Here is a 144,179-nt window from a genome sequence, read left to right on the forward strand (position 1 = left end):
TTCCAGCTCCTTTGTAGTGGTGGCTGCTAAATCATGTGTGATCCTGATGGTAGTTACTTGGTACTTGAATTCTTTCTTTCTGGCCACTTTCAATATTTTTGCTTTGACCTGGAAGTTCTGAATTTTGGCTATAATGTTCCTGCGAGTTTTCATTCTGAAATTTTTTTTCAGAAAGTGATTGGTAGATTCTTTCAATTTCTACTTTGCCCTCTGCTTCTAAGATGTCTGGGCAGTTTTCTTTTAAGATTCTTGGAAATATGATATCTAGGCTCCTTTTTTATCATGGCATTTAGATATTCCAATGTTTCTTAAATTTTTTCTCCTCAATCTGTTTTCCAAGTCATTTGCATTTGCTATGAGATATCTTACATTTTTTCCTGTTTTTTCCAGTCTTTCAACTTTGTTTTAATATTCTTGGCTCATGGTGTCATTGGTTTCTGTTTGGTCCATTCTAACGTTCAGGAAATGTATTGCTTGGATATGATTTTATGCCCCTTGAGACAAGCTGTTAATTTCCTTTCCAATTCTTTCTTCTGTAGCTCTCATTTTCTTTTACATTTGTTTTCCTTATGTTCTCATTTAATTTATAAAAACATTTTTAACTTTTTTTAAAAAACTCTTGCTTTATCTCTTCTGGAATTCTCATTGGATTTATGCCCAAATTATATTTTCTTTAAGGCTTTGCCTATGTATGTTTTGGGGTCGTTCTCTTCTTTGGGGTTTCTGTCTTGAGTTACCTTGCCACCACAGTAGTGGTGTCTTTTTCTGTCTGCTCATTTTTCTAGGCCACTTCCTGACTACAGACTTAATGTTAGGGCCAAGCTCTGCCACACATCTGGAAAGAAAATCTGAGTGAGTCCTGTTGCTGTTTTCAAGGGGTATTGAGTGTCGTGTTATTCTAGGATCTTAGGGTCAGGCTAGGGACTTCCAAGTTTTCAGTACTCCCAAAGAGGTTTTATCCATGGCAAAGTCTTATCGCTGCCCCCTGGTCTGAGCTCTGTAACTTCTGGACCTAGGTATGGGTCTGAAGATTTCTGCTGGACTCTGCGCTGACAGTCAGCTGGAAAGCTCTTTTGATTCAGAATGGCAAAAATATAGGCTCCCCATTGTTCTGGGATTCCTGCCCTAGTTATTCCTCTGTAGGTTTTAGGCTGAGCTAGATGCTGGAACTAAGACCCTGTTCTGGTCCTGGAATCTCAACCATATTGCTGCTACTGCTGGCTTCTGAACTTATTCCTTTCTTGGTATACCACTCAAGACCTCCCTACATAAGAATACAACACCTGAGCGCATGCCCCCTCCTCGGTCTACCCAGAATCTGTGACCCAGATCTGGGCAGTAGGTGACAAAAGTGCTAGTTGGTTCCTGTCCCTGTCATGGTGCTCCAGTATGGGTCTGGTGGTACCCCAGTATGAGCCTGGGATCTCCTTTTGCTCTGGTTCACAGCCTCTCCCTGGGTGCTGGAGTGCTCTGAGAGCAACAGGCTTGTGGCATGATTTCTGTTGTCAGCATCCTCAAACCTCTCTGCCTCTTTCCCTATGCCAACCTGGGAGGGAATAGTGACTCATGACTTTTGATAGATTTCTCTATGAATGTTTGGTCTAGTGCATTTTGTGGTTACATTTGGAGGATTGGGGGGAGGAACCTCACTGTACTGTGTCCTACTACTCTGACATCTTTGCTCTTCCCTCTCATTTCCCTTAATACCTTGTCAGCCCACCACCGTTTACAGTCATCCTTTTCTCTAGTAATTTCATTTCAAACATTCTTGCATTGCACATTGTGGTTGGTAACATGAATGAATGAAAAGTATTTATTAAGTTCTTATTGTGTGCCAAGCACACTTGTTGTGTGACTCTGCTGTCAAGGAGTTTTCTTTCTACCTGGAGGAGACAACACATAGAAGATTTCAGCTTCAGGGTAGCGGAAAGACACAGAGGTCCTTAGATACATCAGCATCATGAGTGGGGTCTGGAGAGCACAGTGGTTGACAGATGGTAAAGTTTGATGGGTCTTAGGATATGATGAGAGGACAGATAAGGTCCTTTACCAAAAAGATTGTAATCAGTGACTTAATGCTCATGAAAACCTTGGAGTTCATGTCCACACTGAAGTCAGGGGGCTGGGACTGCAACTGTTGGGGAAAAAGAAAGTAAATCCAATGGTTGACATAAAGTAAATACTCTAATCTCCTTCCTGCAGAGTAAGGATTGAGGTGAATATACAGCTGGAAGGGGGGATCAGGAAGGAAATATTGGCAGAAAGATGTGAAGAAGTGGAGATCCTGATGGGATCTGAGGAGGGGTGAAGTAGGGGAAGGACTGTACATCTTTCTTTTGCCTTTGAATTATTTGTGATTTTAATTCATCTTAGATTACATTGTTTAGTGATTAGCAACTACATAGTAGAGCCAGAAGAATATTTGCTTTTTTAGTGACAAGCTGTTGGAGATAATTGAAAATACCATGCCATTCCCCAAATGAGGCCCAACTCAGTATCTAATCTACCCAATTCTAGGGCTTACTCATTATCTATTCACTAATCAATCACCTAACATTTATTAAACACATACCACATACAAAGAACTTTGCTAGGTGCTAGGGATAGAAAAACAAAAGTGAAAATTCCTCTTTTCTCATTCTGTTCTAAACCCTCTTCAGACTGGCTTCCAGCTTCATCACTCGACAAAAATGATCTCTCCAAAGTTTCTGATGATCTCTTAATTGCTGCTTCTGAATCCTCATCCTCTTGACCTCACTGTAGCATTTCACACTGCTGACCCCTTTCCCCTCTGGAAATGCTCTATTCTATGGGTTTTCATAACTCTGCACTCTCTTGTTTCTCCTTCTACCTATCTGACCACTCCTTAGTCTCTTTTACTGTATCTTTATCCATGTTGTCCCCACTAACTGTGTTAGTCCCTTAAGACTTTATCCTTGGCCCTTTCACTTAATGATCTCATTACTTGTCATAAATTCAGTTATCTCTAAGTAGATGATTACAAAATCTATTTATCCAGCCCTAGTCTCTACAGAGCTCCAGTCCTGCATCACCAACTACCTGTTGAACATTTCAAATTGGCTGTCCCATCGGCATCTCAAATTCAAGATGTCCAAAGCAGAACTCATTATCTTTTTGCTCACAAACCCATGTTCCTCTGAACTTCCCTATTATTGTTGAAGGTACCATGATCTTTCAGTTACCCAGGTTTAAAATCTTGGTCTTATCTTTAATTCCTCTCTTACTTACCCAACACATCTAATCAATTGCCAAATCTTGTCTTTTCTTTTTCTGTAACATTTCTTGAATGCATCCCCTTCTCTCTACTGTCATAGACATTACCTTCCTTTAGGCCTACATTAACTATTGCCTGGTCTGTTGTGATAGCCTTCTAATTGGCCTTCTTCCCTTAAATCTCTCCTTACTCTCATCCATCTTCCATTCAGTTGCCAGAGTAATTTTCCTTAAGCATAGGTCTGATCATGAGGCACCTTTACCCAATGAATTCCAGTGGTTCCTTATTACCTCCAGGATCAAATATACAGTAAGTCAGTCAACAGGCATTTATCAAGAGCTCATATATTCCAGGTGGTGTGCTAAGCACTGGGTATACAAAAAAAAATCCCTTCTCTCAAGGAGCTCCCATTCTCAAGGGGCAGGTAATAGACACATAACTAGGTATAAACAAGTTTATACAGGACAGATCAAAGGGAAGGCACTCAAATTAAGGGGGGTTGGTAAAGGCTTCCTGTAGAAGGTGGGATTTTGTCTGAGACTTGAAGGAAGCCAGGAGGTAGAGAAGAGGCAGAAGAGCATTCCAGGCATGGGAGACAGCTGACAAAAATGCATGGAATCTGGAGACGAATTGTCTTGTTTGAGGAGCAAGGAGGCCACTGTCACTGAATCACAGAGTATAAGGTAGGGAATAAGATGGAAGGGAAAAGAAAAAGAACAAAAGAGGGAGAGAAATAGATAACGAAATACAGAAAGTTTTAAAAAATCAGTAATTTAAATAAAATCTTAGGCCAGGGTAGGCAAATGGGAGCAAGGGAACCTATGAGAATAGGCAAGCATCAAAGTAGTACAAGCAAAGCCAAGGATAAAGTACTGACTTAAAAGAGGAAGGGCTAAAAAAGAAATTAAAGTGAAAGAGAAGGAACTACCAACCTAACAATCATAACTTAAAATTTGTATGAATTAAACAATGCAATAAAATGAGAGTGATATAATGGGTAAGAAAACTAAAGCCAACAATTTTTCATGTAAGAAGCACATCTAGATAGAGCATCGGCCCTGAATTCAGGCAGACCTGAATTCAAAGCCAGCCTCAGACACATAACATTTACTGGCTATGTGACCTTGGGCAAGTCACTTAACCCCATTGCCTAACCAAAAAAACAAAACAAAACAAAAAACAAGCACATCTAAAAATTATATCTACATAGGAGCACATATGTATAAAACATATGCACATTTTATTTATATAGACATGTGTATTTACATGTGTATATATGCATGTATATATGTAATAAACACTGGAAGCTTACCCAATAGATATGAGAGTAAAACAAGAAAGACTCCTTTCCTTGTTATTATTTGATATAATTCTAGAAGTGCTAGTGATAGAAATAAGGCAAGAGAAAGAAGATGAATACATAAATATAGTTGAGGAAGAGATAAAACTGTCTCTGTGTTGGCAGAAATATGATTTACATATCAAAGAGTCAGCAATGAAACTAATTGAGATAGTATCTTTAAATAGCAGATCACAAAATAAAACCAAAAAAAATAGCATTTCTATATAGTAACAAGAAATCTCAGGATGACGTATAGACATGGAAGTCTCATTCAAAATAACTACAAAATACATAAAGTGAGTCTTCCAAAGTATGCTCGAGACTTGTATAGATACAACTAAAAACAATCTTAAAAGAAATAAAGAGCAATTAAAATAAATGGATTGCTATTCAGTGCTTATGGCCAATACAATACTAATTGTAGTAACTCGAATACAATACTAATTAGTTAATACTAGTACAGTAAAAAATGATGTTATCTAAATGAGTGCAGATTTAGTGCTACATCAATTAAATTATGTAGGGGGTACTTTATAGAGCTAGACAAAATAATTTTAGTATCTATCTGAAGGAACAAAAGTTCTAGAATCTTAAAGAGAAAAAAAAGTAGAAATGAAGGAAGGGTACCATTTCCAGATCTCATAGAGTACTATAAAGCAGTAATCATTGAGACTATTTTGTACTGTTTAAAAAATAGAAAAATAGATTAGTGATATAGACTAAATAAGGCTATATCAGAAACAATCGAATTCAACCCAGTATTCATTAAATCTAAGAATATAAAGCACTTGGAGAAGAACTCCCTATTTGATTAAAAATCTGCTGGGGCAGGGGCAGCTAGGTGGCACAGTGGATGAAGCACTGGCCCTGAAGTCAGGAGGATCTGAGTTCAAATGCGGCCTCAGACCAAACACTTGACACTTACTAGCTGTGTGACTCTGGGCAAGTCACTTAACCACAATTGCCTAAAAACGAAAACAAAAAAAAAAAAACCTGCTAAGGAGATTGGGAGCCAAGATGGCAGAATAAAAGCAGTGACTTGCTTGACTCTCCCCTAAACCCCTCCAAATACCTGTAAAAAATGGCTCTAAACAAATTCTAAAGCAGTAGAACCCACAAAAAGACAGAGTGAAACAAATTTCCAGCCCAAGACAACCTGGATGGTTGATAGCAAAGGTATATCATGCTGGGCAGGGAGAGGAATGCAGTTCAGTGGGCACACAAGCAAACAGGTCTCAGTGAACCTAGAGCAGGCCTCAGAGGACTGAATCATGGGCAGCTATGGTGGCTTCCAAACCTCTCAACCCACAAATGCCAAAGAGCACTTAGAAGGTCAGTAGGGAAAGTCTGTGACTGCAGTGAGAGAGAACCTCAGTCCCAGCCCCAGGGCGGCAGCTGCTTCTAGAGCTTCTGGCCCACAGACTGAGGGGGAATTGAGTGGCTGCTCAGAGGGGGATTACAGATGCTCTTTGAAGGTGCTGAGGCAGGATTCTCTTGCTTTGCCCATGCTTGGATCTGGGTCGCAGTTTTGGGTGGTGGTCATGGGGTGAGGAGGCGTGCTGGCATGGTGGAGCTTGTAGTGGCGGTAGAGTGAAAATCCTCCTCATAGTTCCAAGGCAGAACAGAGTGCTTGTGGTCACTCATAGACCAGAGTACAGGCCAGGAAAGGAGTAAACACTTTACCCCTTATCATACCAGCTTGGAAGAACTGAAAGTTTACAGGTCCCTAGAAGTATCTCTGAAAATAGCTGCACAAAACCCCTGAAGCTTGGGACAGTACATTCTCCACACTGGAAGCAGACCCCTACCTTAACAAAGAGTTTATAACTCAAGTAATTGGCTGGGATCATGAGCAAACAAAGGCACATAAGCAAACATCACAAAAAAAGTCATACCATAGAATCCTTCTTTAATGACAAGGAAGATTGAAACCTACAACCAGAAGAAGAAACAAACTCAGAGCTCCTACATCAAAGCCTCCAAGAAAAATGTGAATGGAAGAGCTCAAAAAGGGATTTTGAGAAGCAAGTAAGAGAAGTAGAGGGAAAACTGGGAAGAGAAATGAGAGTGATGCAAGAAAATCATGAAAATCAAGTCAACAGCTGGCTAAAGGAGACCCCAAAAATACTATTCACACTCCTTTTTCTTTGACCAATCAAACCACAGGAACAAGTTAGTTTGATTTACCAAGACACAAAATACAGACATTATAACAAGACTGACATATAAAAGCACTTACTGGCAAAATTTTTCTTTTTATATCTTACTGAAAGTTTAATCAAAAAATCAGTGTGCACAATTTTCTAAAACCAATCTCAAAATCTTTAATTTGCAGTAATTAAAAGTCCATTCTTCAAGTTAGATTTGAGACCCATTGATATTCTTAAATCTTAGACCAATCTTTCCATAATTAGAGAGCTTTATTCTTAGTCATCTCCTTCTGAATGGGAAGCTTCCCTAATTCCAGGCCAATAAGAACTTCCCTAATGGGAGAGAGAATTTAAAAATTATTGGACTGTCTGAAAGCCAGGATCAAAAAAAGAGTCTAGATATCATCTTTCAAGAAGTTATCGAGGAAAACTGCCCTGATATTTTAGAACCAGACGGCAAAATAGAAATTGAAAGAATCCACCAATCACCTCCTGAAAGAGATCCCCAAAGGAAAACTCCTAGTAATACTGTAGCCAAATTCCAGAGTTCCCATGTCACGGAGAAAATATTGCAAGCAACCAGAAAGAAACAGTTCAAGTATCGTGAAAACATAATCAGGATAACACAAGACTTAGCAACTTCTACATTAAGGGACCAAAGGGCTTGGAATATAATATTCCAGAGGGCAAAGGAGATAGGATTACAACCAAGAATCACCTACCCAACAAAACTGAATATAATCCTTCAGGGGAAAAAATGTACATCAATGAAATAGAGGATTTTCAAGCATCCTTGATGAAAAGACCAGAGCTGAATAGAAAATTTGATTTTAAAATACAAGACTAGAAACATGAAGAGGTAAATAGGAAAGAGAAATCATAAGGGACTTATTAAGGTTGAACAGTTTACATTCCTGCATGGAAAGATGACATTTGTAACTCGTGAGACCTTTGTCAGTATTTGGGTAGTTGGAGGGGGAAAAATTATATGGATAGATAGATAGATAGATAGATAGATAGATAGATAGATAGATAGATAGATAGATAGATAGATAGATAGATAGATAGAGGGCACAGGCTGAGTCGAAGATGAAAGGGTGATATCTGGAGAATAAAATTAAGGGGTGAGAGGATTATATTGGGAGAAGGAGAAAGGGAGACATAGAATGGGGTAAATTTTCTCACATAAAACAGGTAAGAAAAGGCTTTTGCAGTGTAGGAGAAAGGGAGGAAGGTGAGAGGGAATGAGAAAATCTTATTCTAATCAAATGTGGCTTAAGTAGGGAATAACATACACACTCAATTGGGTATGGAAATCTATTTTACCCTACAGGAAAGTAGGGGGGGAAGGAGACAAGAGAGCAGGGGGATGATAGAGGGGAGGGCAGATTGGGGGAGGGAGTAATCAGAAGCAAACACTTCTAAAGAATGACAGGGTCAAAAGAGAGAATAGAATAAATGGGGGGCAGGATAGGATTAAGGTAAATAGAGTTAGTTTTCCACAACATGACTACTATGAAAGTGTTTTGCATGACTATACAAGTATAACCTATATCGAGTTGCTTGCCTTCTCAATAAGGGTGGGTGGGGAGGGAGGAAGGGAGAAAATTTATAACCCAAAGTTTTAAAAACAAATGTGAAAAAAATTGTTTTCACATGCAACTGGGAAATAAGATATACAGGAAATGAGGTATAAAAATCTGTCCTGCCCTACAGGAAAATTGAAGGGAAAGGGAATAAGAGAAGGGGGAGAGAGGTAGAAGGGAGGGCAGATTTGGGAAAGGGGTATTCAGAATGCATGCCATCTTGGGCTTGGGGGAGGGACAATATGGTGAGAAAATTTGGAAAACAAAATCTTGTGGAAGTGAATGTTGAAAACTAAAATAAATTAATAAAGAAGTAAAAAAAAACTGCTAAGGAGACTGGAAAGAGGTTTGGCAAAATTAGGTTTAGACTAACTACTTATACCATATACCACAATGAAGTCAAAATATATATGTGACTTGAATTGTAAAGACTTAATCATTTAAAAATTAGAAAAGAAACATATCTTTTATAGCTCTGACCACAGAAAATCTTTAAGCAGCAAGGAACAGAATTGATCAAAAAAGCTAAAATAGAGAATTTTGATTACATAAAATTGAAAAGCTTTTCACTGACAAAATCAGGATAGTTAGGATTAAAAGGGATGCAGTTGATAGGGAAATAGCCTTACATCAATTAAGTCTCTCAAGAATTTGATATACAAGACATATAGGCAATTATCATAAGTATATAACATCAAAAGCTATTCCCTAGTGGGTAAGTGGTCACAAGATATAAAAAAACAGTTCTCAAAAGAATTGCAAACTGTTAGCAGCCATATGAAAGACTATTCCAAGTCATTAACAATAAAAGAAATGCAGATTAAAACAACTCTGATGCCTTACTTCTCACTCAGCATATTGTCAAGGATGATGAAAGATAGGAATAGTCAGTGGAAGGGTTGGGGAAAAATAAACACAGCATTAGTGGAGCTGTAAATTGTTCCATTGTGGGTAGCAATCAGAAATTATACTACGAAAAGTGACAAAAAGGACCAGATCCTCAGACTCCAAAATTCCACTGCTAATCATACATCTCCAGGAAGTCAAAAATAGAAAGATCACACACTAGTCAAATGGGATAATATTTGCAAAGTACTTAGAACAGTGCCTAACACAGAGAAGGAGCTTCCTGTTCCCCTATTTTGCCAATATATTTATAATAATTTTTTGTAGTAGCAAGGACCTGGTAGATGCCCATCTTTGGGGGAATGGCTAAACAAATTATGGTACATGAATGTAATGGAATATTATTACATCATAAGGAACAATGAATAGAAAGAATACAGGAAAGCATAGGAAAATTTATATAAATGGATGCAAAGTGAAATAAGCAGAACCAGGAAAATAATACACATAATTAAAACAACAATGTAAATGGAAACAGCAACAAAATTTAAACTAATCATTGCATAGTTATAAAAACCAAACTTGGCACCAAAGACGAGATATGTTTATGTCCCTCCCTCCGACAGGTAGAGAACTATGGAGTTAGAAAATAGCGTATGATATCAGTCTTGATTGGTATTTATTTTTCCTGAACTGTGTTGTCACACAAGAGATATTTTCTAGAAGGGAGAGGAATGAAATTATATTGGAAAATGAAAGTGATGTAAAAACAAAAGATAATAAAAGTTTTGAAAAAAAAACTACTACTGAGCTCCCTAGAATTCTAATAACCATATTGGCTCTAGAGAAGAGCTGAGAAAATGTACTTCATTGTGTTCTTTTTTTTTTTTTTGGCAATTGGGGTTAAGTGACTTCTCCAGGGTCACACAGCTAGTAAGTATCAAGTGTTTGGTCTGAGGCTGAATTTGAACTCAGGTACTCCTGACTTCAGGGCTGGTACTCTATCCACTGCACCACCTCGCTGCCCCTATTGCTTTCATTTTAGAAGTAGAAGAAATATGGCTATGTAATGGTATATATCTATTGTCATTCATGGTCAATGTATTGGTTAGTTTTTCTAAACTGATTTTTTTTCTTTTTTAAAATCTTTCTTAAAAGTGATAGTGCTTTAAAAAAGCGGCAGCTAGATGGCATGATGGATAGAGCTCTGGCCTTAGAGTCAGGAGGACCTGAGTTCAAATCCAGCCTCAAGACACATAACATTTACTAGCTGTGTGACTCTGGGCAAGTCACTTAACCCCAATTGCCTCACAAAAAAAAGTGATGGTGCTCTGGGTTGGAGAAAGGATTTTTTGGAAATAAATGTAATATAAAAGAAAAAGATACCAACAAAAATAGGGATAGGGACTTATGACTTCATTGGTATAAAAATGTCCCAGTGAAGAACTTCAACTTAGCACTTCTATAGAACTTATAGCCACAGGCAACAAGTAGCTGCTTAGAGCACAAAGAGAAACTTGTCTAGGGTCACACAGCCAGAATGTGTTAGAGTGAGACTTGAACCCAAGTCTTCCAGTTCTCTATCCAATACACTACACTTCCTCTCATCGATAAAAATAAGGTTAAAAATACATATTTAATTGAACTGAGAATTACATAGTTAATTAGAAAAAATTTTTTGTTTGGACCTTACAAAGCAAAACTTCCATGACAGGCAACATTTAATGTAATGACTAGCAATCATATAGCACTTTTAAAAATATCTTATTTGCTCCTCTCAACAAACCTGGTAGGCAGATGCTATTATTGTCCCCATTTTACAAATGAGGAAACTGAGGTAGAGTTTAAGTGACTTGCACAGGGTCACAAAGCAAGTAAGTATCTAAGACCGGATTTGAACTCGGGTCCTCCTGACTACAGGTCCAGTACCCACTGCTCTTTATCATCTTGCATATTTATCACATTAATTATTTATCAATATTTAGCAGATTGTTGAGCAAAATTAGTCACAGTCCTGTCATGGAATCTTTTGCTGTGTACATGAAAGATATTTTGTCTGATGAGAACATCTGTGGCCAGATCTTATTCTACCAAGTCAGATGTTTTTGTCGAAATCCTATCAATCATCATCACAGAGCTCTTGGTTATATTGTCTCCCTCTCATCTACTCCTCCTCAAAAAACAAAACCCACTTCCATAGTGGAAACTGGGAGAATACAAAGAGCTTAGAAGCTGCTCTTCATATATGCTGTGTAATACAGAATTTAATGGGTTTCTCATCAGAGATCCTCAATTCTGCTATCATTGTGTGTTGGGAGATACTAGGGAAAAAAATATAGCACAATCTCTTATTGCACACACTCATACGTACACCAGATTTTCTCAGCATTCCCAGTACACTCTTATACATGGCATTTCTCTCAGACACATATTACTTCTCTCAAATATACTCTGAGTCTCTGCATTCTATCTGAACAATAATATTCCTCCCAACACTCTGTATTCTAAACCTCTTTCCTTATAACCTGGAGCCAGTTTCTTCTGCAACTTCTAGTACCGGTGTCAAGGGCACAGCCTGGTTTCCAGTAAATGAGCCCCCACCCAAAAAAATAATGGACTGCTCTATCCTGGCACAGAACTGCCTATACCTAGGGTTCCCATGGAATATATAAGGCTTCCTGAAATCATTAAATGATGTGCACGCCAGAATCTTTTTCTGTCTACAATTTTCAATCAGTTTTGTGACCATGAAAAAATAATCTACTATTTAGAATCACCTAAGAAACTTGTCTTTTGTATCTCATTTCAGCCAGTCATTAATCACTTAATACTAAACTAAGTTTACTCAGTTCTCATTCCCCTTGACCTCTCTGCATCCTCCTGGTTTCTCAGGCTCACAACCTAGAAGTCATCCTGGATTCCTCATATCTCACCCTCCATATCCAACCTGTTACCAAGGCCTGTTGATGTCTCCTTTGTTACATCTCTCAAATATACCCCCTCCTTTCCTCTAACACTGCCACCACCTCAATGTAGGCTCTCATCTCCTCACGCCTAGATTATTGCTAGTGGGTCTACCTGCCTTAAGTCTCTTCCCACTTCAATTCAACCTCTGTTCAGTCACCTGTTTTGATTCCCTGTCACCTCCAAGATAAAATACAAAATGCTTTGTTTAGGATTCAAAGTCCTCCATAACCTAGTCCGTTCTTAACCTTTCTAGTATTCCTACATCTGGCTCCCCAACATGTACTCAACAATCCAGTGACCCTGGGTCTTGGCTATTCCATGAACAAGCCACTGCATCTCTCGGAATTTTCCCTAGGCTGTCACCCTAGAGCCTAGAATGCCCTCCCTCCTCATTTCCACCTAATAACTTCTCTAACTTCCTTTAAGTCCCAACTAAAATCCCAGCTCTTAATTCTGGTGCTTTCCCTCAGTTAATTATTTCCTGTTTATCCTGTATGTATCTTGTTTGTACAGATCTGCTTGCTTGTTGCTTCCCTCATTAGACTGTGAGCTCCTTGTCATTTGCCTCTATTTATATCCCCAGTACTTAGCACAGGGCCTGGCACATAGTAGGCATTTATAAATACTTATTGATTGGTTGATTGTGGACAAAACTTTGGGAGACAACCACAATTAGTAGATATGTGGATGAAGATCCAGCAAAGGAGACTGATAAAAGAGTGGTTGGACAGGTAACAGGAAAACCAGAAAAGCATCACAAAAACCTAGAGAGAAGTGAATATTTGGGCGGAAAGGGTCATCAACATCAAAAGTTACAGAGAGGTCAAGAAGAATGGTGATTGAGAAAAAACCATTCAATTTGTCAATTGAGAGACCATTGGTAATTTTAGAGAGAGCAATATGGATTGAATGAAGGAGTTGGAAGCCAGATTGCAGAATGAGAGAAAAGGAAGTAGAGGCACCATGTACACATCTTTGAGGATGTCATATATCGAGCATGCTCAGAAAAATATGTTTAAGTTAATGTTTTATTGAAGCTTTTTCCTTTCTTGTATCACCATTCCTCCCTCATGACTCCTCCCTTCCCCAGTATAATCTTCCCTTTTAACAAAGAAGAATGGCTAAGCAAAATGAACCAATGTTTGACTATATATCATAACAAATGTCTCACTTTAACAGGTATAGTCCTCTACTTTTGCCAAGAAGGAAGTGTGCTCATGCCCATACTTTAGAAAAATCTCTTTGGCATCCAACTGGAGGATGAATTCATCAGTTTTCAGAAGTCAGTATTGGTCGCTGCATTGATGAGAGTTCTGTCTTTCGTTGTTGTTTGCCTTATGTTATTGTGGTCATCGTATAGATTGTTCTCTTGGTTCTACTTTATTTTGCCTCAGTTTATACAAGTCTCCCAAAGTCTCTTGGATTTCCTCTTATTTGTCATTTCTTATGACACAATAATATTCCATTAATATATCACAATTTGTTCAGCTTGTTCCACTTTACTTCTGATTCTTTGCTATTGCAAAAAGAGCAGCTAGAAATATTTTGCAGATATGGGGCATTTCCAATCTCTGTCTTTGACCTCCTTGGTGTAACCAGGAGCAAAGTTAGTGGTGTAAGCAGGAGCAAAGTTGGTTCTTCTGCTCCCTCTTCATGTAGGAATTTGGGGGAGGAACTGAATATTTCCAGATCACACCTTTCTCCTTCCACTACATATTCTATGGGACATACCCTTTCTCTTTTGTCCACACCTCCACCCTAATTGCTTTTCTTCCTATCAGATGATGGTGATTTGTCTAAGATGCAGAAGTGTGGAGACCAATTACACCTAGCTACAGCAATAGCTTACTTTCTAGCTTTGCAGCAAAATTGCCCTTCAGTCCACATAGATTCCTTTCTCTGATATTTTAGGGAGCCTTTAAATGTACGTTCTTAATAAAAAGCATCGCCATCGTAGTTCCTCACACATAGAGTTATGAAGCCCCCAAATAACCACCAGGTCAGAGGACTGATCCCCTGACTGACTTCTTAGTTCTGTGCATCCCAAGGAGTCACTGGCATCCCCATTCTCTCTTCCGAACCATGGAATGAATATACATGATGTCCCAAAATTCCTAGTACAGTTTTAAGCTTTAATAATTTTAGAAATGTAAATGCCACAAGCTTACAAATGTCAACAGGTAAAAGGTTAATTATTTAAAACTTTAAAAATATTAATATGTTTCTTATTAAAATTTAACAGAACCACTGTCTTGTTCTCCGTGCAGTTCTAGTGGATTTTTTAACTTCATAAAAACCTTGATTGCTGCTGCCCAGTAACGGAAATGATTGCATTTCTAATCTTGAGATTATACCAAGAATAAAGTATTGATTACTATGCGACAGTTGTTACATGACCCTCCCCCCCATAAGAAGTTCAATGGAGATAGATTAGGTGACCAAGGGGGCCAAGCAAAGAGTTCACCCGTCTGAGAAAATGTCATCTAGAAACTTGTTGTACGTGGCCAGTTAACCATCCTGTTAAAATTAAAAGTTAATTATTCAAAATTCATAAAATTAAATAAGTGTAAAAGATATTTAAGTAATTAAATGTTTAAATTATTTGTTTGTAGCATTTATACTTCCAAAGTTATTAAAGTTGAAAACTACACTAAGACTTTTGGGACACCCTGTATAGGTATGCAACACAAATGATCTCATTTGATCGTAAATTTTGTTTGAAGCAAAGTCTGGATAAAGAAACAGGGTAAAGGAATAACAAAGAAAATCACATAAAAGCACCTGTCCAGACCAGGGATGGGGAAGAGGAGTTGGAAAGAATAAAACCTTCCCCAATGGACTATGAGCTCATTGAGAGCTATTTCTCCCCACCCACCATCCCCCAGTTTTTTGTATCCCCAGCATTTAGCACAGTGCCTAGTGCATAGCAGGTAAATGTTTGTTGACTGACTTTCCACAGATTACCTCAGTTCTTAAAGGGGTGATCACACCCAACAGGTTCAGTCTGAATTCTTTGTTCCACACAGTGGAGGCTTGCCCACAGGCCCATCTGCTATTCTTAGGTCCCAGTGCCTGAACACAGCATACTGCAAGATGCCTGCCAGGTCCAGAGCACCACAACTCTCGCTAGTCCTCTTCCAGCCTTCACCCCTGACACCTTCTTTCCCTCAGGCAGACTGCTTGCTTCTCAAGAGTCCAAACAGATTCAAAGGATTCCTAGATTCACAGGAAAGAAGGCCTCTGGCTCAGAGTACAGGAATCTTTCTCAGAGCAAGAAGCAAATGCTCTCTATGGGACTGCACACCCCAGAATTCCCAATGGGAACTCAGACACTCCCACCCATGGAGCAGTCAGTCCAAACACACAGGATTATTTCAATGGTGTCACTACGTGCAAATAAATATTTTATAGAGATAAGAAAGCAAGCATTTGGTTCAACAATCACTGACTACTTCTTGGTCACTTTAAAAAAATAAAAGTCCAATGTCTGACCTTTTGTACTGTAGAGGAATTCTTTCCTGAGATATTATCTGTGCCTATCTTTTAGAAGAGATAACTTAGGTGACTGATCTTTGATCTTATATATTTCAGCTTTTATTAATTTAAAGAACTATCAGCATCATCAGAATGATAATTTTTCAAGTAGTTATCAATGTTTATTATAGCCATTCAATAAATCCTATTGAGTGTCCACTGGATGTATATCACAAACTAATTGTATGATTCTTCTCTCTCCTTATTTCTGTCCACAAAAATAAAGAATGCTGTTAACATCTTTTCCCTCAATCAACTATATGAAACTAACAGCTGAAAGCAATTCTTTTTTCTTTTGTTAGGCTACCGCTAATAGAGGGAAAAAATCCTATTTAGTTGGTTAAACTGACAGTGTTTTCCTTTTCATTGCTGTTCCTGATTTAATTAACATTTAAGCCTAATCTGACTAATTACTGTTTATGTCATTAGTGATATTGTAGTTACTTGTGTCATGTGTAAGAACACAGAGCTTTGTTTTTAGCCTTCTGAGATGTCTACTATCCCTAAAAATAGAATCTGATTGAAATCACCCAGGGACTGGCATCCAGGCATTTAAAAGATTCACTGCATAATGTTATGAATAGAATATTCCCAAACTGTTATTATCTTACATATGACTTGCAAAAAAAACCTAATGACAGAGAAATAAAGGAAAGTATTTAAATTTCATTTAAAAGAACAAAAGTCTTAAATATTAGCCAGTATATAGTGAACAAAAGAAAAGCCAAGCCAAGTTCAGAAGTATTTGCTTCAGATCTTTTTCCAATTTCCTACCTTCTGACCACACTCCTCTCACACACTACATGCTATTAAAACAAATTGCCCCAGTTTATTGTAAGAAATTATAAAATTCTAAGGTTGGAAAAGATCTTAGTAGGTCACTTGGTCCATCTATAATATTGTATCATATCTCTTAGGATGACTGCTTTTGAATTTCTTTTCTGTCTTTCAATTAAGATATCTGTTATTATCTGGGTTCAAAAGTACTTGTTACTTTCCAGAGTTTTCCTCCCATCACATTTTCTTTCCTTATTTTCATTTTTTGCAATCTTAAAGAATACTTCAAGGTTGGGCTTAAGGATAATGTATCTTTCTAATCAGAAAAATTGTAGCCTTGGATTCCAAAATAGTGTCCAAAAGAATACTGCCCAAAAGATATAACAAAGAAATATTGCTTCAAATCTGTTTACGATGTCTTATAAAAGTACAACCAATACTTACCAATACATACCTTTTGCAGTTCAAACATCATTCTGAATATTGCTTTTGTTTTCTGTAGTAATATACTGATAGTCATAGATACCTGTTTAAAAATTTAAAAATTAGTTTCTTTGTGGGGAAAGATAATTTGCAGTAAACTTTGCAAAAGCAAAATTTAGACTTTCAAATTAATGGAAAGGAACTTAAAGGAGAGATGTGACAAGACTTGGTAATGGATTAGATGTATGTATAGTGAGTGAAAACGAGGAGTTAAGGATGATACTAAGATTGTGAACCTCGGTACATGAGAGAATGTTTGTGTCCATGCTGTTCTAGACCTGTTGAATTTGAGATGCCTGTGGGATATCCAAAATGAGATATCCACATAGCAGTCGGTGATGAAGAACAGGAGGTGAGGAGAGAGACAAGAGCTGGATATATAGATCTGAGAATTATCTGCAGAGAGATAATATTTGAACCCATGGGACCTGATGATAATATTGAATGAGAAGAGATAAGGGCCTAGCTTTGGGAAACACCCATGCTTAATAGATTTGTTCTGGACGAAGAACCAGCAAAGGAGATGTTAAACAGATAGGAGGGGAGCCAGTGTCACAGAAGGAGCAAGCAATGACAAAAGATCTTATGAAAAGAGAACATCCAGAAGAAGGTAATCAATAATGGAAAATGGTGCAAGAAACATCAAGAAGGATGGGTATGGAAAAAAGGCCTTTAGACTTGGCAATTAAGAGAGATCACTAGTAACTTTGGAGAGGGCACTTTTGAATGAATAGCTAGATTACCAAAGGTTTACCAGAGAGTGAAAGGAAAAGAAGCAGAGGCTCTTCGTGTAGGTGACTTCCTCAAGGAGTCCTCTCAAAGGAGAGGAAAGATAGAGGACAATAACTAGTCATGATGGTAGGATCAAGCAACTGTTTTTTAAGGATGGTGGAGATATGGATATATTTGTAAGTAAGAGGGAAGAAGCCAGTGAAGGGAGATATTGAAGATAAGAGAGTGGGAATAATTGTAAAGGTGATCTGTGGAGAAATGGTGAGGGGAGGGGATCAAGGGTATACATAGAGGGGTTGGCTTTGGCAAGGAGAAGGGCCCACTTCTTGCTGTGAGAATGAAGTGAGTAAGATAGTAGCAAAAGATGAATGCTATGAGATGAAGAGGGAGAGTAACCTCATTTTGGGGGGTTAAGTGTGAGGCAGGTCATCAGCCACAAGTGGGGTAAAGGGTACCATGAGAGGTTTGAGGAGAGCTAAGGTTTGAAACTGCCGCTGTGGGAAGGGAGATAGTTAATGTTTTAGGAAAGAATAGAATGTTTGCCCACTACAGGGAGGTAGGTAGATAGGTCAGAGTTTGATTTTGGAGGACTATAAACACTACCATAAGAAGTTTCTATTTTATAGGTAGATTTTTTAATCAGAAGCGTGACATAATCATACTTGTACATTAGGAAGATTATTCCGGCATTTGTGTGAAGGAATGGATTGTAGAGGGAAAAAGCTAGAGGAATAAACCAGCCAGTTAAAAGGTTATTGTAATAGTTCAAACCAAGTCAATGAGCATTTTTTAAGCACCTACTATGTGTCAGACACTCTGGGGATAAAAAGAAAGGCAAATACAATCCCTGCCCCCAAGGAGCTCACAGTCTAAAGGGAAAGATAACATTCAAAGGACTATATACAAACAAAAATATTTATAGGATATACTGGAGATAATCTGTGAAGGAAGGCATTCACATTAAAGAGGACCAGGAAAGTTTTCTTAAAGAAAGTAAGATTTTAGCTGAAACTTCGGAGAAACCAGATGGCATAGTGAGGAGGGAAAGCGTTTCAAGCATGTCAGACAATTAGTGTAAGTGCATGAAGTCAGGAAATATTGTGAGAACTGCAAGGAGGCCAGTGTCACCAGGTTGTAGTGTATGCAGAAGGGGGTAAGGTAAGATTGGAAAAGTAGGAAGGGGCCAGACTGTGAAAGGCTTCGAAAGCCAAACAGGATTTTATACTGGATCCTGGAGGCAATAGGGAGCCAGTGGAGTTTGTTGACTAGGGAAGTGACATAGTCACACCTATGCTTTATGTAGGTCGCTTGGGTAGCTGAGTGGAGGATGGACTGGAGTGGGGAGACATCGAGCAGGGGTCAAGAGAGGATGAGAATATGAACTAGAGAAGAGGCAGTGAAGGCAGAAAGTATAAGATGATGGAAGAAATATTGTGAAGATATGAGCTACAGAACTTCACAACTGATTGATTGTTAAGAGAAGATTTCCATTATGGGTTATTACCCAATGCAGAACAAACATGTGCCAGTTATTCCAGGTGGGGAGAAGGGCAATCCCAGCCTAGGATTATGGAGGCCAGGAAGTCAAGGGGTCTAAGCTGAGAGAACAGTCAGAAACCAGAAAGCAAAACAGGGGTCATTGCAGGTGTCTGCATATCGCAAAGATCCAAAAGCTCAGATGGTGGTAAAACTATACCAGGCATATTCAGAGACTGTGGGGGTACCTATGAAAACTAGGAAGCCAAAATATAAAGAGTACCAGGGAGATGACCATTAGTGTAACTCAACCTGATTCCCTGAAATTTCAGTTTCTTTTTGGGGCAGCCATGACTAGCCCTTACATGCCAAGGTGACCATGGAGAGGATCCCTTCAAGGGTCTTTTGGATTCAGTCATCCCTGTCAGGCCATAGTTGCAATTGTGGATGACTGGGGAGGATCATGGCCACCCCAACAGAAATAGAACAGTTGGGAAGAGGGATATGTTTGAGGGAGGTGATGAATTCAGCTTTTGACATTTTCAGTTTGAGGATAATCCAGATAGAAAGGTTTGGCAAAGAGTTGGGAATGCAGAACTGGAGCTCAGGGGAGAAATTGGGGCAGGAGATGGAGATTTCAGAGTCATCTGTATTGAGATAGTGGGAGTGGATGAGATCATCCAAGCTAATAGTGTAAAGAGCTAGGAAAAGAGCCCTAGGGCTGAGCCTTGAGGGATACCCAGCCTTAGGAACCTAGAGCAGAAGGATGAACCAGTAACCAAAGTTAAAAGGAATAAAAGGACTTTCTTTCTCCTATAGAAACAACTTGGCAAAGCTCATAAAATTACCTTGGAAATGTCCTAATTGTCATTATTCTCACATTTGCTCAGCATCAACTTCACATTTAGTACTGTACCAGATTCAGTACAAGCCCAGATTTACTTATGTTCTACCAACATTCATTGCCATGTCCCTTTGTGAATATCTTTTTTCTCCAGAATTTTTCCTTCCAATATTTCCTCTCTTCCTGGGAATAGTTCACACAAGGCCGTTTCTGTTATCATTATTCTCATTCAATCATTCAACAAGCATTTTGAGTCTCTTCCTGCTTTTGTGGATCATATGTGGGTGTTTTGTCTCCATTTGTTGCAGATCAAGAAATTAGTTACTTTCAAAGAGCAGCTTGTTCTAAACCACTGTTCCTTGTATCTGCAATGAAATCCTGTAAATATCCCTTGTTACTTGGCAGTATCAAATTTCTTTAATGTTACTTTTGTGCTGCATACAAACTAAACAGTTAGACACAGATCAGTAAATTTGCTGGTTGGGAAAGGAATGGTACTGCCACCAAAAAAGGTAACCACAATTTTATATCTATCAATATTTTAGGATATGCTTTTTTATTTGCTTTTTAAAAATTCTAATGTATTTTTTCTAAATGCTTCTTATTTTCCTAAGCCAAATGTTTTCTTTACAATTCAGTTATGCTTCTCTATTGTCAAATGAGATACTAGATATAAGAGCTTTGTAAATTTTAAAATGCTATATAAGTGTTAATTATTATTGCATTTTTTCCAAATAATTTTAAATACATTTGATAGTTTCAAGAAATTGGTAAAATTATATCATGCTGATTAGTTACATTTTAAAAATAATATGTTGTTTTCTAGCAAATTGTAAGATCTGTAATCTACTTCTGGGAAACCTACCTTGAGAAAGCCAAGTACTAGCCTGTAATGTGGAATTTTGTCTTTTGAAAAGTTTTCAGTAATAGATTCTCTTGTGAATTTAAACAACCAAATTGCTTTGAGCATTTTATTTTAGAAAACACTGTTTTTTAGCTTAAGCAGATACCTGTCCTTCATGCACAGAGAGAAACGCAGAGATCATTTTTGCCCTGAGCTATAAGTTGTGGCAACAAAACTCCTTGAGCATTTCAGGTTCAGCATATAAACACTTCTGTTCATGGAAAGCACTTTTAGAAAATTAAAATATAGCAAAATTGGCAAAAAAAAAAACCCAACCCAACAACAACCAGAAAATCCAGAAAATAAATCAACTTGAATAGCACATTATTCCAAATGCTTCCCAGCCAAGCGAAGACTTCCTTAGCCACCAATCTTCTGATTTCTTGTCATTCCTGGGGATCATCTCAACCTAAGTCAACTGTTTCTGTAGCTGAGAAAACAGCTGAAAGGCAAGCTCAGGATCATTCTGGGTGTGACCCACTCAGGCTTAAAGGTTTGCATTCACGTGCTTCTCTCTCCCTCAAAAAAGGTTTGCTTTTACCTGTGGAATAATGAAAAACATTTCTAAGATTAACTTTTTTTACCCCTATGCCCTAGTAAAAACAATGTAAGGCGGAGAATAGTGGCGTCATGTTTGTATCAAAGTTACTGAATTACAAGAGGAATTATGCACTTCTGAGCAGAAAATAATAAATAAAAGTTGTGATCTAAAATGTGGATCTACAGTTGCTTTGAAAAGACATCCTTTATTGCTATATTAGTTGATTTGGGTTTATCATTTCTAAAATTTATGTTATATCTTTTCTCAGAAATTTCAAGGTACTATGTCAGAAAACTTCTTGTACAGTAATGTATTTTAAAACATAATAGTGAAAAGTCAAATATTAGTAAAAGTACTTCTTGGTGTCTTTTCTATAACATTTATCTTGATTTCTAAAATGATTTTAACTTTTTCCACATTTGTTCCTCAATTCTACTATGCTATCCATTTTATTCTCTTTTGCAGTACAGGTCAGTTTTCATCTCGGTATCCTATGCCTAGACAGAAAGGAGAATATAACTGTCACACCACAGTCGGCTCTAATAAATTCTATGTTAATTTACAATGTGTATATGAGAATAGGCTTGTCCTTTCAGGGGAGCCATCTATAGCATAGCTGTTGAATAAGAGAATTATCCCAGCTATGCTCCAGTACCTTCCCTCAGCCCTACCCAGATCTTAGGATGTACCTCTTTTCAGAGTTGTGTATTCTGGCAGCACATAGTAACCAGCACCTCCAACTACTGGCACCATACCCAGAAATTGGGGAAAGTAGGGATGCTTCTCTCCCACATATCCCTCAAAAAAAGGATACCTTATGAGAAGCCACACCTCCTATTGAAAACAGAAAATAGAACATGTAAGTCTAGAAAATGCTCAAAGTATATTGATTTTTCAGAATTGTAAAATGTTAAAGAGAGGTTAAGAAAAAATAAAAGTTGGTTATCTGAATAACAGAGTTAATGAAGACAGAGGATTTGTATAATTAAGACAAAACACAACCCCTCCACAGATTAGCATGACTTTCTTAGCTTCCCCTTTTATTTTTCCTATATAGACATGGAAATCTATAATTTTATCACAGTAGTTAACTTCATTAAATAAACATTTGGTTTCTATCCAAGGTTCTAAGGATAACAATCTCAAGGTAACTTCAAAGAGATTAAGAACTTTTTATTAAAATTGGAAAATTTATATCAAAAGAAAATGTGTTGATTTCAATAAGAAAACTAGATTTGCATGCTAAAAAGAAATAAGAGAATGATTCTTTTAGGGTGTGTCAACTAGTTGGTAGTCTTTTTTTTTTTAAGGCAATTGGGGTTAAGTGATTGCCCGGCGTCACACAGCGAGTAAGTGTGAGGTGTTTGATCGGAGGTTGGATTTGAACTCGGGTCCTCCTGACTTCAGGACTGGTTCTCTATCCAATGTGCTTCCTAGCTGCCTCGTTGGTAGTCTTTAAATCTGAAGTTTCCAAATCTTGGGCATTAACTAAGATGAACAATGTTTCTGTAGTCCATGATCTATTATAAAACCATGTATTCTAAAGTTAGCAGCATAAGACTTATGTGTTTGAAAGTATATATTACAACCAGTGGCTTCAGGGTAACTCTCAAAGGCAGACTGAATTGTAGAGGGGCTAAGACCTCAATTAGTGGAATGAATACCCTTACCCATAGGATCATGTACTTGAAGCATTACACTGTAAAAACAATATAATCTAAGAATCTGCACTTTGACAAAGTCGATATTTGGGAGGTTATTAGACTAGGTAAATGCTATTTTTCTTGCTAGGTTTGGCAACAAACATGTTAGGAGACATCTGCCTTCTTTGCTTTTAAAGCAATTTCCTAAAATATGATCTCAGGTTTTAATAGACATGAATGAGAGTTGTATACTCCAACCCATATTTGAAAACATGAAGCATTTGGGCTTTGAAATGGTGCCCAAAACAGTCTTTCTCAATTATTCATATTATATCCTTGTATTTCTCAGTTTGTTTTTTTTTTCTCTTCCTTTTGGAAGATTGTTCCTTTCTTTTAATGTCAGCCTTCTCACCCTTTTGCTATTCAGACAGCTCAGGATTACGTCTATCTATAAAATGATATGCTACAACCTGATATCATCTTTGCAAGCTTATGACTTGATGGGTTCTTAAAATGTATAGGTGGTTAAATATGAAAAGTCAAACTCTTGAAAGTTATGAACAGAATTCATAATAAACAAAAGTCTACATTCTTATATTTCTGTTTTTAAGTAAGCGTTTTTTATTTTGACAAAATATATTATGCCTGTGCCTTGAGCATTGTCTCGAAGGTGAATTAATAATATACTCTTTGAGCATCTGTCTTTAGGTGAAATTCTACGGTTAGAAAAACTCAGTGCCCATAGGTGCTGATCTGCAATGGAATCCCTTTGCTCAGTGTTCTTCTGCCCAGTCAGGTGGTATGTTTCACAGGCACATGGTTTATACAGCTCAAAATAGCTTGGGACCTGCGAACTGACAAATGCTCTGGCTTCGGTGGTGACAGGTTGTCCAGCTTCTTGCAGCCATCTTCACTGAAACTAAGGTTGTTAACTCCTCGCTCTCTATGGACGGCTACTTTCTGTGTCCAAGGACGTGAAGACTTCCCATGTTCCTCCTGTCATTTCATCTTCAAGTTCTCCTGGATAGTTGGCATCGCTGTGGAACACCAGGGCTGGAGATTCTCGTCTGGGTCAATTAAAAAAAAGAAAGGTAATATTTGGACTTAGTTCACAAATATGTTTTGATAACACTCCACACAGCACTGACAGTGGATGAAGGGGGTATTTCAGAATGTTAATTACTGTTGATAAGGTAGATTTCTAGAGTGAATATTTTTCTAAATAGGTGTGTTGTATCACAGACAGTAGCACAAAAAAGAAAACAAATGTTCTTCAGAATAAGTTTGGAGAGGGTTGGTGTCACCCCCCTTCCCAACCTCTTGAAAGTGAGTTACCTATTTGGGGCCTAAGGGAGAAAAAAATAATCAGAATGAAATTGTTACAGGTAACATATATACATATTATATATATGTTTATGTATGCATGTATACATATTTCTGTGTGTAGATGTATTTGGTATTTAGATAGTCATTTCCAACCATCTATTCAAGTAATTACGTAAAACAGTATTCCAGTAGAACATCCATTTTCTTCTTTAAAGGAAAGTAAACCTAAAATAATAACTACATAGTTAAGATTTTCATTTTAATTTTTTTATCCTGTAAAAGGATATGTCTTGCTAAATTTAGTGTTGAGAGCTCTGCTCCCTGGATTAATGTACACAACAGCTGCAGAAGCAGTCCTGCTCAAAGGGCGTTGCTGGTTCTTTCCCCCATTCTGTCTCTCGCTGCCTTTTCATTTCCATCAGAAAGATACTTGACTGCCAGTGGCAAGTGTTTGGCCTAATACATTATGATATTAAGCAGTAGTGAGGAACATATCTGATTTTAAAATTGTTTAAAAACATTAAAGAGTTAAGAAGGGAGTATAAACCAAATAGGGAGTTCCGGCTGCTCTAAGAGATGACCATCACATTAATACCATCAGGAAAAATTAGTTACTTTAGCAATAAAATTTTAGTTACAGCTTAATTTAAGGAAGCTACCATTTTTCAGCAAGAAAAAAATAGCTAATGGAACTAGGTACGATTGCAACTCTTCTCAGTCTTCCTTAGTTAATAAGCCTTGAGCGTATTTTGCTTTTTGTCTTAATACATTATTAAAGTATGACATGCCACACATATTTGAACCAATCTAATTGCTTTATAATTCTGTTATATAATACAAGAATTACAAGAATTCTGATAAACAGTTACCGCCTTACTTTGGGAAATTTAAAATTTCATGACTTACGATAGGGTTAAGAACCACATTTTAGACATGAGAGAGCTTTACAGTAATAGAGCATGACACATGCAGGTGGTCACAGTCTGCATTCACCCCTTTTCCTCTGCTTGTAGCCTTTGACAAGTGCAACTTAGAACTCATCACGTTATTTTTAACATTCTGGTCTTATTAGTGTTAGTTATTATTATTATTAGACCAGTTTATTATTTATTATTATTATTAGACCAGTATTATTATTTAGACCAATCTCTAAATTCTAAGAAGACCCCATACAACCTTATTTCACCTGCTCTGATGTAACTTAAAGGGGCATATTCAGTGAAATTGCTCTAGACTACAACCTACAGATGACAGGGAATATCCATTCAGTCCCACTTCTGCCTGAACCAAATGAAAATGTCATTGGGAAATGCTTAACAAAATAAATAAAAATGCACTACAACATAGATCATGTTAATTTGTGGTTTTCTAAGTCAACATATGGCCTGTAGGGATCTGTTTCTATTTAACTTTGGCACCACTGATCTAAACAACTAATTACTTAACACAGAAGTAGTGATATGCTTATCACATCAACCTGGCATGACAAGTAGATTTGGTGAGACTGATCCCAGAAAAACAAATTTGTTCATTTAACAATGTAAACATTCAAATCCATTAATATTGGTAAAGGAGATAAATATGATAAAGACAACTCAGCATTAAAATCACCAGACCATTTTAAGGCAACATTTCCTTGTTCCATTTGAGATTATTTTACATAGGCGGTTTTTATGACAGCAGGTAGCCAAATTAATTTTCTGGTAGGAATATTCCAAAATTACAAATAATTGTCATCTCTACCTCCTTTGTAACTAGAATTTATAAAAAATCTCTCTTATGATGATTGATTCCTCTTGCATGGAGCAATGTTACTTGTCATTTAATAAGTAAGCATAGTACTCATTGTGCTCATTTATGAAACAAATCCGTAATATGGATCAACTAAAATCAAAATAATACTACTCTGTTTTGTTGCAGTTGAAAAGTTTGATAATGCTACCCCTTGAAATTTGCCTTTTAACTGTTTCCTTTTCTTGAGTCCTAAAATGGAATGATTTTGCATCTTTACAATTCAATCTGAATCAGACTACATCTCTCATTAGCTAGAGAATCCCACCTTTGTAGATACAGGGTGAGGTAAATTAGATGCTCCTTGAAGGGACCTTAGTAGTTTATTCCATCTACAATGTTGTGAGAACAGCAAAGGGGCAGGCATAGAATTGTCATTCTTATGTTACCAAGAGTCTGTCTGAGCCCTTACTGGGTAATGTGCAGCCTTGGTTTACCCCCAAAGTGTCACTAGTGTGAAAATGACCCTTATAATGCTATTATATGAAGAGGCTCAGGGCATCTTGTACATCTTTGTATAGGTTTTCCCTCTTCTTTAGAAAGGAGAAAATAAAGCTAGAAAATTAAAATGATGAAGATATCTTATGTGTATGCAGTTTTAAAGTACTTTAAAAAGTAATAGGTTATCAAACATCTGTCTTAGAGGGAACAAAAGTATAAATGAAATGATGTGATTGTAAATCAAATCATACATTTTTAGCATTTCAGTGTTAGCATTTAGATTTATTTCTAGATTGCCCATTTGTCTTGAATATTTATGTTATTGTAATCCATAGAATTCATGTGCATCCAATTAGAATCACTTTACTGTTAAAAAAAATTAACACATTTATATAGTGCTTTAAGGATTACAAAGTTTTCCTCCCAATGACCCTATTAGGTAACTATTAGTATCCACATTTTTCAAAAGAGGAAAGTGAGGCTCAAAGAGGTAAAATAATTTGTCCAAGACATGTAATTAGTAAGCATCAGAACCAGAGTCTGAATCTAGGTCTCTCCTACCTCCAAGTCCAATGTTTCTGTATACTTGGGGGGGAGGGGGGGTTTCAGGAAACTTAGAGTACATAAAGCTACAATTCAAATTAAAAACCACTCCACATTTGGAACACTGTTATACAACCTTGGTTATACACTTCATTTCCTACATTTCTTTAAAATACATAAATGAAGACTGGCCTTGCTTCCTGAGATCTTTTTATGATACTCCATTCCAACCTCCACCCAATCCAACATCTTTATCATTTTCATGTCACCACAGAATTAAAATTTTTTTAATTCATTCTAATCACCTAAAATAGTGGCACATGTTAAAATACTAAAGAAAGAAAATAAATGGTCTTGTTCTTCATTTGAGTTACAGAGTTTGAACTAGTTTTATGATTTAAATGAATTAATATTGTTCTTTAAAGAAATTTCCTGGGGCAGCTAGGTGGCACAGTGGATAGAGCACTGGCCCTGGATTCAGGAGGACAAGAGTTCAAATCCGGCCTAAGACACGTAACACTTGCTAGCTGTGTGACCCTGGGCAAGTCACTTAACCCTATTGCCTAGCCAAAAAAAAAAAAATTCCTAAGCTGAGTGTTTCATTTTTGGTGATTCATTAATAGTAATAGAGACCTCAACTTTTTGTTTCTTTCTGTGCCCCCTACCAAATCCCTTTTTGTTCCTGGACTAATTTCATTTTTTTTGTCTACCTTCAGTGACTTTAATTTTTTCTACAAAATGTATAGTTAAAATCATTTCCATGCCCACCACTTCAGTTATATCTCCTAATCTCTTAACCTGAGGTCTATGAACTTGGTTTTTCACATTTGCTTTCACTATATTTTGATAAGTATATTTTAGTATAATTGGTTTCCTATGTAATCTCATGTATTTTATTTTATGTATTTAAAAATATTTTTCTGATGAGTTCATCAGCTACACCAGACTGTGTCCATGACACAAAACAAAAAAGGCTAAGAACCCCTGTCTTAAAAGTACCCCTGTTTCCTTCCAAACTAAATTTTGGCAATGGCCTTTACTTTTCTCTGCTAGCTAGCACCTTCTCTCTTCTTTTATGTGCCCAAACCACATCCTTCAACTAACCAGCCTTTCCTTCTCTACTTTTCCAAGTCTTACCCAACCTATGAAAAATTCCCTCCTTTTTCCACTGAAACATATCTCTGTCTTTCTTATTTCAAAATTCATATCCTTTCCCCTTTAGGAAGCTTTCATTGACCAATTTGATCCCCACTTTTCTGCTAGTTCTTTTGTGCATCAATACAATCCTCTTATCTAAACATACTTATAAAATGTTTATATTTATCAGCTTTTTGGTCTTATTTTCCTTTTTAAATTTTTTATATCCTTAAAAGAAGTGACTTTGCTAAGTCATTATTAGATAACTCAAGTAACTATTATTAACTAGTAATATACACCCTGAATTTATTCAGTATACGTACTTGTTGACTGAATGACTAAGACTTCTCGAACAAAATGGGTTAGACTTTTCTCAACATAAACCCTGCCTCATAAATATTTAAATGCTGTTTTCAGATAAACCTAAAAAAACAAGCTGTATCCAATGTGTCTAAGACTAGTTTCTATTAGCTAAGATTCACTTTTTGAATCAGCAAGAGTTTCTTCAAAGGACCTACTAAGAACAGCTATGTGGTATGCAAGACAGTGGGAGCAATCCAGGCAGTCATAGACTGCTGGACCTCGATCTGGAAGGACATGAGAAGCCATCCAGTTTAACTCCCCTCGTTTTACAGTTGAAGAAACGGAAGTTTCAGAGAAATGGGAGACAGTGGAAACTTGTTGATTATCTTTTCCCTAGAGGTTATTCTGCTAGCAGTAACAAAATATTGGCCCATTATTTATAGATATAATAATAGTTAACATCTGTATAGCACTTCACATGCATAACAGTTTACATGCATTATCTTGTGTAAGTCTCACAGTAACCCCATTTTGAGATCCTATTATTCTGTTTAAGAATCCACCAGTAAGCAACCAGATCTCTAGTGATAAGCCTCTCTGTACTTACACTGGCCTTCAGGTGGCAGACAGTCTGCCAATGTGACCGTATTCAGAACTTTCCAGTTTGGTAGAACTTGGCCATGTTTGTCTTCTATTGCTATATCCTTCAAAACCCATGGTCATCTCTGTGGCCTAATGAGGATACGGAGGACAGATGGGAAACTTCTCATAAAAATGCCCCTACAACCACACTGGGCACAAAGCTGTCTTTTGCCTCTTGAAGAAGCTAGAAGCATAACATGTGTTGTTATTTCTCTAGGAATAGCTATCCCTTTTGGATAAAAGAAATGTAGAAGTTGGTAGAGCACTCCCACTACATCTTAGTCATTGTTATCCAAGCTTCTTCTGACACTAGAAGCGCCTCATGACAAAAAGTTAGGGACCAACTTAGACAAAAACATTAACTATAGTTAGACCTGCCTCATGGAGGAAGGAGGCAGTCTCAATCACTAACACATTCATCTTGTAGACTCTTCCAACATAACTACAGCTTTCCACAGCCTTCTGAGGAGATCCAGGTTTGTTCACCAACATGGAAGCACAGATTCACTGAGTACCCAATTTTATACTGAAGAATAGTTTGTGACAAGTCTTCTAAGTTGCTGACCCTCAGTATTCATGCTGTCCCTTCTCACTGAGTTGCTCATTTCACTCATTTACTGGCCATGAGGGGGTAGGAAGACCCATTTAAAGTATTTTATAGCAGGGGTAGTGCCTGGCTTCCTGCTACAGCCATTTCCATTAGCATTTGTTAGACTCAGTGTTACTAGTTCAGCTTCACTAAGCTAAGAGCATATTCAGATATAAATAGTGAATCAAATGAAGCTGACAAAATACATTTTATAGAGTCTAAAATATGTATAAGAAGGAATTTTAGAAATGACCTATTGTTTGCATATAAATGAGTGTTTTTCTTGACCTTAAGTTTTGTTTTCTTTATAAGGTTAAAGACTTCCTTGGCAATTATTTTATACCATTAATTAGTGCAGTAAATCCTTTCTTCATGAATAGTAAAAAGATAAGATTAAGCTGTAGGTGGCTCAGTGGATAGAGTGTTGAGCCTGGAGTTAGGAAGACCTGAGTTTAAATAAGGCCTCAGACACCAGCTGTGTGACCTTGGGCAAGTTACTTCACCTCTGTCTGCCTCAGTTTCTTCAACTATAAAATGGGGATGATAACAGTACCTACTTTGCAGGGTGCAGCACTTAGCACAGTGCCTGGTACATAGTAGGTGCTATATAAATGCCCTTTCCACCCGCTAAAGACCTCATGCTTAATGGCTTTCCCTTGCTAAAGGAAAGGTCCTAAGCTGGAGGCACTTCCTGAAGAATATTTGAAGGGGAGGTGACTGAATGAAGATAAACTTTCAAGAACTTAATATTTATGTCTAAGATTTGCCTTGGTGCCCAGGGGACTCAAAAACCTTTTATTTCTGCAAATAAGAAACCACCTTGGCTTTTTTTGGCCTGAAGGCACTTCAGAGGAGAGCAGAGGCTGATAAACTTTGAACTGTAACCACTCAAAAACAAATGCAGTTGCTGAAAAGGAAGCAATGCTACTGAACTTTGACTTTTGATTTTTTATGGACATTTCTGAGCAGTAGCATTCAGTCAAACTTTGTTTATGGCTGACCATATCCACAGCTCTGACTGGCTGCCCGGCTGCCTCTGTAGAAGCAATAGAGACTAAGACTGAGATTCTGGTTCGTGCATTATGTGTGTGACCCTGAGCAGGTCACTCAACTCTCTGAACCCCTTCTGTAAAATTAGGGTGTTAGTACTTATACTCCCTGCCTCACAGGGTTGTTGGGAAGAAATCATCTTGTAAAACATGATAAAACACACCATATAAGTGTGAATAATTATTTTCCTCCCACTTGCCCTCATCAAAGTTTGCCTTTCAAAATTTTCCTTCCCTTAGGGCCTTATTACCTGTGTGACCAAAACTGATCATCCAGTGCAGTGGACAGAGAACTGGGTCTGAAGTCAGAAAGACCTGAGTTCAAATTTGTCTTCAGATACTTAGTAGCTGTATGACCATGAGCAAGTCACTCAACTACTGTCTGCCTCAGTTTCCTCCTCTGTAAAATGGCGATAATGACAGTGCCTACTCCTAGGGTTCTTGGGAGGGTCAAATGAAATAATTGTAAATGTCTGGTACATAGCAAGTGTTGTATATATAACTGTAGCTGTTGTATTATTATCATGTGACAATGGCTGCTAATGAGTTAATGTATTACACATATCTTAAGTAATACATTTATATTTTAACAGGGATTTCTGAAGACAGTACATTAGCGCAAACAGTGATTCTAATGGTGGGAATTTCAGACATTGGCAGGCTGATGGAAGAGACAGCAAGAGACAGGGGAGCCATTTGGCGCCCTTTGAATCATATCTAAAAGCAACAAATATGTGTGGACCAATATGTAGGCCAGCCCTCTATAACGTTCTAGGAATCTGGCAAGTCGCCCCCAAAAAAGAGAAGATTGGGTGGAGAGGATTTTATAGTATGACTGCCAAAAGAGTGAAAGGAGAAGGGACAGAAACAATCTAGTCATGGAATCTTAGGGCTTGAAAAGACCCTACAAATCATTTAGCTTAATCCCCTCATTTTACGACATAAGCACTTGAGGGCCCCAAAAAGTAGTGAGTCCAACAAGGTCACTGTGCCAGTTTGTACACAGCCAGAATTAGACTCTTAATTTCTAGTATAATGCTTCTGTACAGTATCACAATGAATGTAGATTCAGTTTCCAAAATCAAGATAATTCAAAGATCTGTTAAGTACATAAAAGAAAACAGCTATCAATAAACTTCACTAAAATTACTATTCTTTAAATTTGATTTACACTATCAGAAACTCTTAACAAAATAGCCTTAAAACCAAAGTCATTGCATTATATTCTAAATTAGAAATTCAGAACTTCTGGGGTAGCTAGATGGCGCAGGGGATAAAGCACTGGCCATGAAGTCAGGAGAACCTGAGTTCAAATCCGGCCTCAGACCAAACGCTTGACACTTACTAGTTGTGTGACCGTGGGCAAGTCACTTAACCCCAATTGCCTAAAAAAAATTTTTTTAATTTAAAAAAAAAAAAGAAATTCAGAATTTCTGCCTTGCATCTAGTGGGTACCTTTGTAGAGTGTATATTAAGCCTGAGTTTGAAAGGATTTAAATCACTAGAAGTAGAGTGAACTCTTGTACAAAACAAGGTAAGAAATTTGTTTTAGGGATATGTTAAAAGAATGAATGTTTGTAAAGCATTTATAAGCTCTTTAAACAAAAAGAATCCTTTATAGAGAAAATAGAAGTACAAATAAAAATTACTTCTATAATTTTTCAAGGAAACAATCACCACAAGAAGGTAAGACAACTGAGCTATGAGGATGAAAAAGCTACTGCTAAAAGTAGCCTTGACAAATGCTTTTCTTCCGTGCTGCAGCTGACTCAAAGTAGCGTATCAGTCTAAGAGGAATAAGACTTTTTGGCTGGGTCCACTCCACTATATCATGTCCCCCGAGATGGTCCTGCAAAGGGGTAACAAGAGAACAAGAGCTAGGAGATTCCTCTTCATGGCAGAGTGGTGTGGCTGTTGTAGGGGCCTTGTATTCCTGGGTGGCTTTCCCTGGCTATTTCGGTTCCTTGTGTCTTGTGTGGCCGGCCATGCTGTATGCTGCCAAAGGTCTCGGGCACAGAGAACGCTAAAGGGTGTCATGATGTTAACTGTCAGAAAGGCAAGAGTAATAACTGTGTCCTTGATGGGACCTTTGGTGCCCTCTCCTACTCACACAGATGTTCTTGTGTCAGGAACCATGGGATCAGAAGGCAACAGAATCCGACAGAAGAAGTCCTGGATTCAGAGTCTAAAGACCTTCTTAGGTTTCAATACCAGGTCAATTCCTTCCTGTGTGACCCTGGCAAAGTCCTTAACCTTTTCTGGGCCTTATTCTCCTCATCTATTGAAAGAGGGATTGGAATAGATTTCTCCTGAGGCCTCTTCTAGCTCTTAAATCTATTAGGCTAAATTGGGGCATGATAAACTTAACCTATGTTAGCCTTACTTTTACACACATATCCGGTGACTCTAACCCTTATTTATGGGCAGTGACCCTTAGAGTTGGAGGTGTGGTACAATGACAACCAAGAAAGGAAAACATAATCAGCAATGAAAATGTATATTGATATTGAGGGTGAGGGTGGGGAGAGAATGGGAGGAAAACTTTGTGGGTCCAAAGACTTAACTTGTATTATTATTATCATATTCAAAATATGGTGCTTCTAATACCTGCCACATCGATAGATACCATGTCTACCAATAGTAAATTATTATAATATGTTTGACAAATAGAACTTGACTTTGAATGCAAATTTATATTATAGCTTGAGAGCTAGAAGGGAACCTAGAAGTCATCCAATACAAACCGTTGCTTTTACTAGTGAAGAAACTGAGACCCAGAGGGACTCAATTACTCATCTAATGTACATGGTAAATAAGCTCTTGGTCCCCTGCTCTTTTTCACCATATTATACTTAGTTTTTAGTCCATCTAGATCAAAGAAGACTTAAAGCAGGATTGACATTTAATCCTGTTAGAAGTGGAGGAGAAAGGGGGTAGGAGAGGTAGAAGACAAGAGGATAAAATGGAAGGAGGATTGGTCTTGGAGTCAGAAGACCTAGGTTGCAGCTCACTGGAAGGCCTTAGACAAATCATTTAACTTCTCCACACCTCAGTTTTCTTATATGAAAAATGTAAATAATACTTTCCCTACCTACCTCTGAAGTTTGTGAGGAAGATATTTTTAATAAATATGAAGGACTACATAACCACATGCTATCATTAGGTATAATAATCTTTCTGAAGTATGCTATGTAATACTCTGCAAGATAAAAGTATGAAAAGAATGTGACTAATTTTAAAATAAATGTGCCAGTACTCATACAACTGCGTAGGCATTGCTGCCTTCAAAATAGTCACCTCACAGGGCAGTACACTTTGATCCTGTTATTATTGTTTATACTATTTTGGGGCTCCTCCAAAACCTGGAAGTAGGTAGCAAATCTTCATTCTTTAAGAATGGACTCGAGTTTTGGAAATAGTCTCAAATCATTCAGAATAAACAAGTTGAGATGATCAAAGTGAACATATTTGTTTTAATTTTTTTATAATATAATGAAATATTTATTTTATTACTTCTCTTTGTTACCTTCTGAACTTCCACTTTCTTCTTCGTAGTTTAAAAATCCTTCACTTTTTCTTTTTTTCTGTTACATCAGTATCAATATCTGCCCACCGTCCTCCGCAATGCTCCCCCATGCCACAGGAAAATAAAAGCATTTTAACAAACATGTATAGTCAAGCAAAACAAATTCATATATTATAATAAAATAAAGTATAATAAAATAATTAGCCTGATTATATTGTTTCCTCTGGTTCTACCCAGGGGCAAGGCTAGGAGCAGTCACCAAGAAGGGCCCTCTGTGGCTTGGGTTTCATTGCCAGTGGGATGACCTGATCTGAGTAATGGTGACCTGGAAGGGTAGGGAGGGGCCAGAAACAATTAGGGAGTGGTTTGAGGTTAAGCAATAGTCAGTCAAGGGTCAGGGGCCCAAACAGTAGCTTGTACCATAATTACATTTTAGAAGTATGACAGCATCTGAATCCAAGGGAGCAAGCAAGCAAAATACTGCCCAAGGTTCTCCAAGAGTTCAAGGAGCTAGGGGACCAAACAGACACAATTCCAGTTTGATTTTGTGTGGAGTTATTGTGCTAATGTTCTTTTGACTGCCGCCACTGCTGTTGCAGTCCCACCTTGCTCTTCCCCCAAGCTTCCTAGGGACAACCCTCATAGGTTCTAGTATTTTCCTTAAAGGAAAATAGTTTGCATTACATAATGCCAGAAGACTTTTGTGTACTTTTGTCTGCATACTGGTATGGGGGAAAAACCATTGGATTGAGAGTCAGTACACTTCATTTTTTTGTTCTAGAAAATAGTAATAATAGGGACCCCAATCCAACTGGGAGTATGACAAGTGAACAAATATAGTCTGGTACCATTTACTCATTAATGGATTATAGTGACAAGTTTGTTGATAAATGAGGAAAGAATCTCATTTTGCTCTACATTCAGGAAAGGGAAATGTAATGATTTGTATAAATAATGTTGTTAAAATTGTAAAAAAAAAAACACTTGGGTTCTAGCCCCAGGTCTACAACTCAAACACGTTTGACCTCCAAAGTTACTTGACCTACCTAAGGCTGTAAATGTAAATTGTGATAATACTTAAAACATTTACCTTACAATGTTGTTTTGAGGCTAGTAATTTGTAAATAGTAAAGCACATATAAATTAAAATCAATTTCAGTACTATATAAATGGTTTACTATATAAACCACATTGAAAAAAATAATTCCTATATATATTATCTTATGTTCTAAACAGGTCTCAGTCAATGAGACAATTCCCATTTAGTGATTAAGGTTTAATAAAAAAAAAATGAGGCAGAGAGTGGCCACTTTACCTAGTCAAAAAAAAAAAATCAATCTGGGAGGAGAAAGTGAGACTCTGCACAGGCCTCCCTTACTTAAATCCGTCTCGCTGATGTCACAGTCCTCTTTGAGAGCGAGGGATAAACAACAACAACAACAACAACAAGGTTCTAAAACAGACACGGACATGTTTGTAAGTGTCAAGTCACAACCACATAAAAGTCTTTTCATTTCCTTGGAATTTGGAGATTTGCTTTTCTTCTTTCCTTATAAGATCTATGTAAGGAATGAGAACGGCATCTTTGTGAGTTTTAAAATAAACAATTTATTGAGAATTTCTGTGTTTATATCACTCATGTTTATTTTCTCTGTAAGTTTTTTCTTTATTATGAACATAAATAGTCACATTTCAATATACAAAGAATAGAAAAGGAAGTTGTGAAATCATGAGTTTCTATTACATGTAGCTTGGTTGTTGGTTTTTTTTTAAAATGCAATACAATATCAACACTGCCCTACTTCTCTTTGTTACCTTTTGAACTTCCACTTTCTTCTTTGTATTTTAAAAATCCTTCACTTTTTTTTTCTGTTACATCGGTATCAATACCTGCCTACTCCACAATATTCCCACACCCCACTGGAAAATACAAGTCTAGCAAAACAAATTCACACATTAACCATGTCAGACATTATATGTCTCATTCTGCACCTGTTATCCTATCTATCACTTATCTGCCAAGAGGCTGCAAGTATTCTTCAACATCAGTGTTCTGAAACCAGGATTGGTCATTGCATTGATGAGATTTCTGAAGTCTTTCATCATATATTTTTCTCAATATATCCCTTTCCCTCAACCTCCTAGAGAATCATCCATTCCTTATAAAAAAGAGAAACAGTTCAGCAAAACTAACCAACATAGAAAAAGTGTAACATTATATGCAGTGTTCCATACCAGTAATCTCTACCTCTGTAAGAAGTTAAGAAGATATAAAAGTACTTCCTTATAGGAAACTACTCAACAAAGAAAAACATTCAGCGTTAGTACCAGCATTTGGAAAAGGAAATCCTGTAATATTACAGGTTTTTTTATTATTCAAAATTTAGTACTCATCATATAGAAACAATTTCCATTTATGATTTTAAAAAATCCTCAAATAACTGAAGTGCACAGTGATAATGTCTATTCCAGGGGTAAGGAACCTTCACCTTTGAGGCCACATATGGTCCTCTAGGTCATGAAGTGTAGCCTTTTGACTGAATCCAAACTTCGCAGAACAAATCCCCTAAAGAAAAGAATTAGTTCTGTATCACTTGGATTCAGTCAAAAGGCCACACCCAAGGACCTAAAGGACCACATGGGGCCTCAAGGCTGCAGGTTCCCCACCGCTGGTCTGATCAGGAAATCAAACTTACATACCTTGTTTCTGGTCAAAAGATAAAAGTCCCTGTATATATAGACCTTCCCTGAGTGAGATTGACTATCCAATTTGGTGATCAGTTCAGAGTTGCCATATATCCATATCTGTAAATATAGTTTCTCTTACAATTGAAGTAAATGTGTGGGTGAGAATTGTATATTGTGTCATTAGACTGTGAGCTCCTTGAGGGCTCTTTTGTCTCTTTATGTATCCCCAGGCTTAGCACAGTGCCTGGCACACAGTAGGCTCTTAATAAATGTTTATTGATGGATTGATTTGAAACACCATGTAGTATCACAGGATTGTGATGGTAATTGTCTTACTTAAGAATTTAATGTTTAAATAGTGTTTAATAAATACTTGTTACTTATTGACTATTTAATGTCTGTGTTCCCAATTCTAGTCAAATATCATGTAGTTTAAATTTATTTTGTAATTTATAAGATCGTAGAGCTAGACCTTTAGATGATCTCTTAGATATAAATTAGGTCCCATCACTATTTACCAAGATTATGTCTCTTTTGGGATTTATGTTCTTAAGAATCCATTGTGTAAAATTAAATATAGACCTGCTACTCCCCCTAAATCATCGTGTTGTTATTTTTTTCTTTTCTTTTTCTTTTTTCACTTTGTTAGCAGAATGCAAGACGACAACATAGAAGCTTCCACTTCCATATCTCAGCTTCTAAGGGAAAGCTATTTAGCTGAAACCAGGCATCGGGGAAACATCGAGAGAAGTCGGGCAGAGTCTACCCCCAATCCTTTCCATTTTGGGAGTCTTGCTGGAGCTGCTGGAGGAGGAGGAGGAGGTCAAGATGACCTTCCAGATCTTTCTGCCTTCCTGAGTCAAGAAGAATTAGATGAAAGTGTCAATCTGGCAAGACTAGCCATCAATCAAGATTCTATGGATAGCAAAGCTGATGATTCCCAATCTAGAAAACATCTTTCTTCTGATCAGGTGAAAAATTCAACTAAATCAAATTCTGATCCTAACTTCTACCAGTATCACCCTGAGACTCAAGCCAACTCCAAAGAAAGCATTCAAGAGACAAAGAAGCCACAGTACAGTTCAGAAACCCAGTCCAAAAAGGTATTCCTAAACAAGGCTGCTGATTTCATTGAAGAGCTATCTTCTCTATTCAAAGCCCACAGCTCCAAAAGAATCAGACCCCGTACCTGCAAAAACCACAAAAGCAAGTTGGATTCTCAAAGTAAAGTCCCACAGGAAAACAGTGCCAGTTTTTCTGGTCTGTCTGAAAGACGGGAAAGATCTTCTATTCCCATCCCCATTCCTCAGGACACCCAAGATAATGAAGTGAATCATGCCCTTGAACAGCAGGAGGCTGAGAGACTTCAGGAAATTGAGCAAGTTACCAATGAAAAAACCAGTACCGATGTCACCCCGGATTCATCGCCTTCATCTTTATACTATGAAGAGCCTCTGGGACAACCACCACGGTTTACTCAGAAGCTACGGAGCAGAGAAGTTCCAGAAGGAACTAGAGTGCAGTTGGACTGTATAGTAGTAGGAATTCCACCACCTCAAGTAAGGTAAAAATATCCCACCATCTTAGCAATTCATTTCTAACAATTCCGATGTTCCTGTTGTGACTGAGTTTTGAGTAGTTGGGTAACCAAAATGGGTTATTTCTGTTGATAAAATAGTCACAACCTGAAGCCTGTAGCTATGAGAATGTACTTACTATCAGTATCCAAGCCAGTAATATTCTTTGAATTTTAGAAGAAAAGAAGATTATATTATTTGTGACTAATATTTTATTAGAATAAATATTGTAGCTAAGTTATAAGCCAACATAAAGGGATACTGTTACATGCTTTCAAATCTTACTTATTATGAATTACTTTTATAGTTAGTGAAATGCCAGTCAATCCTAATAAGATTAATTTGCAAAAAGGTTCCTTCATTCTTTTCAGCACCTACCTAGAGTATACTTAGTTGATTTTATTTCATTGCCACTGATAGCTTAAAGACCTACCTCCTTAACTGGTGGGTTAGCACCTAACATGCCAAATAGATGAGCAGGACTCAACTAATGGGCATTTTAAAGAATTGAAATAGTCATGGTTTCAGTTTATCTTATGTAGTATGCAGTATTATTTGTGTATATGTTTGTACCTGTGCATATATATATGTACATATTACAAAATTAAAAGACATACCTAAATTTTTATTTATGCTTTAAAACAAAGATAAGAATACTGAAATAAGAGTAGTATTCCAAATTTAAAAGGTAATTAAAGATTAGATCTCAAATAAGAGTGTCTTCCATTTAGCAGGTGCTTAATAAATATTTGTTTTATTAAATTAAAATCAGATTTAAATATACAGTCTGACCATTGTTAAATGCTATGCTGTAGTCCAAATATATTTTCTCCAGGGCATTTCCCAAATCTAACAGTCTGGCAGTCCTGAAAAAAAGGAAATAAGGTTAGTCTGGCTGACTCGTTCTTAATGAACCCTTGCTAGCTTATAATATACAGCCCTTTCTTTTCTGATTGCTTGAAAACTATCTCTAATGATCCAGTTGAGAATTTTACTGGGAATCAAAATCAAGTTGAAATAGTTGGAAATTCATCAAGTCAGAAATATATACTTTCTTTCCTTTAAAAGAAAAATGGTGGCCATTGCCCAGCACAGTACATAAAAAGCAGCAAGTACTTAAAAAGTGCTTGTTGATTTACCGTGGGAATAGCGACATGAAGCAGTGGATAGAAGGCTGGGCTCAAATGAGAAAGACCTGAGTTTGAGTCTCACTTTATACTTACTAGTGGTGTGACTTTGGTCAGTCATTGAACCACTCAGCTTTCTCAATGTCTGCCTTGTAGGGTGGTTACAAAGCTCAGAGAGATAAACTGTGTAAAATGCTTTACAAGCCTTAAAATACTGTATGAAAACCCATTATCATTCTTTTCCCTCTACCAGTCCTATGGCACCTTTCTCTCTTTTGACCACAATTGCTTAGCAGTCTAGCATTCATACCCCCCAGCATCTTGTAATGTAATTCTTTTAGGCCACATTAAATCATAGTCTTGTTAATGCCAAAAAGAGATTTTTAAGATTATTGGGTCTCTTTTTACTGGAAATAGACCTAGAAAATTTGAGTGACTCAAACCCAGGTCTTTTGACTTAAAGTCCAGTTCTCTTTCCACTATGTCACACTTCATGTCCTTAGGGAAATTTAATCTCTTACCATTACTTATTAATCTCTTATCTTACCCATTTGGAATTCCAATTTCAGATTATCCATTTTTAGTCTATCTTTCATAATCTGAAAATCATTCTCCCTTGTAGAAAAATCAGAAGCAAAGTAGAAATTAAGTCATCCCATATTTTCCATATTCTTTTTCACCCTTGAATTCCTCACTCCCTTGTCTTTCTGCCATTTTTGGCCTGCTAATTCTCAAGCCCTAGTAAGGTACAACATCCTTCAAGTCATAAAACTATGCTGACTGGGTCCACCACAGATTAATGCTTCTAAAGCTCAACTGAAATTTCAAGACTGTACCAGAAGTCCTTTTATTGCCTTCTGATTAATTCTCTAGTTCTGCAGATGTAGCTTCAAAACTTTGTCTCCTCAAGTTCCCAATTCCAGACTCATAATCCTTTCCTTCAGTTGATAAATTTTCACTTCCTACTACAGTGAGATTAGTCCATCTGTGTGAGCTATCTAACTTCTACTACTTCATCTCATCCATTGTCTCTTCCTACACTGCTGTCTCAGAAAATAATGTGGCCAAGGCTAATGTGCCCTCGTTCCCATCCCATTTTGTCTCCTTTGGGACCTTGTGCCATTAATTACACTTGTTCTTTTTCATCTCCGTTTTCTCCCCCTCTGTTGGATCCCTCCCCTCTGCTCTGAAACATATTCAGCTATCATCCAAAGAAAAAGAAACAACTGGCCAAAAAAGTCCAGTTGAGCCCAGCTACCCTCTCAAGCTATTGTCCTGTTATTCACACCCCAAATCATATCTATTTGGTTAATTTTGCCCCCACCCTGAGTTGTCTCTGGGAAATATCTGAATACAGCTCATATCTAGGTCTCCACAGGTGTGGGTAAAAGAGTGCTCTTTTCCTATACAATTAGTCAAGATAATAAAAGCATTTATCAGGTAGTCTATTTGACTTCCCTGTCTGGTGAGTCCCACTTTCCCCCCAGGATCTTCCAGATTCACAACATCACTCTGTGAATTGGCTTCTAAAAGGAAACAAACTTGTGGCTGCCAGGGAGGCAAGCCCCCAACATTTCAGTGAGACCTGCTTTTATCAGAGACCCACACAGGTATGTAACTTTATGGTACTGTCCTAAGAACTTAAACTCCTCTGGAAGAGAAATGCACTTGGAGTGGCAACCCTCTTCCCATAAGCCCTACACCATCAAAATAGCCCTTGTTAATGGTGGAGGGCAAAGCCCAGGTCTTTTGCTGTTTCATGTCATGTCTGAAACTCCAGCTGCGGGATTACATGAATTATCTTTTTCTCCACAAAAAGCTGGCATTGCCTAGGACTGCCTTTTTCTCTCTAGAAAGCTGGATCCTAGAACTCTTGAACTTGGTTAAGGTTGCTGAAGAGGCATCACCCAGCTGGTGCTACCCAGGAACTCTCCTCTGCGATATTCTAGGACTTGATGATATCATCATAATGTTATTCACAAATAGGAATGTCTGAAAAATCTAACCAACTACAGGAAATCCCTCTTTTCATCTTGATTCTTCATTGGACATACTCAGTAACATAGGCTAATACCTCTGGTGAGTCAGTGATCAAAGGATCATTAAACAGAATTATCTGCATTGTTGAGTCAGGAAATCTTACATGATTTTAACATACACATGGGAGATACCTTGTTAATGGAGAGCTTTTAAAGTCTCATTTTGCTGTACTGAATCAAATGCTTTCCTTATAGTCAGTAGACACAGTTAGGTCTTACAGACTTTCTGGTAAAGGGTTGGCCTGCTATAGAATATTGTTTGAAAAAGCCTCCTATTCCCTTCTCCTATCTTCATTAAGTATGCCCTTGCTTTTTGTGTAAATTATTCTCATAGAAAATGTTGTAGAGATAGGAAAGCAAGCATATGAACTAATTGTTATTGGTAATAATAATAGCCATGATTTTCCAAAACCTGTTATCTCTTTATCAATTTCATATGTGCTGAGGCCCCCAAATTGTGTTCCTTTTAGCACAGACCTCCTCATATATACTTGGGCTTGTCCAGCTGCTTTTCCTATGGTCCCTGTTTATTTGTTTTTAATACCACTTATTTTAATATTCCCTGTATGTTGGAGATTGAAATATTAGAGCTCAGATGTGGTAGCTACACTGTCACTGGTGAATAAAACTAATGATTTTGGAAATCTTACAGCTCTTTTCTATTTTTCTCGGTTTGTTATTCGTCTCCCAATTTCAGCTTCTAATGTTCACAAGGTGATCATGCTTAATTTAGAACTCTTGTCAAGCTTTCTCTGAATTGCTTTTCCCCTTCACTGCTTCTCACAGTTTTATGTGGTAATGGTCATAATCTTCTGCCATCCTCTTCAGAAATATTTTACAAATGAATTTATTTTCCAACCAGGGTTGTTCTTAGTCCTCTCTCTTTGCTTGTCAGAGATCAAGTGATAAAACAGTTTCTAAGCCCTTTGCCTTTTCATTTTCTTGATTGATTTGTATCAGTTGACTTCCGTAGAGAATGGTGGTGATCATCTATGTTGGTGTTGAAACTATTTTAATTGTTTGCTCTGTCTTCTCATTTTACTACTCTAATTTGGTATTGATTTTTATATTCACTCTAAAAAAATTAATGATTTGATTATAGAGACACAGCTGATTTCGAAATGACTCCCATAGCAGCAACTAGATATTTCTCCTCTCCTCTTTTAGAATATAGTCAATTGGGGGTTTTTTGCATTAAATTTTTGGTGTTTTTTTTATACCTAGGAACTCCAAACTCTCTCCTTGAAGAAATTACTCATGATATGTAGGTGTGAGGCTTCTATTTAGCTTACAATACTTTGGTTTCTTTTGGTTTTTAATCCTCAGTCTTAATTTCTGAAATTTTTTTTTTACCATTTTCCTCTATGCCTACCTTTGCAATGAAGTCACCAAGTATTGAAGTATACATTAATTGAAATTCTAAAGTCTAATTGAGTACTTTATGGAATTTCATCCTCTGCAATATGTACATGAATACACTGCAATTATCCTTATAGTGGTCTTTTTGCAAATGTTTATCATAAGTACTGCAAATCTAGATGACCATATGTCCCATGAAATGGTGTTCCCTGTTGCTTTGGAATGCACGATGAAATACTCTACCAGAGTCTTTATTTGCCTCTTCAGGAGAGCCTGTGAGCCATTCTTCCATTTAGCCCCAAGTTCTTTTTCTCTTCTGGTTTCCTTTACAGCAAGAATATCAATAGAATAGTGATAGGGACTGGACCTGTAACTTCGTTAGTATAGGGAATTTTTCCAATTCAGGTCAGCCCTTCTCTGCACTTACAGTTTTAGAGCACTAAGAGGTTAGGTGACTTCTCCTGGGTCAAAAAGCAAGGGTTTGGACCCAAATGTCTGTGGTTTCAAGGACTGTTGTTGGGTCTAAATCCAGTTTTATATCTACTGCTCCACTCTCCCACCCCCCCCCCCAGTCCATTGATCTGATGTCTCTACCTAGTCCTTAGAGCTAGGTTTGGACCTGAGTTTTCCTTGGTCCAGCTACTGTCCCCATCATAGTATAGGAGCATGCCACCTTAGCTCCTTCCTAAGTTTTTATTGTTGTTTAATACTTGGGAATTTGCCTCTAAAAATATCAATTTTGAAATTATTCAGTTCCGTCTGTAGTATATCAACTAGCTGATCCCTGGACAAGAATCTCACATTTGAAAGAATCTTAACAAATGGCATGTGACAACAATTCAGTTAATAATGGCCTAAAAACAATGTTATACTTAACACTTTAAGCCTCTTTTTCTACCACCCTGTCACCACAGAAGCAGAAAGGGGCTTCATAGAACTAAAAAGGCAACTTTATATTTTTCTGTTTTCACAAATTGTCAGGGACAAAAAATTAATTACCTGGTGGCCAACCTCTACATACTTAGTTAGGCTTGTCCTCAGAAAGCTGACATAATGTTGAGTTGGGACTATATTAGAAGCCTTTCTGGAATGGCAGAAACTTCCAAGGCTTATACTCTACTGGAATAGCTTTTGAGATCCCAGGATTACATCCATACCATGATAAATGGAGGCAGGGGGTGGAGCGGGGAGGGGAGACAACATGCAAACAACTCTGTACAAACAAGCTATGTGCCAGATAGATTGGAGATAGGCAGCAGAGGAAAGACACTAGAATGAAGGGGAATCAGGAATGGCTTCTCCCAGAACAGGGGATTTTAGCTGGAACTTGAAGAAAGCCAAGGAAGTCAGGAGGTGGAGATGAAGAGGGAGAGCATTCCAGGCATAGGAGACAGCCAAAGAAAATGCCTAGAGTCAGGAGGTGAAGGGTATCCCTGGAGTATCACAGTATCACTGGATTGTAGAGCACATGGTGGTCAGTTGGGCTGTGGGAGAGGGCAAGCCTGCAAGGTATAAGAAAGGCGGGGTGGGGGAGGCAGGTTGTGAATAACTGAATGCCAAGCGAAGGTTTTTATATTTAATCCTGAAGGTGATAGGGAGCCACTGGAGTTGACTGAATAGGGGGGTGATGTGGTCAGACTTGTGCTTTAGGAATATCAATTTGACAGCTGAGAGGACATGGATTAGAATGGAGAGAGACCTGTGGCAGTCAGTCCAAACAGCAGGCTATTGCGATAATACAAGCATGAGGTGATGAGGAGAAAGATTGATGAGATCTCCAAATGAAATAGTAAAGAAGAAGAGAAAAGGACCCAGGAAAGAATCCTGTGTTCCTAGATAATGAACATAACCTGGATGAAGATCCATCAAAGAAGACTGAGGAGTGGTCAGATAGGTAAGAGGAGAACCAGGAGAGAGCAGTGTTATGAAAACAGAGAGAAGAAATATCCAGGAGAAGAGGGTGATCAATAGTACCAAATGCTGCAGAAAGGTAAAGAAGGATGAGAATTGAGGAAGGCTGTTAGATTTGGCAATTAGGAGATTGTTAGTAACTTTGGAGAGCAGTTTCAGTTGAATGATGGGGTTGGAAGACAGACTGAAGAGAGTTAAGAAGAGAGTGGGAAGAAAAGTGGAGGCACCTACTGTAGATGACTTTCTCAAGGAATTTAGCCACAGAAGGAAGAATGGGGCAATAGCTAGCAGAGATGGATGAATCAAGTGGGGGTTTTTTGAGGATGAGGGAGAAATAGCTATGTCTCCCTGGGGAAGCTGTGCTTCCTGTGGAGAAGCTGCCAGAATGAAGATAAGTGAGAGAATGATGACGAACAAAGGAGCATCTACTGGAGAACACAGAATGAAATGGGATCACTGGTGTGTGTAGAGGGACTTACCTTGGAAAGGAGAGAGGCCACTTCAGTATGTGAGATAAGAATGAAGGAGGAGATTGTAGCAAAAGGTGTCTAATGATGTGAATCCAGGAGGAGAGGAGAAGATGGAGTGCTTGGTGAATGGCCTCAGTGTTTTAAGTAATATATGAGCCCAGGTTCTTAGCTTAGAGGGTAGGCATTGGGGGAGTTATAGGAAGTTTGAGGGGGCTGAAAAGGTTTAGAAGAGATGCTATGGTGTGAGGGAGATATAAAAGGATTGGCTTGCAGCAGTGAAAGCCCTGTTAAGATTACATATCATATATTTATAATGAGCCCAGTAAACACAGCTTATCTGATTTTCTGCAGCTTTTTTCAGCAACACATGTGTAAGAGCAAAGGCAGGGGATGGTAGGAGTGATCCAAGCTGAGACTTGTAAGGGCAAGACTGTCAATGGGACCGGGGAGCAAGGCATTCAAGAGAAGAAAATGGTATAGAGTTGGAATGGAACAGTGAGGAGACCAGCCTGACAGTAGTAAAAGGAGGCTGGAACCAAATTAGCCAAGGTCTTGAAAGCCAAGAAAGCTGAGAATGTGTCAGAAAATAGGAAGCAATGGAAGATTATTGAGCAGTGAAGTATCATGATAAAAGTACATCTTTTTAATATGCAATAATATTCCACCCCCGCCTTTTACCTATCTGGTACCTTTTGGATAAAGTATTTGCCTCCAGAGCCATATGCAGCATTGGTTCCATTTCCCTAGTCCCAATAAGAAAATACCTTTAAACTCAAACTTGCCTTCTCACATTAAAATCACCATAAGATAGTATTTGTAAAGCACTTTGCAAACTTTAAAGCACTGTATAATGATAGCTATTGTTGTTATTGTTATTATTATTATTATTAGTTCACCTTTCTCTGTGCATCTGCATTTAGATATCTGATATCATAGGTTTTATGGCTGATCCCTTTCCTGGCTTTTGTCTCCTGTGAATTTCTGGGTGTCTCTACTGTTTTTCTTCTTCATATATTGTGGTTCGTCTTTGGTATATAATTTATTGGGTATATGTAAGCAGGTTTCCCCCTCCTCCTTCCCTTTTGATTTGAAACTTTTTTGATTAGATTTTGAGGTTCCAGACACATGCCTTTCTACCTGCCCTTGTTACAAGCACTCCATCCCTAGCCAAAAGTCCATCAGCCCTTGCCTTAGATTTCCAGCTGTGATAAAAAATGCCACCTACGTCCCTAAATCCTTCAGTTTCTTGCCTAAGACTTTAGAATATGGTTTCGAAGAAAAAGCATTTCATTTCAATAAAAATTTTTATTTTTTGTGTTGATGTTAAATCAATGTTAAAATAAGACCAAAACACTTACAAATGGTTGCTGATGTTAGCTTTTTTTTGCTATGTATTAAACTTGGCCACATAGTTTTGTGGGACCACAGAATAAATTATTGTCAGTTCCCCACAGATAAAAGGGTTTGCAGGAATTCACAGCAAATCAGTTTGATTCCCTCTTTCTCCCCCTCTCCACATCTATTTGGCAAATGCTTCTCCTAAGAATGTACAGCTGGGCTGTTCAGAAGTACATTTATTCTCATGTAAGCTTCTAAAGTAGTGCAAACGAACTTTCAGTAGAAACAGATGCCTGGCACTGCTACAGCTTTCTCACTGCTATGCTGAAGGACTTTCATCTCTTTCTTGTAAGTAGCAGTACTGAGGAAAAACTAAAGGAAGAAATTAGGATTGGGTGTAATATCCACTGGACTCGTTCCACTGCAGAAGATAAAAAGGTATCTTAGCTAATCTAGGAGGTCGATGATGGCATTTAGGGTTCATCTCCTTTCATATTCTAGCCCCTTCTTTGAATAAAATTATACTTTTAATGACTTTTTGCTTCTACTGTTGCTCTTAGTTCAATTACGTAGCCAGGTATTGAGAACAATGGAAGGTACTACATGTAATTATAATTTTAATGAATATTGTAGCAACTTTAATCATTTGTTTCATTGATAACTTCATCTTCTATTACCAGCGCTTCCATGCACAATTGTTTCTGTCTCCAGCATGTGTCTAGGGTGTAATTTTATGGGCTACGAAAGGCCTGCCTGCCCCCAGATCTCTTTCCCTCCCCCGTGCTTGGAACTGACGTCGATTCTTTTGGCTTATTGGTAATGAATGCTTCTTCACCAGCTGGATGTGTCTCCATGTTCCAAACCATGTGGCACCCTGCTGCTGGGCTATTTGAAACTCATAGTTGGGATCATTCCTTTGGCTGTGATTGCCGATTCAAGGACATTCTGAATATTGATATTCAAGCATTTATTTTCTTATGAAGGGCAAAACATGAATTCACTAACATCATGTATACATTAGTTAGTTTATTGGATTGTCAGGGAACTGGGCTGGAGGGAGCAGAACCATAGGACAGGTAAATTTTGACAAGGGCAAAGGGGTGAGAAAGGCTCTACTTAGAGAGGTCAGATCAGAGTACTATACCATATTAGGGCAGGGAGGGGTTGTAGGGAGACCGGTCACAAAAGAGGGCACAAGGCTACTGGGGATGAGGGAGAGGGCCTTGCAGGGGAGGTGCAGCTAAATTTAACCCATTTACCAAGTTTTTCTATAGCCAGCCCTGCTGTAAATGTTAATACCCTCTCATAAATCCTATCAAAGCCAAATTATTCTAGTGGATTTCCATAAAGTTCACATATTCACTTCTTGGGTAATGCCTAGAACTGGGCATGTAATGAAGAGATAGTTTTCTTATTATGTAACTGTCTATTGTAAGATACAGATAATAATAGCACCTCCCTCCCAAGGTGTTGGGAGGGTAAAATGAGATGATATTTGTAAAAATGGCTTGCAAAACTTAAAGCACTATATAAATGCTGTTATTATTATTAGTGTTGTCACTTTTTAAATATCACCTATAATATTCTAATTGGAGGAGTACACGATGGACCCAGAGATATAAGACACACCAAGTTCTTCATTTTCTTTGGTTTAGAGAGGACACAGAGAACTGAACATTCTAATTCTATTAATTAAGCAGCTCTCTAACCAAAAAGGCATTCATAAATAAGGAACTAAAATGAGAGACACTATTGAGAAAGCTAAGGTAGCTTTGCAGTGTGTATAGACAAAGCGGGACATCCTAGTGGCAGCTCAGTAAGGCCTAAGGGAATTTTTTATGTAGAAGAGATATTTTAGGAGCCTGGAGATATATGGAAATATGCTTGTTTAACACAATACATTTTAGGCAGTGTTTCAAATATTACTCATCCCCTTACAGAGTTAAAAAATTGAGCCATTTTAAAACCAAGCTAGCCAAACTGATCTCACTGCAAGCTTCTCCTCAGCCACCATGCCTTCCTGCTTTTCTCTTAGCTTGTTGCAATATGAAGAGAATGCTTGGTATGCTGATCTGAGCTTGTATTGATCTTAAAGTGCTAATAATCATTCTGTTAATAATCTTTATTGGTAGTGGGCCACAATAATGCATTTAAATTAAATTTTGAAATCCTAAATTAAAAGTGTCATGATATTTATCCAGGAAGCAATTCAGGTCAGAGGTATGAAACAGCCTTAACAGCAGGGCAGAGGTATGCAATTAGAGAGGACTCAGCGTCTAAGAAGTGTGTCCCTCTTTGGTATCTTCTGCATCCCAGCTGGGTAGCTTGCTACTTAATAGCCAGTCTTAGAGCTCAGAGCAGACCTGGACTCTTTTTCCTTGGCTGATTGGAGATGGATTCTTCTTTATCATTCAGATGGATCTCCATATTTTCCAAACCATTTTTTTTTGGTTACTCATAAATCACTTATGAATCCACTGCCACCCTGTGTCCTGAGAATTGAAAGCCCTAAAAACAAGACAGCCTATAAGGAAATTTCTGTGAAAGCATTTTCTGACATATAAACAGGCAGGTACTTAAGCACAATGTTTTCACCTCCTCAAAAATCTTCACTACAGCTGAATAAGTTATAATGAAGTCTAAGAGTTGCATGACCTCTGTTATTTCTGAGCAGTTTATGCAAGCATTTTTATTGGTTTTATAGTTAGAATAGTGGATGCTGGTTGTATTTTGTATCTGTCTGATCTGCATAGAAGCTGGCATTGTGCTATCTAGGTCAAGAAGAAAATGTTTGTGACAAAGGCTATGAGTATTTTTGTCATTCTATTTGTTTCTAAGTCAGTATACTTGTGCTTATAAGGATGTTTCCACACTAGACTCAAAAAGTATTTATTAGCTCAGTAAAGAAGAAGAATATTATCTAAACAACTAAAATGATCCTATATGGTGTTAGCATTTATATTTTGCTTGTACTTCACATGTATTATATGGCTTGTGTGAATTCCGCAGGGTTTTATTGGGATCTGTGCTTTTTAGATTCTGTGAGCCTATTTCTTCCCTTTTTTGTTATACTTATTTTTAAATTACTGTACTAGACACAGTAATAGCCACATTGTGCAATGCCTAAAGTTGATAGACTTAGCCCTTCTGAGCAATGCAAAGACCTAAGACATCTCCAAAGGTCTCATGATGGAAAATGCTATCCACATCCAAAGAAAGAACTATGGAGTTTGAATGCAGATCGAAGCATACTATTTGCTATTTTTTTCTTTTGTTTTCTCTTTCTTGTGGTTCCTCATATGAGTTCTAACTCATTCTTACAACATCACTAATGTGAAAAAATGTTTAATAGGAATGTATAAGTATAGCCTATATCAGACTGCATGCTGTCTTGGGGAGGAAGGCAGGGAGGGAGTGGGAGAAAAATTTAAAACTCAAAAGCTTATGGAAGTGATTGTTAACAAAACAAATTAATAAAAAAAAAGAAAAGAAGAAAATAAATTGAGTCAAATAGAAATAAATAAGCAAATAAACAAACAAACAAATAAATAAATAGATGAATAAATAAACAACTGTACTAGAAATACAATTAAGGAGGTAAGAGGAAAAACCACTCATCAAAACTAGCATCATTTTAGTGAAGCACCATGATTCAAATCTCAGAATCTTCTAAGCAGGTAGCAGGGTCAGAGGAAAACAGGAATAATAAAGGGTAGTTTTGATGTTATGGCTGCATTGTATTCTCCACGCAATCCTGGAGGTGAGAATAGGCGCTTTTGATTTGCATACAAATGGATATCCTCTGGAAGTTATGATCAAGCCTTTGGTACGTGAAAATCTGTATTGACTATAATCAACTAATAACTATTTATTGTACAGTTACTATATGTCCAGCATTGTGAGGTATAGGAGGAGTGAGATACTATTCATGATCTCAAGGAGATTGCAATTTAGACTCAGAGACTTTTAAAATCGGAAAGGACTTTGGAGGTCTTTGAAAAGATCCTTTGGCTCTTTCTTGCCTCTGGGATAACATATAAACTCTTCTGCTTGGCTTTTAAGGTCCATCACAATCTGGTTCCATCCTAACTTTACAGGCTTACTAAAACTTTTCTTCATATCAGATGTCTTTCTCCTATACTCCTTTCTTCTCACACCAGGGAAACCTGACTTCCCCTACAAGGTACTGTCCCCCTGGATCCCCACTTTATTATGCAGTATACCTTCATTCATGTCCCTGTACCCACTGGGCAAGAAGATGGAGTGAGCATGCTTCTTGCGTCTCACTACCACTTCCAGATTCTTCCTCTACCACTCTCATTCATTAGCCTCTTTCCCTTTAAGAATTACTCCATCTAGACTGATCGCCTTATCGAAACTCTTGTCTCTATTGACATCTAGATCATTTTTTCTCTTTTCTCAAGGAGTTCAATACTTGATTCATGGTCTTCCTCTCTACCCCAAACCCTGACCTTTTGCTTGAGGACTTCAATTTATATGTTGATGTCCTTCCAAATATCCTTGATTCTGCTCTTAGTGCTACCAAACACAGGTTGTTTTCTTACTTCAACTGAAGCATAATAAATTCTGCTCTAGCACCTTATTTCTACTCTGTGTGTGTCTTTCTGTTTCAGGTGTGTCCCTTGTAAACAACATATTGTTAGATTCTTCTCTCTAGTCCATTGGGCTATTTATTTGTGTTTATCGATAAGTTCATACTCACAGTTATGATTACTGTGTCCGTCCATCTTATTCTCTTCCATTTATCCTTCTCTTTTTTGACCCTGTCCCCTCCTCAGAAGTCTGTTTTGGTTCTGACCATTGTATCCCTTAATGTACCCTCCCTCTTATCGTCCTTTCCCCTCCTATTTCTCTGTTTGGTAAGATGAGTTTCTATACCTACTTGTATGTGTATATATATATATATATATATATTCTTTCCTCTTTGAACCAGTTCAGATGATACTGAGGTTCATGTGTTGTCCATTTGCCTCTCCTCCTTTTTACCCTCCATAGTAAAAACTCTTCCTTGGACACCTGTTTTATGTGAGATAATTTTCCCTATTCTTCTTTCCCCCTTCTCCTAATGCATTCCTCTTTCTCACCTTTCCATTCTTCTTTAAGATCATCCCAACATAATCGACTCACATCCATCCACTTTCTCTAAGTAGATTCCTTCTAACTGCCCTAAGGATGATAAGTTCTTAGGACTACATGTATCATTTTCCTACATAGGAATATTCACAGTTTAACCTTATTAAGTCCTTTATGATTTCCATTTCATGTTTACCTTTTGGTGTTTGAATATCGAGTTTTCTATTCAGCTCTGGGCTTTTCATCAGGAATGCTTGAAAATCCTTTATTTCATTAAATATCCATTTTCCCTTGTAGTATAATATTCAGTTTTGTTGGACAGATTACTCTTGGTTGTAATCCTATCTTCTTTGCCTTCCGGAATATCATATTCCAAGCCTTCCACTCTTTTAATGTGGAAGCTGCTAAATCTTATATAATCCTTGACAGTGGCTCCATGGTACTTGAGTTATTTCTTTCTGTCTGCTCAAAGTATTTTCTCCTTGACTTGGGAGCTCTAAAATTTGGTGATAATATTCCTGGGAGTTTTCATTTTGAGATCTCTTTCTGGAGGTGATTTGTGGATTCTTTCAATTTCTACTTTGCCTTCTAATTCTATAATATCTGGACAATTTTCCTTTGTAATTTCTTAAAATATGATGTCTAGGCTCTTTTTTTGACTGTGGCTCTCAGGTAGTACAAGGATTCTTGAATTATCTCTCCTCAATCTGTTTTCCAAGTCAATTGTTTGCTACAAACTATTTCACATTTTCTTCTATTTCTTCATTCTTTTGACTTTGTTTTATTGTTCTTAATGTTTCATAAAGTCATTGGCTTCCACTTGACTAATTCTAATTTATAAAGAGTTATTTTCTTCAGTGAGGTTTTCTTTTTTTTTTTAACCATTTGGCCAATTCTGATTTTTAAGGAGTTATTTTTGTGCCTCTTTTACCAAGCTGTTAATTCTTTTTTTTCCATAATTTTCTTGCATTGCTCTCATTTCATTTCCCCATCTTTTCTCTATCATTATTGTTTGATTTTTAACAGCTTTTTTTGTTGTTGTTGTTATTTATCTCTTTCTTTAGCCCTTACAGAATTCTTGTTTGTCTTGTGTCTAAACAGCATTTTAATTTGAGGCATTGCTTATAGATGTTTTTAAGTCATTGTCTTCTAGGTTTGTGTCTTGAGCTTCTCTGTCACCATAATAGCTTCTAATGGTCCAGTTATTTGTTGTTGCTGTTGTTGTTGTTGTATTGTTTGATCACTTTTCCATTTTTGACTTTGTACTTTGTACTTGATACTTTATATGTTAGAGTTGAGTTTTGCTTACCTGTGTGAGAGATGCCTGTCCTAAGGTTTAGTCTTTTATGTCTTTCTGGTGCTTTCTTTCACAGCTAGGTCTGTAAATTTTTCATACTTCCAAAGTAGTACGATTTAGGGAATACCCTGATTACTGACCTCCTGGTCTGTGCTCTAGTCCAGCTAGGGCCTCTGGTACCTCACTACTGTAACTGCTCCGCTTGACCCTGGAACCATGATCTGGAACTGGGTAGCAGGCAACAGAGCTGCTAAATGATACCTGGTCCTATTGCCAGTGTTGGCATCGGAGTCCCATAGAATCTCTTTCTGATTAGCTGTTCAGTTCCTTAATGTCCCTGTGTGTTAGGTGCACCTGGTATTTGTCAAACTATGGATGATTTTCCTCTATTACAAAATCTTAGAGAAATTAGTCATTCTCTCCCTCCACCGCTCATTTTCATCTTATTAGAGTTATCTGGGGCAGCTAGGTGGCGCAGCAAATAGAGCTCTGGCCTTGGAGTCAGAAGGACCTGAGTTCAAATCCAGCCTCAGACACTTAACATTTACTAGCTGTGTGACCCTGGGCAAGTCACTTAACCCCAATTGCCTCACCAAAAGGCAAAAAAAAAAAGAAGTATCCCAGAGTTCTAGACTTTAAAAATCTTTTGGGACCGCTCCTGCCACTGCTACACCACTATGTCTCTAAAGCACACACCTGGTGCTACTTCCACCATGTTGCACTCCCAGCCAGCCCCCATCCCAGTATCTGCAGACCTATCTTTCTGTCCTCTGAAGTGGCTCTGGGCTGGAAAAATGACTCGCTGTGACTTCTTGTTAGTGATCCTGCTCAGAATTCAGTTTGACACACTTTTTAAACTTGTATAGAGGAATGAATTGGAGAAAGCTCAGAAAAAATGCCCACTTTACTCTGCTATCTTGGTTCTGCCCCCCATAGGTTATATTCTTGATCTCATCATGGCCCTGTTATGACTCATCTCCATAATCCGTAACTCTGAAATTCTTCTGACCATAACATCCAACCATCTTTCCATTTGCCTCACTATTCCCCTGTTCTTCCCTTTCCAAACCTCAGTTCTGAATTACTCCCACTGTCTTCCTTTTCTTCTATCCATAAGCTAGTGAATACACTGGAGAAAGTTATGCAACCTTGCTTTTTGGGTCCACAAATTTATGTTATGTAGTCTCAGTAGTCCCATAGATCAACACACCAGTACTTTTACTCTTCTCTGACTGAGTTTATCCTACTCTTCTCAGTATCTGTTACAACCTTATCTTCTCTCCCCTGCCACCTACATCATCTCCTCCTCACCCCTTAATAGAGGAATTTTTCTCACTCTTCACTGAATAAATTGAAGCCATTAATCCCAAATTATGTTTCTTCCCTTTCTATACTTTAAATCAGCTCCATATCATTTTTCATTATCTCTTCCTTTGCTCAACTTGTGGGGGAAGAAGTAGCTTTTTCCCCCCTGCCAATGCTGACCTCTCTTGATCCCATCCTCCCATGAATTTGCCTCATTGATCAACCCCTTTTTCTTCTTAATTTTCAGTGTGTCTTTAGCTCCTCACTGTTTTTCTTTTTCTTTTTTTTTCTTTTTTGGTGAGGCAGTTGGTGTTTAGTGACTTGCCCAGGGTTACACAGCTAGTAAGTGTCAAGGGTCTGAGGCCGAATTTGAACTCAGGTCCTCCTGACTCCAAGGCCAGAGTTCTATCTATTGAACCACCTAGCTGCCCCATGTTTTTTCTTTTGCTTATAAAAATTCCCAGATCTCTCCCATCCTTGAGAGAGCTTCATTTGATTCTGCCAGCCCCTCAAGTTCATTCACAGCTAACCTAGAAAAAGGCATCTTTGCGCACCGCCTGTGTTCTCTCACACATATTCCCTCTCACTTCTGAACCCCTGTGCAATCTGGCTTCCAACTTCATCTTTAAATTGAAACCCCTCCCCCCAAGGCTGCCATTGATCTCTTAATTGCCAAATTTAATAGCCTTTTCTCAGTTCTTATCCTTCTTGATCTTTCTGCAAGATTTAACAAGTCTTTCAATACATGACCTTGTTCTTGGCTTTTTGTGACACTGCTGTGTTCCCTCCTGTATCTCCACCTGCCTGACCATTCCTTCTCAGACTTTTTTGCTGATTCTCATCCATGCCTCAGTTTTGTGGACTTACCTCAGGGCTCCATTCTGGGCCTTCTCTTTTCCCTTAATATTCCTTCTCTTGATAATTTCAATAGCTCCCATGAGTTAAAACCATCTCAATTTGGACAACAACCAGATCAGTAGAGCTAGCCTCAGTCTTCCTGAGTTCAAATACTGTATCACTAATTGCTGCTGCTGCTCCAATTGAATGTTCCACAGGGGTCCCAAATGTTCAAAATTGAGCTCATTATCTTTTCCGTAGTGCCCCTCTCCTCAGTCTCCCTATTTCTGCCAAGGACACCACCATTCTTCTGGTCACTCAGTTTCTCAACCTTGAAGTTATCTTCAACTTTTCTCTCATATCTGTTGACATGTAACTTGTAGCATTTAAAGATTTAGGAAGTCCTCTTCCTAATTCCACCAAAAAGTTGGGTCCTCCAGAACAAAGCCATATCTCTCCCTCAGGGATCTCTTGGTAAACCTGAGTGGTTGGGAGTTGTCTTTCTCTAATACCATAAGCTTGAGTCTCTAGCCCAGTGTGTTCTCCCCAGTGTTAACCACCAAGGATTAGCTATTTTTATTTAACCAATTAACATTAATTAGCTTTTACAAAGGGGATATTTCCTGAAAATATAGAACAAGAACAGAAATACAAACAGAATTCTCCCTCCATCCAACACCTAGGGGGAACACTTTTCCCTGTACTATTTCCATGCCAGGGGTGAGTGATCTAGTCTCCATAGAGCATTCTTTCCCACCAAGTTCACTTCTGAATGTGGCATAGTCAGTGGATGAGTTGCTGTCTCTCACTGTTGGCTGCCTTTGATCTACATCTTTGCTGAGCCAAGCAAGCTCTCAGGATTTCTATCTTCACCAGGTTCAGGTGTCTGTCTGTCATGGACTCCAGCCACCAGTCCTCAGGAAAGTCACCCTCCTGCCTTTTTTGAAGCTCATGAAGTTGCTGCCTATTCTAAGACTCTTTCACTTAAGAGCAGACAAAACCAAATTCAAAGAGGCAAAGAATAGAGGCCTATATTTGAAAACCACAAGTGGGCCTGGGTGGAGTACTTAAAGCCTGGGGCCTTTCTCTTACGACTCTTTGCATCCATTGCGTATTTAATTTTCTGTTTCTGCTTAATATAATGGAAACTTCTTGAACATAGGAGACTTTACATATTTTTTTTCATCGTGTCCCCAGTGCTTGGCACATGGGAGTGAGTTTAATCCAACACACCTGGTTAATAGATGATTCCTCTCCACAGCATCCCCAAAAAGTGGTCATCCAGCCTCCACTTGAAATCTTCTGGTGCCTGGGTACTCATTACCTACAAAGGCAGTCCCTTCCATTTTTAACAGCTTTAATCATTAAGAATTCTTCCTTAGGTTAAACTGAAATCTACTTTACTATTATTTCCACCCACTGGCTGATGTTCAGCCCTCAAGATCCAAGAAGAATATGTTTAATACTACTTCCAAATGACAACTGTTTAGGTATTTGAACTTGGTGATCATGTCACTGTAACTTTCCTCTTATCCAAGCTAATATCTCCAGTTCAATTCAGCAACAAGTTGAAGTAGGTACCAGCTCCATCCCTGGGGAGAGTGAGCTCAAGCTTAAAGCAGTTTCTATATGATATCCTATTCCACCAAGTTCACCTCTGAATGTGACATTGTCACACCTCTGGCAGGTACAAAGTACCTGCTGTATACTCCGCACTATGCTAGACACTGGAAATACAAAAGTAAAAACAAAAAAGTACCTCCTCAAGGCCTTTACAGTCTACTGGGGACTGTCTTCACCCCACTCTCTTATGGCATGGTTTTGAGCCCTTCAACATCTTGGCCTCCCTCCCCTGGACATGCTTGTCCAGGCCCTATAATAACAACTAACACAATATTCGAGATCAGATCAGACCAGGGAAGACTGCAACCAGAATGACCTCTGCTTTGGACATCATAGTTCTGTTAGCCTCAGGTCATGGTAGTTTTTTGGTTGCTGTGTCACACTGTTGGTGCACATGGGGCTTGCAGTCTGCCAGAACATTCAAGTTCTTTCTAATGAACTGTTGTCTAACCATGTCTGTCCTTTCTGGAATTATGCAATTTATTTTAACCCAAATGCAAGACCTTGTGTTTATCTGTTAAGTTACTTAATTATGGCTATTAAATATGGCCCAATCTTCTAGCCTGTCAGGATCTTTTTGGATGACGGTTCTTCTATCTAATGTGTCATCAAGCTTCACGTCATCTGTCTTCCACACATTGGATAAGGGTGCCATCTGTGCTTCCATCCAAGTATTGATAGAAATGTTGAACAAAATAGGGTCAGTGACAGAGTTTTGCCAACATACCACTAGGTGGGAGACAATACATATAAGTGTGAGACAGTTTGAAGAGCTTAACCCTATGTCATCAAAGTGCTAAGCAATATCATATGTAGACGACAAGTACAGTAAAAATTCAGAGAAGAAAGAGATCATTGAGGACTGGAAAGATTCACAAAGGAAGCAAGGCTTAAAGTGGGATCCGAGGTGAGCCTTAAAGGCAGGACCTGACTAGGCAAAAAGGAGGGACATTCCGCATGAGAGAAACATAAGGGGTCAGTATAAGAATGAGGAAAGCATGTTAATGGACGTTAAGGAGTATGTACATTGGGAAATAAAGTTAGTTCATTGGGAAAAGAGCCCAAGATCGTTGATTTTGATTTTCTTTTTTTTTTCTTTTGAGACCAAGTCTCCTTCTTTTACCCAGGTAGGACTTGCAGTAACCATTCACAGACCTGATCCTCCCATCAGTTGGCACAGGATTTTGACAAGCCCTACTTCCAACCTGGGCCACTTTACTCCTCCTTAGGCAGCCCAGTGGCCCCTTAATCACCATATTGGTGCCAGACTTAGTGTAGAAAACAGACCAGCTTAACACACTAGAACTCATAACTCCTGAGCTCAAGAGATCCACCAGCCTCAGTCTCCCTCGATAGCAGCCACCTAGTCTGGAGACTTTGATTTCTGTAAATATTTATTAGAATTCCATTTTTTTAAATCGTTCGGAACAAAAGTACAAGTAAACATTAGTCAGGACAAAAAGTCACACTATTTAACCTAGCGCTATAATTGTACCACTGACACTTCCAGCCTCCACATTCTGAATCAATAATATATGTTCTTTTGTACATATCTGTTTATCTATCTTCCTAAGAGTACATATTGTGATTTTTAAAACCAGCCGCCTAAAACTTCACTAAGACATTTGGGACACCCTGTATAAAATGTTTTATACGCCTTAATGTACAATGTTCCTGTCACATAGGGACTCTTAGTCCTAGCCATCTATATTCAGGTTATGCTGTTTTATTTTATAAACTTCATAGTTAGATTTCAATAGCTAAGCTTTAATGGCTTAAAACTCACTAAGACATTTGGGACACCATTTCAGCCTCACAGTAGCCTCCTAAGACAGTTATTATAACTATCATAAGCTCAGTATTACAGATAAAGAAACAGTGATTTAGAGAGGTCACATGACTTGTCCAGTCACACAACTATTGTGGGAGCTAAGATTCAAAGGCAGGTTTTTCTTACTACAAATACAATCAATCCTCTATCCATTATACTATGCTGGCCTCTTAGAGGTGGGGCCAATAATAACGTAAGGGGCTTTCAGGAGTCCTTCACCAGCTTCTCTGAACTATATCCTCAAAACAAATCATTTTATGGGTATGTGGTATATGTAAGAATGGGGAGACCAATATGTAGTCTAGCCTCAGAAAGCAGTGCTATCTAGTAACCATAATTTATTAGATGGGCATAAAATCCCTTAAAGTAAACACATGCAAGCAAACAGATAGCCCTGAAATAAGCTTAATTTAAAAACAAAATCTGAGTGTGAAAGAGAATCTTATTTATAAAAATACAGGTAAGACTTCTACAGCTGGATTGGGGCAGCTAGGTGGCACAGTGGATAGAGCACTGGCCCTGGATTCAGGAGGACCTGAGTTCAAATCCAGTCTCAGACACATAACACTAACTAGCTGTGTGACCCTGGTCAAGTCACTTAACCCCATTGCCTAACCAAAAAAAAAAAGGAAAAAAAGATTTCTACAGCTGGAGAAGGGAAAAGGAAGGTCTGTTTTTAAGAGGAAATTAAAGCATGTTCCATAGGGAAGGAACTAGAGATGGGTGACAGATTAAAGCATGTGAGAGGGATGATAATTACTAGAGCACCATCTTAGGATGTTGACATCATAGGATGTCAAGGGGATCGAGGGATTTGCCTTAGAGGAAAATAGTAGAATATGTCTGTGGACTAGTTTCAAAGTCTGGGAGCCAGGAAGGGCCAGGAGGGGACACTTGAAGTGGTGGTCCACTGGAGTGTATTGGATTTGGAGTCAGACCTTGTGTGAAGTTGGGCAAATCACTTGATCTTCCTGGGCCTCAGTTTTCTCATCTACAAAATGAGGAGGTTGGACTAGATTAGAGTTTCTTAATCTTTTCTGTGTCTTGGTCCCCTTTGGCAACCTGGTAAAGCCTTCGGATCTCTTCTCAGAATAGTATTTTAAGTGAATAAAATAAAATACATAGATTACAAAGGAAACCAATTATTTTAAAATAAAGATGTAATGTTTTTCCCCTACAAGTTTATGGACTCCCTGAAATCTGTCCATGCACCACAGGTTAAGAATCCTTGGATCTCTGCAGTCTTTGCAGATCTTAATCTGTGATCCTACAATGATGTCTTGCTTTATTCTATTGACCCAAGTTCCTGGATTCATTTTAATTTTGCTGCCTCAAATGTAAGCATCAGGGTTCCCTTGGACATTTTAAGAATTAAGTAGCTATCCACACTATATTACCTCCAGATTAGATGAAAGAACTTTTATTTATTGCAGAAAATAAAGCCCTTGAGGTTATTTGGAGAGTTAATCAATAAAGGTTCCCATCCTTTAATTTGCTTGCTTCTTGAACCTTCCTTTAGGGCTTGTGCTAACCTTAACAGGAGGAGCTTTTTAATTCCGTAAGTTACTTTGTTCCCATGGCATCAATGCTACATAATTAAGCACTCTCTTTTTTTAGCATCATAATAAACCATCAACGATAAATCCAGCTGTTTAGTGTTTTGATTCCTAGTTGATCTTGCCCCAAGGCCCTGTGCTGGGCCCTGTGACAGGCAGCCATCTCTTCTCTCACAGGTGGTACTGTGAAGGGAAGGAACTGGAAAACTCACCTGACGTTCAAATCACCCAGGCTGGAAACCTGCACTCGCTGACCATCACTGAAGCCTTTGAGGATGACACAGGGCGTTATTCGTGTTTTGCTTCCAATATCTATGGGACAGATTCAACTTCTGCAGAAATTTATATAGAAGGTAAAAAAAAATAAGCACAAGTTTTCAATGAATAGTATTAGTGAGTTTTACAATGTTATTCTACAGAGGGGAGGTTTATTTTATTTCTTGTTTAAGATTTTTTTTAAATCCTCTAAATTTTTAGAAGTTTCTCTGAAACCCTGGATTTTCTCTGGGTATTGTTCTTTAACAAATGGATAAAGAGTCTGTTTGGAAATCTTTGACCTCACCTCTTCAGAGGTTTTGTCTGGGGTGCCAGTGAATTATCAGTAAGCCAAATATCAGAGCTCCAGTACTGGTGCTGAGATTTTGCTGCTACTGTTTTTCTGGTTTTGGCAAAAGGACTACAAACACCCTTACTTTAAAAAAAACAATACAACAAAATAATCAACTCTACCTTATTAATATTAGGGCTAGACAAAGGGGCACACAGCCACAGCTACAATGTTTGAAATCTACTTTAAGCCCTTTCTCAAATCTGTGACTGAGGGACTAAAGTGAATTATAGACACTGGAGAATGCCATTACCTTTTAGAGCAACTTGAGAGTCATTCCTAAACAATTTTCATTACAGGCAGGGAGAGTTTCAAACTTAGGAAAACTGGAAGGTTAAAGCAGTTGTTTTGAGTTTTAAGATCTTTTGGATCTGGCCTCAGACATATAACACTTACTAGTTGTGTGACCCTGGGCAAGTCACTTAACTCCAATTGCCTCATCAAAAAGCAAAAAAAGAAAAAAAAAGATCTTTTGGGAGGTAGGTTTTGTTAGTATAGGGAACTCCCAGTGTGCTGCTCTCCCTCTCCACAAATCAGGAACTCACTGGTCTTAAAGAACATCCTGAGGGCCCAATCATTTCTCTACACAGACCCAGAATGGGTCTGAGGCCAGAGTTGAAACCAGTTCTTCCTGAACCCAAAGCCGCCTTTCTTTTTACTGCTGCTTGGTTAAGAAATACAGCAATTTAAGAAATTAGGATAAGAATCTCATGTCTCTCCTCCCTCTTTCCCAGGTGCTTCATCGTCTGACTCTGAGGGGGACGTTAGTAAGGAAGATATGAATCGGTAAGGTTAATTAGGTTGATTTTTGAAACTTTTCATTTTGTTGACTATAAGTTTGTTTCTTAGCTTTCATGCAGTCTTTTAAAAAACTATGAATTGGTTCATTTTTAATTTTTTTTTTACTTCAAGTAGAATTTAAAATCTGCAATTTGGGGGATAAGAGAGTAATGCGGATTCATAGCTGTGTGGTCTCAAAAGAAAGGGCTGGACTGTATTAGGTGAACAATCAGCTGTTTCCTTTGGCTTAGTTATCAGATTAATATCAATATTTCCTCTAAGAAACAAATAGCAATAAAACATGCAAGGGGGAACAAATGATCTTTATGCTGCAACTGCTTGATGTTTTCTGATTAAAATAGTAACAAGAATGACTCAAAGTCAACAAGAAAATCTTGAATTATGGTATGTGATCTTAGATAAGACACCAAACTTCTCTTGACTTCAGTTTTCTTATCCGAAAAAATGAGGGGGTTAATGAAGAAGATGAACAATAATAATGAAGAAGACCCAAAGGTCACTTCCAGCTTAGAAATCTATAAGGCAAACATTTTACTTAGTATATAAAGTATTGTTTATTCAGCTGGCACCAACTGAAGCTGAATTGTATAATGTAATGTTGATAGAGAGATGATCTTGGACACTTAACCTCATTTTCTCATCTATGAAATGCAAAATTCTTTTACCTCCCTAAATTGATAGTGTTCAGTAAGATAAATTCTGAAACCTGGGCTGTTTACACAAATAACACAAGGCTTTGTTAAATATCACTGTGTGCTGAGCATGATGCTAATTCCTAGGGGAGATAAAATAGTGAGATAAAACATGATATCTGCTTACCCTAAAGGATCTTATAGTCTAGTTCTGCTCAGAAGAAAAGTGCTCAAAAACCTATAATAAATTCTAGCATTAATCCAAGATAATCTATTATCATCATCAAAAACCTGAATTTGGGACTTTATTGGTATAGGAAACTGCATGTATGGAACTCTATCAATCCAAATTTGTAGCTATTCTGCAATGTAAAGCCTTAGAAAATTTGCTAGGTCATGACAAGGTTAAATAACTTGCCCAAGATCTCAGGAGCTAGAATATGTCCAGGTGTTCCTGAATCTAAAACTGGCTTACTATCCATGCTGCCTGTTACATCATTCTCTTGAAGTACCAGGCAAAGTAATTCAACTATGATTTTGCTTTTGTTTTCTCCAACTTTTATCTATTATAATCATTCCATTCACTATAGGATTTACATTCATTTGAAGCACTGTGGTCCAAGACATGACCTAAAAACATTGGGCTAAAAGTCAAATGCCCTGAGTTTTTAGACTGACTTCATTACTAATTACATCATTATTAACTACTAACACTATTAGCCAGCAGTATGACTTTGGAAAGAAAGTTAGCTTATCTGAACTTCAATTTTCTTATCTACAAAATAGAAATGATACCACTCACTCTGCCAATCTCATAGGACTGTAAGAGAGAGAATGAAAATGCTTTTATACTAAAAAGCAATGCACAGATTCTGAGACTTTATTTTAAGTTTTGTCCTGGAGTCACCCCAACAGAAGTCTTGCTCTAATGCCTCATTGTGACATAAGTTCCCAAAGCTTATGCCAATGGAGTACAAATTCTGGAAGCTTATGCCAAGAAGAGTATGGATCTATTGGTGTATTGGATGTGTATATTCCTAAAAAACAAATTATGTAACAAAATAAACTTAGTTTCTTATGTAATCCTTTCTTTTTCTTCTTTGTATATTGATATGTTTGTTTATGATTGTTAAGTTCACACATACACACATAAAAAGAAAATTTAGAAGAAAAGATTCCACCAAACCAGACTCCTGAAATAGTCTTAGCAACAGACTAAAGACAAGCCCAGCTTAGTGTGGAGAGGCTCACCATTTAGTGATGAATTTTTTGTCTATGGCAACCCAAGAACAAAAGGAAAATACAAAATGATGTCCTCGGTGTGATGTAGGCTGCTTTTGCAATGATCATGGTGGAGTGGTAAAAGAGGGGGTTTGTTGTTCATTTTTCGGCCATGTCTGACTTTTCATGACCTCATTTGGGGTTTTCTTGGCAAAGATACTGGAGTAGTTTGCTAATTCCTTCTCCAGTTCATTTTACAAGTGAGCAAACTGAGGCAAACAGGGTAAAGTGACTTTCCAAAGGTTGTACAGCTAGTACGCGTCTGCAGCCAGATTGGAACTCAGGTCTATCTGACTCCAACCTGGCACTCTATCCATTACGCCACCTAGCTACCCTGAAAGAAGGGGTAGAGGATGCTAAAACCAAACCAAACCATAGTAATCTGTGCTCTAAATACAAGATCCTTGTCCAATGACCAATGAGTTGATCTGGTACTGGAGGAACTGAACCATTTGCAGTATAATGGGTAGAAAGCTGGCCGTGAAACCAGGAAGACCTAGGTACAAAGCCCACCTCTGACTCATACTGGCAATTGGACCCCAGGCAAGGCATTAAACTTCTCAGTGCTCTAGGCAGCTGATTCTGTATATCATCATCATCAAGAAGGTGTCAGCCTGCAATGGTAGAGGGAATTTCCTAAACTAAAGAGTTTTCTATAGCAATGAAATACAGGTCCAGTCATAATCTTAAATACAAGTGAAACTAAAAATCATAAGAAAGATGACCCAAAGTTTCTTTTCATAGAAACAAATAATTACCTGTTTATTTTATCGTGGACCTAAGAAATATAATTACAATTCACCTTGAGTTGCTCATGATTAGCTAAATATAACCCCAAAAATGAAGTTAGCTATATCCCACTGGGCAGGAAATGACTGGTTAATTATGTGGAAGTCATTTCTAAACCAGTTGTTTGTGGATAGTTAAATCATTGATTGGTTAGAGTAATAGCCAAAATCAAAAACGAGTTAAAAGAAAGCATAAAGATGAGAAGAACAGACTGTATGCAGCTACAAGAGATTCAACCTGCTGTATTCATTCTATCTGTAAGTACAGAAAAAGAGAAATGTATAAAGGAAAAGACTGATTCTGAATTGCCATTCCCAATAGATGTCTACCCAGTATAAAGCAATGGCCACAACAAGGAGGCCAAAAGAATCTAGAAACCACCCTAGCCGGTAAATTCTTGATCCTCTTCACAAGCAGAGAACTATAACAGCCTGGGACAATGCTGACTTAGGTTATAAACTGCTTTTTAAAACACTACAGAGGTAAATTTAATTCAACAAAGATAAGTTAAGCCCCTACTCTGTATAAGGTACTTAATGCTTGGTGCTAGAGATACAAATCTAAAAATTAAACAGCTCCTGCCTGCAAGAAACTTGCATCCTACTGGTGAGAGCCGCAGGGAATCAAACATCTATACAAATAAATATAAGGAAAATTGAGACTAAGAATGCATTAGCAACTGGGGAGATCAGGAAAGGCTTCAAGGAGGAGGAGGTACCTGAGCTGAGCCTTGAAGGGAGCTAGGGATTCTAACATTCAGAGGTAAGGAGGAACTCCAGGCATGGGAGACAGCTCACTTAAAGGTACAGAGGTAAAAGACAGAATATTGAGTTCAAGGAACCACTGGTGGTCCAGTTTGACAAGAATATGGAGGACTGCAAAGGAAGTGATGGGAAATAAGGCTGGAAAGGAAGGCTGGAGCCAGTTTCTAGAGGGCCTTAAATACCAAGTTGAAGAGTTTGTATTTTAACCTGTGGACAATAGAGACCACTGAAGGGTTTTGACAAGGGGAATGGCATAGTCTCCGTGTCTTAGTGTCTTAAGAAGATTAGTTTAGATTAGAAGATTAGGCAATTCTGTGGAAAGTGAATGGGTGAGGGGAACTTTTGGAAGCAGAGATACCAAAGAGAGCGCCTTTGTAATGGTCCAGAAAGGAGGTGATAAAGGTCTGAAGTAGGGTGATGACTGTCTACATGGAAAAGAAAGGGACAGATGCAGGAGTGTGGTCAAGGGAGAAGGAACAAAACTTGGCAATTGGATGGATGGAGGTGCAGTGAGGGGAGGGGAGGGGACATGGAAGAAAGAAAAACTGTGATCTTAAATGACTGAAGGATGGTCGCGACCTTGACAGAAATAGGGAAGTTAGAAGGAAGAAAGATGATGAGGCAAGGTTATACAGGTTTTCTTGAAAAATACAACCCAGCTACGTAGCGCAGTACATAGAGCACCAGCCCTGGAGTTTGGAAGGCCTGAGTTCAAATCTGGCCTCAGACACTTACTAGCTGTGTGACCCTGGGCAAGTTACTTAACCCCAATTGCCTTGCCAAAAAAAAAAAAATGCAACGCAGAGGTAAACTTTGTTCAAAGATTCTGTTTATAGATATCAAATGAGGCATAAAATAAGTATAGTTGATGAAGGTATTTGCCACTTTCCTAGAGGATGGGATGGAAAGAGGGATTGCCTATAAATGCTGAGGTGCTCTAGATGTTCTAGTGTGCGGGTGACATTGTATGAATTGCGTCCAACGGCAGAATCCTCTAGGGCCTCCTCAGGGAGACCTGTGGCTCTCTGTAACCCCTCTGCTGCTGCCCTGGAGGAATGTCATACTCCTCCTTTTGTGAATAAATGCAAATCAAAAGTACACATAACTCTAGGACATCGAACACATTGTGTTCAGGGGCAGCCCATTGTCCCATCCTTGAGAGAATCTATCTGCACTGAGTAGTGGGCAAATGCGGTAAGACTGCACTGTTTTAAATATTTCACAGGGCCCAGAAGCCGAGTGAGGTGTCCTCACCTCCTACTAATTCTGCGGTCACCCCGAAGGAAGGCGCAGAAGCACAGCCTAGAGTGGTCCGGCCTCACCTGTCTACCGTTCAGCAGGTATGAGAATCCAGGCTTCCCAGGCAAATGAATCCATTCCCAATACTTTATTGTCTCATGCTACAATTTAAAAGGCAGAGAGCACATATAGGATGTCACACTGGGCATGGGGGTGTGCCTCACCCCATGAGACTTGATTTTCTAACTATTACAGCCTGTCTCAGAGAGCACAGCTATGGTGATACTGCTCACAGAATAACTGATTTCTGGTGTTGTGATATTTTTTTCTGTGATAACTGCTCATTTCTGTTCATTGGCAGTGCCAAGGGATGAAATTTTTCTTCTAGTCCATTAGAATACTTCTGTAGCAAGTAGGGAAATTATAGGTAAAAATAATTAAATAATTTACATCGAATTAACAAAATTAATTACTGGATATTAAATTAACAAAATATGAAAAATTTCTCACCAAATTTATAGAAAATTAAGATGGCTCTTCACTTGATCAGTTAAAAAAAACTGTGGCTTTTGATCTATTAGTACCCATTTTACCACCTTTTAATAACTATGCAGATTTCTGGAAAGAAAAGGATTGACTTTAAGTCCAAAGTAGTCTCTATGGTACCCAAGCTTAGGGTTGCCTCATAAGTTCCTCTTGGGAAGAGCAATTCCCCGCATTAACTGTTTTAGAGGCCAGATCTATACAGAAAGATTGCATTATCTCAGTGGCCGAGGTATTTGTCACTGTTCCTTTTTCTTTTAATTTTCAGTGTCAGAGTCCCACAAACTACTTACAAGGACTGGATGGAAAACCTATAATAGCAGCTCCTGTGTTCACAAAGGTAATTGAAACTTAATCTCCCTCTGATGTGACTTTAAAGAAACCACAATAACTGCACCAACTCAGAAAATCAAAATTGTTGGGTGTTCTTTAATGTTACCTCAGGATATGAATTCACCAGGAAAAATTTCTGGTAATAGGTACAACCCCAACTTTCCACTAATGGCTTCCCCGTCGCCAAGCAAGTCCTTCCACACTCACAATATTCTTTTTGGTTGTAAATTGTCCCCAGGAGTTTTCAACACACCTTTACTGGCTCCAGTTTCCATTTCAAGTGAATGTTCATCCCTGATGAGAGCAGGTCCCTTTGGTTGTCATTAGTCTGCTCTAGTCTGTACTTTGGTTTTCACCGGTGGTATTTCTGCAATTTGAAGCTGGTGGTTGGGTCCCAAGCTCATGCCTACAAAGGCACAAGTAAAAGTCCACCCACATCACATGATGCACTTCTCTCTGTAGCTGAGCTTTACCAAGGTAAGGCTCATCATCACTGGGCTGCCCTCCAACTGATGAGGTTTTTTCTGCCACTGCAACTCATGAAGCTACCTAGGAAAGACTGCTAGGAGTAGAAATGAGAGCACAGAGTTTAGAGTCAAGAAACCTGAGTTTGAATTCTGCCTCAGAAACTTACTAGCTGTGAGGCTAGAGGCAAGTCACCTAACTTGTCAGGTTCTTCACCTGAAAAAATCACCGCAAGCTATAAAGAGCTGTACAAAAATGAACCGTCATTGTTGTCATCATCATCATCTACAATCTGGGCAGGCAGTGATCTGGGTCAGTGGAAGATATACCTGTGCAGGTGACATCACAGTTCCTTAAAGTACCAAGCAGTGATTCACACAGCAGCACTGGGGGCTAGCTCGCCAGGAGGGAGCTAGCTTTGATCCCTCGTCTTCTAGAAACTTGCTTTAGTGCCTCAGTGATCAAGACCCTGTCTATATGCTTCCGTGTTCAGGTGATTTTTCCTCAAGAAAAAATCATAAGCAAGGCTTTTCAGAATTGACTTTAAAAGTAGCTCTCGGCAGAGCCAAACTGTGTAGACTCTTCCTCTGCCATAAGCTTTCAGCTCCATAAATGGAGCACACACTCCTTGGGCGTGTACAGGGCGCTAGTAAGCATTGGCCCCACGCCCCCGGGATTCAGCAGCATCCACACACTTGCATTAGTCGCCGTCAGGGAGGGCACTGCTGAGGACAGTCACTGCCAGCGTCATTAGCCACACATTTCTCTGAGTCAGAGTCACTGACAGCAGTGCTCATGTGTCTGTGGGCCATGGCAACAAACCCTTGTATGCACTTTCATTTAGGCTATTCCTGTGCTGTTTCCTCACCTTTGGGCGCCAACCTAACACCTCTCCCTCACGACCTATTCTGTCCTATAATGATAGGGTCTTTTTCATTGAAGCCAAGAAATCATCATTTGTATTCTTAAAGCACACGTGTTGGTCTGTGGAGCACAGTTCTGTTTTTAAGCAGCATATCATTTATCCTTAGATTTCTTTGGGGTTAATGGGAACTCATTTTATCATCATTTTAGAGTTGGGGGAAATGAAGGTACACAGAGAGAGAATGAATTGCCTAAAGCTCCCCAACAAATGGGTGGTAGAGTGTATGACTGGATCATGGAGTTACTTCATCTTAGTTCAGGCCTGGACCAATAGGAACCATCTTTTACAAGACTTTTTATGTGACTTTAGATAAGGAGAGGCCTCACTAATAAAGTATTTCCCTACAAGTCCAAACAGTACAGTATGAAGTATTTTTGTAGGGAAAAAAAGAGCACTACCACTTGATGAGGGTGAGAGGCTGCTGACCCCCTCCCCACTCCCACGCCCACAGCAGCTGCTGCCCTGGTTCCCGCTCCAAGGCTTCAGAAGCCCTGGCTCCAGCAGTTTCAGCAGTAATTTGAAGAGGGCAGGGGTAGAACAGGTGGGGGAAGGGAAAGGTAGAAGAGCAGGTCTGTTATATAACAGCAGAGACAGGAAAACCCGGAACAACCATGCTAGGGGTCTGATCCAGAATTCTAATGACTACATGGACAAACTCAGACCATTCTTTTTTCCGGATTATTTTCTAACTCAGCATATGCACTGATCTGTGGTGGAATTGAAGCTAATAGATTCCTAGCTTTGTGTAGTTATTATGCCCCCTGCCTTCCTCACAGGCATGTCACAAATATGACAGAGGTACCAACAGAAGTTGTATAGAAGAAGACCTGTAGCTGAACCTAGAACATTAGTAGAGCAAGAAAAAACACTGGCTTTGCTCATTCTGCCCTTTCCCCTCTTCATCCTCCTCCCCTACCCCATTTCATAGCTGAGAAAACTGAAGCTCAGAGAAATTACATGAAGAGGCAGCAAAATTCTATAAAGAGCTCAGTAAGACCCTCCAAATTAAATCAACACGTTTTAATAATCAATGATTTCAGTGCAAAGATGGAAATGGGGGTGAGGGGAAATTGAAACATGTGAGAAAATATGGTCCAGGTATGAAAGTCTTCACATATGTGAAGACTTAGAAAAAGATCAAACATTGGGGGAAATAATATCTTCTAGAAATTGGCACTAAATTGCAGAAAATACAACAATTCTTTATTTTTATAATATACTTTCCCATTACAGATGCTGCAAGATTTATCAGCCTCTGAGGGTCAACTAGTTGTTTTTGAATGCAGAGTTAAAGGAGCACCATCCCCCAAAGTTGAGTGGTACAGAGAAGGGACATTGATAGAAGATTCTCCAGATTTTCGAATTTTACAGAAAAGTAAGTTGATTTTATTTAGTGCATTTCATTTGTTGGATTTTAGATGTTGGATTTAGATTCATTCGTTGGATTTTAATTCATCCCAGTTTGTAACATGTAAAAGTGTTGAAATGCGTTTAGACCTTTGTTTCTGCATAATCAAAAAATATTTATACTTTACAAAATCTTTACAATTCAGTTGCCGTTAATTGTTCCAAGGTCGTTGTCGTCTCCTCCTCCTCCTCCGCCTCCTCCTTCTTCTTCATCATCATCTCCATATTTCTATTCTAAGCAGGGTCTTAGGTACGTTAATAAGGTATCCATGAGACACAGCTAGCACAGTAGATATCTCCAATTTAAGGGTCTGGTTCAACTTATAAGACAGGATTTATTCTTGGTGGAATACTCAGGTATGTTCTAATGTATATCACTTATTTACCTGCTCTTACTATAGCCATTCTGAAATGCTATTCTGTTCTTGCTGTCATAATTAGCATTTATTTCATTTTACTTAGCATTGATTTACAGAGCTTATTAAATCAGTTCTAAAAATAAGTGCATATAGAATTCCCTAGGAAGTATTAGAAGAAAATATAATATGCATAAGTGAATTCTCTCAATCCAATAATTTTTTTATTCTTTTTTTTTTTAGAACCACGGTCCATGGCTGAACCAGGTAAGAGGTCATTTGAAACTTAACCTTTCTCAGTCTCTATAACCTTTCTCTGCTCTATAACATAAAGGTAATAGTAACATTTACCTCTTAGTGTTGTTGAGAAGATCAAATGAGACAGTATATGTATTTTTAAAACCTTAAAATACTGTGTAAATGTTAGCTATTACTATTATTTCAGTTATCCATACTGTGGCATTCCTGCTACGACAACTGTATTTCTTTTTGAATCTAGATGCAACTTATCCAGTTATTGCTAATAGTTGTTGCTAATAGCTATTGTTAGATGTTAGATGAGTTCAAGTTTGTTATCATGTAGTAATACTGTTTCTTGGGGGAGCTCCCCACTTTGTAACATTTTCATGTTAAAGGCAGGTCTTACAAGGAGGACACTGGCTACACTAAGTGATTTCAGGGCCCCTTTTAGGGTCTCCCGTACTCAACCGCCTGATTACAGAAATTTCATGATTAAAGATTCTTTTTCCCCCTTAAAATATAAATACCCCAAAGGAAAATGACCCATTGTCTTAATAGACATTAATACCTTAATGTGAGATATGTTACATTCTTTCCTGGAGACCCATTTTGTTGGGGGAAAGGAAATATAAGATTAATAAAAGGTGGGGGACCAAAGGGCATCTAGGTGGCACAGTGGATAGAGTACTGGGCCTGGAGTCAAGAAGACCTGAGACATTTACTAGCTATGGGATCCTGGGTAAATTGTTTAATCCCATTTACCTCAGTTTCCTCATCTGTAAAATGAGCTGGAGAAGGAAATGGTGAACCCCTCCAGTACCTTTATCAAGAAAATCCCAAATGGGGATTCAGCTCATCTTACAGAATCCTAGAAATAGAAAATGGGAAGTCATCTAGGCCAGTCTCCTGCCAATACATGGGCAGTATTTTTGGACTAAATTAGCTAAATCATGCAGCCAACCAGTCAATTTAGTTCAATAACTGATTTGACAGATTTTGTTCTCATTGGATTGGCCAGCTATTTGGCTAAATGGACTAATTCATTAAGTTGTCTTGACATTATATATCGGCATAGTATTGGACCAGTCATTTCTGGTGTCCTTTAAAAGTATGAATAAAGTATTACACAGTTAAAGGTCATCCTTTAAGGATTCTGTGTCTCTGTGTTTGAGTTTAATAAAGTACTTTGTCTTAGAGTATGTGCTTTTGCAACTCAGGGAACTGAATCCAGGGGATTTCTCTTGACTGGGGTCTCTGAGTCTTTTGCCTCCTCTTCATATGTCTCTAGGCAAAACCAGTAAAATATAGATTTGAAAAAAAAAAGTATGAATACCTCCAACATTGTTCCTTATCAAGAAGCACTCTCCTTTTCTGGTTTCTAGAGGAGATTTGTACACTGGTCATTGCAGAAGTGTTCTCAGAAGATTCTGGGAATTTCACTTGTACGGCAAGCAACAAGTACGGCACAGTGTCAAGCATTGCCCAGCTGACCGTGAGAGGTATGGACTGATCCTAATGGGCCTTTTCACTTTAAAATGTCAGGGCAGGTTAGGCAGTGACATTAAGTATCAATGTGGAGATTAATGTTAGCCTCCCATCTGCAGCTGTCCTTGGTATCTTTCATAAGTCATTGAATCATTGGGGAAGACATTCTTTGGACACATTCCAGTTATTGATATCCTCTCTCTCCCTTCCTGAGGATAGAATCCCATTCCACATGCACCACTTGTGCTTGTCTCTGTTACGCACAAAAGGAGACCCTTATCTTTCTAGTCTTATGTAAGCTAGTCCTAAAATACTTCCCTAAATAGCGCCTTTTTTTTTGTTGCCACAGCATCATCACACTGTGTGCTTAGATTAAATTTCTAATCCTTTGAAGCTCCCGAGTTTCCTACATTCTTCTTTTCTGACAAGTGTTCTGCCATTGCATGTCTACCTGGTAATATTTGAGACATACTGATCTTTGGAGTAAAAGAACATGGGTTCAGTTCAGCTTTTCCACTTACTAGCTGTTAGTGGGCAAGCCACTCAACCCCTCTGAGACCTAGATTCTCCTGTGTAAAACAGGGATGCTAGGACACTATGCACCTCAAAGAATTATTGTGAAGATCAGAAAGAAACGTACATGTAAGGTGCCTTACTTCAGTTAATTTTTTTCAAGTGCTATATAAACGTAAGCTTTTATTATTCTTCAGTCTGTTGTCACTCATCTACCGAAGTATGAGTGTGTTATTATGCCTGTCTAACCCCTACCCAGGTCCACAAATCCTTAAGCCCAAGTTCCGTATTTTTTGTTCTTTAAAAAAAATATTGTATTGATTCCTTTCCATATTTGTTCTTTCAGGGACTGAGGACCATAGCAATAATATCACTCCCCACAGAGCCAATTCCACGGGCAACTCAACTGTTGTCGAAAACCCACCATCCCCACCTAACCCAGAGCCGCGTTCCATGGAACAACCCCCCAAACCCAAACTTGAAGGAGTTCTGGTGAATCACAATGAGCCCCGATCCAGCTCTAGGATTGGTCTTCGAGTACACTTCAATTTACCTGAAGATGACAAAGCAAGTGAAGCATCTACTGAAGATGGAGCAGAGGTTGCTGACCAGATCCCTGCTGACCTTTCACAGGATCGGTTCAGTGGGCAAACAGCAAGGATACCTGAACCTCCTTCACCTGTCAGAGAGCCCCCTCCTGTACTAGCTAAACCAAAACTGTGAGTAAAAAGCAAAACGGCAAGGTGTTTCTTCTCTCATGCTTTCTTAAAATTCTAGGGATGGGAAAGGGCTCTACGGGTCATCTAGTCTGTTCCTTTGCCTCCAAACAAATGTCGTGACTAAATGCTGAGGTAGTCGCTATAAATGGGGGGGGGGATGTCTTTACTGTTGAAGGCCCAAGGGGCAGAAATTTGTGTCACTTTGGTGCAAAATACATTCCAAGTGTTTAACAACTTCTTTTGCTTAGGAGCTCTTCCTTCTGCCTCTATTCTCTGGTTCAAGTTTAAGCCTTCAAGAAAATACAGAACGGCTGCTAGCTTTTTCTTACCATTTCCTTTCTCTTAATGGACAAACTAGTCAGTTCCATGTGTGTGTAACAGTATTAAAAGTTCAGAAGAGCCATGCTTTAAAGGCAGGCCAGGATTTTAGATCTAAGATATTCCATAAGAAAGCATGACAAGGAAGGACACCAGAAGTGCCCTAGGAGGAAAAGAAGTGTTCATGGGGATGCTCTGTATTCCTGGTTTGTTCTTATCTACTCCTACACCTAGTTAGCACTGGGACAGAAGATACCGGATGGCAATGTGGGGAGAGAAAGCTAATACTTCTTCTTACCATCAAAGTTTTAGATTTCAAATTGCTGACATTAAGACTGGTCCTAGGCAAAGCCACAAGGGCAGCAGATTTTCTTCAGGTCCCCTCTATTTCCCCTTTTTTATATCTTCCTTACCTTCAGCACCCCATACCTCCCATGTTCCTGTTGGTAGCATCCCATCTAGGAAGTGTCCTACGTGTGACATGTACTCATTCTGTCCCACAAAATTTAACTGCCTAGTATCCCGCTCCCTCTGAATTTTGCTCACAAAGGGACTGCCCAACTTGAAAAGTTGATTATATCCACAGCATGAATGTCAAATAACTGATATACATGTGTGTGTGTAGATATGTGTGTGTGTGCACAAAAATTGATTATATCCACAGCATGAATGACAAATAACTGATATATGTGTGTGATATACATAGACACACACATATATATATATATACATACACGTGTCAGTTATTTGCCATTCGTGCTGTGGATATAATCAATTTTTCAAGATATATATATATATACACATATATATATATACATACACATATATATACATATATATACATATATATATGCATATATATATGCATATATATACATATATATATATACATATATGTGTATATATATATGCATATATATATATACATACACATATATATACATATATATATACATATATATATGCATATATATATACATATATATATACATATATATGTGTATATAGCTCCCAAATATTTTAATTTTAACAGTGCCTTTAATGCCATAATCAAAAGGACTTAGTAATAGGAAAATTTAAAGCATTGCAGAAGAGATCCTAAGGGGAAGGAAAATGTTTTCCAGCAGCCCTCAAAATGTACCATATAAATGGTGGCCACCTGCTTACAAATAAGGAGAGGAAAGGAAAGGGAATAAGCATTTACATAGCACCTACTGTATGTCAGGCACTCTGCTGAGTGCTTTACAAACAATCTTGGGAGGTGGGTGCTGGTAGTATCCCTGTTTTACAGATGAGAAAATTGAGGCAAACAGAGGTTAATTGACTTGCCCAGGGTCATACAGCTAAATAAGTGTCCAGAGCTGGACTTGAGCTCAGGTCTTCCTGACTCCAGGCCTAGTACTCCATCCACTGTACCACCGAGTTGCCCAAAATCTGGCTCTGACCAGTATTTTTATGAAATCTTGGTTCTGCTACTCCTCTTAACCTTGGGGATGGGGGAAAGAATAAAAAATAGTAATAATAACAGTGTATTTTCCATGTACAAATATTATGCCCATTCTCAGTTTTCAGTGGTATTGCTATTTTCACTAAACTTTTTCTTTACTTCTTACTCTGCCTTTCTTAGAACCAAAGCATCACATTTGCAAGACCCTCTACTACAATTAGAGGTGTCATCCATAGTCAGGAAGCAGTTTTCTCCATGGGAAACTAATATGAAAGAGCATTACATACATGAATCCTTTAGTCTCATTGGCCTAATTAGCATTCCATTTGAAATCTACATGAATCCTAAACCAGAAATGTTTAACATGTATCATTTTTTTTAGAAAGTTTTCACCCCACTGGAATCTAAAATACAACAAAGTAAGGATTAATGTGCCTTTTGAAATTAAACAAATAATAAACCCAGGAACTATATACTTTAACTTTTATTTGAAAGGAGCTAAAGGAATATAAAACCACTTATCACTAAGAGACTCTGTAGCCCCTATTTGTCATCTTTCTGAAAGGCCCACTGCTTACATTCCATATCTTTTCCGTAATAACATGATAAAATATCTCAGCAAAATTATGAGATCCAAATTTCACAAGACTGCAACATGCATAAGGCCTAAAGCTATTCCCCAATAAAAACCCGCTTTCTGGAAGAACAGATACAAAATATACTCTGAAGTATGCCTGTTTGCTAAAATGAAGAAATCTAATAACAGTAAAAAGTTGTATGCAGTCATTCTCCTAGGCTGAATATGCTTCTTCCAAAATAGGAAAAGGAATTCACTGACCCAGGAACGCTGGACTGGGATGCAAGAGGCCTAGGCCTAACTCCTACACCTCCAATGTGTGGCCTTAGGCTTTTGAATCATTACACATTTGGGGACTCAGAGTTTCCTTATCTGTAAAATGGGGAAGGAGAACTAGATGATCTCTCTGGTCCCTTCTAGCTCTGATGCTTTATGATTCACACAGTTAATTCTTGTTAACTCTTTGTGCCTTAATGCCTCATAAATGAACAAGTGACAACTTCAACACAATCTGTCTCTTTGCTGACAATGAATAGAAATCAGAAGATGCCTGTGTTTCTTGAGCACCTTTTTTTTGTGGTAAAGAATAGATTTATTGAGTATACTGGGAAAAGGAAAAAGTGATTGGTGGTGCACCTGAGATTTCTGAAATTAGAAAGCTATTGGTTAGCCTTGGTATTATGAGCTTCCAGAGGGCTTAGGAACAATGTGCATTCTGAACTCAGTGTATTCACTCAGGGGCCTCAAAGCACAACAGGTGTAGTTGTCCTTCTGTCTGCCAGAGATTTATACTCCTGACGTATTTATGCACCTACAGTTTAAAGCACCATCCATTCTTCTAAAAAAAAAAATTAACTCTCTGGAGAGAAAAGTAATCATTTGTTGCGTTATCCAACAACTGTTATAAAGCTATTCTCATTAGAAGATCTATGTGTTACCTCTATTCCTCAGTTTCCTATAAATGAAAAATGTACTCCCTTTTCCCTCACAGGCATAAGGAAAGTAAGCCTGAGATACAATTCGTAAATCTTTTTAGTTCCTAAGAGATGAAAAATATGTATTTGAGAAGGGAAAAAGAAACACAAACACTACTATCTTTTCACCTATGTAAAAGAGGAAGCATTTTGAATACAAGGCAAAATGAGAGTGATAGAAGATTCCCTTACCTTAGGGACTCTTTAATTTCCACCCATGTGCAGCTAAGTCCTTTCTGTCCTAGAGCCTGAGGTGTCGGGTGCTAGTTTCTACACTGCCAACAAGAGGATCATTATGTTTCTATGGCCATAACTAGTGACTATAGGAAGCTGAGTGAATTTCCAAATGGTTAGACTCAATTATCCTTTAACAGCCTTGCAAATTGGTGGTGCAGATATTTCCGGGATCCTTCCTACACTTACCAATATCTCAGCAATGATATGTCAGTTCAGAATAAGAATCAGTAACTAAAAAAGTAAAATGTCAGAGTTGTCCATCATATCCATTTTTTAAATTTTTATTGAATATTTTATTTTCCACACTTACATGTAAAAACAATTTTAATGTTCATTTTTAAAATTTTGACTTCCAAATTCTCTTCCTTCCTCCCGTTCCACTACCCCCTCATTGAGAAGACAAGCAGTTTGATATAGTGTTTAGTCATGTTGTGACCCTCTCACATAGACCCCTTCAAAAAAAAAACTTTTGAGAAACAATTAAAAAAAAGTATACTTCAATCTGTATTCAGACACCATCAGTTCTTGCTCTGGTGATGGATAGCATTTTTCGTTATAAGTTGTTCAGAGTTGTCTTAGATCATTTTATTGCTTAGAATAGCTGAGTCATTCACAGCTGATCATCTTATAATATTGCTGTTACTTTGTACATAGTACATTCCACTTTGTATCAGCTCATGTAAGTTTTTCCAGGGTTTTCTGAGAACATCTTGCTCATCATTTCTTGTAGCACAATAGTATTCCATCATAATCACATACCACAGTTTGTTTAGCCATTCTCCAGTTGATGGGCATCCCCCTCAATTTCTAATTCTTTGCCACCAGAAAAGAGCTGCTATAATAGTTTTGTACATATAGGTCCTTTTCCTTTTTGTTTTTTATCTCTTTTGGGATACAGACCTAGCAGTGGTATTGCCAGGTCAAAGGGTATTCGTGGTTTTATAGCCCTTTGGGCTTAGTTCCAAATTATTCTACAGAATGGTTGAATTGGTTCACAACTTCACCAACAGTGCATTAATGTCTCATTTTTCCCACATCCCCTCCAACATTTGTCATTTACCTTTTCTGTCCTGTTAGCCAATCTAATAGGTATGAGGTAGTACCTCAGAATTGTTTTAATTTGCATTTCTCCAATCAATAGTGAGTTACAGCATTTTTTCATATGGCTATAGATAGCTTTGATTACTTCATCTGAAAACTTTTTATATCTTTTGATCATTTATCAGTTGGGGAATGGCTACTTTAATAAATTTGACTTAGTTCTCTATGTTTGAGAAATGGGGCCTTTCAGAAAAGCTTGCCTCAAAATTTTTTCACAGTTACTATTGCTAACTGTATTTTCCTCCACTCTATTCCCCTCTCCCCTGTTTATTCTATTCTCTTTCTCCTTTCACCCTATCTCTCCGCAAAAGTGTTTTGCTTCTGACTACCCCTACCCCTAATCTGCCCTCTGTTTTATCACCTCATCCCTTCTCTTATCCCCTTCCCCTCCTACTTTCCTGTAGGGTAAGATAGATTTCTGTACCCAACTGAATTTGCGTGTCATTCCCTCTTTGAGCCAGTACTGATGAGAATAAGGTTCTCTCATTCCCCCTCTACCTCCCCATCTTCCTCTCTACTGTGAAAGCTTTTTCCTGTCCTTTTTATGTGAGCTAATTTACCCCTTTCTGTCTCTCCCTTTTACTTGCTCCCAGTACATTCCTCTCTCACCCCTTAATTTTATTTTATTAGATAGCATCCCTTCATGTTTAACTCACACCTGTGCCCTTTGTCTATATATGCTCCTTTCTGCCCTAATAATGAGAAAGTTCTTATGAGTTGCAAGTATCATTTTCCCATGTAGGAATGTAAACAGTTTAACCTTATTAAATGTCTTATGATTTCCCTTTATGTTTACCTTTTTACTCTTTTCTTAAGTCTTGTATTCAGAAGTCAAATTTTCTATTCAGCTCTGATCTTTTCATCAAGAATGCTTGAAAGTCGTCTATTTCATTGCATGTCCATTTCCCCCTCTGATGGATTATAATCAGTTTGGGGGAGTAGGTGATTCTTGGTTGTTATCCTAGCTCCTTTGCCCTTTGAAATATCATATTCTAAGCCTTCGTATCCTTTAATGTAGAAGATGCTAAATCTTGTGTTATCCTGACTGTGGCTCCACAATACTTGAATTGTTTCTTTCTGGCTGCTTGCAATATTTTCTCCTTGACCTAGGAGTTTTGGAATTTGGCTATAATATTCCTGGGAGTTTTCATTTTGGGAATCTCTTTCAAAAGGTGATTAGTGGATTTTTTCAATGTCTATTTTACCCTCTGGTTCTAGAATATCAGGGCAGTTTTCCTTAAGAATTTCTTGAAGGATGATGTCTAGACCCTTTTTTTGATCATGGCTTTCAGGTAGTCCAATGATTTTTAAACTATCTGTCCTGGATCTGCTTTCCAAGTCAGTTGTCTTTCCAATGAGATACTTCATGTTGTCTTCCATATTTTTATTGTGTTGTTTTTGTTTTGTTTCTTAATTTCTCATAAAGTCATTAGCTTCCGATTGCTGCATTCTATTTTTTTTCCATTCTAATTTTTAAGGAATTATTTTCTTCAGTGAGCTTTTGTACCTCCTTTTCCATTTGGCCAATCCTACTTTTTAAGGAGTTTTTTTCTTCAGTGAATCTTTGTGCCTATTTTTCCATTTGGCCAATTCTGCTTTTTAATGTATTCTTCTCCTCATTGGCTTTTTGTACTAAGCCATTTGGCCTAGTCTATTTTTTAATGTGTTGTTTTCTTTGCTGTTTGTGTGCATGTCTGTGTCTTCTTTATCAAGCTGTTGACTAATTTTTCATGATTTTCTTGCAACACTCTCATTTCTCTTCCCAATTTTCCTTCTTCCTCTCTTACTTGATTTTCAAAATCCTTTTTGCGCTTTTCCATGGCCTGAGACCAATTCATATTTTTCTTGGAGGCTTTGGGCATAGGAATTTTGACTTTGCTGTCTTCTTCTGAGTGTGTTTTGATCTTCCTTGTCACCATAGTAACTTTCTATGGTCAGAATATTTTAATTTTTTTTAATTTTTTTAATTTATTATTAATTTATTTTTAGTTTTCAACAATCATTTCCATATACTTTTGAGTTGTAAATTTTTCTCCCCCTCCCTCCCCACATCCCTTCCCAAGATAACATGTAGTCTGATATAGGCTGTACATATACATTCCTGTTAAACATATTTTCACATTAGTCATGTTGTAGAGAAGAATTAGAACCAATAGGAGGAACCATAAGAAAAAGGAAACAAAAGAAAACAGGAAAAAAAATAGCAAATAGTATGCTTTGATCTGCATTCAAACTCCATAGCTCTTTCTCTGGATTTGGATAGCATTTTCCATCATGAGACTTTTGGAGATCCTTGCACTGCTGAGAAGGGCTAAGTCTATCAAAGTTAGTCATGGCACAACGTGGCTGTAACTGTGTACAACATTCTCCTGGTTCTGCTCACTTCACTCAGCATCAGTCCATATAAGTCTTTCCAGGTTTTTCTTAAGTCCACTTGCTCATCGTTTCTTATAGCACAATAGTATTCCTTTACATTCATATACCACAACGTGTTCACCCATTCCGCAATTGATGGGCATCCCCTCAATTTCCAATTCTTTGCTACCACAGAAAGAACTGCTATAAGTATTTTTGTGCATGTGAGTCCTTTTCCCATTTTTATGATCTCTTTGGGATGCAGAATAGAAGTGCTATTGCTGGGTCAAAGGGTATGCACATTTTTATAACCCTTTGGGCATAGTTACAAATTGCTCTCCAAAATGGTTGGATCAGTTCACAACTTATGGTCAGAATTTTTTTCTGTTGTTCACTCATTTTCCAACCTATTTCTTGACTTTTAACTCTATGTTAAAAATAGGGCTCTGCTTCCAGGGTGGAGGGTGCAGTGTCCCAAGCTTCAAGGGTTTTGTGCAGCTGTTTTCAGAAATACTTTTAGGGACCTGCATGTTTTCAGTTCTTCCAAGAAGATATGATCTAAGGAGAAGTGTATTTACCACTCTCCTGCCTATGCTCTGGCCTGTGAGTGACACAAGCACTCTTTTCTGCCCTGGAACTGTGACAAGGATTCCTGCTCCACTGCAGCCACAAGCTCTGTTGTGCTACTGCTTCTCCTCACCCTGGGACTGCCACCCAGATCCGAGTATGGGCAAAGCAATAGCATCCTGCCTCAGTGCTAGCAAAGAGACCCTTGTAATCTCCTTCTGACCAGGTGTTTGACCCTCTTACCATCTGTGGGCCAAGACCTCTGGAAGAAGCTGCTGCTGCTACTGATTCAGTGGCTCCCAAGGCCTGCTCCTGTTTTGCTAGGCTAGCATGGCCTGCACTAAACTGTGCTCCATTCTCACCCAGATGTGACAGACCCTTCCTGCCAACCTTCTGAGCATTTTTGGCTGGAAAATTATTTCACCCTGTCCTTTTGTGGGTTCTGCTGCTCCAGGAATTGTTTGGAGGGGTTTGGGAGAGAACTCGGATAAGTTGCTGCCTTTTCTCTCCCCCCACCTCCCATCACATCCATTTTAACTTAAATTCTTGCCCACAGGCTGATTTCTTCTAGGCCTTGCCCAGGATTTTTTCATGGCCTGGGCTTATGGACTAACTTCTTGGTGGTATGTTCCAGGATGGAGTTTATGGAAGAAACAGACCCTCATGATCTTTATAAAGTATCTCCTACCAATCAATTAACAAGATTTTATTAAGTGCCTACGCTGCTCAAGAGAACACACGGTGCCTCCAGTAGCTGCCCTGCACCATATGTTTGAAACAGATTATACTTGATTAACTATGACTTGTTTTGAATAGGTTATCCTGCATTCATGTCACCAGTAGACATGGTTTTGTATCATTAATGTAGTCGCCCTTGAAATAGGCTGATCCAGAAATAGTAGCCAGCTCCTCTTAAATTTGAACTAAAGGTTAGGTTAGGTTAACAGTTAACAGTAACTCTTCTCAGAAAATTTGTGATTCAACTTTAGTGGTATGGATTCAGGTTGCTCATATTCACATTAACACTTTGCCTTTCTTCCTGCTTCAAATGTAAAATAGTTGAAAATATTCAGAATAAGCTCTGTTCCCTAGAGTTTTAACAGGACTAAAAGAATAAAACTAAGAGTTGCTTTACCCAAATTGGATTCAAATTTGGATTTGACATGATTTAAAGTAATGAATTTGGTATCTAAGTCTCTAAAAGTAAAAGAAGACTCTGCCATATACTTAAAGTGTTGGTTTGGAGTTTTAGAACCAAATTCTAGCACTAGTGCCCAAAACTACATTAATGAAAAACAGGTGAAGGCCAAACCTTGGCAATAAAAGTAAATTCATCTAAACAAATCATCATACAATGTTATAGCCTACCCCTTCTCCCCCCCCCTTTTTTTTTAATGAAGGCTGGCTTATTGAAGATTAAGAGTCAGGCAGTGCCTTCTAGAACATTTGAACTAAGATAAGGATAAACAAATAGAACAAGGTCAGTCTACACCAAGGATGGGGAACCTGTAGCCTCAAGGCTGTTTGGATTCAGTCAAAAGGCTGCACTTGAGGATCTAGAAGACCGCATGTGGCCTAGAGGCTGCAGGTTCCTCACCCCTGGTCTACAAGTAGCATTATCAGTTGCCTAGGTGGAATCAGGAAGGTTCTCTGTTACTTGCCAAATACTTCCTATACTAAATGGATGATTCCTAGACTTCCATCATTCTGTTAGTTTAAAAGGCTTTGATCCCTATTAGAGGATGTAACATTTTATGCTATTATCAATCATTTGTACTTGAGTATGAATAAATTTCCACCCTTTTCATAAGAATAAGTGAAGAGGAAGGGGGACTATGAGAGGACTGGGTGCCTAAAGTGAATGGGGCGGGGAGCACCTACTTATGAGCTCAGAACTGGAAGTCACAGAGTACTGGGAAGAAAACACCTAATTCTCAACTTTGCCTACAGCTGATCTTGCCCCAAAAAATTCACATATGAGCTTGTATTCATTATGTCTTCAAAATTTGAAAATAATGAAGCTATTTATTCTGACAGGGATGCCTATCCTCAGAAAATTATGCCAAAAAGTAATTTATAAGCAATTTCCAAATTAATTTCTTAAAGCAGGAAAGATCCTGAAGTTTTTAATTAAAAATATGTTTTCAGTAAGTCTAGTGGAGAACAAAAACTCTGGATTACATTGAATTGACTTTCAAAATAGCAGGTCCCATATGGTATAGTAATTGGCTTTTTCCAATACTATTCAGCACAATGGTGAAGGCAATGCAGTAGAATCACAGGCAGAAAGGGAACCTGTAATCATTTGTGCCAGGAGAATGTACTGACTTTATCTATACAGTTACTATGTGCATATTTAAGCAAAGGAAGCAACACAGCCATTGCTGGAGGAGTTGAGCTTGCCCTTCACAGCATTGAAGATGCAGAAGAAACAGATGCAGAGAGAGGGAGGGAGGGAATGGAGAAGGGGAGGAGAGAGAGGGAGGGGAAGAGAAGAAAGGAGAGGGAAGGAGGGGTAAAGAGAGAAGGGAGAGGGAGACAGAAGATTCAGGTTTGGTTCTTGTTATGAAGGAGCAGCACAAGTGGGCTAGTTTGGGATCCTCCCCATGTGTGTCAGCATAACCTGCTGGTGCACCACCTGTTTCTGGGAAGTCTCCAGAAAGGAGCCTGCTGTGTGTGTTCTCCAAAGGATGACTCATGCATCTGTCACTGAGTAGCTAAACTGCCTTGAGGTTTAAGTACAGCTTGCATTGTAGGGAGTGGTCTCTGATGAGTCTGCTGGTATTCGGCTTAGGGGAAATGATATGCCTGATCAGTTTCTACTGAGGTCATGGATCCATCTTTGGAAGAATACCAGTAGGAGGTAGTAATGAAAATGACAGCAATTGAAAAACTAGTATCCTTTTCCACTTTGTAGGAAAAAAAACACAACCAAAAACCCAACTAAGCAAAGTTAGGTAGAGGTCAAACAGTTTGACTTGCTCCCTGATCCCATGCACTGTAAATAACCTATGAACAAGTTTTCTGGAGCAGATAGATGGTGACAGATTCTCGTTCTCTCTTCCCTATCTTTGTTTTGCATGCAGTGATTCCAGTCAATTACAACAGCTTCACAACCAAGTTTTATTGGAACAACAGCAGCTGCAGTTTCCATCTTGTTCATCTCCAAAAGAGTTTCCTCTGAACATAAGCACGACAAACTCCATGGCTCCTCCGCCAGTGGCAGCCACCTGCAAACAGGTGAAGGCCCCTCGGGCACAGACATTCACTTTTACTCGGCCTAAGCAGTTTTTCCAGTCTCACAGTACGATGCTGGCTGCCACATCCCCTGCTGGTTCTCCGGGGTCCACCTTCAGCAACACAGTCCAAGCGATCCAGAGGACGGCGAGTAAGGAAAGCCTTCTGGGCTCGCACTCCTCGGCGCCAACGAGATCTCTAGGGACCTTTTCCAATCAAAATGCACAACCTTTCAGCAGTCCAGCAGAACCCGCACAGCCGCCACTCACATTCTCTGTCTCCAGTGGGAACCAGTTTCAGCCTCGTTGTGTGTCCCCCACTACTACCGTCTCTCCTACAGGCCGGATTCAAAACCCGGTGGCTTTTCTCAGTGCGGTCCTCCCTTCCCTGCCCGCCATCCCGCCCACCAACGCCATGGGCCTGCCCAGGAGTGCCCCGTCTGTGTAAGTATGGCCGCCTCGTGGGGGGTGGGAGATGGGTTATGGGGAGCCAAAGGTGGAGTCTGTGCGCTCAGGAGCCCGGGGGTCCGCCGCAGCCCCCCAGGAACGATCAGGACGGAGCATTTCTAAGTGAGCTCGTTCTGTGGCACCATCTGCCCCTCGCAGCTCAGTTCACAAGCATAGATCACGAGCAGCGCGCTGGGGATACAAAGAAGGGCAGAAGATGGCCCTTGTCCCGAGGATCCCGCATTCTGACGGGAGACAACCCGCAAGACCGTGTGCGGGGCACCTCGCGAAGATTATTGGGGGGAGCGGGGGATCGGACTTCAGCCACGGAAGAAAACGCCGTTCTTCAGCCTAGCTCGAGGAAGGCTGCCCCATGCGTGACCCAGAAATACCCTGGCCACGAGCCTCAGACCTGAAGCCAAGCTTGGAGCAAGTGGAGGGCCGCGGGGCTCAGACCCGGCGGGGGAGGGGCCCGATGGCACCCAGCCCCGCCCCTGGGCGGTGCCCTTGTCTAGAGAGAGGTGCACAGGACCCCTCCCCTCAAATGGCCTCGGCTGGGGAAGGAGCGCTACAGTGGGGCGCCCTGCGCTCCTCGCAGGACGCACGTGTTGGGAGGAGACAGGATTGGCTCACCTCCGAGGCTCCGCCCTTCGCGGCGCGTGCTCTCATTGGCTCACCAGCCCTCGGAGGCGGGCCTCTCTTCATTCACTAGAGCCCGGTATCCTTGGGGGTCTTAGCTCGCTCTCCTGGAGCGGCGGGTCCTTGAGGGCCCGGATAAGCAGGGGGGGGACCCCGCCCCCCCCCACTTCCTGCCTCCAGAATTCTCCGCTTGAGGAGAGATGGAGTCCACAGGATGAGCCAGGACTGTGGCCCTCTGGAAGGGCGGGGCGCCTCTCCACCAATGAGGAGGCCGGGGTCTCGTGAGTTTTCAAAACTCCACGGGCTGCAAAAACCTTTCTCTCTTGGTTATCTGTCAACCCCCTATTGTGTGTGGGGAGGCGCCAAGTGGCGCCATATTGCATAGAGCTCTGGGCCTGAAGTCAAGAAGACCTGAGTTCAAATCCAGCCTGGAACACTAGCTGTGTGACTGTGGGAAAGTCACCTGTTTGCCTTAGTTTCCACATCTGTAAAATGAACTGGAGCAGGAAATGGCGAACCACTCCAGTATCCACAGGATCACGAAGAGTCAGACCCGACAGAACAATAATACTGTGCCAGTTGGGGATACAAAAAGAGGATAAAGGGAGTCCCTGCCCTCAAGGAGCTTGCAATCTAACGTCAGAAACAACATGCGAACAAATACGTGTATATATACATATATGCATACATATACATACATACATATTTTATTTATATATATGTATAAACAATCTACACAATAAATAGGAATTAATCACCAGGGAAGGCACAGGACTTAAGAGGCCGGTAGGGAAGGCTTCCTGTAGGAGCTGGCCTCTACTACTGCTTACCAGAGCAGTCTGCTTACTCTGCTTTTTTTATCTCCTCTTGCTGCTCCCACAAATACCTGCTGAGAAGATGTGACAGGTGGAAGGGAAGGTCCCTCACCAAGAAGAGCGTGAAATTTAGTTTAGGAAACAGGATGTGCACATTGATTAATTCTTAACTAATTAATTTTTAAAAGCATTTATTAAGCACCTATTATGTGCCAGGCACACAAAAAGAATATGTAAATTCAGAGGTACTCTACCACCATATATAGTTGGTATGGTGCTCAGCCTCTCCCAATTGTAATCATTTCCTAAATATTTGTTGAATGAGTGAAAGAATAAATTAATGAGCATTTATTAAATGCCCACTATTTGCCACTATGTGGGGCATCCAGAATACAAACACAAGAATGAAAAAGTCACTGCCCTCAAAAAACTTACATTCTACAGTGAGATAGATCATGGACACAAGTATATGTGTACAAAATTAATACAAGGTAATTTTGAGGAGGAATTAGCAACTAGGGGTATTAAGAAAGATGAGGTGAGTTTTGAGCTGAGCTTTAAAGGAAATTAGTGATTCTAAGAGACAAAAGTGAGAAGAGAGTGCATTCCAGGTGCAGGAGACAGCCTGGGCAAAGGCACGGAGATGAGAGATGACATTTCATGTTAGGAGAAACCACAGGAAGGCTAGTTCGGCTAGACTTGTGTGAAGGGGAGTAATGTATCTTAAGGATAGAAAGGGAGTTAGCAACCAGGTGGTAAAAATCCTTAAATGCTAGAGGAGTTCACATTTAATCCTAGAAGTAATAGGAAGCCACTGGTTTTCATTTTTTAAAGGGGAAGGACATGGTCAGACCTGTACTTCTGGAATATCACTTTGGCAGTTTAGTAAAGATAGAGTATGAAGTATTTATACTGAAGGTAGGATATATTAAATGTAACAATAAGTCCACCACTTGATTCTTGTTCAGCCTTCTACTTTCTATTTGAGTCACCCTAATTTTATGTCAGCCTTTCATAATTGGCCAGTATTTTTTCATTGCTATGTTAACTATGGATCTCTTTCACAGGTCACCCCAGGGAGTGATAAAGAAAAATCTAAAGTCTCCTCAGCCAGTGACAGATGACCATATTCGTGAAAAGAAGGCTGCAGTGATTCAGGACTTAGAAAAAAAAATGCATTTCAGTGACATTCGAGCATGCCAGCAGGTAAGGGCATTCATTGGCAGCTTTTCATGTCAGGTGTAAGTTAATTGTGGTATTTGGCAAAGTTTGTGCAAAGTTGAATGTTGAAGCTTACATTTGTCCAATTTGTAAGCAAGCAGTAGTAGAGCCAGGCCCTATTTAAGATATCCTTACATGGAAATTGCTTTGTGTGCTGATAAACTCTTTTTGTCTTATCTCCCGAGTTGAGTTTGCCTTATTGACTGAAAGCCCGAACCAAGATTTCTTTTAATGCTGGGAGGAAAATTGGAGGCCATCAAGTTCAATCTCATTTTACAGATAAGGAAGCTGAGGCCTGGGGAGAGAAAAGGACTTGCTCAATATTATACAAAGGAACATAGCTGAATCTGCTGTTCTCTTGGTCGCCACTCTCCTCTTGCCTGTGCTAGAGATATTTCTAAATGTGGGCTGGGAGAGGTAATGAGGACAGCCATGATTGCTCTTTCTAGGATTGCCAGGTCACTAAAAGCACCCTGCAGTATCCCCTTTCACTTTCTGATGTCACCTCTTCAACGTCAGGTGAAGCAGGAAAGAGAAACTATTAAGTGGTGGTGTTACAGCACTCCAGGATAATCATACTTGTGGGAAGCTTTTGCAATAGAATTTTCCCTCCAATCATCCGTTTTCCTACCAGTTATCTTTACCTGTTTTTATTGTCTTCTATCTGAATAGAAGTTCTGATTCCTGTTTCTCTCCTAATAATTTAGCTGGGTAGAAGGAAAAATAAAATTTACATTCATTCATTTCCATAGCAACCAGCCATTCACTCTCAGATCTTAAATGGCTTCTTTTCAAGAAACCTATACTGTCCTTATTCATCAATTTAAGAGGTTTCAAAGGTGATTTTGATTTGTGCCTTGAAAGCTTGACTTTACAACCTAATGCCCATAAGGTACAGGTTCACCTTCACCGTATCCCAATGGAATGAAATCTTTTTTCTCAAGTTCTTTAACAAGAGTTTAAGCCCCTCGTGTATTCTTTCCTTCCTTATCTTTGTAAAAATTCAATTTAATTTTTTTTTGTAGTTTCTCTCTCGCTGGCATCCTTTCTTTTGTTCTTTTCATCTTTTTTTAAATCTCTTTGGGTTGTAGAGCTAGCAGTGATATTAACTTTTGGAGTATAGTCACAAATTAGTGTCCAGAAGGGCGGGACCAGCTCACAGCGCTGCCAGTTGTTCATCACCACGCCTGTCTCTTCACGTTGAGTTTGAGAACTCTGTCCATCCAGTCTGAGATGTCTGATAGGCAGGTGGAGATAGGTATTTAAGAACACTTCATGAAGCTTAAGAACATAGTATTCCTCTGAAATTGGGTATTTTTGCACATAATGATAAGGATTTTATTTTACCTTCATTCCACCTCACCCCACCCCCAATCCCTCCATATAGCTTGGATCTCATTAGGGCTTCATGCCCTAGAGCAAAAGTCAGTATTCTATAAGTTTGGATGGGGGTAGTGCTACTGGGCACCCCTCACTGTGGTCTTCCAACATGACTCCTAAGGGTCCAAAGTAAAAGAGTAGGACTGGGATTCCCAGTTATAGTAGTTAACTTGGATTTTCTTAAATATTCATTCATGATAACATTGACATAAGGACATAGCATCTTCAATATGTATATCTCTAAATCATGCTAACAGGCAGTTTGTTTCCTTCATGTTCAGGGAAGAATCTTCAGATTGAAACCAATTTGCTATTTTCACAGGAATACAAGATTTCAAGCTTTGAGCAGAGGCTAATGAATGAAATAGAGTTCCGTTTAGAACGTACCCCTGTGGATGAATCTGATGATGAAATCCAGCATGATGAGATCCCGACAGGCAAATGCATTGCCCCCATCTTTGACAAGAGACTCAAGCACTTCCGGGTGACAGAAGGCTCTCCAGTGACATTCACCTGCAAAATTGTTGGAATACCTGTTCCGAAGGTAAGGGAGTGCCCGTCATCCATTAGAGAGAAACCTTGCTTCTTGAAGGTTATAAACAACCAGACTCTGAAAAGGAGGGTGGAAAATAGGCTAGTCACAAGGGGGTGAGTGTGCACTCAGAGAGAAATATGATAAAAAAAAATGCCTATCAATCAACATGTATTTATTAAGTGTCTACATGATAAGACACTGTGATAAGTGCTAGGAGGTAAAGACATCTACAGACACAGGCTAAGTAGATACCAGGTGAGGGGGGGTAGGGGTGGGGTGGGGGTGAGGCCTTAGCACTAGCGTAGGGGATCAAGAGGTGCCTTGTGAAGGTGGCACTTGACCTGCAACCTAACGGAGACAGGGATTCAAAGAAGGAGAGGTGAGGAGGGAATGGTTTCTAAGCATGGGCTATAGCCAGTGCAAAGGTGCGGAGGCAGGAAACTGAGGGCTGTGTCTGAGGGACAGGAAGAAGGTAAGTATGACCTGACCAAGGAGTGCATAAAGGAGAGAAGATGTAGTGAGGTTATAAAGATGATTTGAGCCATAGCATAAATGCCAAACAGACTTTCTATTTAATCCCAGAGATAATAGCCACTGGAGTTTACTGATTATAGGAGTGACATGGTCAGAGCTGAACATTAAGAAAGTCATTTTGGCAACTGAGTGGAGGGTGGACAAGAGGGGAGAGAGATTTGAGCAACCAGTGAGAAGGCTGTTGTTCTGCTGGTGAGAGGTAGCAAAGCCCCACAGTAGTGTGGCATCTGAGTGGGTAGAGAAAAGGGCACAGATGCAGATGTTATGAGGGTAGAGGGTCTGAATTTGACAATTAAGTGATTGTCTGTAGATAAACTGAAGAGGCAGAGATGACGTGGAATCGTTGTGGTACCCATATGAGATATAGGAAAGTGCAGAAGAAGGGTAGTTTTGGGGGGAAAGAGATTTAGCTCTGTTTCTGACATGTTGCATTTGAGATACCTGTGAGACATGTAGTTCAAAATGTCCAGCAGGCAGGTAGGTGATGATGTGAGCGTAGAGCACAGGAGAGAGGTTGGGGGTATATAAATAGAACTGAGAATCATCCGCGTAGAGAGATGACTGAACCCCTGGGAACTGATGAGATCCCTAGTGAGCCATTCTTTAGAGCAGCAAGTATATCGTATTTCGCGGTCCTGAGACGAAGACTTGGGGTACATCTGTAGTCAGGGGGGTCATATGAACGATGATAATAATCTAACAAAGGAGATTGAGGAGTGATCAGATGGGTAGAAGGAGAACTAAGAGAATACTGCCACAAAATCCCTAAGAGGAGAGAGTAGCCAAGAGGACGGGGTGGTCTACAGTGTTATATGCTATGGAGAGGTCAACAAGGGTGTGTATTGAGAAAGGTCGTCAGATTTGACAATTAAGACATTATTGTTAACTGTGGAAAGCAGAGTTTCAGTTGAGTGACTAGGACAGAAGCCAGATTTCAGGAAGAGGATAGGAAGTTGAAGACAGTGGGATTCAACAAGCATTTATTAAGTGATTACCATGTGCCAGGCACTGTTACACTGGGGATGCAAAGACAGACAAAAACACGGTCCTGGCCTTCAAGTAGTTCCCATTCTAATCCAGGAGACAACACGTAAATAACTAAGTGCATGCAACATCTATATGATGTGAAGGGAAGATCATCTCAGAGGGTAGGCACTAGAACTGAGGGGGATTGGGAAAGGCCTCCTGCAGAAGGTGAGATTTGGACTGGGTCTTGATGGAAGCCAGGAAAACCAGAAAGGAGAAATGAGGAAGAGAGCATGCCAGGGATAGGGTAAACCCAGCAAAATGGCGCTGTTCAAGCAGCACCGAGGGGGCCAGTGTAGCTCAGCTGCAGAGTACATGGAAGGGAGTGAAGTGTGAGGAAAACTGGACACATAGGAAGGGGCCAGGTGGTGGAGCTTCCTTCAGATGCCATGCGGAGGGTTTTATGTGTTGGAGGTAAACAAGGAACAAGTGGAGGGAGGGAGAAGGTGAAATGATTAGACCTGAGCTTTAGTATAAAGTGCAGGGTGGACTGGAGTGAGGAGACGCTTGAGGGAGGGAGGACAATTGTGGCATTCCAGGTGTGAGGCCCACACCAGGGTGGACTTGACAAGAGGTTGGCGGTGTGGAGACAGTACAAGGGCAGGGTGAGGGTAACACCAGCTGCAAGCCTGGCTAACTAGGAGTATGGTGGTATCCTTGACAATACTAGGGAAGTTGGGAAGGGGAGTCAGAGGGAAGGGTTTGAGGGAAAGATAATGAGTGTTATTTAAATTAAGTCTGTGTAAAGGTTGCTAGGTGGCACAGTAGATAGAGTGTTATACCTGGAGTCAGAAAGATTGAGTTCAAATCCAGCCTTAGACACTTGCTCTCTGTGTGACCTTGAGCAAGTCATTTAACCTCTATCTCACTTAGTTTTTTCATCTGTAAAAGGAGTTGGGGCAGCTAGGTGGCACAGTGGATAGAGCACTGGCCCTGAAATCAGGAGGACCTGAGTTCAAATCTTACCTCAGACCAAACACTTGACCCTTACTAGCTGTGTGACCCTGGTCAAGTCACTTAACTCCAATAGCCTAATTAATTAATTGATTGATAAACTAATGGGGGTTGATGTGAGGATCAAATGAGATGATATTTATAAAGTGCATTGAACATATATTGAGCTTGAGATACCAATAGGACATCCAACATGAGGTGTCCCAAAGGTAGCTGCTAGTGCTGGACTGTAGCTCAGGAGACAGATTATGGCTGTATATATAGAGCTAGGAATGATCTGCAGAGAGATGATAATTGAATGTATGGGAGCTAATGAACTCACCAAATAAGGTGATATAGACAAAGAAGAGAAGAGATACAGCTCAAGGGGACATCTACATTTGGTGATTATGGAAAGAGAAGAGAAATATAGGTTGATAGGTAGAGGATCCCCTTAGCCAATACGATCTAAGGATGGTTTTTTAAGGATGAACAGACATTCATATATTTGTAGGCAGAAGGGAAAGAATCAGTCATAGGGAGAGAATGAAATTTAAAGAAGTGGGAGAAATGATTGTGGGAGCAATGTGCTAGAGAAGAGAGAGGGTGGGATCACAAGTACAAGCACATGTAAAGGAGTTGGACTTTGCAGGAGAAGGATTAGAGTTAAGGATGGAATTTGGGGTGATATCATGGGCTTAGGAAATGATATGTTTTCTTAGTAAAGTATGAGAAAAGGTCATCACCTGAGAGAGTGGAAAGAGAAACATGGGAAATTTGAGGAGAGAACAGTTAGAAGAGCCTCTATGGGAGATGGGATAGAAAATAAATTTGAGAGGAATAAAAAAGATTGCCTTCCAGCAGAGAAGGCCCAGTTGAGATTAGACAACGTAAATTTTCAGTCATCCCAACAGTTTAAGTGTATGACTTTGCTAGGTTCCATTCAGCATCAAATCATATTTATGTAGCAGATTTCATTTGCAAAACATTTACACATGTAATCTCATTTGAATCATGCAACAACCCTATTAGGTGTGAGGCATCCCCATTTTACGTAGTAAAACACCTAATGTTCATAGAAATTACATAGCTTTCTCCAAGTCCCACAACTTGTAAGGGTCCAAGAAAGGTTTAGCACTTAGGTCTGACTCTATCTCAGCTCGCTGTCCTTTAAGCCACTCTGACAATCTCATTGGGTTGGAAATTCTGTTTTCAAATATGAATTATGTATATATTACAAATTATATATATATTACAGATTATATTACAAAATTAACATTTTAAATGTTTGGCTTTTTATCAAATCCATGTTCTGAACACTTATTTTAAGAGACTGGCCATTTGTATGGAGATAATTGCCTCCACATCAGGTCTTTTGCCTTACCTTGCTTATCATTCTCCCCAGGCATCAAAGGCTGTGTTCTTTACTCTCTCTCTCTGTCTTCAGGTTTATTGGTTCAAAGATGGAAAACAAATTTCTAAAAAAAATAAACGTTGCAAGATGAAGAGAGAGGGGGATGGGACGTGTTCTCTGCACATTGACTCAACCACCAGTGACGATGATGGAAACTACACAATCATGGCCGCTAACCCACAGGTAGAGACTTTCAAAGAGCTCCTCAATCCCTGAATTAAAGTTGGGTACTTTGAATTTCTTTACTATAGAGAGGGAAAGGTAACTTATTTCATTTTGAGGGAAACGTTCGACACTGCCTAGTTACCCAGAACTAGTTAGGAAAATGAAGGTGAAACGTCATGGCTTCATATGAATAGTGCATAAGACCCTGCCTCCTGACAAGATCAACTCCTCATTACCTTTCTGCTCCTGCTTCCCCAGGGAGTGAGGAGCAAGCTCCGCCCTCGTGTTTTTGTTTCTCTCGTTTGACCTTTACAACAACACTACGAAGTAAATACTACACTCACACATAATGCATATAGAGAAGGTGTTATATATTTAACATAATATATTACACATTTTATATATAAATACATACAATGATATATATGTAATTATTACCCTATTTTACAGGTGAGAAAACTGAGGCTCAGAGAAGAATAAATGGCTTATCCATGGTCATACAACTAGTAGGCATCAGAAGCATGATTCAAACTTAGGTCCCTCCTAATTCCAAGTTCTATGCTTTTTCCAACATATCCTACTACTTTTCCTTCTATTGTTATTCATTTACTATATATTTCCTCTAGGCTAGTAGGATAAAATCTTGGATGTGCCAGTTCTTTGAGTTAATTGAAAAAAAAATTCCATAGAACAATGACCATAATAATATATTTGTTTTTACTCTTCGAAGAATAAATGATCAAACTATTTGGAAAAAATTGAAAGTCGGCCTGATTACATGACAACAATGTATTCACATTGTATTTATAATGTATCTTGTGATTTTCATTGTAACTTATAATTGTATAATGTCTAATTTACATTGTATTTACAATATATCTTGTAGTTGTTCAACTATTACTAAGAGAAGAAATGTAGAAAAGCTACAAAATAGTGTTGTCATGTTGTTTCCAGACTTGACCTGCGTATTTCTTCAGGTTGAAATCTGTTTGAAAGATAGAGAAGCAGTGTATAGCCAGGGAGGGAAGGCCGAGAACCTGGCCATGCTCTATCAATATCCATAATGTGGGTGACCAGATAATGCCGACTGCCAATTTCTGAGTTATGTCTGTTTCCAGGGATACAAATAGAGACTGTGTTGGGAAGAGCTCCTCATAAGCAATTGCAGCATTTTCATTTCCCAAAACAGTTTGTAAGATCTCAGCTAAACAGCTCCAAACCTGATAGAAACAACCAAGCGCAGGATGGCCCTCATCCTACTTGGTGCGCTCGTTCTTTCTTCCTTTCTTAGGGGAGAATCAGCTGTTCTGGCCACTTGATGGTGCAGACTCTGCCCCTGCGTGCTCGACTGACCCCAACTCATTCTCACAGGTAAGCAAAATGATCAAGCTGTAACTCACGTATGTCTCTCTTTTAAGAAATTGTAACTCCTTTTTAAAGGGATGCTTCAAGACTTTTGTAACACTGAGGAATACATACACAGTATGTAAAACAGGCCCTTTCAGCTGGCTCCACTTCAGCGCAAGAGACAACAACACGTTTTGATGGCTGCTTATAGGACCCCAGATCTCATAAGCAGAGCCACTGTGTTTTGCTAATATAAATAGCAGGTGCCTAATTGGCGCTTGAGAAGAGCAAGAAATTCCCTTCTTTTTATGAAGATGATTCAAGTCAAAAGTCTAGAGCCTGCTTTTCTCCAGAGTCTGTTGGTGCCACAAAGTTCTAGCAGGACATTCGACAGCTGCTGACACAGAGTGAATGAATATGACTTATCAGAGAAACAGAAATAGTGACCCACATTTCAGATATTTCACATACTGCATTTTACCACCGTGGCAACCATACCTTTAAAAAAGTGCAGCTGTATAAGAAGTGACAAATAAAGAAGACAGGTAAAAGAACAATATACCCAACAGTTACTAGAAAGTCAAAAAAGCTAACACTAAAAGGCAACACAACTCAGGTCGAATACATGGACGAAGTTGGTACCAAGCTATTAAAGCACACTTCCTTTCTGTAAATAATGCATAAACTGAAAAAAGCATGTGCTATCAGTCATAATCACTCTTAAGTGGTATTGTGCAATCAGTGCTGGGGGGGTGTTCTTCAGCTGTTTTTGTGGGGGGAGTATCTGTGGTGTCGAAAACTGTCAATACTAATAAAGAATAAATATGCAGATTGCTTTAAAAGAAAAAAGTACAGCTGTTACTATTAGTTTGTTCCCTCCATTTTAAGTTTGTAAACCATTTTAGTTTTTAAAATGATCTGTCATATTTATAGGCATAGTTAGTTTAATTACTCACTGAGCCTGGAAAGTACAGCTGCCTTGTCCTAGGTAGTAAATGGGGCTTCTCCTTTGGCTCTGATTTTGAGATTTGGATTGAATGCTGATTTATTTATTTTGAACAAGTACAACTGTTGAAAGCCAGAGCTAAGAGAGCAATGGCATGTAACCCATTGGCATTTAACATCAGAGAAAAGGAGCCACAGCCTGGTTTATCTAGTGACAGATCTCTTAAGATCATCTTATTGCATCATCAGAGACACACTTAGCACTTTGTCTGTGATCCTAACCTCATATCGGGTTTTCTCTAACTTGTTTATAACCCAGCACAATAAAATATTCCCTCTGAGCCCCATAGTAAACCTCTTAGGGTGCCTCCACACTTGAAGGACTTGTATTTCATCAGTAGGAGTACTCCTTCCACTAACTTGGACCATAGAGTCCCTTGGTGGCAAACTTTCTGGGGAGGAGTCTTTAGATTTCCTGGGCTGATCCTAAAATAACATGTGTGCACTGTGCAGACACACACACACACACACACACACACACACACACACACACACAGCAGACATCACCAGGGCCATGTGTTAACATTTGTCAGTCCTTTGATGGATTGTGGTCTCATCCTTGTAGGATGCCCTTAGTCAGCACAAATTCAGACCCAGCCACATGGTCTCATCCTCTGCCTTTCTCGCCTGTGTCTTTCCATAGGTCCTCTGTAAAGGCTCTCTCCACCAATGGAAGGCTTTCTTCTAGGTCTTTGATGTTTCACAGAGATTGGAGCCCATTCAGTTTTTGTTTCCCACTCTTAGTACATGACTAGCTTATCTCCTTTTCCAGCTAATCTTTTCTGCCACATTTCTCCCACAAGCGACCACTGGTGGCATGTATTGCAGTATGCTTATGCCCAATATATATCTTTCTACCTTCCTTTGGAAAATCTGTGTGTTACAAACTGGACAACATGTATGCTTCATCCAATTGGCTTTTTCTGTTTGGATCTCTAAGCCAACCCTTGAGTGTCTGCAGATTTCATTGCAGGGGCCCTGTAGTATTTTAGGACTTAATGCAATGATCACAAGGTCATCTGCAAACAGGAATGAGCTATGAACCAACTGAAAACATGTTAGAAATGGGGCAGCTAGGTGGCTCGGTAGATGGAGCTCCAGCCCTGGAGTCGGGAGGACCTGAGTTCAAATCCGGCCTCAGACACTTGAAACTCACTAGCTGTGTTAACCCCATTGCCCAGCCAAAAACAAACAAAACTATGTTAGAATGGGTTGGAAAGTTATTTTTGATGCCTGAGCACTGAAAATAATAATTGATGATGATGATGGCTAAAAAGGAAGAAGAGGATTGATAAAAGTTCTCAGAATACATGATAAGTAGGTTAAAAATGTACTGAAATGCTTTTGGAATATACTTCACTTAACTAGGCAATAATGAAGGCTGATAATTAATACATTTTTTTTGTCAATTTGTCAAGTGGTTCACTTCCACCGGGAGCCAATGAAATAGCTAAGATCCAAGAGTGAAATCAAAAGGACTTCCATGGCTAATGTTCATAGGAGCTCAACCGATATGTCAACGAAGAAGCATTGAACAAATGGCTTGTTCACAGAGATGTTTAAAATAAAAACTGAGGGGTTTATGATGGCAATTTGGGATTAGTCATCAGCACCAAAAATTATATGTGGGTTATCTTTAAGGGGATTGAACCTATTGATAAATGCCAATTATGGAAGAAAAGGGCAGAAATTGTGCAGGTTGGAAAAATGTGGCACGTACTGAATATTTAGCAAGGCGTGACAATGGTGGCTATAATTACACATCAGAAGCTCATTATCTTTCATAAACTCATGCAACAGTCTTTATTTGACAAATACAGATATTGAGATATCCTTAAAAATTCAACAAATACACTGTCCTGGAACTGGAGTATTATCATAAACAAAACCTGACCTTCAATCACCTCTATGTAAAAAAATTTAAGAACAATGTTTTTAAAAGGTATTCCTATAATAAACACTCACAATCTTTATACTTCCTGGAATGAAAAACTTTCAAAATAAGGAGATCTAGTGGAAGAAATCAAAACCATGCAGGAAACAAAAAGGTGTCTATCACTCCTGTCGTCCTATTCTGTTTGCCATTGGCACCGTCCTAAAGATGCTCACATTAAGCCCACAGAGGATGAGCTGCCACCTCCACACGTAATTTAGTAAGGAAAAGTAATTTTGTCAGTCTTTCAACAATCCACACAGTATTAAATATAAAAGAATAGGAGCAGGATAGTGACTTGTCCACAGTCTTTTTTTATCTCAACTCCATCAAAAGGGTGAGAAGATAAGAGAGTAATAATAATAATGAAGCTGGAGTTTATATGTCATTTGAAGATTTATAAAACACTTTATATACATAACTGAAGTTGTGTTGTATTGCAGGGGGAGAGCCCGGATGCAAGAACGAGATAAGGAACCTTTACAGGAACGATTTTTCAGGCCTCATTTTCTTCAGGCTCCTGGTGACATGGTTGCTCATGAGGGACGGCTCTGTAGACTGGACTGTAAGGTAGGGTGCATGTTCCTGTTCTTTGATCTAACCACTTTTGCTTTCCAGGCAGGGGAGAGGTAGCATTTCTGTCTTCCCTTCAATTACTTCTAGGAAATTTGTCTTTTAAAAACTCATACCATATGAAAATATTCTACTAAACCCATAACATTTTATTCTCAGATCTACTTTAGAAAAAATTACATCATCATTGTCAAGGTATGTGAAAGTGAGTTTCTTAAGACATCAAAACTAGTAAATGCCTCTCAAGCATTTTTACACAGATGAATGAAGAGTGTCTTTGACTATAGACAGAATTGAACAGTTGACCTCCTAGTCCCCTTGCTGAATTATCAGCCACATCACATCCCCTGGCTGTGGGTGTTTCTCAAGGTTCTGTCATGGTCCCTCTTCTCTTGTCCCTTGATAGGCTTTCTCTTGGCAACCTCATCAACTCCCACGGGTTTAATTTTCAACAGTATGAAGATTGTGATTCCCTGTCTACTATTGGTAATCTACAAGCATGACAGTTCCCAGTCTACTTATTTAGCCTGTCTCTCCCCTGAGCTTCAGTGCTGTATTACCAAATGCCTATTGCATATTTCATACTAGATGTCCTGGAGACATCTTAAACTCAACATGTCTAACCCTGATCTCATCATCTCTTCCTCCAAATCCTTCCCTCTTCAAAGGGGAGGGCTTGTTTCCATCAAAGGCATCACCATCATTTCAGTTCCTCAGCTTTGTAATCTAGGCATTTTCCTCATTCCTCACTCTCCCTTCCAGCAAATCTGCAATGAGTTAACTTAAATCTCGCCATTCCTACCTTCACAACATCTCTTGTACCTAACCTCTTCTCTCCACTGGCATAACTACCATCATAGTTCAAGCATTCATCAGCTCTCACCTAGATTATTTCAAGGGACTCCTAATTGGTCTCCCTGCCTCAAGTATCTTTTCACTTCAGTCCATTTTATACACCATATACTGTGGTCAGTCATTTTCCTTAAGCCTGGATCTGACCATGTGTCTCAGTCAACTCCACTGGTTTCCTGTTACCTCCACAATGAAACATCTTTCCTCTGTTTGTCTTTTAAATCCCTATACAACCTGGCCCCAGTCTACCTTTCTAGCTCCATTGACTACTACTTTTCTCTCATAGTCCACTATCCAGCTGAGCTGGACTTCTTTCTTCTCCTAACTCACAACACTCCCACTCCCTCCCTCCTTCCTTCTGCCTCATATCATCCTCTCTCTCTTCCTCTAAGATGCAACTCAGATGCCATCTTCCATGTGAAGCCTCATCTGCCTCCCTCCCAGCCACAAGTTCCCTCCTCCCAAACAGAGTGGGAAGCAACATGGTATATTAGAGCAGCAGTGCCAAGACCCCCAAAGAGATCAGAGAAAGGGGAAAAGGACACACTTGCAAATATAGTGATAGCACCACTTTTCATAGTAGCCCCAGACTGGAAACTAAGGTCCCCACCTATTAGGAAGTGGCCCAGTTATGGTACATGAATGGAGTGGAATACTGGCATACCGTAAGAACTGATGAAAGGGATGATTTCAAAGAAACCTGGAAGACTGATCTAATGCTGACTGAACTGAAGAGAGCCAAGGGAACAGTTTGTACGGTCACAACATTGTAATGACAAATACCTTTGAAAGATTAAGAACTCTGATCCATGCAATGCCTGGCCATCAATTTAGGGGACTGATGATGAAACGTGCTACCTGCCTCCTGACTGATAGGGGAGAGGCATCAGAGGCTGATGGAGACGTGTGTTTTGGAAGGAATTTGTTTTCTTTGACTATGCATATTTGTTATGAGCATTTCTTTTTCTTTTCTTTTTAAATGGAAGAAGAGGTAGAAAAAATAAATACTAAATTTTAAAATATTTTAAATGAAGTCAAGATTTCTAAAAAAAGAGAAAGAATTTATTTAGAATCTTAGAGATATGGGTTGCAGTCCCCACTCTTTCTCTTTGGGTAAGTTACTTCACTTTTCTGAGCCTGTTTTCTCTTCATAAAATAGATCGGGGTGGGGAAACTGTGGCCTTCTAGGTCCTTTGGTGCAGTCTTTTGACTGAGTTCAAGTTTTACAGAACCGATCCTTTTATTAAAAGGATTTATTCTGTGAAGTTTGGATTCAGTCCAAGGGTGGCACTTGAGGACCTAGAGGATCACATGTGGCCTCAAGGCCATAGGTTGCCCACCCCTGGACTAGATGATCCCCAAGGTTCCTTCCCTCTCAGAAATTCCATGGTTCTATGACTAATGAATTAATGAATTCAACTAACCGAATTGAAGCTAGGTAGGGCCATGGATAGAGCATGGGACTTGGAGTCAGGTAGATGTGAGTTCAAATCCAGCCTCAGGCATTTACTAGCAATGAGAATAATAATAGCACCTGAGTCCTAGAGTGGTAAGAAGATGAAATGAGATCTTTGTAAAGCACTATGTAAATGCTAGCTGTAATGATGATGATGACGATGATGATGATGATGATGATGATGATGATGATGATGACGAACTACTAATTATACCTGTAGTAGTACTCCAAGTTCAAGGAATGACGTCTATGTAATATATGACAAATTTTTAAACTGATTCATTTGATCACATCCAGGTAGGAGAGAGGAATACAGTTAATGACAGCTGCCTCTCATTCTTTGTGAAAACAAGTCCAGGAATACCCTGAGTAATGCGTTTCCATGCCCACACTACCCTGTAGCTCAAAGGTTCACCCTCACTGTGTTGTGCGCTGTGAGGATAAAGAGATTGAACCACCTGATAAATTAGCTTGTCATCAATCTGTCATTGGCCTCAGCTGTCTTGTTCTTTGTTAGGTGAGTGGCTTACCACCCCCAGAACTGATGTGGCTGCTCAATGGCCAACCCGTCCTGCCAGACAGCACCCACAAGATGCTGATTAGAGAGACTGGAGTCCACTCTCTGCTTATCGACCCTCTTACCCAGAAGGATGCCGGGACCTACACATGTGTTGCTACCAACAAAACAGGACAGAATTCATTCAGTCTAGAGCTCACGGTAGTAGGTAAGCTCTGTTGTTCAGATGATTAATCTCATTTTCAAGGTATTCACCAGAGCTAATTCTCTAGATCCCATTGACCTCTGTGCCATGGGGCCCAAGTTCAGCCACTCCTTAACTCTGCACCAACCCAGTGGTGAAGGCTGTGTTCCCCACTCTCTTCTCATTTCTCTGGAAGTGAGCTAAAAGCCTAGTGCCTTGTATAGTATTGGTGTTAAACAAATAGATGTTGAATGGATGAAATGAAACCTGACACCCTCTTTTTGAGATGGGTGGGCAGGGACTCACATTTACCCTGCTTCAGATGAACTAGCCAAGTGAGTCACAGTGAAATCAGGATGACTGCTCAGATCGATAGCACAGCCAGAATGAGCACGCGCATTTCCTTATTCCCAGGCCAGGGTATTTTCCTGCTTTCTCTAGGATAGCAGTTCTCAAACTTTTTGGTCCCAGAAACCCTGTATGCTCTGAAAAACTATCAAGGTACCAAAGAGCTTTGGCTTATGTGGAGTCTATCAGTATTTACTGCATCAGAAATTTAAATGAGCACACTTTTAAAATATTAATTCAAAAACAATTATAAAACCATTTTATGTTAATATAAATATCTCTTTATTAAGAGTAACAGTATTTTCCAAAACAAAAAATTTAGTGAGAAGTGACACTGTTTTACATAATTTCTCAAATCTCTTTAAAGTCTGGTTTAATGGAAGACTGTTGAATTCTTATGTCTTCAGATAGTGTCTTAGTATCATCATGAAAATAGTTTTAACTTTGCTGACCCCCTGAAAAGGTCTGGAGGACCCCTAGAGGTCCATGGAACACACTTTGAGAACCACTGCTTTAGGGAATGCCATCGTAGGGAGAAGAGAGCAGTTTGGGGGTTTGAGCTCATCTCTTCTTCTTCTTTTTCTATTTGGTAACTCCTAGAAATTAGCAGCTAGAAAGGAGGAACCCAGATGCTTAAAGGTAGCTTTAACAGACATATCCTCCCCTTGTGTGCCTTGTGCTACTTAGATAAAAGGTGACCAGGAAACTGGTGCACCTTACCAAGAGCATTCATTCAGGAAACAGTTTTGTGCTTTAAAAAATAAGAAACTCCCTCAGAAAATAAGTTCAAATGAAAAGTAGCAGCTTTGCTTTTAGTAGATATGGTTTCTCAAAATTTAGTGTTGAGCAATAAAAGAAATGGGCCACTAGGTGGCGCCATAGTGCATAGAATGCTGGGCCTAGAGTCAGGAAGACTCATCTCTGAGTTCAAATTTGACCTCAGACACTTACTATGTATGTGATCTTGTTTGCCTCAGTTTCCTCATCTGTAAAATGAGCTGGAGAAAGAAATGGCAAAACACTCGTGTATTTTTGCCAAGAAAACCCCAAGATGGGGTCATAAAGAGTCATAAAGAAGCTCAGTGAGGGAAAGGACCCAGGGCCTCATAGCACCCTAGTACAATTCCTTTAATGTGACAGAGAGAATCAATACTTGTTCAATTAATGTATAATAATTCCTTGGTGTTGCTCTTTTTTTTCACTCACAGAAGGTACAGTTAATTGATCAAGAATGAGAATTCCCTCTACTCTTTTTTTTAAAAACTTTTAATGTGTATCAATGCAAGAATTCCTTATTATAGATGTACAAAGTGCCAGAGGAATGTCCTGGGGTGGGGAGGTGTACAGAGGAATACACATCCATCCATTGACTCTTAAGACAAAGGTATTAGGATACTTACTTGTCAGAAAATAACTCTACTTTTCTTGTCTAGCCAAAGAAGTGAAGAAAGCACCCGTATTCCTAGAGAAACTACAAAACAGCGGTGTGCCTGAAGGCCATCCTGTTCGACTAGAGTGTCGTGTGGTGGGCATGCCACCCCTGTGTTCTACTGGAAGAAAGACAATGAGACCATCCCTTTTACCAGAGAAAGAATCAGGTATAGCACAAGGACATATTTTTGAATGACCTCATAGACATGAAACTGGTTTTGCCTTCAGAGTGAGTGCATTTAGACTGTTTTGTCTAAATGATTCTCTGGTACAAATCCCATTCATTTGGTTGCCTTTGATAATATCCTTACTGCTACTGCTTAGAATGTCATTGTGCTGCTTGAGAAACCTTAGAAGCTAGGTGGAATATATGGTGTAGAATTGTATGGTGTGCTCAGTCTGTTAAATGTCTGATTAAGAGTTTGTAAATATAGTACCTGTAATCCTCACTTTTCACTGCTTGACTTGTTTGACACTGCTTAATAGGATGTCCAGAGGACATTAGGACTTCGAATATTAGGGACTTAGGAATCCAAGTGACTTAGCAATCATTTGGTCTCATCCCTCATTTAAACAGAGAAGAAAACTTAGACCCAGAAATACAAAGCAGTAGCTTCAGTAAACAACTGGATTTCACCTGTCACCTGGTTCATTTTCCACCAGTATCCAAACAGACTTAGGCAATAGCTTGTAGCTAGCACATATTCGGTCATGAAAGTGTGGACACCTGTTTGTATGTGTATGTATATGTATGTGTATAAGACATTATTTGCCACATGATTTCCAGGAGGGGTGGAGGCAGCTTTCGGCAACTTTAAAATTTTAATGACATAACTTGTAAATATGATAGAAACAATATGTCAACAGCATTTGAAGGTACATTTATTAAGATTTTTAAAGCAGCTAATTTCAACATAACCATATTGCTTTTGGGAGGCTACACAGTACTGCCATCTAAGTCTTTGGAATATGAAGTATATCGTTGCTTCCTAGCTTTAAGTTCTGCCAAAACAGATGGTTTGGTCAAACATCTTTAACATGTAACTAGTTTTTAAAATTCAGTCGTACCCGATCAGGTAAAAAAAAATAGCCAATTTTCCTGTGTCTGCCAACATGCTTCTCTAGGAAAATGTAAGTGGAGAAGTGTTGCTGTCAGAGTATAACCGCACCATGCACCGCTTATGGAAAGAAGATGGCAGAAAGACTAGAATCTTCTTTTCACAGACGTCTTAAAGCATCTGTGCAGCTGCTGGTCCTCCCAATACTATGTATTTCCAATGCTTCCAAGTCTCTAAGCTTCTTCATTGTTCAGCTGCTTTCAGTAAGAAATTGAATTTCTCTGAAATGCATCTTTTTGGTAAGGAGTGATGAATCTTCTCGGAGCCATAGCACACAATATACTTTCTTCATCTCTTTTTTTCATCTGTGCAGAACCCAAAATAAGAATTCATTTTGCACAGGGGGACAATGTAGTTGTCCTAAACATGAGCAAACTTGCTTTTAAATGTGATTTGTCAATTGTTTGTATCATGCCCACAATCCTAAATGATTAGATCTTAGGTAGTGCAGACCAATGCCAGCCACCTTCATACATAGCCTATACTTACATTATTTTTTTTTTGATTAGGCAATGGGGTTAAGTGACTTGTCGAAACTGGATTTGAATTCAGGTCCTCCTGACTCCAGTGTTCTATCCACTACACCCCTAGAGCCTATACTTAAAAGTGTCTTATGAAAACCTTTCTTTGCAATAAATAATCAATAAAATCCTCAGGAACTTTGTTAGACACTGAAAAGAATAAAATGCAAAAAATGTTTAAAGAGTCTAAACCTATTTTCTCTACACTAAGCCCTTCTACTCATTGGAAAAGACCCACGCATGCATGTGTATGGGCTTCCTGGTCTCAACAACCTTATTTCTTGACTATTCCAGCCCTTAGCCACAAGGGGCAGGACAGCAAGAAGAACAGAAATCACCTTCTCAAAGGGTCCAGAATCCAAGTGGAAATGCACAAGACTATGGGCCCCAAGAGGACCAAAAAGTATTTTCTTCAGAATGGCAGGATGTGACTCTTAGAACTAAACAGCTTTTAAGATATTTTCATATTTTGCCATCTTAAAATTACATAAAATAAAAATAAAATTGCTTTTATTAGCAAAACTAAAGAGAACTGGAGAGGACCTGATTTGTGCTATAGGAAACACAGTAAACTAGGTTAGAGAAAGCATGCATAAACTGATGTGTCTTTGCCCTTCTTAATCTTTTCAGCTCCAAAACTAAAATGTGGTTTTGTTGGAAAAAAATTGTGTGACCCAAATCACTGCTTTTAGGAAAGACTAGACTTCCCTTCTATATAATGAGGAGCCTCTCCCCTTCTCCTTACCCACTCTGTGGGAAGTCTTCCCTGCTGGGGGGGATCCCGGGGAAGGACAGTGCTTTGCATGACTGGTAAGAAAGACAGGACCAGCTGTTGTTAAAGGAGCTGTATATAGTCAGCTTTTCTATACATGCCATGCCATGAGAAAATGTCCTTTTTCTTCTCATGTCCTTAAAAAAATTGTGTAATTTCTCTATTTTAGAATTATAGTGATAGAATTCTGGAAGGTCTCCTCCTCCTTGCAAGTGGTACCTGAGTGAAGCCAGTTTGAAGCCAGTGGGTGGAGCTAGTCACCTGAGCTAGGAAAATCTTGATCTGTCTGTCACCTCTGTCTTGCACATGAGCTAAGAGCTGGATGCCCCCTTCAGTCAGGAAACAGCTTTGGTGGGCAGACCCAGCAAAGAAAAATGAATGAGCTTTGGCACAGAGACAAGGAGTGTGCTTCAGGCGCTTAGGAGGAGCTGGCAGGATGCAGACAAATTCCAAGAGAAGAAATAAGGTATCCATCAATGGGGGTTGGCAAGCTAGATACAGAGGGTGAAGAAGTCAAGCCGTACTAGGCTCAACCACCAGCTAGTGAATGGGCTTTCAAAAAACAAAAACAAATAGCTTGGAGAAAAAGAGGCAAGGAAGGGACAGAGATAGGAATCCTAGGACCCAGTCCTACAGTCACCTAGCCATTGAGGAAGTTAGCGTAGGATGACCTGAATACAAGGGTCAGCTCTGTGGGAGCCAGATAGGGAAGTGCCTTCCTCATGGGGAGAGGCTGGGGAGGGGGACAGGGGGCAGCAGAATGAAGTATCAAGTGCCTTTGGAGGCAGAGGAGACCAGCTGGGTACGCACCCACATCTGGATGGAAACTGAGCATGCTACCAGCACAAATACATGTACACCTGTCAACTAAAAGTCTAAGCTGCCTCGTTGAATATCCACCCTTTCTCTCTAAACGGAGGCTGAGGATACTGCATTAGTCAAGCCATGCTATGGCTAGACTTCAGTTGTAAATAAGTTTATTAAAAAAATCTGTGTCCTCTGAGTCTCTTTCTATGCAGAATTCTATCTTTATTTTCTTTTCCCAGATTTCCTAGCAGAAATTCTTTTAGGAAAAATCTAACCTCATCTCAACTCAATAAGCATTTATTAAGCACCTACTGTATGCCAGACACTATGCTAAGCATTTAAGCTGTAAAGACAGAAATGAAATGGTCTTTGTCCTCCATGAGTGTGAGTAGAAAAGGGCTGTTCCTCACTGTGTGAGATATGTGATAAACTCACAGTGACCAGGTGCCATTCATTCAGCAAGGATTGAATGAGTCCCTACTGTGGACAGCAGCTGCGACTACAAGGACAAAAAGTGGTTGCCTCAGCCCAGGATGTTAGGGGAAGCTAAGGGAGCTGAAGCAAATACAGACTAGGAGATCTAAGGTGGAAAAGGTGGGAAACAGAGGTGGCTGTTCCATACCACTGTGTCTTACTTCCTCCAGACTTTTGTGACTTCTTCTTTAAGGGTGTCATTGATGTTTACCTAAACCTGATTTTTTAATATTTTTGGTAGTAGGAAGAAGGGGGAAAACATGTGATTGCATCAGAATGGGGGAATTCCCAATGTGGACACTTCTTCCACCTGCAAAGATTTGTAGGTTAATACTTATGGAGTGGCCTCCGTGTTGAGAGGTTTAACAACTTGGCCATGGTCATACATCTAATATAGGTCAGTGGCTGAACTTGAACTTCGATCTTCCTGACTCCAAGACCCTCCTCTATCTATTATGCCATGCTGCCCTCATTCTGATTTCACCTACATAAAAAATCTGGAGATCAAAATGGGATGTGTGCTAGGGATCACCTCGAAGCCTATGCCCAAAGGTACTGCACTATCTCCTGGTGAAAGATTTTGTTTTTCTTTTTTCAGCATGCACCAAGATACAACAGGTTATGTCTGCCTCCTCATCCAGCCAGCCAAGAAAGCAGATGCCGGATGGTACACATTGTCTGCCAAGAATGAAGCTGGCATCGTGTCATGTACTGCAAGACTGGATATCTATGGTGGGACTAATGAGCTTGTTTTAAGACAGCCAGCCAGAAGGAATGCATAGCATTTAGTCATTTAGCCAATAGTTGTTATAGCAGGTGGCTTGTTTATTTTCCACTAAGGACCTGGTCAGATTAGGTTTTTCATTCTAGAAACTAGATTTTTCAAAGTGTTTTCAACCTAGCTACCAAAGCATCTTTGCTTTTATGTAATTTCTGCACCCTTGAGAGCTTGAATTGAAGAATTATGAGTCAGACAGCTATTTAAGGAAAACAAAAAGTGGCTGATTATCCAATTTGTGAATCATCTGTGGTGCTTCAAAGATTCATGATTTCACCAGAATGAGTATTCCCTCAGTTGGTACCCACAAATTACCTACAAGTACCGGTAAATTATTGACAGTGAAATAAGGCTCAAATCAGTCAATTTTGCTACACCAGCCAACATTCCTTAGGAAAGCACTAAGAGGCTGCTCACATTATATCTTTAATTGCTGTTTTTTGAATCTGACAAGATAAGATTTTTTTTTCCACAAGTGAGAGCTTTGTTACAGCTAGATATATGCCATCTAGTGGCCAAAACATGAATATCCCTTTATATTTATAAGCTTTTTAAAGCACTAAAATATGGAGGGATTTTTGATAGAAACAGAAATGACTGGTGCTGACTATGTTACTCTGATACTAACTATTTTGTCTAGTGCATGTAGATTCTTAGAGTCCTTATCTCAGCGCACACTCACACTGATGAGTTTTGTCCCCAGAATGTGGCCACAGTGCCCTCTTAAAGTTCTGTGGTACCACCCTCCTTGAGGGGTTGGAAGTTGTTTATCTAAAGCTATGGCTTATAAGCCCCAAGCAGCATGCTTCCCACATGATAACTGGTTCATGTAAATTAGTTAATCAGGCTTAAGTGGTTTTTAAAAAGGGGTGTTTACTCAGGTGGTATAGTAAGATCATTTGGTATAAAACATTCCCACAAAAGTATGTGACATACTCTTCCATAGAGTCCAGAGAAAGGTGGGCTGAGGCTCAGAGATCGTGTGTGACCCCAGTAAAGCACGGATCCTGGAAGTGCTCTTGCTGGAGTCCTCAAGATGTTCCCCGTAGGCATGATGCCACCCTGATTGCAGATCTGCCCAAACTGTTTCAGCATTCGCTCTCTGACCACACTAAGAGTTAGCATTTGGAATTTTTGAATGTGTCCAACCCTAGACAAGATTACTAAGCAAAATTACACGTTTGCTTGTAATTCCATCCAGGTACACCTCACTTTGATTATCTGTCTTCCCTTCTGAAATCTAGTCTCTTGGTGCTTTGCTCAGGGCTGCCTCGCTACGGAGCCCTGGATAAGCCTGCTCTTCCTAGGCAGCAGGGCATTCTACGGACCTTTTCTGACTGTTCCCCCATCAATGTTTTCCTAACTTGTGTCTTGAGCCTTTAGACTCTCCTCTCTATTTTCCAAAGAAATCTGCTGCTAAACTAATTCTTAGGGATATTTTAGTGGCTTAATGTTTGTGTGGGACCCACCTGTGTGTACCTGTGTATTTTCATTTTGGAAATGCAATCCCTTGGCCCAAATGTGACAGGATCCTAGGACCTCTGACTACAAGGATCCCCAGATCTGTCCCATTGATACCCCTAAGAAAACATAGAAATTATCAGAAGGTACAAGCAGGCTCTTCCTGACCATGACAAAAGTTATCACTGCCCAGTCCTTTCGTACAGTCTTTGCCTTAATACTTGAAGCACCTTATGGTCCAACCCAATGCCCAACACTTTTCCCCAGACAACACAAGGCAAGACAAGTAGAGGCCTCCAAGGAAAGTCATCCAGGAAGCAGCTCCCAGCAGCCAGAATGCTCTGCCCCAGAGGGTTCAGCTGGCTCTGTTTTTCTTCTTCTTTCTAAAGCTCGGCTCAGGTATCACAATGTGATGAACTAACCAGTTCAGGCTTTCTCTGTTTTGACAACTTGCCTATGGACAGCCTCTAATTGTGAGAGTTGCTGGCCTTTGCACTGGGGCTTTGGGCTGCAGCTGCTGCCCTCTTGCCCCAGAGATCACTCCCTCCTTCTTTGATTGTAGCCACAAAATGAGTGACTAAAGCCATAGGTACTATGGAAGGCCAGGTTGGAGTACAAGGGAGAAGAGAGAGATTTTTCTGGCATGCTTCCAGTATCCCTTTAGTCACAGCAGTCTGTCTTTTTTTTATAGTTTGTTGCTGCCTTCTTATATTAGAATCATAGAATTAGAAAAAAAAATCTGATCTTGACTTTGGCAGGCCAAGCACTTTTACCCCTAGTTTATAGAGGGGCCAATGATGCCAAAAGAGATCCTGCTTAACCACCTCATCTGCAATATAAGAATCACAATGTCTTCTGAAGCCTAGACATGAGAAGGCTAAGTCAGAGACTAGAATCTACGTTCCTCATACATCCCTTCTTCCCATATCCTAGACCAGCCTGAATGCAACTGAGCCTAACATGTTCTCTTACTGATTTTCTAGCCCAGTGGCACCAGCAGATTCCACAGCCCATGTCAGTACGACCCAGTGGCAGCCGCTACGGATCCCTCACCAGCAAAGGACTTGACATTTTTTCGGCCTTCTCATCTATGGAAAGTACAATGATGTTTTCGTGCTCTTCTCAGAGTATGGTGGAAAGTGAAGAACTTTAAAAACCTCAGGGTTCCTGCTGTGGAGCTGAAAGACTGTTGAGAGGAAAGAAGCCCACCACCAACAACATGAAGACATAAGCCAAGACCCGGGAGGTTTCCACGCAACTAGTTTTTAGTAAGTTACCACGCACGCAGCGGACTTGTTGCAAGGAATACTCTGAGCAAGCGGAACTGGGTAGTCTCCCAGTCACAGCAGAGGAGGGAAGGGAGTGAGTGACAAAGAGAAATGAGGAGACACAGGATAATTAAACCGAAAGTGCCATGCAGTAGTCTGCCGCGACTCTGGGCAAAAGCTACTGCTCCATCCCATGCTGTGTTAGAGATGCGTAGTGCTGCACAAAATATTCTCAGAGGCAATGAGCTTGTGCTTATAAGGTATGCACCCTAGAGCCCCTAGAATAGGTCTAACCTGCCAGATTCAAGAGGACGGAAAGAAGCTAAGAGATGACGACCTACTCTCTGCAGTCGTGCCGACAGTAGTAATTTGAGGAGAGCTCGTCTAATCCGCTTTGTTATAGCGTTATAGAGGGGTAACGTAGAACATCTGTAGGTAAAGAAGCAAGGTCATCTTTCTCATCTTGGGCAAACTGAACTACACAATAAGTTGCCAAGAATGAGGGATATGTTTGTCACTCACAGGCAGACACAACTACACAGTGAGGTGAATTAACATCATGTAACGTGCATACCACTTTGTGGTTGGCATTGATGCCTATCTGCTTCGCTTTTTTCTGTTTCTGAGTTTGACTACTGAATTATATTCACCAAGGACTGATTTTCCAACCTATGTCATAACCAGTTTATTCCTGATTTAGTACGCCCCTGTAGCATTGAACTAGTAGAGTATGTTGGTTGGACTAGCCAAAGGGGAACCATGGGGAAGTGCTGAGAAACCTCCAACATCATCTAAAGAGCTACTAGCTGTGCTACTGTTTCTAAAACTTAAAGAGGTCATCTCATGTTACAGCAACAACTTAGCACATAAAGAAATCAGAAAGGAAAGACCTCATCAAAAGCCTTAAAACATGTAATTCAGTCCCCTGATGTATAGAGCTTGAGTTTGAGATTCTGTAAAAAAAGAATTCATGCAAAAGATAGGATATACTTATTAGAAGCTTAGTTCTGGAGAATGGAGAAGGGGAAACAGAAGAAAATTAACTTGAGGAAGTTATGAAAAATTCATGGTTTAAATTTCTTTACCAGAGCGGTGGGCGGTTAGGAAAAGCAACCATTTTATATTTTTAACTGCTTTGAGATCCCCAACTAAAAAGTGGTACCTAAGTAGAAACTATTATGCTAAACTAAAAGGTGAGAGGAAGGGGAACCAGCATTTCTGGTTCTCATTGGTCAGTGCAGACTCTGCCCCAGATCAGGGCTGATTCTGCAGGGACATGAGTTGATGGTGTCTCTGTTCCCAGCCACTTGGCTTCAGGGAAAGTCTCTAGTCTCCTTTTCCCCTAGCTTCCCACAGAGGCCAAGGGATTGAAGGAGCCCAGGGGAAAACTGTTCATTTGTTGAGCTCTTGGTATGTGAAGGGCACCATGAAAGATACAGACGTGAACAGGGCGTAATTCCTGCCCTCAACAGATGAACTACCCACAAATGACTGTCATTCCTCAAGGCACAAGCAGGGATTGTTTCCCTGCTGCTAAAATCTGTTCTTTAGTCAGAAAGAGGTTCTCAGTGAGGTTCTGTTTGCACCTTTGGAAATGAGCCGTAAGATGCTAGATATTCTATCACTAAGGAGTAAAGGTTTTACTTCAGTTATTCAGAGAAAATGCTAGACTTTTTATTTGTCCAAGTAAATCTCATGGTATAGATAGCAATGCTCTGTGGAGCAGCTGCCCTGCAGCAAAATGAACTACAAAACCAACTTCTACCCAGGGAATCCTATTTCCTCATTGATTTCTATACAAAATTGAAAAATTTTTTGTTAGAAAAAAAGAATCAATAGAATAAGTTTCAAAATATTTTTAGTAAGAAGAGACAGCTAATGTCTAGACCCATTATATGCTTACATGCAGCGCTGTTCTGACTCTTCTCTGCTACTTCGGTAGCCTCTCACACACCCCTTTTTTCCTAAACCCCACAAGTCTCCAAAGTTGGGAGATTCTTGGATTTTACATTTGAATCTCTCAGAACTCAGATTTCTTTACATGTCATTATTTATTTGTTTAATGTTTATTAATAATTATCAAACTGTCAGAGTGGAAACTACCGGGAGGAAAGGCCCATTTGTAGTTTTCTCTATCTCCAATATCACCAAAAACACGCTCTTGCACATAACTCATAATTAATAAATATTTGTTGTATGAATGAGCCCTTTTTTTTAGCCAATAGGGACTGCATTCTGATACGGAATGTACACCAGCCTGAAAATTCCTTCCTCAAGTTTGAGGTTTGGGTGTAGAAAAAGTAAATTAGTGCCCTGATGTATAGAGCTGTGAGTTTGAGATTCTGTAAAAAAGAATTCATGCAGAAGATAGGATATAAGTACTAGAAACTTAGTTCTGGAGAATGGGGAAGCGGAAACAGATAAATACCATATGAATCACTGGAGTTCTATTACATGGAATTAAGTCGACAGAGAACCACTTTATCACCCTGAACCAAGCAATTTTAATTGAACAAAACATTTATTAAGCACCTACATATATACCAGGTACAGTGTTTTTTAACTGTGACTCAGCAGAATGAGATAGAGCCAGGAGCCCAGGATTACTGAAGTACAGGATCCCCTGCTTTCTTACAGGATTCAATGGTTGCTGAATTACTGTGAATATTGACAAGGTTGAAAGACTACATGTTGACTGTAGGACTTCAATTTTGTTTTTTCAAAATGGCATAAAGAGTCTGAAAGAGGCTGGTATAGCCAGACTGGCCTTTTGGGTAAAAATACCATAAAGGTTCGGTAACTGTGCTTCTTCTCTACCACACCAGAGGCCATTAGCAAGAGATCTGGACAAACCATTCATAGAATGCCTGGAAATATACAGGATTATCTGTGTTCAGATATGGTAGGGTTAGTGGCATTGTGGTGGTGTGCTCATCAGAGCACATAGCAAACGCAAGAGCCACAATCCATTCTTGTAAAATTAATTGCTTCATGCTACTGTCCAAGTCAAAAATATTGGACAATCAACCAGTGGGACCCCAATATAGGAAGTCCCCAATTTACAAATGGATAGTATTTCAGAAGGTCATTTATAAGTCAGTTGTTTTTAATGCAAAATGCATTTCCCCCAAAAAAAATCATGTTAAAGTGGTAGTTAAGATCTCAGGTTAGCCTGATTAATTTCAAGCCTGCAGTTCAGGGCTACTTCAAAGATTTGCAGCCTTCATATTACAAATCCTTTTGAAGGTGATACCAGCATCTTATGTAAATGTTTTTGTGAAAAACAAGTATTTACATTAATAATAGTTACATAAACTTTTAAAAAGACAGTTGAGTTTGGGACCACTCAGAATCAAGTTAGTACTCTGAGTGCTGTAACACTCAAGAGTACTAACTTGATTCTGAGTCCTGGTAGCAGGGAGCTTTGTGATAAAAAACTAAGAAAAGAGAAATATACTCTCCCCTCCCTGGGCAGAAGGCTGACCCTAGGCAAAGGTTTTTAAATCCCGTTTGTCTTTGGCACCATCTCACCTCCCTTTTAAAATAATCCTTCCTGCCCTCTCTAATCCCCTCATGCTGCCCCAAGATCCCAGATCAATCTCCTAACTCCAGAGTTCCCCACCTCCCTTCTCTCTCCAGCACCCAAACCTTTAGAAAGCCAGCAATCTTATCAAACTAATAGGGTTGCACCTAAGCCTTCTCAGAGAAAGGTCTTGACCTTTTTAAGAGAGGATGCTTGCTAACACGAATGAGGCTCTAATTAGCAGGAAACTATTACAATGTGAAATGAAAAATTCAGACAAGGTAAGAAGATATTTTGACCAGCAGCGGCTCCCAAATAAATAGGCTTGTGCTGCCCAGGAACTCATCCCTGGACTTATCTCCCTAAACTATTCCTATTTCTCATAACTCCTCTTCATTCACTTGTGAACCCACAAATTCTCCAAGATGTGATCCCAGGGCTCTGAGTAGGTGCTCCTGCCTCGACTGCAGGGAAAGGAATGGGAGTGGGATAGAGCAGGGCTGTGGTCCCAGGAGGTTGGTGGTTGACAACTCTCCTCTCTGGGTCCCTGGAGTCATCAGCGCCCAGACTATTCCAGACCTCTTGGAAGGTGGCCAAAACACTTTCGCCACTAACTGGCATGTTGACTTAGTTGAGGATGCCACCTCTGAGCACAACTTTTCACTACTAATCACCTTTCTTTGTCATTTAAAATGGTTATTCCTTTCAGAAAGCTAATTCCATTGTATTTGAGGAGAAAAGGTGGATTAAGTCAAGTCCCAGCATTTGGACTTTTCTTGGCAAAATCCTGGAGTGGTTTTCCAATTCCTTCTCCAGTTCATTTTACAGTTGAAGAACTGAGACATACATAGTTAAGTGACTTGTCCAGGGTCACACAGCTAGTATGTGTCTGAGGCTAGATTTGAACTCATAAAAATGAGTCTTCCTGATTCCAAGCCCTGTGCTCAATGCACTGTGGTGCCACCTGGGTGCCTTATCTTAGTTTAGCAAATACCAAAGAGTTTTCGAGCTCTGACTGCCCCTCCCCCAGCTTCATCAGTATGCTAGCAGAGTTGCTAATATCATGTCTTAAAAGTTATATATATATGTATATATACATATATATATACATATATATGTTGAAAATGTATGTGCCCCTTACTCTGTCTAATTACATCAATTAACACACTCAATAGCTAATATGTAACACCATAGACGTACCATTTTTGTTCATGTGTAAAGAATGGCCGCTTCCTTCTGAGAAAGAACTGCTGGCCCTGAAATTGCAAGAATCAGAAACTCCGAAAATTTCAGTCCTCTGAGAATTGTGCTAATTGATGCTAATTGATACGAATCATCAACACGAATGTGGTAGGCATTAAAAACTGCTCTGGAGAGGGAATCTACAAATGACCATCAGATCATTGTAGCTGACCAATAGAAAACAAAGGATTTGCTGTTTATTATTTACTAAATTTAAAAATTGAACAAGATAATAAAATGGAAATGAAAAATAATTTCATGCTTCAAATAAATCAGCATTTTTCTTTGCAGAAAATAACTGGTTTCAAGATCTAAAGTTTGCTTTGTGAAGATAAGCAGAATTGGAATTTGCAAACATATTTAAAAATTGTTTTCAGAAATGAGCCATATAAAAGTAATTACATAAATGCGAACTATTATGCCAATTATGTTAATAACTGCATGGTTCATCCTGGTTAAGTTATCTCTGCAGTAGTTAAAGGGCAGGCCAGATTCTTATCACTTGAAACTTAAATCTAACAAGTCTGAAATTATACAGGAATGAGGAGAAAATATCCCATTCTCTCTAAAAGGTAAAATCTGCAATATATACATATATATATATATTCCGCCAATGATAAAAAGACCAGAACATAAAAATGAAGTTTGCAAGATGGGGTGGCTCATTTACATAAAAATAATGGTGATATCAGTGAAAGCTGAGTAGCATTTGAATCCCTTGGAGAAGCATTGGTGAGTTCTGTGCAGTCATGGCAAGGTAAATATGGAACTCTGAAGAACAGGGTTATTTTACATAGATCCAGTGGCCCCCCAGCCAAAATTGCCAACTCTTGGCAATTTCCTCACAGTCACTGTTGTGACAAATTAGTCAAGTGCCCTGGCAGCCAAAGAGGTGTCAGAATTTTGCTGTTTTAAGCAGTGGAAGGACAAAGTATTGAGCCCTGCAGAAGGTGTGGCGATAACTTTAATATAACTATCTCTCCTTACCACAACAGATATATTCCTGAAAAAGTGTATGTAAATCAGATTTGTCTAAGTCAAGTACCAAAAAGCGTCTCATTGATAGACATATTGGTGTTGAAGATCCTTTTATCCTGTTTTCTGAATGATCTTCAATTGGTAGTAGAGAGTATGATGGCTTAGCATTAAATTTTATGGTCTGTATTTCTCCATCTCCAGTGTCTCTCAAGTATTTAACCCTCTGAAAAACACTTAAAAGCACTAGAAAAGTACTAAGAGACTGTAATTATGTGGCTGGTAATTCTGAACCTGAGACATCTGCCACTGGTACAGTTAGCTTAAGCAGCATTTCAGAGGCTCCTGTGCTTGAGTTTTCCCAATATTTGCTGCCCCACAAGGCACTGAAGCAAGCTTGTCACAGTAGAAACCCTAAAAAGCGGCAAATTAAAAGCAAAATGGTCGATCTTAAAATGCAAATTTCAAATTAAAATGCAGATAGATTGTGGTGATTTTCAAAATTCAAATGTCTTTTCCTACCCCTCTATTTTTTTTCTTTTTTCCAGGCAAGATAAACTATAAAGGTGAAATTTCTATATGTAAAGTCATAACCAGTAAACCATTAGGGGGGGAAAAAAAGGCCTCTTCAAAAAATACCCTGCCTTTTTCTTACAAACTAGTTTCTGTTTTTCCAGTTAAGCCAGGGAAATTCATTTATCCACACTACAGCTTTCCTCAAGTAAGAGTTCATTTGTCTAAACTCTACCTCCTGCTTTTTAGGGTGCCTGCCTACTGGCTGCGGATTTGATTGAGTTCCCATAGAAAGACCAAATGCAGTTTCTGGTTTATTTTCTGCTGTAGTGCAGGATAATTTCTACACTGTTCTAGACATAGTCACAGGCTAGGTTGTGGGTTCTGGTGATTTCTCACTAAGTGACCTCCATGTTGAAATCTGGGATTTGGTACTAAGAATTACAAACCAATGTGTGTCCTCAAAGATTGGTATCTCATGGCTTAGTCTCTTCTCAAAATATTTTTCATTCTTTTCAGATGATTTCCAGTCTGAATTTAACCCTAGCAAATGTATTTTACACATCAGGACTGACAAAATGATGTTCTTTAAAAAAGCAAACCATCATTTGAGTTATAGTCCTGAAAGCAGTCACAGTTACTTGCTTCATCCTCTGCCCCCAAAAGGTGAAACGTCATCAATGTTTCCTTTCTATCAAGCTACATGAGCCCACTCCACTTGAAAATACTCCAGTCCCCAGAAGGTTCCCAAATATGGCTTGCCTACTTAGAAGGAAGCTGGAACCAAGTAATTTTCTCAAATATTTTGGATATTAAAATCTCAAGGGAAAAAAGTATAAGTAACCATCCTGAAATTATTAAGATACCTTTGTACTGTATATTTTGCCTATGTTGCTAAAAAAAAAAGTGAAATAATTCTGGTTTCTTTATTTGTTACCTGACATCATGCATGCTGGGTGTTCTGTAGAAGTTGGAGCTAACACCACCTTTGGACAAATTGTGCCTATGAGACACCACTGGCCCCTCTCAGAAGGTTCAGGGGGCAATTTATGTGCCCTGGTAGACCATGTAATTAACAACCGCAGTTATGGCTGTTTTCTAGACATGCTTTTTTTTGGAGTTTTGTTGGTTGGTTTTGTTTTGTTTGGAAACTTTGCATTTCAAGTTATCAAGGAGCAGCTTAGTAATAAAAATTTTTTAAAAACCTTGGGATCTATGTTCAGCTCAAACTGATAATTTTAAGGCAATTTAGAAAATATGACGGACTGTTTCTTCTTTAAATAAAGTTTTGCTTATTGTCAATTAATTGGTTTTTATCCCAGATTCATTATGGACAATCAAGGACTTTACATTGGACTAATATTTCAGACTTCCTTCTTGCTATTCAGTGGTTTTCTTTGGCCCTTGAGTGTTCCTTTGATATGCTACCAGTTTGAAATAATAGTTGGGAAGCCTATGATATTTCATTTAAAATATTCCTTAAAGCTTTTTCACATATGGTAGACAGAAAGAACCAGGAGTCTGTGTGTGTTAATTCTTTGGACAAAACTTTAGAACCTCTCCAGGCTTGCCCTGAGGTAACAGCATAATGTCATTCAAAAGGAGGGTACTTGAGGAGCAAAAAAAGGAAACATTTTCAGGATGGAGGGAGATTACAGAGGAAAACCAGACAGGGTGGTGAAAAGAGGGGTAAAAAGAAAGTGTACCAAATCCCAGGATCCCAGATGTCAGAAGCTCCATGCCAGCTTTCATGTCTGTCTTGTTCAAAATCACACAAACTTTTTGGAATCTCCTCTACTAATGATAAAGATTTCAATTGTACAGGAAAGAGCTTTTTCTCGTTGTGAGGGTTCCTAAGCCTGCCTTTTAGAATGGGATACCAGTGAAGTGATTAGGTTAAACTAAAGAGGAAACAAGGCCAAGGGGCAGCTTCTAACTGATTCCACCTGAAAAACAGATTAAAAGATATATTTAACTTGAGTCTAGCTTAGCCTTTATTTTTTTCTGAACTGAATGAAGCTTTATTGTTAAGCCCTGGAGCCTGGTACAGTGAAGAGAGTACTGAATTTGAAGTCTGATAATCCACATTCTGCCTCTGCTACTGAAACCTATGCAATCTTGGGCAGCAAATTTAATCTTTATGGGCCTCAGTTTCCTCATCCCTAAAATGAAAGATTTGGACAAGGTAATGTCCAAGATGCTTTTCAACTCTAAGACCTCTAATAACAGGAGCTCCCTACCATGTCTGACCATGTCACCCCCCTATTCAGTCACCTCCAGGGGCTCCCTGTCACTTCCAGATCAAATATTAAATCTTTTGTTTGATGTTTAAAGCCCTTCCTAACTTTGTCCCACCTACCTTTCCAGTCTTCTTAGACCTTATATCCCACCTCATACTCCTCAGTCCGTCCTTGACACTGCCCTCTTTGCTCTTCCTCTCCCATGATCCTCCATCTTCTATCTCCCAGCACTTTCACTGGCTACTGTCTACGCATGGAATATCCTCCCCCCTCATCTCCACCTCCAAACTTTCCTGGCTTCCTTCATGTCTCAGCTAAAATGCCACTTTTTACAGGAGATCTTTCACAATTCTTAATCCTCGTGCCTTCCTTCTGCTGATTATTTCCTGTTTATCCCATCTATAACTTGTTTGTATATAGTTATTTGTATGTTGTCTCACCCATTAGACTGTGAGCGCCTTGAGAGCAGTAACTCTCTTTTGCCTTTCTTTCTATCTTCCCACATTGCCTGGCATATGGTAGTTTCTTAGTGAGTGTTTACTGCCTGCCTGGAGACAGGGAGGCCAGTCAAGAGGCTATTCCAGTAGTCCAAGTAAGAAGTAAGAAAGGCCTGGGTAGTAGAAGTGCAAAGAAGAGAGAACTGGGAAGATATTGGCAATGTCAACAGAAATAGGAAAGGGAGGAGGAGGGGCAAGTTTAGGAAATAGACATTCAACTTTAGACATGTTGAATTTGCAGTGACAGCTGAACACACAGACAGAAGTATCCAGCAAAGAGTTGGATATGGACTGGAGTTCATGGCTGGAAATGTAGATTTGGTATTCATTTGTATAGAGGTATGATTAAAACCATGGAAATGTATAAAATTGACAAGGAAGAAAGTAATGGAGAAAGAAGTGAAGACTCTTGGGAGCCTGCCTGTTCAACCAACCCCAGCTAGCAGCTGATATCCAGTTACCTTCTAACTAGGGTAGGGGACAGAATAACTAAGCCTCCCTGTATTTGGATCCAACCAGAAAATTGAACCTCAAAAAGCTATCCTGGGGGCAGCTAGGTGGCACGGTGGATAGAGCACCCACCCTGGAATCAGGAGGACCCAAGTTCAAATCAGGCTGATCAAGCGCTTCTTGATTCAAAATTGACTTGACCCTTAGAAAAGTTGGGGACAGATCTAACTACCAAATTGAAAGAAAGAGGAGGATTGAAGAGACAGGACCACTGCTTGGATAGTATATAAGAATGATAAGGTATGAAGGAGCCATATTTGCTCAATTTTTTAATTTTGTTTCTTTTCTTTGCCAAAGAGAATGATCTTTGAACTTGGACAGACAGAATAAAAGTGAATAATTGGAGTTGAAACCAAGATATGTAGGAAGACACTAAGAGATCTCCCAGCTGTTCTTGATGAGTTCAAGACACTAGGTCTAGATGAACTGCACCCCAAGGTAATGAAAGCACAGCTAAGTCAGTTATCTCTGAAGGATCATAGAGAGTGAAAGAGAAGTCTCATGAATGGAGATGGGGCAAATGTCTCAACTGTCAAAGAAAAAAGAAAATATACTGCAAATTGTAGGCCAATGAGTTTGACTTCAATTCCTGGGAAAATTCTAAAACATATTAATAAATGGATGGTTAATAAACATTTAGAAAGGAAACAGTGACCACCAAGAGACAGCATGGCTTCATCAATAACACGTCATTTGAAAGTTACCTCAACCCTACACACCTTTGACAAGATGCTTAGATTGTTACATTGGGGGTGGGGGGGACTGTAGAGATAGAATGTACCTAGATTTCAATGAAGTATTTAGCAGTCTCTCATCTGGTTTTTGTGCAAAAGATGAAGAGATGTGAGCTATACAATAGTTACACAACAGTAGTTAAGACAATTCAAAAATACTTGAATAACAGACCCAAAGAAGAATCAGTTATAGAAGATAATGGAGTAACCTGGGGAACTGCCTTTGATCCTATGATGAGCCACCAAAGTCCAGTCTGTAACACAAGTCACTGAGACAGAGCTCTAAGCACGATCAATCAATTCATTAAGGAGTCCCTAAGGTGTTCTGTAATTAATCGGGTCCAGGACCTTCTTCTCAATCAAGGTCCCCTGTGCTTGAGGAAAAATTGTTTTTATAGCTATTGAGGAAGTACGAAAAATAGAATAATTCCATGATTTGGTCAATTCCAGAAGTGGGAAGGTCTTATGCTTGGCTAAGGGAAATGTCCATCCATCACCAAATCAGACTTTCCACAGGTCATGAGACCCCATCAGCAAGGGCTTGAGCCTTCCACACTTCATCTCAGCAGGGGCTTTCCAATGGTAATAAGACCCTGTCAACGACATCTCAAGGCCTTCCGTAGGTCATAAGACCCTAGTGCAGGGTTGGAGAACCTTCAGGCTCGAGGCCACATGTGGCCTTTTGACTGAATCCAAACTTCACAGAACAAATCCTTTTATTAAAGGATAGGGCCTAGCGTTTGACCAACAGTATCCTAGGATCCAAGGAAGTTGTGGTTTTGAAGCAAAGGTTACTAGGGAGCAGGCAGCAGTGATTCACAGGGGTGGAGAGGCAAATGATCCTTATTTCAAGTACTACTCATAGAAATGAACCTTATTTCAAACCTTGCACTGAGAGTGAGGGCCAGTATCACACTTAGAGCTCTTATTACAGACCTAACCAGGTGAATCTAGCTGATAAATCAAATACAATTAATATAATCACCAATACACAGCAGATTAATCAATTATAACTCTTATCCTAACAGCATTAACTAACACAACTAATTCAAACTTAATCCTATTCTGCTTAATTCACTAATTCAGTCCTGAAACCCATCAAATCACAACGAGCCAAATAAATGCTGATTAAATTGCACGGGGACATCAACATCACCTTCACACCATGTTGTTCGACATTTTTTTTTTACCATTGGCTTGTATAGAATCATAGATGGCAGGCTTACTAAATCTGCAGATGCTACAAAGCTTAAAAGGATAGCTTCCACGTTAGATGTTGGAGTCAGACTCTGAAAAAGCTTGACAGGCTAGACTAGGGCTTCATAAACTTTTCCCCCTGCTCCGACCCCTTCAGCACTTCTTAAACTGTGAGTCTCGACCCCATGGGTCTTGACCCACAGTTTAAGAAGGGCTGAAGTGGGCTGAATCTAATAAGAGGAAATTAGAAAGAGGTGGTGTAAAAGTCTTACAATCGGGACCAAAGAGTCACCTTCATAAGCACAAAATGAGGGTGGTATGGGTAATGACAGTTTGCCTAAATGAACTCTTGGGATTTTAATGGACTGACTGCTCAATATGAGTCAACAGAATGATACAGGAGCCAAAAAGCTGCTACATGTCAGACAGCATGAAGAGAGCCTGCAGGCTGTTCCTAGGGAGGATGGGCCCGCTCTTCTCTGCCTTAGTATGATCATATCCAGAATATTGTTTTCATTTCTAGGCATCACATCATAGAAAGGACATTGATTAGATGTGGGGCATGTCCAGAAAATGTTGACCAGGATGGCCTCAAGAGCATGCCATAGGAGGACTCGATTAGAGAATTGGGCTTTTAGTCCAGAGAAGAGAAAAAGGGACATGAAAGCTATTTTCAAACATTTCAAAAGCTGTCATGTGGAAGAAGAAATAGATTTGTTCTTCTTGGCCCCTGAAGGAAGGGCCAAGCACCATTGCTGGTAAAAGTGCATTGATGAATTCCCTGTCTATACCAAGTCTCTTTAAACAACTCCCCCCTCCCATTTTTTTTTGGAGGCAATCTGGGTTAAGTGACTTGTCCAGGGCCACACAGCTAGTAAATGTCTGAGGTCATATTCGAACTCAGATCCTCCTGACTGATAGAGCACCTAGCTGGTGCTCTATCCACCATGTCACCTAACTGCCCCAATGATTCCCTCTTTCTCTTCCTCATCGGAATGGGTTTTCTTTGTATCTTCAAAATGTTGTCCTTAAGAGTTTCCTGTCCCTCTGGAGGCTAACTACCCTTGTGGAATTTTAGCCCACAACGTCTTTCCTATCCTTTACCTTTGGAAACTAACCCTTGCAAAATCTAGATTGTGTTTTAGATTACACCCGGCTTTACTCTTCTCACTAATTCTAAGGTGGATGATTCAGTCCCCCAACATCATTTGTGTTCCACTATCTGGTTCAGTTCTTCCTTTACTGAGAGAATCAGCTACAAAGGAGCAGTTCTCCTCATTCATTTCAACTGCCTTTTGAAGGATGAAATGATAATTAAGGCCAGTCAAGGAAATGTTACCTGCTGGTTTTGGTAGGTCTGGCTAATGGAGCACAACTTTCTTCTGCTCCTGCTCAGATGGCCTCAGATGACAATGTCACTTCTGTCTCTGCATCCTTCAGTCTTTACCCAGATGATCCTCACCATACTTCCTGCCTCCAATTTCTGAATTACTCCACATTAACATGTCAATTCTGAAAGCAATCGGGGTTTGGACAAGCCCAGCTCTTATAAAAATGCTCAAAGTGGCTGATGCAGGCTTCAGAGCTTGTCTGGTTATTCTAAAATTGTCTTCAGTCCACAAACTACAGACTGAAGAAATGGTCTTTTGGTTGGTTGCTGACCTGGAACTAGGTTAGCACTCGGAGACACCAATCAATTGGTAGGGCAGCTAGGGGCCACCACAGTGCACAGAGTGCCAGGCCTGGAGTCAGCAAGACTCATCTTTTTGAGTCTGACCTCAGACCCTTACTAGCTGTGTGACCCAGACAAGTCACTTCACCCTGTTTCCCTCAGTTTCCTCATCTGTAAAATGAGCTGGAGAAAAAAAATGGCAAAGCACTCCGGTATCTCTGCCAAGAAAACCCCAAATGGGGTAATGGAGAGTTGGACGTAGCTGAAACAAGTCACAAAAACAATCCATCGATCTAAGTGAGCCTGTCTGTCTCTGCACTAGCTGCAATGAAGGGAGGACAGCATGCTTTAAACTGGGTGGGAAGAGAGGCTTTGGCCCTGAATCTCCCCCCTGGGCCCATGAACATAGGTTCTCTTTCTTTCTCTTCGGTCTAGGAGTATCAGACTAGGCTATAGCCTTATGACTTTCAGAAGGTAGGGAGAATCAACCGCAAGAGGTTTGGGAGCTGGAGTCTGTGGTCGGGTTGGCCTAGCTCACCAGCACGGCCCCAAGGAGCGAGTGGGACCCATCCTAGCAGCAGACTGACCCAGAAGCCAGCATACCAGTTCCTCTGAGCAAGGGAGTGACTCTGCCCATTGGCTATGCCAGATTTGGAAATGAACTTGGTGGGGCAAATGCTTTACAGCAACTGTCCCAGGACCTGGCACAGGGAGATTGGAACCCTAGTATTTGCATGAATGGTTTGTACTTCTTGCTAAATCTTCTCAGTAAATATCCCCTGGTAAAATCTAACGGATGTGAATTGGTTAAGTGATATTGAAGTTCTAACCACAAGAGGTTAACATTGAGGAGAACAAACTGGAATTGAGTCTCAAGCCAATGGGATCAGAGACAAATCCTGTAACCCCTCAGGGGTGCCCCTGGGACCATGAGGGGAAGACGTGGCCACCCTTGGTGAAAGGGGCCTGATTCATCAGTGCAAGCTGGCGTCAGGACAAGGCCCCCAGACCTCATATGGACTACACTAATATCCAGCACTTTTCTCTTGTTACAGGTGGTAGAGGTGACAAATACCAGCCTTCACTGTTTGCCTGTTTTCCTTTTGATCCTTACTGGATAATCTCTCACCTGAAGGGTATTCCTTAGAGGGCAGGCAGCTGTTCAGTCCTCAGAGGGAGGAGCCTGGTGTTTATTTGGTGTTCAGTTGTTTTTCAGTTGTGTCCGACTCTTTAATACCCGAGGGTTTTCTCGGCAAATATACTAAAGTAGTTTGCCATTTCCTTCTCCAGCTCATTTGACAGAAGAGGAAACTGAAGCAAACAGGGTGAAGTGACTTGCCCAGGGTCACACAGCTAGTAAGGGTCTTAGGGCAGATTTGAACTCAGAAAGATGAGTCTTCCTGACTCCAGGCCTGGCACTCTGTGCACTATGGTGCCCCCTACCTGCCATTTAGTACTTATTTTCAAATGTCCTTTAATCCTTTCTATTTTTCCCCTCCATATCACATTTGTCCACTCCCCAGCCTCCCAGCAGATTCCTCATCTATAAAATGAAAGAAGTCTGATCCAGCTCTGAAATTCTACGATCCTATGAATTATCAGTAACAGGATATTCAAGAAATAGTTGTTAAATGCCTATTAGGTACAAAGCCCTAGTGTAATGATGTATATTTATGCAGGGGTTTAAGGTTCACAAAGCATTTTCTTCACAACAATAAAAGGAAGCAGGTGTTATAGGAATCATAGTCCCCCTTTTAAAAATGAGGAAACTGAGGCTCAGAAGTGAAGTGACTTGCCCAGGATCACACAGCTCTCATCAGACCCAGAATTTGAATGCTGCTCTTTCCTGACCACATGTCCAGAGCTCTTTTTATCCACCACATGATTTCCAGCTCTGTGGTATACAAAGAAAGGGTGACACATAGAGCGTATAATCTAGATGGGAAGGCAAGGCACACCACTCCTCAATGCTTCAAAGATCTTTGGTTTCTCCTTCCTCTGCTGTATCAGGCAACCCTTTGTGACCCAGATGGTCTTCAAGAATTGCCATGGCCAAAAGAGTTATGAGCCCAAAGCCAGCCTGGTAGTGAACCTCTCTGAACTCAGCTAGTCTGATCTGGGGGCAACAAGCATACAGTCTATCACCAGTTTCATGATCAGGGATATATTTAATGTACCTAAAATTTTGTCTGGGTAGACATGCCCCTCACTGACACAGACTGCTACCCCTCTGTGACTTAGTGTTATTGGAGAGTCGTTAATGGCCGAAAAATCCATCATCCTGTGGTGGACCTGGTAATGAGGTTTTTATATTTAGATGAAAAAATTCATAGGCTCATAGATCCAGGGTTAGAAAGGACTTCAAATCCCAACCACCTCATTTTACTGATGTATAAACTGAAGCCCATAAAGATGAAGGTCATACAGGTAAAACAAATCAAAGGTAAGATCTGAATAATTAAGAGTATGTAAAATGGTAGACAGTGTACCCTGCTGGAGATCTTTTTTAGACTTGTTCTCATTCACCTTCACAATTTGTGATATACTTAGCACCATTCTTCATAATTCTTTAAAAAGTTAAGTAATTAGATTATTATATTCATTCCTTGTTGGGGGGGAGGTGGATTAGAGAAGCAGAGAAAAGTTGAATGATTGGCCAAAACTCCAATTTGGTGGTAGTGATAGAAAAGAGAACAATCTCAGAATCTCTGTATTCTATTCATTGTTGTGCCCACACACTTCGCACCTATACCAGGCAATTGTAATCAAAGGGTTAGATATTTTGCTTTTCAGTTTTAGCAATGGAGATTCAGAACCCAGAGTATTCATAGATTTGTCCCTTCCAAGTGGTTTGAAAGGGAGATGTTGAGTATCAGTTATTTGGTGATTTCATAAAAATTCAGTTTTATGATTTTTTTCAGTTTGAGCCTACGGATTAGAGAAGGCATTTTCCCTGCTTGTGAACTGAGGGGATTCCTTTTTTCTAATAACAGCTGAGGCAGAGCTGTGGATGTACTATACACTATGATCAAATGGTAAATTGGAGACAAATTAGCCATGAGCAGAGTTCATGCTTTTAAGTTCAGAACCTAATTCATTTTATTTCATCTTTAACAAATCTCAAATGTACAGAGAAATGAGACTCTGGGTTCTTGCTAATTATAAATAAGAAGTTCTACATAAATATAAACAGTGCCATCAACCACTACATCTTTTCTTTACACTAAAGAACTGGATTCATTTATTATAGAGCTAGCAGATGTGTGGATGATTGACAAAGGAAATTCAGCAGACTGTCTCCACACTTAGCCCACCAACCCCTCTTATCAGTTTTGAAGGGAGAACATCTCCCCTTTTCTTCCTAGTGCTAAATACAGAGAAGTCTTTGCCAAACAGTCTCTCTCTCCTGTCCTCACTTCTCCTCTTCTCTCCCCATTTCTCTCTCTCTCTCTCTCTCTCTCTCTCTCTCTCTCTCTCTGCAATTCAAAGTATGTCTCTGAGTATTTGTATAAACTAAGTTACATAATTGTTACATAAGAAACAAAACAGGAAAACCATGTAAGGAGGCTTTAACTCCAGTTGTTTGAAAGGTAGATACTACTTAGGTAGTAAATATAAAACATACACACACACACACACACACACACACACACACAAACAAGTCTCAAAGTACCTGTGAATTTCAAAGCTGGCTGAAGAATCATTCTCAAATATCCATCTAATGATTACAGCATTCCCAAAGTGGAATGAGCTGCCTCATAAAGTCATTAGCTCCCCATCATTGCAAGTCTCACATGGAGGCAGGTTTACCATTTGTCAGGGATGTCATAGGGGTAATTCCTATTCTGGACTAGATGGCTTCTGAAATCCCTTGCTGCTCTCAGACTCTGTGGACCTTCTACCTTAGTCAGTGTTGTGGGCTGCACCGGTGGCCATAGCCACAGAGGCATATTGCAAGACCATCAAGAAGTCGCTGTAGTACTAACATAAAGAAGAAACAAAAGAAAGGTGATATTTTATTCATAGTTTACAAAAAATCTATATTTTAAATCCTACATGGAAATTGGTTAAAAAAAATAAAGAGAATTTATGCCCATAATACTCTACGAAAAAAGTCTAAGGTTTTTTCTCATGTACACACACAGAAGTCACTCTATAGCATAAAGGTATTTATTTTGACGAGTGAATAAAGGTTAATATTATTTGCACAAGGTGGAATCGGCTCCATTTTGAGCATAGACAAGAAACAAACATATAACGAAAGCAAGGGGTATCCATCACTTGATCTGAAACATGTCAAACTTACAAAGTTTACGCAAGTTCATTCTCTGAGGATTAAAGCTGCAGGACAGTCTCATCTTATTGTTTCTTAGAGATTGAATATTTTTCCTCAAAGCAGTCAGAAAAAGAGTGGGGAGAGGGAGAAAAAGTCCTCGAACTAATCTGCATGATCAGTTCATTTAAAGTTTTCATAGCAAGCAACAAAATGACTCAAAAGATTGATTCTACACTCTATCAATTCTACATAAATGTCAGTGGGGGAAGAAAATCAAGGTTATGGAATCCTCTGGATTGATAAGCTTTGTTCAAAAAAAAAGTTATGAATTGGCTAACCTTCTTCTAGAGATGCAATACTTCCCAAACAAAATCTGCTTCTAGGAAGCCACTTCAGGGGATGAAGCTGAGAAGCCCCAAACCCTGCACCTTTTCCACCTGATCCTCTAGCTTCCAGCAATGGTTAGATAATGACTGGCACCCATTGGCCTTAAGTGGCCATTTGAAAGTGTTCAGGCTGATAGCCAAAGAGTCTTTGGGCATAGTGCTCACTCTCACCCGGGAGCTTGGGTCCGACAAGCGCATGGTAGCTGTCCTGAGGGAAGTGTTCGCAGTGCAGATTAATCCAGTCTCTCTCTGTGCTGTACCTCTCTGCTTCAGCCAGGATCCGGGTCAGAGCCATGATGTAACTGAGGGCCATCTGCAGGGTTTCATACTTGGATAGCTTTTTATCTTGGCCCCACTGGGGGACCACTTTTCTCAGGCGATCAAAAGCTGTGTTGAGCCCTTGCATCCTCCGCCTCTCCCTGGCGTTGGCAGCCAGCCTTCTTCGGGCAGCATTTTCCATCCTTTCGGAGCCACACTTTCCCACACACTCGATGCCACCTTTGCACTGGGGCTCAGATTCCAGACTGGAATCCAGGGAGTTTGGTTTGCAGGATTTCATACCTCAGGAAGTTTTGATTCAAAGCACCCTCACCCCCAAAGTTTTGGCAGCAAAGAAGAAATAGTAGGGAAGGATATGGGCAAGGGAATCTTCTCTCTCAGGATCAAAACTGTTTTTACCTGTTCTGAATGAGACCCCACTTGAGCAATGAAGAAGGGAACTTAGGAGAAAAGCAGTTAGTTTGCAGGAGAGGAATTTGCTGTCTTAAGGCAGAGATAGGGAAATTGAGATGCTGAATAGAGCTCCATCTTCCCAAAGTCAAGTTCTAAACAACAAAGGGTTTTTCTCCTCCGTAGTACTTTCGGGCACGAAATAAATTTAGTTTGGTTGATTGATTAGAGGTGCTATTGGGTCCTCAAGGAAAGCATCACTTTTCAGTAGGATATATTCTTTCATGAAGAGAGAGAGAGAGAGAGAGAGAGAGAGAGAGGAGAGAGAGAGAGAGAGAGAGAGAGAGAGAGCACTTCTTCCTTAGTAGCAAACACCAATATCTTTGAGAGAGGAGGAGGAGAATTTATAGCAGAGGATTGGAGGATTGAACAGGTGGTAGCAGGTGGGCTGGCGTCCCCCTGCCTCTATCTCAGCACCTTCCTGCCCTGGGAACTGCAGGGAGAGAGGGGGGAAAAATCCTGGTAAAATCCTGACATTACTGCTTTCATCTGTTGAAGTCTCTCCAAAGCCATGCCTGTCCAGCCCTAACAACGCACCATCTGGAGCAGCCTAGCTGTCCCCAAAAGAATCACAACAGTCAGGGGAGAGAACAAAAACGACCTTTCCCCTTGGATAATCATTTTCAGTATTAGCCATCAGCATTTATAGCCAGAATTAAGCAAATGTCTTTTTTATAATAATTATCTTAAAATTTATCTGCTTTGATGATGATTTGGGGGTGATGTGTTTAGGTAGCATTTTAGTAAATAAAAATTTGACTTTAATAGAATAAGCAACTTGATCTAAATGGTTGGTTAAATATATTGAACCCTCTGATTAAGTCTGTTAGACAAATTGGAACAAAGTAGAAGGTTCTAACTAATATCATTCCAGGACAGAAATTTTCTCCTAAGAATATTAGTACCCATTTTCTACCAGGAATATCGATAACATTTCAAAATATATAGCATACATATAAAACATTTTTATTTAATCCTTAGTAGATTGCATTGAGCCCTAGGCAAATGAATTCAGCATTTGTCCTTCATTTGTTATTATGCAAATTCATGAATAATATGTGTTATACATATGTGAACTTGGGTATGGATAGCACATTTAAATTTGTGATTTTGAAGTCTGTTTAAACTAATCATAAAACACATTACCCAAATGTGTGTCATCCCAACTTATAAATAGTTTATATTCTAAGAAGTTTAGAATGAGTTCTTTTAAACTACAAGAAGAATTCTTTTTTTCCCTTATGGGACTAATAATTAACAATACATCTGGAAGAGATATGTCAAAATTGACTTGAGTATTTCATTTGTTTTGACCATACTCCTTAAACAATCAATATTTAATTTGTTAATTAAAGAACAAAAACATGAGATTGTTCTCCCCTCAGCTTGTTTCTGATTCTTGACGTGGTGGAAAGATCTAAAGAAACCAGGCATCCCTCAACAAGGGTGTGAGGGAGGAGGGAGGGAGGGAGAGAATCTGGAATTCAAAATTTTTAAAAATGAAAGTTAAAAATTGTTTTTACATGTAATTTTTAAAATGAGTGAATAAACGGTGAAATCAGGCGTCACACTCATTTTCACAGGATTTCTGGATTCTTTGGGGAGAAGATTGGACTCTTTTTTCTTCCTTTCTGAAATATGGATTATGTCAGCGTGGAGTTCAGATTTGCCATTAAATTAAATTATCGATGAGAGCTCACAAATTGTGAGCCTTTTCCTAAGGACTTGGAGCCCCCGCCCCACCCCCACATTGTTTTCCCTGTGACTTGGGAGTCCCTGCCTCCCCAGGGACAGTTATTAATCCCTGGTTGAGACCCTGACAATGAAGTGGAGTTGAATAATAGGAAGACAAGGGGATGCAATTGGACATTAATGGACTCTGGCCTAACAGATGTTGGATGCAGGCTGGCCACTCCTCCCAGTGCCTTGGCTGCTGCGACGAGAGCATGGCAGTCCTGCTATGATGGGAACGTGGTCGTACTTTGTTACCAAAGTGTGCACTATGCAGTTCAGATTTGGGGAGAGCTCTGGCCAGATGTTCTGATTATTCCCCATATTCCTTCTTTTCATCCCTTTCTCATAGGAACTCTCTCTGTCTCTCAGTCTGTTTCTGTGTTTTTCTCTCTTTGTCTCTCTGTCTCTCTCCCTCCCCCATCTCTGTTTCTGTCTCTCTCTCCCCGTCTGTCTCTGTCTCTGTCTCTTTCTCTCTGTTTCTCTCTTACCGCCCCCCGCCCCGCCCCCTAGAGCATCACTTGGTAGGGCAGCCAGATGCCACCTTGAGACTGTTCTGAATTTTTTGTCTAAAGCGTCTGCCCCCTTCGTGGCCAGGTCATCAAATGTCTTTCTTAGGAACAGAAGTAGTATGTGAAGAACAAAAGAAAACATAGTCCCATCCCCTGAGCATGGCTGTACATGAAGGTACATTTTTAGTGTCCCTTGGGAGTCTGGTGAAGCCTAGGGACCCTTTTCAGAATCATGTTGTCAAATGTGTAAAAGAAAACACATATGGTCACAAAAATAAGCCCATCATGTTGAAATACAGTTATTAAAAAAAAAAAGTTGAAGTTCTTGGACCCTCAAGTAAGAATCCCTTCCATACAAGGCATGTGAACTCTGGCCACAAATTTACACTCTCTGTGTTGTGTTGTATTTGTTTTTATTCAGTTAAACATTTCCCAAAGTCCAGATTGCTCTAAGGAGTTTTGTTGGCTGTGAGTTTCACCCTTCTGGGCTTAGATGACCACAGATTATTAGTGCTGGAAGGGGCCTTACAGGGATCCTGGCTGAATTCCAACATTTTGTAGAAGAGAAAACACAAGCTCTAAGAGGAGGGATGGGCCCAAGTGGGAGCCAGAGCCAGAGTGACAGAGCAGGCTCCAGCATTGGTCAGACCAGGAGTCAGGGCTTCTGACTCAGATCAGTATTTGGTCTGCTCGCTGATGTGGGTGATGAAGGAAGAGTAAGACCCCAGGGTATCGACTTGTCTTAGGGCTTATTTATTTGACATGAGGGCAGAGACTCCCCAAAGTGAGTTTACATGGGGCTTGAATATTCTCAAACCACAAAGGAGGAGAAAGGCAGAAGGAGATTGGGAGGGGCTGTTTCCGGAGTGGGCTGGTGATATGATACCTTGATCTGAAAGGCCAAACTGATTCCTGAAATCAGGGCACATTTGAAGTCTCCCTGAACATATGGCATCATACAGGATATTCTTGTGGAGGGGTCACTGGGATTGGGGGCGTGGCAAGGAGTTCCTTTAATTGGTGAGGTAATGCTTAACACAAGATGGAGTGAGCTGTGATCCAAATTGGAAAGGGCCTGGTTTCCAGTCCTGCCCCTGATTCTGACCTACATTATCTTGGGTAAGACACAGCATCCCCAAATCCCAGAATCTATAAAATGAAGGACCTGGAAGGTATTATTGTTCTAGTCGTGCCCAACTCTTCATGACCGCATTTGGGGTTTTCTTGGCAAAGATACTGAAGTGGTTGCCCATTTCCTTCTCCAGCTCATTTTACAGGTGAGGAAACTGAGGCAAACATGGTTAAGTGACTTGCCCAGGATCACACTAGTAGGTGTCTCAGGTCAGATTTGAACTTAGGTCATCTTGAGTCCAAGCCAGCACTCTGTCCACTGTGCCACCTAGCTGTCCTGATGGTGTTGGGAGTGGGCATAGAATAGTAACATATTAGTTTAGGTCAGATTTTGTAACAAATTCAAACAGTCCATTTGGTCAGCTGCATATAACAGAAGTTCGTAATTTCATTTACAGCAGTCTTTATGTTCTTGTATAATACTCATGTTTGTTGACACTGAAATTCATAATAAAAGAGAAAAACTTGTAAAATTACATTCTTTGTTGAATCTACATTACTCCATATGTGTAGAAATTGTGATTTTTACCTATATGTTTAAGATTATGTAATATCTGTGTAATGTTGACAGTTTTGAGATTCCAGCATGGAAATTCAATTTAATTAAATAAACATTTATTAAGTGCTTGCTATGTACCAGGCACAGCGCTAAGCACTGGGGATGAAAAAAAAAAGAGGCCAAAGATAGTCCCTGCTGTCAAGGAGCTCACCATCTAATGGGGGAAATAATATCCAAACCAATATATGCAAAGCAAACTATATTCAGAAAAAGTAGGAAATAATTAAAAGAGAGAAAACATTGGTATTAGTAAGGGTTGGGGAAGGTTTCCTGTGGAAGGTGGGGTTTTAGTTGGGACTTCAAGGAAGCCAGGGAGGTCAGTAGCAGAATGGAGAAGAAAGAGCATTCCAGGCATGGGGGCTAATCAGAGCCAAGAGACGGAGTGTCTTTTTCATGTCAGGGCCAGTGTCTCTGGATAGAAGAGTACATGGAGGGAACAAGGTGTGAGAAGAGTGGAAAGGTAGGAGGAGGTGGGTTATGGAGGGCTTTGCATGCCAAACACAGCAATTTGTCTCTGCTCCTGGAAGCAATAGGGAGCTACCGGAGTTTATTGACTAGAAGATGACATGATCAGGCCTCTGCTTTAGGAAAATCACTTTAATGGCTGACAGGAGGATGGACTGAAGTAAGGAGAAACCTGAGGCAGGCAGACCCTCCAGGAGGCTATTGCAATAATTCAGATGTAAGGTGATAAAGGTCTGTGCCAGAGGTGTGGCCAGTATCAAAGGAGAGAAGCGACATATTTGAGAAATGTTGCAAAGGTGAAATCGACAGGCCTTGGCACCATATTGGATATGAGTGGTGAGAAAGAGTAAGGAATCCAGGACGACTCCTAGGTTGTGAGCCTGAGGGCCTGAGAGGATGGTGGTGCCCTCTATAGTGATGGGGAAGGGAGGAGAGGAGGAAGGTTTTCGGGGAAAGACAATGAGTTAGTTCTGTTTTGCACATATTAAGTTTAAGATGTCTACTGGACATCTAGTATGAGACGTCTGAAAGACAATTGGACATGTTGGATTGGAGGAGAGCAGAGACATTGGAACAGGACTGGTAGAACTGAGAAACAGCAGCATAGAGATGTAATTAAACTCAAGGGACTTGATGAGATCATCAAGAGAAATAGTCTAGAGGAAGAAGAGAAGAAGGCCTCAGACAATCCTGAGGAACTCCTCCATTTAGCGGGCATAATCTAGAGGAAGATCTACTAGAGGAGGAGCAGTCGGACAGGTAGGAGGAGAACCAGGAGAGAGAAATGTCCCCAAAACCTAGGAAGAAGAGAGGGCAAGAGAGTGATCAGCTGTGTCAAGGGCTACGGAGAGGTCAGGGAGGATGAGAATTGGGAAAAGGACATTGGGTTTGGCCACCAGGAGATCAGTGGTAACTTTGGAGAAAGGAGTTATCAGTGGGCTCCAGAAGAAGAACTCTCCTGAATGTTCCTGTATGTTCAAAATGTGCTCCAGCACAGTTTAATGGGGCGGTCTATTCCTAGGAATCTGAGAAGCTCTGACTGACGTTGATGGGCAAATAAGTGACCACAAGGAGAAAGAAAGAAGGGATGCTCTTAGAACCCAGAAGTTCTACTAGCTGACATTTGTGTAGCCTTCAAAGGTCTGTAAAGCACTTACCTCATTTGAGCCTCATAACAACTCAATGAAGTAGGCAACACAAGCAATGTAATACCCATTTTACAGATGTAGCCTCTCTGTGGCTCTGCCAAGAGAACAGCAAAGTCTCAGAAGTCCTAAGGAATTGAAGTAACTGCCCCACTAGGAGGGGTGGGCTCACACATTGTTGAAAGCTCCAAGGTCCACCCTGACCCTGACCTAGAGGTCAAAGGGGCTTGTGGGAAAAAGAAAGAGAAACATGTTATCACAAGCAAGAGATGAGTGTAGACACCTAGAGAGCAGAGAGCAGCCGTCTAGCTAGTTCCAGCCAAGGTGATGACCATCTAGGAAATCTAAAGATGGCCAGACACTCCTCCTACCCCCTTCCCTCTGAAGGGACAGAAACAGAATGTCCCAATGGATTGTTTACTTTCCCTGACTTCCTGTTCTTTCTGTCTATCCCCAGGTTGTTTGAAAAGGGCAGCTGGCGACTTCACAGTCAGCCCCTTCCCTTAAATGTTCAGCTTAATTTCTGAGCTTTGAACACGGGACAAGAATGTGGACCAGCACAAATGCAAACCACAGGCTGCATTTTACGTATTCAGATCTAGAGGGAGGATAAGGAGGAAAGGGGGATCCCCTTTTCTGGAGAGAGATCTCATGTCTATCTGAATTAGGCTGGGAGGCTTTGGAGCAAGGTAGAGCTTCCCAGGAGGTTTGGTTTTTCATTTTGTTTTGTTTTTTGAGGCAATCAGGGTAAGCAACTTGCCCAGTGTCACACAGCTAGTAAATGTCTAAAACTAGATTTGAAGTCAAATCCTCACGACTCCAGAGCCAATGTTTTACCCACTGTACTACCTAGCTACCCCAAGCTGCTAGATCTTTTATTGAGAGACAGGAATACAAGCTGAATGAGCTTTTAGGATAAAGTATGGAAACTGGCTGTAGACTTTGCATGCTGGAAAAGAATCTAAGAGCAAGATAGTCCTAAAAAAAATGGGAGCTGGTAGGGGCAGCTAGGTGGCACAGTGATTAGAAATCTGGCCTTGGAGTCAGGAGGACCTGAGTTCAAATCCAGGCTCAGACACTTGACATCTACTAGCTGTGTGACCCTGGGCAAGTCACTTAACCCTGATTCCCTCATCAAAAAAAAAATGAGAGCTGGTACAACCAAGACAATCCTCAGGGAGGTGGGACAGCTAAGTTAGGGGTTAGGTAGGTGTAACCACCATCTGGCTTAGCCTATAAATGGTAACGTGGGGGATGGGGAGGGGCAGCATCTACCAGACTAGAGGGAAGTTCCCAGGATCCTTGTGGGAAGAACAGCCTTTATATGTCAGGATGGTTCCATTTTCACATCCTCTCTCACGCTCCCCTTCTCTTCCTCTATAGCCAGGATTTACCTTCTTCTCTAATGGAACCTCTGGACCAAAGGCCATGCTCCCCACCTAAAGCTCATCAGTCCCTACACCATCAGTATTGCCCTCTTCACCTGGACTGTAACCAAGTTCATTAACTCTCTCCCTGCCTTTGAGGCACAATCCTTAGCCAAACAAAAGTGCATTCAAGGACAATTTTCATTTTCCTCATGCTGGTAACCCAGGTTTTCTAAGGCCATCACTAAGACCTAGGAGATACTAGATTTTGCCATATGTTTTACTCTCCTTGTACAGTTTCTTAGGCCATCACTGGGCTAATCCTATGTGGTCAGTGGAGGTCACCTTCTTGCTGCATTGAAAGGGTTCCCCATTTATGGATGAAAGGACAATGTGCTAGAGTGTGTCAGAGTCTAGAATGTAGCCATTCAAACACCCAGTACTCCCCTTTAACCTTGTCCCTCCACCTCACTTCAAACATGAGAATTATGATGTTAGTGGTGATCCAATTCCGCCACATTTCCTGGGCCAGGCTTAACTCAGGCAAATCCAGTAATTCAGGCTCAGGACTACAATGAAATGAAACACTTACGGACCATAAAAATAAAATGAAAATTATTTATTAACGACTGAAAGGATACAATTAGTAAAAAGATTGATACCAGTGGCAGAGACCCAGACCAGCCTGATTCTGGAGCCATCTCTAGATGGAATCCCAAAGGGAAGGTAGAACACTTCTTGTCTAGAACCGTCGACCCTTTCGGGGCCCCAGGACACCTCCCTCAAGTTCAGCTGTTAAACGCTTATCTCTTTCGAGTGGTTGCCGTCTCCCAAAGAGAAAGGCAGCTGGGGGGGGGGGGGGGGGGGGCTATGTACATGCTGATCTAGAGCAGGCAGGCAGAAGCATAGCACCAGAGGTCTGGGGAGATTCGAGCTGTCAGTGTAGATGGAGTGGCACGGCACTGCAGTCCAATCCAACAAACATTGATTAAGCACCCACTGTGTTTCTATCTTCACAATGTTTCTTGAAGGTGCCCTTCCTCTGGCACTGGCAGCACCTGGGCCCAGAGCCTCATCACCTGCCTGGATTATTAGCTGCCAGCTGGGGGTCTGCCTGCCTCACTTCTCCCCCCACGCCAGTCCTTTTTCCATTCAGCTGTCAAACTGAAAGACCTAAAGCTTGGGTCTAATCATGTTACCACCCTACTCAATAGATTCTCCCAGTGGCTCCCAATCACCTACAGCATCGAATATAAAATCTTCTGCCTTTCATCTTGTTGCGCTTTCCTACCTTTCCAACCGCCTTACACTTTACTCTGCCTCCACAGACTTTACAATCCAGTGACGCTGGCCCCCAGCTGCTCCTCCCTCAAGACTCGGGCTTCTGACTCCATCCACGCCTTCTCACTTGCTGTCCCCCAGCACTGGAATGTTCTCTGTCCTCCTGGCTTCGTTGGCATCAGCTGTAATCCCACCTTTCTCCGCCATCCCCCCCCCCAATGCCTCCCCTCTGAACTCGTTCTCCATTCACACGGTACAAGACTATGACCAGCGATCGGGGCGTGGTGGGGCGGGGCTGGGCGGGGCAGGAAAGGCATCTGGCAGCCGTTGGAAGTTAAGCAGAGTCCTCGAGGCAGAGGGGAGAAGGCAGAGCATTCCTGGCATGGAATATGTACGTGGTACTTACGTGTTGTTTCCTCATTAAAAGGTGAAGAAGACCTCGAGGGCAGGGACTGATTTGGTTTTGTCCCGGTGTTTCTAGCGCCCAGCCATTCAGATCTGGCACAAAAGACCATCTCCTGACTTCCCATCTGGTCAATGACTGTGCCCTGCCTGGAATGCTCTGCCTCCTCCCTTCTGCCTTCTGGACTCCTGCAAGACCCAGCTCAAATTCCACCTGCTGCCAGATGCCTTTCCTGCCCCGCCCACCACCACCCTACCACCCCACCCCTGCCCACCCCCCATCGATGGTGAGGTGACTTCTCCGTCATTGTTCTGTGCGCCCGTCTCTTCCCCATTGGAATGTGATGCCTTAAGCATAGGAGCCATGTTTTTGTCTTTTTTTTTCTTTTTAATCCTCAATATTGAATATAGTGCCTGACAGGACAGAGCAGGCACTGAAATGCTTACTGACTAACATACAGAAGAAAATAAATATAAAGGAATGACAATTTTCAGGAGGGAAAGGGCGCTGAGAACTTGGATGGGGACGAGAGAGGGTATCAAATCAAGATAATCCATCTAGAAGGTGCTGCCTGAGCTGCGCTTGGAAGGAATCTGGCAATTCTAGGAGGAGGAGATGGGAAGGGGGTAAATTCCAGCCATGGGCCCCAGTCCTGTGCAAAGGCACAAGAACGTTGTGTATGGGGAACTGCTACCAACCAGGTCGACTAGGATGGGGAAGACAGGAAGAGGAGTGATAGGAAACGTGACCGAAAAGGTGGGTGTGAGCTAGATCACGGACGGCTTTAAATGTTAGGCTGAGGACCTGGTGTTTTACCCTAAAGGCAAGGCAACAATTGAAGCTTTTTGAATTGGGAGGTAGAGGCACCGAATGGTGATGTGTGGCACGTGTTGACCTGATTGGTTCGGGAGCTTTGGGTTTGGTTTGGTTTTTATCAATATCGATAAGACTCGTCTGGAGCTAATTCTAGATGAGGCTTCACTGATGCTGTGTGCCAACTTGATGTGACTTTTTTGCAGAAGCCTCAGGGGCGTCCTGTCCTGCTGAAAGGACACGGCGATCAGGATCTTTCTGCTGACCTAGAATTCTACGTTAAGCGATGACGATGTCTAGGGAGCTTGTATTTCTGTTGGGCAAACAAGTTAATCTGGTGTTTCTGTTTCTTTTAAATATGTGTTGATTATGTCTAGGGATCATATGTGAATGGGTGTTGGGGTGGGATTGAAAGGTCCTTGAGGGGAAGGAAGGAGCTGCTTTTTGAATCATGCCGCCCTACCCGACTTGGAGCACCTTGTTTTTAATAGGTCCTCAAGAAGTACTTGTGGCCTTATTGAGCAATGGTTTGGAGATCCTGGTCGATGATGTCTATGACTCCAAAGCAGCAGGGCCGACATTTCCAAGCCAAAGGCACCGGCATCTTAGCCGGGAAGAATCAGCTGAGATCAAAATGGACACTGCAAGTTGGAACTCGAACAAAGGAGTAGCGGGTGCTGATGGCAGAGCTCAGGAGAGAAGGGACGCTGGCGGCCACCTCGTCCAGCCTCAGCACATTTGGCGCCGTGTTCTCCAGCTGCTTGATGACTCCTCTCCGCACTAATTTGACAGGAGAGGTCGCTTAATCTACCTTAGCAAATGTACTTCGCTGATCTTGCATGTCCGTTCACCAGTGAGCTGGAGCCCTGGTGTCGGAGGGTTTGTGCCTTGTAAATAGAAAATTCATGCAGAAGGGAGACCTGAAAACCAAATATTAGTAAAATGCCCCCAGACTATTTGATGAAAATAACATCATCCTTACACAGTTTGAATTCTCCCAGAGACCTCACAATAGTTCTAGGCTAGAATTTATCCTTCAGAGCATTTACATAAGGATGTAGCATAATAACTAAGAATTCTGGCTCCTGGGGCAGTTTCTTTGGAGGGTGAGGCGGGAACAGGGACCCTGAGACTGTTCCACGAGCTGACATCCCCATCCATCCCAGACAGCCCGGCTGGATGCATAGATCTGGGTACAAGACCCACTGCTACCGTAGCTGTTCAAACTCCCCCGGCGCTGTCCTGATTGGTGAAAGTTCCCCTCCCTCAACCATGCTTAGCCCCAGAAGTCTTCCTGACAGGCAGTGCACCCAAACCCTCCCCGCCCTTTCCACCTCTTCCTCTAGGCACAGTAATCAAGCCAGTAACACCATGGCTTCTGGAAAGGGGAAGACATTCAGGTGCTCTCTGGCTTCTTCATCATTTCTGCAGCTCCCTGGACCAAAACATCCCCGGTTACCTCTCCACTCCATCATACGTATTCTCTCTCTCTTTTGGAATGTAGGCTAACATAGGATAGAAACGATCTCTCTTTTGTGTCTCTCCTAGTGGGAAGGGATTGTTTCATTCTTGACGTTTGTATTCCCAGATATGGGATGTTCAGGGAGGACCACCACCTCTGGTGTGAGGGCTGATGAGCCATTTTCAGGGATACTCATCCACCTTTGGCGTCTGCTTTCACTCAAATCTCCCCTCTGGCTCCAAGAAGCTGTAGCACGTACATTGGCCACACACCGGTAAACCACCTCAGCAACCAGGTTGAAGACAACTGACAGGCCTCAAAACCAGTGGGGATTTAGGGGGATGTTTACCCCAAGCATGCAAAGCCCTCCCCTGCTGGAATGGGTGGATGAGAACAATTTATTCCAACGGGCCACGAAAGTGGCTGAAGCAGTGACATGGAGCTCTCGGAGCTTGGTCAGACGTGGAAGACTCCAAGGTCATCCACTGAGGCTCGGGAGGCCATCAGTTATTCTGACTTTTGTTCTGCCATTGGGCTTCAATGACTCTGGAAAGGAAAGTGAGGCTGATAATTTTGTGCGCCTCTGTGTCACTTAAATGCAATTAACCCACAAATCAAGATGCCACCTCATGATGTCACAGTCCTCTTCAAAAACAAAGGGCAGACAAGACCTAGGGCAGTGCCTTTCAAGGGACACTAATCAACCGATCAACAAACATTAGGTGCTTAATAAATGTTTGTGGATTGACTGCTTTGTATCCAAATGATTAACTCTGTGCCTGACATAGCAGGTGCTTCACAAATGCCTTTTTATTCATCAAGAAATGGGTAAACCCGGGAGAGGGGAGAGGGAATGAATGATCTTACTCTCCTAATATTTGGCTTAAGGAGGGAAAAACGGTACACACTCAATTAGGTATGGAAATCTGTCTTACCCTACAGGAAAATAGGGGGGAAGAGGATGGGGGGGTGTGATAGAACGGAGGACAAATTGGGGGAGGGGTAATCAGAAGCAAACACTTCTGAGGAGGGACAGGGTCAAAGGAGAGAATAGAATAAATGGGGGATGGGATAGGATGAAGGGAAATAGAGTTCGTTTGTCACAACATGGCTACTATGGAGGTGTTTTACATGACTGCACATGTGTGTAACCTGTATCAAGTTGCTTGCCTTCTCAATAAGGGTGGTTGGGTGGATTGGAAGGGAGAGAGTTTGGAACCCAAAGTTTTAAAAACAAATGCTAAAAATTGTTTTCACATGCAACTGGGAAATAAGATATACAGGCAATGGGGTATAGAAATCTATCCTTCCCTACAGGAAAATAGAAGGGGAAAGGGGATAAGAGAAGGGTTGGGGTGATAGAAGGGAGGGCAGATCAGGGGAAAGGTATTCAGAATGCATGCCGTATTAGGGTAGGGGGAGAGGAGAGATGGGAGAAAATTTAGAACTCAAAATCTTGTGGAAGTGAATGTTGAAAACTATAAATTAATTAATTTAAAAAAAGACAGGTCTCCGTTGTGGCTCCACCAACACTGGTGGCATAAATAGAGGCAAGTCATTTGACCTATCTAAGTAGAGTTTCCTTACCTTCAAAATGTGAATAATGATATTTATTTGTTCTGTGAGCTGTGGGAAAACAGTTGGTAACCATAAAGTATTAGATACATGAGTATTGATGCAGTTATTACTGACTCTCTACAAACCTCTTTGAACCTCAGAGTTTTCCCTGCATAGTGCTAAGTTTCCACTTTGGTCACTATACCTGTGTCTAAAGATGCAGTATTAATCAGTTATGTGATCCAATTAAGTGTTACAGTGCTTTCTAAAAGAAAGAAAGAAAGAAAGAAAGAAAGAAAGAAAGAAAGAAAGAAAGAAAGAAAGAAAGAAAGAAAGAGAGAGGTGAAAGGCAGGCCCTGCCCTCAGGAAGGCACAGTCTAACAATGCTCACAGGCACCATGCAAACAAACAGCTTCCATCAAGGTCTAGTTGACTATAGTGGAAACAATTTAAATGCATTTCATTTCTGTGTCTGTCTCCCCAGTATCTGGCCCCCTGAGCACACGGAGCAAATCCTTGTGGACTTGGATTGCTTTGGATGACCTGATTCTGTCCCAGTCTCCAAGCTACAGGACTGCGCCCAGGAGGGAAGCATATGGAGGCAGCCATGGTGCTGCTGGACTGTGCTTGTGAACCCCTAGATTGCCAATAGCCAGACAAGACTCCAGTCAACAGAACTCACACCTAAGAGAGCCCGGAGGGGCCTCTACTTCGTCCCTTGTATATAGACAGTTCAATTTATTGACAAATGAGAGACATCAGGGTTGGGAAACAGTGCTGGGAGCTGGTGGAGCTTTGCTATGTCCCACCCATTGTATTTCTGTGCCTAGAAGCATAAAATCACACCCATGCCCTGTGGCGTCCCATTGATTTCCAATCAACCCAGCTTGCCAGATGTTGTTTGGCCTAAGTACAGCCTTGACCTCTACCAGGGATGACGCCGGTCCTCCCAGCCCTTTGTGGCAGGTTATTTTCCCAGCAGGGAAGTTCCACTCCCCCAACATTGGCTGTTATAACCTTGGCTGGAGGCTCGAAGGGTTTCCCATATGTCGTGGGCGGAGAGTCCAAGCAAGCCTGGCATTAACTCCAACCAAGCGTCTAGCACCAGCCAGGCCGGGGCCTGCTCCCAGGAGATTACAAGTGGTCCCCTCCCCCAACTAATTATAAGGATGTGGCCTCCTGTTGATAAAAGGGATTTGGGGAGGGGGGAAGAGGATGCCTGATTTAACTAGGGTGGGAGTAAGGAGCTTCCCGGAGATAGCCCCTAAACCACTGAGGCATCCCTTAAAGACTTCTGATGGGCCTGAGTTGGGGCCATGCCTGGGATTCGGGTGGGCATTTGCTTTATTCATTCTCGAGGATGACTGAGAACCCAGGGATACAAATCTGTTTCCTGCAGCTTGCCACAGGATTCCAGGGGTCTAGATTTTATCTATGAGTCATGTTGTCCTGAGAGCCGGCACAGGCAAGTAAGTAGGCAGTTTAGTTCAGGAGGATGTCGATGGCATCGAGTCAGAAGTTATTTGAGTGTGACAGAAAAAGCATTGAATTTGGAGTCAGTTAACCAACCTGGTTCAGATCCCAGCTCTGCCCCTGACTTCCAGTGTGGCCATGGGGAAGTGCATTCACCTTAGCCTGTAAAATGGGGGTCTAGACCAGGGGTGGGGAGCCTGTGGCCTTAAGGCCATGTGTGACCTTCTAGGTCCTTAAGTGAATCGAGCTGCACTTGTGGCCTTAAGGCCGCAGGCTCCCCACCCCTGGTTTAGACTAATGAGCCAGCTGGGTACATAGCCGTAGGGGCATCAGAGTCAAATAGAAACAGACCCGCTAATCCCTACGGAAGAGTCCCTACAGACTGCATATTGACTCAGTTTTAAGATTCGATGTTACCTATGTTTTACTGCATTTTTAGTTATCTTGTTAAATATTTCCCAATTACTTTTTAATCTGGTTTGGGCTGCACTGGGGAGTGTTGGGAGCATATGTTGCCCACCTCTGGTGTGGTAAACAGAATGCCAGGGTCGGGAAGAAATGAGTTCAAATCATACTGCAGATATTTACCAGTTGTATGACCTTAGGCAGCTCACTTAACCTTTCTGTGCCTCAGTTTCCTCATCCATAAGCCCTAGTGAGACATCAGCATTGGTGTTATTATTATACCTGATTATCACTAATCAATACACACAATTATAAATTAATAATATACCAATAATAACTGTTATTGTTGTTATTATTATTATGGTAACAAAGGTCCCTTCCAGCTCTAAATCTACGGTCTTAGGATTTCATATCTTTCTCCTGGAGAAACATGATAGTGTTTATGGCTGCACTCTGGCGCTCCTTGGGGTTGCTGGAGAGTCGAAGCTACTCCATCGCCCCAATTAATTGAGCAATAGTATCCTTCTGGATCAAGGCCAAAAGCAGCTGCTAAAGTTAGCCAGGTTAGGTCAATGTCCATATGGCTCTGTGGCTTAATCAAATTCTATCTAGCCCTGGAGATGAAGAGAAAACATTTGAGCATTAAGCTTGTGGAATCGAGAGCTGGGAGGAATCTCAGGGGTCAACTAGTCTCATTCCTTCTTTTTACAGAGAGGGAAACTGAGGGGAGGTTACATGCTCAAGGTCTCCCAGGCAGAAAACAATCAGATACAGAATTGGAAGCCAAGACCCCTGGACATCAGAAGCTACCCTCTTTCCCCCCTGCCTTCATACTCTGCCTCCATTTTTGCAGGGAATTACTGTGTCAGAGGGAGGAGGGCTTGGGAAGAAAAGGAGGAAGGGAGAAGTAAACCACAGGACCCTGAACTAAATTTAAATGATACTAAGTTATTTCACAACTCCCGAACCAACTCCTGGTATTCTAATTAAGCTAAATGGCTATGCAAATAGAGGCATTCAAGCCCTATCTCCGGAGCCCAGCTCCTGCAGTGGGTGA

At 40.1% G+C, this 144,179-nt stretch overlaps 2 protein-coding genes across 2 annotated transcripts; one reads left to right on the top strand and one right to left on the bottom strand.

The window, feature by feature from the left end:
- Positions 1-23,884: 23,884 nt before the first annotated feature.
- On the top strand, positions 23,885-117,883 carry MYPN (myopalladin). Its single transcript, XM_020998164.2, is given in 21 exon segments — positions 23,885-24,151; positions 37,745-38,659; positions 60,637-60,812; positions 61,801-61,852; positions 66,559-66,673; positions 67,384-67,455; positions 70,072-70,213; positions 70,845-70,868; positions 72,224-72,340; positions 73,186-73,558; positions 84,221-84,814; positions 87,339-87,477; positions 89,195-89,416; positions 93,348-93,497; positions 94,771-94,850; positions 98,208-98,334; positions 101,163-101,370; positions 103,128-103,229; positions 103,232-103,292; positions 107,416-107,549; positions 110,040-117,883. Coding segments are annotated over 20 exon segments (3,969 nt in total). The 5' UTR covers positions 23,885-24,151; positions 37,745-37,748; the 3' UTR covers positions 110,210-117,883.
- Positions 117,884-126,883: 9,000 nt separating this feature from the next.
- Positions 126,884-130,316, bottom strand: ATOH7 (atonal bHLH transcription factor 7). Its single transcript, XM_020998163.2, has one exon. It carries the CDS (start codon positions 128,646-128,648, stop codon positions 128,193-128,195), a length of 456 nt encoding a protein of 151 aa, XP_020853822.1. The 5' UTR covers positions 128,649-130,316; the 3' UTR covers positions 126,884-128,192.
- Positions 130,317-144,179: the final 13,863 nt, after the last annotated feature.

Source organism: Phascolarctos cinereus, unplaced genomic scaffold, assembly GCF_003287225.1.
Source record: "Phascolarctos cinereus isolate Bilbo 61053 unplaced genomic scaffold, phaCin_HiC Scaffold_3;HRSCAF=262, whole genome shotgun sequence".
In the NCBI taxonomy this organism is placed as follows: domain Eukaryota; kingdom Metazoa; phylum Chordata; class Mammalia; order Diprotodontia; family Phascolarctidae; genus Phascolarctos; species Phascolarctos cinereus.

Coding starts and splice junctions, on each gene's coding strand:
- ATOH7 (XM_020998163.2), bottom strand. CDS start 128,648: ATGAAATCCTGCAAACCAAACTCCCTGGATTCCAGTCTGGAATCTGAG.